This window comes from Lygodium microphyllum, chromosome 15 (assembly GCF_053477565.2).
Source record: "Lygodium microphyllum isolate KBCC chromosome 15, Lygodium_microphyllum_v1.1.10, whole genome shotgun sequence".
Classification (NCBI taxonomy): Eukaryota; Viridiplantae; Streptophyta; class Polypodiopsida; order Schizaeales; family Lygodiaceae; genus Lygodium; species Lygodium microphyllum.
In genome coordinates, this window is record NC_141149.1 from 132,220,733 (window position 1) to 132,364,911 (window position 144,179).

At 40.7% G+C, this 144,179-nt stretch overlaps 1 protein-coding gene across 1 annotated transcript; it reads right to left on the bottom strand.

Moving 5' to 3' along the window:
- Positions 1-27,460: 27,460 nt before the first annotated feature.
- On the bottom strand, positions 27,461-84,761 carry LOC148025083 (zinc finger protein-like protein). Its single transcript, XM_087694784.1, has 7 exons — positions 84,223-84,761; positions 48,545-49,032; positions 48,303-48,417; positions 47,491-48,147; positions 45,280-45,354; positions 44,913-45,038; positions 27,461-28,213 (listed from the first exon to the last, which is right to left on the bottom strand). The coding sequence occupies exons 1-7, from the start codon at positions 84,646-84,648 to the stop codon at positions 27,962-27,964; spliced, it is 2,139 nt and encodes a 712-aa protein (XP_087550910.1). The 5' UTR covers positions 84,649-84,761; the 3' UTR covers positions 27,461-27,961.
- Positions 84,762-144,179: the final 59,418 nt, after the last annotated feature.

Sequence of the window (144,179 nt, forward strand, 5' to 3'; positions counted from 1 at the left end):
ATACACTATGTATAGATGCACCAATGCACCTAGCATATCCCCTATATCTCACATGTGCACCTCACAACTCCACAACACTCACTTCATTGCACTCTATTGTACTACACTGGCATATTAGTATAGTTTTCACCCACAGTAGTGTACACATACACTAGTACACCATCCCAAACCATCTTAGTATACCCATCCTTGCACACAAATCATTGCACATAAGTATAGCAATTCATCTTAGTACACATTATCCACCCTAGTGTACATAAGTGCACTAGTACACACACTAGCATAGTGCACATGCATTGTGCACATGTACAGCACATATTTACCATACATATGCACAAGTGCATTAGTCCTTTGGACTAGCATTCACGACCATTTTGTACCCCTCTTGCATATATTACCTAATACGCACTCAATTTGCACTTGTGTAGTAACCACCACATCTCATCCACATCATCACACCATAGTGTATGTGCACTGCACTAGAATAGTACACTAGCACACTATTACACAATTGTAGAACACTATCCTAATGCACTACAACTCCCATGTACATACCCTAGTACATACTCTTGTGTGTAGAACCCTTGCATAAATACTGACCCTCACACACTAGTTCTTCACACATATATAGGCTCACTTGTCTTCATATCCACCACATCTAAGCTAGTGCAGATGTGCACATGCACTAGTGCACCCCATGCACTAACTTTGAAAAATAATAATTCGGGCATACATACTTTTGTGTACAAACTACTTGGCATGATCCAACTCACACATTAGTGCACAACACTTGTATCCATGCATCTAGTACACTATAAACCAATACTCCTACATAGCCTAGTGCACACTTGCACATGTGCACGTGCATTAGCATACCTTGCTAGTGCATGGATAAACACATCACCACAAGATTAGGGTATATAAGGCACCACATCATTGCATACATGTGCACACGCATACACCACATACACAACCAAGAAACAAGAATCACAAATATCAACTAAATGGGAGGATACATATTGGAACAAATGGGGTGAAACCTTGAAGACTAAATAGAACCTAAAAATGAAAAAATACAACAATCAAGGAAACCTAACTAAGAACCCACCAATCAAAACATTGAAACCAAAACTTAAAATGGTATCAATTTATGTGTTGATCATCTAAAAGTTGTTGTAAGTTACTATGTTGTGATCACACATATTGATTGGAAAAAAAGAGAGCCTATTTTTGCACAATGCACTTGAACATAAACTAAAATTAATGTGTGAAACCTTTGCTTGTGGAAGACAACTAAAAATCATTGGCCAAAACTTTAAGAAATGGATTAGGGGTGGCAAACCAGAAGAACAAAAACAACAATCTCAAAAAATCTAACATTTCAATTGACAAAAGAAAACCTAGGACTTAAAATCATAGTGTACATGCATATCTTGTGAAGTGGATGTGAGCTCTTGACTTCCACAACAAGTAGAAACTATAATCCTAGTAGACCCATCAATACTGAGAGCATCCATATCCGCAACTAGAGACCATAGGTATCGTACTTGGAATGATGGAATGAATTAAAAAATCATGAGGAGCCAAGAACAAATTCTAGGCTACCATTAACACTTTTTAGCATGTTGCTAACACTAATGTCTCAAGCATGAGCCCTAAGGCCATGGAACAAAAACTCATACAGCTATAAGAGTAAGGGATAAACACTCTCAAGCGATTGTTGGATATGAAACATTATACTAGACAATAGCTTGCAACCATGCAAGCAAAAATTGATAACATCTAAAGGATATTGTTAAATACTAGAGCAGTAAGATCCTCACAAGATTCATTATTCGATCTCTATCACAATGCCTGCTTGACCATCACATATTGTAAGTAGAAACTCTTCTTGATCAAGCTCTTGTTGGGGGGTAAAGGCGCCTCCGCCTAGCCGTTCGTGTATTACTACACTGAAAGTCACTGCCACTGCATACTGCAGGTGGCTGGCGCCTGTCACCGTCACTTTATTCTTTATTCTTTTAGTGACAGTTTGAATAAAGGAAGGCCCGGTCACACATTGTGGCTGTTGGAGTTCCCATTTCTTCTCTCTCTCTCTCTTTCTTGCTCTTGCTCTCCTGTCATAGCTCTCGCGTGCAAGCTTCGATCCTTCTCACCTTTCAATTGGTATCATAGCTCGGCTTCCTGACTCTTGAGCTTGGCTCATGGTATTCTCAGCTTCCCATCAACTCCCCACTCGCATTGGGTCTCCCCGGCAGCCATAACTCATTCTCTTGAGCTCCTATCACTCCCTGGCTTCTCGAGCTTCTTCCTGGCCTATTGAGGCACCATCAAGGCATTGACATTGAGGTATTGCTTCATTATTTCACAGATTTATCTCAGTCCATAGGTCTAGGTAAATAGGGCATCCACCATTGAAGCTTCCAATCTTCATATCTCCTTGCCACTGGTTGTGGCCTGCTAGAGGCTTGTTCCAAGGCCTCTTTGGCTCATGATTGAGCCCTCCAACCTCTCCTGACCTGCCACGTGGACTAGTAGGAGTAGCAACAACATCACGCAAATCTGCGCCTATTTCTAGATAGCCACCATTCAGCCACTTCAGCTCCATCTCCATCTTGGCATTAAGCACTTGTTTGGGCTCCATTTCGAGCTTCTTGCACATATATCGATACTTGGCATTGATCCTTTGAGATTAGGCATTGGTTTGGTGGCTGAAAACAGTGTTTCAAGATTGTTATAAATAGTCCACAGATATTTGATACTAGTGCTACATTCACAGTTTATGCCTATGCTTGTTTGGGCATGACTACATAACCGGTTTGATGCCTATTGCATCCCGATTGATTGGGGATTGAAGCTATATGTCGTGCTATGATTTTGGCCTGATTGTGGGGCTGGAAATACACAGTTTATAATAGTAAATGCATGCTAAATACTCTTGGGTTGAAGCAATCTTTCATGCTTTGACATATGCCTATTGGTCCCGGGTGCATGTCTTGGGTTATGCTATGATATATTAATCATCGAGGGACAACTTCGAGCTTGTCATTGGATCTAGATGCTTTTGGAAGCTTGAGCTTATTTCAGCCCGCACTTATTGACATCGGTCTATGCTTGACAGTGGTCAGTGCTTTGACAGTTATGTGCTCTTTGGGTACATGCTTACATGATGCCTATGGCTTGATGTATTTGTCTTGGCACAGTGTACCATGTACTTGTTGAGCTTTAGTGCTCTCTGAAGACTTGGCTTGGATTCTCATTTGCTCTTCCAAAATTTTGTATTGGATGTCATTTTGGTTGTCAAAGATCTTTATTGGGATGTATATCTTGCTCATGGATGCTACCTACAGTTGCTTTGTAGCCGTCATGCTCTTGGAATGCTATTGAAGCATTGTCTTGGTTGCGTGTCTTTGGTACTTTGACTTGGTTTGATTGAGTTGTTGAGATCGTTTATCCGACTTTTGTGCCAATGGGAGCATCTTGTATGCTTGATCGACATTGGGCAGGAGGTTTATGCTATTTGAGCATTTTACAGATACTTGAGACTTTGGGATCTCATACACTTAAATGTTGCATGATTCGTGCACTAATATCTTGGAGTTGCTTTTGACCTGAGCTTGGGTTTTGCACTCTTGTGAGCATACACCTACTGGTGTCAGGTCTTGCTAGTGTTATGTATACTTTGCCCTACTATCCAAGGGGTATACCTACTCACTGATGGCGGATGCTTTGGTGACATGTTTGGGTGTTTGCTTAGGGTCTTGATGACTGTTTGATGTTGATTTATGCTCGTTTATGGCTGGTCATGTCTTGGCTGTCATTTATTGACTTGGTGCAGTGATTTGATCAGTAATTGACTCTCACAATACCCTGCTATCGTTTATTATAGCAAGCATATAACTCTGGACTAACATGGATTTTTCATGCTGAAATATTCTGAAATGATGTACTTTCACTAGTACTTGGTGCGCGGCAACTTTGGTTACACTTTTCTTGCCATTTTCTCTCGATTTTGTTGATTTTTTTGTCATTTTCTGCAATAAACAGCAAGTAGTTTTGAACTGTCTGCAATCTTCGAGCCTACATTATGGCGAGTTTATCCACTGATCATGCTATTTTCAACATCACTAAGCTTGATGGTACGAATTACTCTTATTGGAAGAGCTAGATTTGGCGGGTGTTGGTGCAAAAATCGCAGATCAAACCATTGAGGTTGAGCGGGCATCCACCTGCAACTATGCCAGATGAGGAATGGCTTGAGCTTGATGAGTTATGCAAGTCCACTATTGTATTATCTCTCACAGAAGAAGTTCATTACAATGTATTTGAGGAAGAACAGAGTGCAAGGCAGTTGTGGGATAAAATCAAGAATTATGACAAGAAAAGTCCAGCAAGTCAGATGTATTGGCTGAAGTAGCTTATGGATCTGTGCATGAAGGAAAATGTGACTATGTCTGCTCACTTGAGCCAGTTCCATGCTATACTCAAGAACTTGAATTTGCAAGACATCACTTTTGCAGAGGATGTCACTCCTCTTTTCTTTCTTGGTACTCTTAATGAGTCATGGGATATATTCCGCACTGCATTATGTGCCTCCACTGCTACCTTGAAATTATCTAATGTTGAGAGTGCTCTTCTGTAGGAAGAGATTAACCATAAGAATTTGGATGCCTCTCATGTGTTGTATGCTATGACAGTTAGAGACAGGAATGATGGATATGGAAAGCATGGCAATGGCAGTGGCCATGGACGGGATTCTCAGAAATCTTAATCCAAGTCTCGTGGGAAGTCACGTAGCAAATCCGGTGGCAGGAATGCAGATGTTACTTGTCACTATTGTGGGAAAAAGGGCCATTATTAGGCCACAATGCCATGAACTGCGCAATGAAAGGCGCAAAGATAAGAGAAAAGACAAAGTGCGGGATAAGTCTTCTGATTGCAGCATAGTGCCTGCAAAGTCCAGTGTTAAAATTGAAGAGATCAATGTTATGCAGCCTGAGGATGTTGTGATGCCAGGAGGCATATTCCACTGTGGATTCCGTGCCACGGTGGATTCCGTGAGGGTTTACGGTGGATTCCATAAACTTAGATGACCGGGGCTCATACACAAAGAGGATTCTTTGTGCGAGAAGTTGATGGGGACGCCTGTCCTTTTCGGGCGTTTCATTAATTTAGTGTGTACATGGGTGATTCCATAGCGGGTGATTCCACAAAATGCATATTAAATTAATAAACATTTATGAGTTTAGAGTGCGCACTCGTAATAAATTAAGGTTAGGATTTATTTCTAACCATTTGATTTATTTATGTAGCTGAAGACTGCTAGGTATTCACTTTTGTCGGTTTAATTGTATTATTTTACTAACGATTGTGAATGCTTCAGTTGATGTGTAGAGGTAGCAGCAGTGGCCGAGGAAAGCATTGGAGTTTAGCGGGTATTCGACATTTGGACTATATTTTGATAGGCGCCACGCCTATATTTTGTTATGTCTATAGAGATATTGATTATTGATTATTATTTTGTATGCGCTTATGCGCTCGGATATGTTATTTCTATTTGGACATTGAGATTGGGCGTGCCAGACTCTATGGGCACCGTCCATTAGCTTTATTTTCCTAATTTTGTAGAAAGCAAACTCAAAAGCTAAAAGCTTGTCATATTTTTGTAATTGGGCTATTATTGAGAATGAAGATTGGAAATATACATTAAATACATGCTTTGTGAAGCGCTCACACAAGGCATGGGGGAGATTGAACGCAATTTGTCTCTTGCCTCTTGTCGTGCATGCTTTTACATTGTTATTTGTGCAAAAAGGTAGAGTTCTTTGTTCTTGGGGACCTTCCGGGATTCACCACGTGAGCTATCTGCAACCGATCTGCGCACCAGTGGTATCAGAGCGGAGCAGAGATCAAGAGCTTCCAATCGCTACCAATCTCGGGCGAAGGCGGAGCTCCAAGAACAAACGGGCTCTACAGTCAATCTCGTCGCAAACCGTCGATACAGGCAGACTTCTGGCGATCAAGAACCTCTGTTTCCACTGTCAGATCGCGAAGGACCAAGCTCTACAGGCGGAGGACCACGCATACACTTCCATCAACAAGTCGTTGAAAACCAGTGAGAAAATTCTTAATCTTCTCAATTAAAAGCTTAATTACAAAGCTTTAAAAGCTTAAAGGAAGCTTAAGACTCCTTCAAATCATCTCGACGTGTCAGAGAGTGGCCCGAAATTTCCGCGTGAAGAAAAAAAACGGACCCCCCCCTCACGAAATTTGACGACGGCCTGTTAGTCCTTCCTTAAGCTTCATAAGCTTAAGCTTAATCACTTAAGCTTAAGGCTTTCTGCAAGTTACACAGGTCAGACAAGTCGGCAAACTCCGGGTCTCGCACTTCTGAAGTTAAGTTCCGCAAGTCGACAGTAATCAAGTTCTGTAAGTTCTGCAAGTCGGCTTAAGTTCAGCAAGTCAACAACTCTGCAAGTCTGCTAAGTCTGCAACTCTGCAAGTCAGACTAAATCAGAACTGACTAGTGCTTAAAACGCCTAGAAGACTTGTTCGTATGTAAAAACTCTGAACTGGAAAGTTGTTCGCAGCAAGCTGTTCTACCTATCTACAAGTTCGTTGAAGTACTTTCAGCAAACGGATACAGAAATATTACAGAATTTCTGAAAATTGAAGAAGAAATACCCAAAAATACATAGCCTTGTAACCCCAAATTTGAGCTACGCTCATCCCGCTAACCTAATTTTGAGTGAGAAAGGTTTGTTGAGTTTTACAGGATGACTACCCCACACATGGATGATCCTATGACTGAAGACGACCTACCTGAGCCTACCATGGAACAAAAGCTGGATCTAATCATGCTACAATTGGAAGAAGAGCGAAGGGCTAGGCAAGCATTGCAAGCGCAATTGACAAAACTTCAAAGAGCATCCACCGACAAAGAAGAACCACAAGCTGAAGATTTGATTCGACGTACCATCGACGCCACTCTTGAAGCACAAACTATTCGCAAGGAATCCAAGATAAGTAAACGAAGTTTCAAGTTCCGCACTTTCAATGGCATAAGAGAAGGAAAGACTGTTTTATCATTCATTAGCCAGTTTGATGACTATTTCCATGAGGAAACTTATCCCGAAAAAGATAAAATCAAGTGTGTTACTAATCATCTGATAAACAGAGCATCACTTTGGTGGACTGTAGTCCGCAAGAGCATAGAATGTCCTGCTACTTGGGAAGATTTCAAGAAGAAGTTCATGCAAAATTTCCTTCCACCGCAATTTCATGAGAAGGCTATCAAGCAATGGGATTTACTTCAACAGCGAGATCGTGAGCCTATTCCACAGTATACAGAGCGTTTTTGGAATGCACTCCTACAGCTACGCATGCTTGAAGACGTACCAGAGACGACACATAAGCGGAAGTATATGTTTGGACTTCTTGGGCATTACTACGCTGAAGTGAACATGTTCAAGCCTGCTACCCTTGAAGACGCCATCTCCTTAGCTCACGACACTGAAGATAAGTTACGCGGAAGAGATCGACGACCACAACCATTCCAAGCTAATGGTAATTATGGATCTAAACAATTCAATTCCAATTTTAGAAGGTTTAATCCAGGTCGTTTCTCATCACCATCTTTCCGCAAGAATTGGCCTAAACCACCTGCATTACCATCCATTGTCAATCCAAATCCAAAGCCTATTCCACAAGCAAATCCAAATGCACCCAGACTCCCAGCCATTGCAAATAATGTGACCAAAGCCAAGCCAATAGTATGCTACAAGTGTCACCAGCCAGGGCATCTCGCAGCAAATTGTCATTCGAAGAAGCCACCAGCACATATCAACTACCTTGGAGCTATGGATGAAGACGAGCATGAGGATATGCCAGATTTCACTGAAGAAGAGGATGATATTACTACTACTTCCGACACTTTACCAGGTATGCCTACTTCACATTCATTGTTGACTATGAAATGTATGGTGCATGGAAAAGAAAGAACTATATTGCATGATGACGGTAGTACCCATGACTTTATTTCAACAAAATTGGTAAAGGAATTGAAATTGCATACAGTACCTACGCATTATCGCATAAAAGCTGCATTTTTAGGCACTAGGTACAATGGCACACAAGAAGTACAAGATTTAGAAATTCAAATTGGTCCATATATTGAAAGAAGAAATTTTTTAGTTGTCCCATTACAGTCAAGCGACATTATTCTAGGAATGCCATGGAGACACCAGCATAATCCAAATATAGATTATTCTACGCACACAATGAATATTAATTTTCAAGGAAAATCTATTACATTATATGGTATGCATGCATCTCATATTTTTCCACTGCTTTCGCATACTCAAGCAAAACGTGCACTACGCAAGAATACTAAATCATATCTCATTTGGGTGAATGAATTGCAAGCAAAGGAAAATCATATGCACCCTAGGCATAAGGAATTTCTTGCATATTTTAAGGACTATTTTGCAGAAGACCTACCACCAGGTTTACCACCATCACGTCCAGAAGACCATAAGATTGATCTAATACCTGGCACACAACCACCTTGCAAAGCACCATATAGGCACAATCAAATAGAGCAAAAAGAAATCCAGAGTCAAGTTGAAGAATTACTAAATAGAGGCCTAATTCGACCTAGCAGTTCTCCATTCAGTGCACCTGTGCTCTTAGTCAAGAAAAAGAATAATACCTATCGTATGTGTATTGACTACCGAGCATTAAATAAGATCACTGTTAAGAATAGGTATCCTATACCTAGAGTTAATGACCTTATGGACAAACTGCAAGGATCTTCTATATTTAGTAAAATTGACCTTAAGTCTGGATATCATCAGGTGAGGCTAGATAGATCTGACATATTTAAGACTGCATTCAGGACACAGTTTGGCCATTACGAATTCTTAGTCATGCCATTCGGATTAACTAATGCACCTGCTACTTTCAGTAGAATGATGAACCGTATTTTTTTGAAATATCAATATTGTGTGATTGTTTTCTTTGATGATATTTTGGTGTTCAGTCAAAGTGAAAAAGACCATTATGAGCATTTATCATTAGTTTTTCAATTACTGAAAGAAAATCAATTATTTGCAAATCCTGAAAAGAGTGAATTCTTTAAGACAGAAATAGAATATTTAGGTCATATTGTATCAAAAGAAGGAATTAAAGTTGATCCTAAGAAAATTGATGCAATATTGCATTGGCCTATTCCTAAAAATGTACATGAAATACGCTCATTCCTTGGTCTTGCTAGTTTCTATAGGAAGTTTGTACGTAATTTCTCATTACTTGCTTTACCATTAACCAAACTTCTTAAGAAATAAATTGTTTATCAATGGACTGAAACTCAACAGAAATCCTTTGATTTACTAAAACGTGCATTAACCAATGCCCCTGTTTTACAATTTTCTGACTTTAATAGACCATTCTTTCTAGTTGTGACCGATGCTAGCGGATCAGGAATAGGAACCGTATTAATGCAAGACAACCATCCAATAGCATATTCTAGTTCTAAGCTAAAACCCTTTGAGCTTAAATATTCCACTTATGACAAAGAACTATTAGCAGTTGTACAAGCATTAAAACAATGGAAGCATTATTTAATGGGTTCAGAATTCATGATAAAGACCGACCAGCAAAGCGTTAGACATCTACTTAGCCAACCCCAAATTCCTGACCGTCATATCAAATGGGCTTCCTTCATTCAAAGTTTTCATCCTATCATTCAATACCAACCTGGAAAAGAAAATGTAGTTGCTGATGCATTGAGTAGAAGACCTGCAATTCATAATATTTCTATCATATATTTTGATTCTTTGATTGCTATGAAAGACACATATCACCAGGATATTACTTTTCATTCTGATTGGCAAAAATTAGTTCAAAATAATTTCATTTCTGTTGATTCATTATCATATAATGATGGATTTATGTTCTTTGAAAAGAGACTGTGTGTTACTATTCCATTCCGATCTTTTGTTTTGAATGAAATTCATTGTCCCCCATATCAAGGTCATAGAGGTATCATATCTACATTACGCATGTTAACTGAAGATTTTTATTGGCCGCATATGGATGCAGATGTATCTAATTTCGTTTCTAAATGTTTGATTTGTCAAAGAATAAAGAGACATCATGGTAAACAGTATGGATTATTAATGCCTTTATCTATTCCATCTAAACCTTGGGAACATATATCTATGGATTTCATTACTGGTTTACCAAATACTAAATCTAACCATGACATGATTTGGACAATTGTAGATAGATTTAGTAAGCAAGCATATTTCATTGCATGTAAGAAAACTTTAACAGCATCACAAGCAGCACAGTTATTTTTGAAAACTGTTTTTACTAACCATGGATTGCCAAATGTGATTATTTCAGATCGAGATTCTAGATTTTGTAATAATTTTTGGATTACACTGTTTGCAAATCTAGGCACAAAGATTGATTTCTCATCTGCATTTCATCCAGAAACAAATGGACAAATAGAAGCCACAAATAGCACCATTTTAGATCTTTTACGTGCATATACTATCTCTAAACCTCAGACATGGGATACTCATTTACATTTATTACAGTTTGCATACAACAATACACCACACACATCTACAAAGAAAGCACCTTTTGAAGTCATTTATGGATATAGATTATCTACACCTGTTGCATCTTTGTCTAATAGAATTCAGAGTGCTGATGATATTGCTGTTATGCATAATAGTATTTTTGATGAGGTTAAGGATATGATTGCTAAAGCCCAACAATCATATACCAAACAAGCCAACAAGAAAAGACAAGCTATGAATTTCAAAGTTGATGATTATGTTTGGCTTAGAATAGAAAAGCGTAGACTGCAAAGTGTAGATAGACACCCAGTTGTCAAGTTAGCTCCTAGATTCTATGGACCATTTAGAATCATTCATAAGATTAATGATAATGCATTCAAGTTAGAATTGCCATCTCATTGGAAAATTCATAATACATTTCATATTAGTTTATTGAGACCATTTAGAGGCCAATTACCTATCCACCCTGTCTATGAAAATCCACCTTTACTAGAAGAAGAGACTAAAATACTTGAACCAGAAGCCATCATAGACACTGACTACATGACCACTAGAACTGGCCGAAGGTATTCTAGATATCTAGTGAAATTTAAGAACCATCCTGTAGAGGAAGCACAATGGATGCACGCTAGAGACTTAAATGCTTTCCCCACTCTGTTACCTCCACATTGAGCTAATAGCAATTGAGGTCAATTGCTATCCCACCCCGGGGGTATGATGCCAGGAGGCATATTCCACGGTGGATTCCGTGCCACGGTGCATTCCGTGAGGGTTTACGGTGGATTCCATAAACTTAGATGACCGGGGCTCATACACAAAGAGGATTATTTGTGCGATAAGTTGATGGGGACGCCTGTCCTTTTCGGGCGTTTCATTAATTTAGTGTGTACATGGGTGATTCCATAGCGGGTGATTCCGCAAAATGCATATTAAATTAATAAACGTTTATGAGTTTAGAGTGCGCACTCGTAATAAATTAAGGTTAGGATTTATTTCTAACCATTTGATTTATTTATGTAGCTGAAGACTGCTAGGTATTCACTTTTGTCGGTTTAATTGTATTATTTTACTAACGATTGTGAATGCTTCAGTTGATGTGTAGAGATAGCAGCAGTGGCGGAGGAAAGCATTGGAGTTTAGCGGGTATTCGACATTTGGACTATATTTTGATAGGCGCCACACCTATATTTTGTTATGTCTATAGAGACATTGATTATTGATTATTATTTTGTATGCGCTTATGCGCCCGGATATGTTATTTCTATTTGGACATTGAGATTGGGCGTGCCATACTCTATGGGCACCGTTCATTAGCTTTATTTTCCTAATTTTGTAGAAAGCAAACTCAAAAGCTAAAAGCTTGTCATATTTTTGTAATTGGGCTATTATTGAGCATGAAGATTGGAAATATACATTAAATGCATGCTTTGTGAAGCGCTCACACAAGGCATGGGGGAGATTGAACCCAATTTGTCTCTTGCCTCTTGTCGTGCATGCTTTTACATTGTTATTTGTGCAAAAAGGTAGAGTTCTTTGTTCTTGGGGACCTTCCGGGATTCACCACGTGAGCTATCTGCGACCAATCTGCGCACCATGTTGGTGATGATTATATCCTTGTAGCTTCTTCTAGTGCTTTGCAGATAACAAAGATACACTCTATGTATACACAATGTTGGCTCTTGGACTCAGGTGTGTCCTTTCATGTGACACCTTGCCGAGAGTGGTTTCATTCATACCGTACTGTTTCAGATTCTGTGCGCTTGGGTGATGATAGCTCTCTCGATATTGTGGGCATTGGTGATGTTCGGCTGCAGTTTCCTTTTGGCAGCAATTTTGTTATGCAAGATGTACATCATGTACCTACTTTGACACACAGTCTCATGTCAGCTGGACAGCTTGATGACACAGGTTATCATGTATCTTTTGGAGACTCTGCATGGAAGATCACTTGTGGCAGACTTGTGATTGCGAGAGGTGCCAAGGCTGGCAGCCTCTATCCCTTGATTATATCCGCTTCTTCCCTTGATCATGTTTTGTCTGTGGAATCTATCCCACATGTATCTCTTTAGGATGCCCGTTTGGGCCATATGTCTTTCAAGGGAATGAAAATGCTTTCTGGTTTGCAGTACTTACCACCCCTTGATTATGCATGTTTTGATTCATGTGAGCATTGTCTTTATGGCAGGTAGACTAGGTCTATGCATAAGAAGTCTGGTAGGCCACGCATGAGTGAGCCCTTGGCATTGTTACATTCGGATATCTATGGGCCCATGCCATCTCAGTCTATGGATGGTGCAAAGTATTTTGTTACTTTTTCACAGAAAGTTTGGGCTTATCCCATTAAGCTAAAATCCGATGTCTTGGTTGTATTTTAGAGATGGCTTGCATTGGTTGAGAACTAGTTTGGGTATAGGCTAAAATGCCTAAGGACAGATAATGGGGGTGAGTATGTCTCATGTGCTTTTGAGAAGTTATGTGATGAGCAGGGTCAAAAAGCATCAGTTGATCACCCCCTACACTCCCCCCGAATGGTTTGGCTGAGCGGCTGAATAGAACCATCCAGGAGCGTGTACACAGTATACTTAGCCATGCAGGCCTACCACAGAGATTTTGGGCTAAGGCAATCAGTACAGCTGTGCATATCATAAATAGATCACCTTCTAGTGGTTTGGATTTCCAGGTTGTAGAGGAGGTATGGACTAGAAAACCTCCCTCTTATGCGTATCTCCGTGTCTTTGGATGTGAGGCATTTTGCCATGTGCCCAGGGACAAGAGAAGTGAGCTGGATCCTAAGAGTGTCAAATGCATTTTCCTTGGTTATGGGGATGCAGGCAAGATGGGTTACCGTCTCTGGGATGATCCGCAGACGTGGAAAGTCATCCGCAGTCATGATGTAATCTTCCATGAAGACAAGATGCATAGCCAACCTGAGAGAGTTGTTGAGATCTGCAAGATCATATTTCAGGAGGAGCCCAGAGCTCCCGCACAGCTAGTTGGACAACCTACAAGCAGTAGATGCTCATGGTCAGGGTGTTGGACAGGCAGCTAGACAGGCAACAGAGCCTGCCATGAGACAGTCTACTAGAGACAAACATCCACTTGATAGATTTCAGCCCTCGATGTATTATGTCTTGGTTACAAATGCAGGAGAGCCTTTCACTTATGATGAGGCTATGCGCAGGGGTGACAGTCACTCCTGGGAGAGGACTATGTAGTCTGAGATAGACTCCTTACATAAGAATGAGACTTGGGGTTTGGTTCCTTGCCTTAGGGCAAGAAGGCTTTGCCATGCAAGTGGGTGTACAAGCTAAAAAGTATCCTTGGACACCCCAAGCCGGCATACAAGGCTAGATTGGTAGCAAAGGGTTCTAAGCAAGAGCATGGTGTGGACTTTGATGAGGTCTTTTCTCCTGTGGTTAAGATGACCACCCTGCGCTTAGTCTTGGCTTTGGTTGCTCAGTTTGACTACCAGATGGATGTCAAGACGGCTTTCTTACATAGGGACTTGCATGATGAGATTTATATGGAGCAGCCTAAGGGATTTGTAGAACCTGGCAGGGAGCACCTAGTGTGCAAATTGAAGAAAAGTATTTATGGCTTGAAACAGGCACCTAGGGAGTGGTATCATAAGTTTGATGTCTTTATGTAGTCACAGGGCTATAGCAGGAGTGCTATGGATCCATATATTTACACGAAGAAAGCTCGTGATGGTTCTTTATTGATTTTGGTACTCTATGTGGATGATATGATGATAGCAGGGAAAGCTCATGATGAGCTAGATGCTCTTAAGGTTCAGCTCAAGAAGAGCTTTGAGATGAAAGATCTGGGACAGGCCTCTCATATACTTGGTATGCGCATTAGATGCGATAGGCATCAGGGACTCCTCTACTTGTCACAAAGGGAGTACATTCATAAAGTCCTTGAGTGCTTCCGCATGCAGGACATAAAGCCTATTGGCTGTCCATTGCCTTCTTATGTGAAGGTATCACAGGCTTATGAGCAAAGGGCCGAGATGGCCAAGATTCCCTATGCATCCGCAGTGGGCAGTCTTATGTATGCCATGATAGCCACTCATCCAGATATTGCCTTTGCAATTGGTGTTGTGGCATGCTATATGGCTACACCTGGCAAGAACCATTGGGATGCCATGAAGGGTATCATGAGGTACCTAAAAGGCAATGCAGATATGTGCATATGCTATGGCATCCAGGATACAGGAGTTATGGGGTACACTGACTTTGATTATGCAAGACATGCAGATAGTAGGAAGTCCACTTCCGGCTATGTATTCACCTATGCTAGAGGTGTTGTTTCTTGGATGTCCAGGGTGCAGAAATGTACGACCCTTTCTACTACAGAGGCCGAGTATATTGCAACCACTGAGGCTTGCAAGGAGGCCATTTGGTTGGGTCACTTGGTTACTGACCTTGGTATTGGTGCTATCCCTACACTGCATTCGGATTCTATGAGTGTTATTCTGTTAGCCAAGAATCTGGTCTTCCATGCGAAGACGAAACACATTGAGGTGAGGTATCACTTCATACGTGGGGTCATTGAGGACAAGTCTGTTGATCTTGTCAAGATCTCGACTGACCAGAATCCTGCAGATTTTCTCACAAAAAGCCTCTCTACAGAGCGCTTTGCCTTCCTCAAGAGGTTGATGGGCATGGGATGAGATGATGTCTTTCCTCATCCTATTGTACATGTGTACATGTTGTACTGTCTTTTTTTTCCTTTCCTTTTTCTTTTCACTCCTCACTAGGGCAGATTTTCCTTTAAGTGGGAGGTTGTTGGGGGTAAAGGTGCCTCCACCTAGCCGCCCGTGTATTACTACATTGACAGTCACCGCCACTGCACACTGCAGGTGGCAGGCGCCCGTCATCGTCACTTTATTCTTTATTCTTTTAGTGACAGTTTGAATAAAGGAAGGCCCGGTCACACATTGTGACTGTTAGATTTCCCATTTCTTCTCTCTCTCTTTCTTGCTCTTGCTCTCCCGCCATAGCTCTTGCGTGCAAGCTTCGATCCTTCTCACCTTTCAGCTCTCTAACATGAATGGGAAGTACATAGGAGATAAGAATCGAGAAAAAAATCCACTACTAGCCAAGTAGTTGGATAAATATCAAGTCAAGGGCAATCTTCATAGGTTTATTGAGTAGTTTAACAAATTCTATGAAGCAAAAAACCTTAGAAGTAATGCAAAGCAAGTGCAACCATTTGGATTATGCCTAGGAGAAAAGGGGTGAACTTGGTTCATTTGTCTACATGCAACTAAGAAAGCCTCATTTGTACTACTCAAATATCTCTTTATCAAAATGCTTTCCAAAGGCTCATTATGATGATATCGCATTAGTCAATTAATGAATATTAAGTAATAAGAGGAGACCATGTAAGACTATGTCTCAAAGGTAAGGAGCCTATTTAAATGTATCCCCCTTATTTAGAGAGACCCATTGCCAATGCCATAATGAACACCTTCATCAAAGGTATCCACAATGAAAAGGTTTATGAGAACATGGTAAGAAACTTGAGTCTTAATCGCTCCAACATCAATTATGTACTAGATGAGATTATTTTAATTAATGACTTGGACATGGAGAGAACCTGAGGCAAAAAATTCGTAGTTGTCTAGCAAAACCATCAATTGAGCAATGGCAAGGATGAATTGGAAAATGCAAGACCTTATTGGCTGATGTTAGGAAACAACAATAAGATCTCTAAACAATAGTGAAAACCCTGAAACTATTCTGACCTTATCACTAGAATATGTGTAATATATCAGTTGTAGCACAAGGACCGCATCCCTTCAAGTGCTTGAAGCCAACATACACTTGTGCTAATTATGGACACTTTAGGCATAAATCCATTTATAGTAGAGCTCTGTAAAGGCTCCTAGGCCCCTTGGTTATCCATAATTTCATTATGGTCTTCATTATTCAAGATAGCCATAGATAGCATTGCCATTAGTCTCATTATCTCCCTACTAGGAGTAGAAACAAATAGCATAAATAAATAAAAGCAACCCCTCAAGAATCTCTGGACCACCAAGCCTGATTGTTACTCACTCTCCTAGTGATGCTCTTGTTCGTTACGTTGAAGAACTAGTAGAAGATGAACAATTTACTAACCCCTTGTTTGCTACAATGAAGAGAGTCCTCTTATCCTAATGGATTATGTGTCTCTACCAATCATGATGTTGGGATGAGAAATAGGGTGTGCAATGATTAAGCCTCAAGTAACAATAGCTTGTTAGAACTACATGGGAATCAAGAGGTGTCCTAGCAATTTCTTCTCAGAGAGACAATAACAGCCTAAAGAAAACAAAGTACACCAATGGTGCCCTAAGTGTGGAATCACTTACATGTATCAAGATTTCAATCACGCAAGAGTGAAAGCTAAATGTAGCAATAATTTCTTGTTTGCTAGGAGTTTCAAAATTACATGATGGATTGCAAAAACCTAAATTCCTGCAACCTAAATTCCTAAAACAACAATCTGAGTTATTACAACAAGAATGGGAAATGTTGCAGTACTTTAAAATGCATGATATGTAGTAGAAAGGGCTATAGCAAACTCAAAAACAACAATTATAGCACCAACCTGAAGATTAGAAGTTTCAGGGGGGATGTTGACAATAGACTCAAAAGTTAGCAAATACACGTTCTATCAATTTGGATCGATAGAACGCAATACTTTGTAGATTCCATCATGCAGATTTAAGATGTGGAGAATTATAATGTAGATGAAGTTGTAGTTTTGTGTTGTTTTCTTTTGCAGGTTTTCTTGGATTATCTTGGGTATTTCTTTGGTAATTCTATTTCTTGTTCGAGATTCAAGTTGTGTAGTACATTGCCACACATTGCTTATGAGGCAGATGTTGGAGTGTCGTCGACATATTTCTTGATCGACACAACTACTCTGTCATTGGAGTAGTGATCTGCTTATTCAATCATAGTTTTATATCCTCATTCTTTATTATATTCTATGGATGTCATTGTACTTGATGGGTTCTGAGCCATGGCATGTTGCTTTGAAAGGGTTACACCATTATTTTACTTTGGATGAAGGGATATGTGGATTCACGTCATGGCTACCATGCAACCATCCACTAGGTGTGCTAGGTGTTAGGGCTTTGATTCCATCATCTATTTAGTACTTTTATACCTTAGTACTTATTTGCATGTAGGCTTTTTGGATCAGCATGTGTAAAGCAACTTTATTTTTCATATGATGTTCACCTTAAGTACATGTGCCTATTCAAAGATTTAGGAACTTGTATCTTTTTAGACTCTGCACGAATGCAAAATCTTTAAAGAAAATGCCAGAATATGGTCGATGATATCTTGTTTTATCTATTTGTGTTGGTCTCTTAAATATTAATGATGTCTACTTCAAGTTATTCAATCAGGAATGGTCGTAATGACAATAAACTGTGTGATATTTTTCAAGTTAGCAATTCTATATTAATGAATATAATATATACTTTGTGTTTGCATATCATTCGTGAATATTAAATGCTAAAATGGCTATAAATAGATTCAAGAAGTTATTTGCAACCATATGATTGGTTTTAAGCAAAATGATGTGTTCTATGTTCACGTTGTGGTCTTAACAGGCCATAACACATACCAAGGGCTATTCCATTCATATGAACAAGCTTGAGCTACAAAAAATATTGAGTGAATGGTAGCCATGTTGTTAAGGTATAACCAAAGAAAACATCTCGATTTTTGACAAGTTTCTCAATGTCCCCAATTGGCAATGGATAAACCTTACCAGAACGACTCTTCATCTCCCTAATGCAAAAGCAAGACGTGGATGTTGAGAGGAAAGCAAGATAGAGGGGAAAGAACTAACGGATGATGGAAGTCAAGATGAAACTAATATTGAATTCATCAACTATGAAAGCAATGGTCAATTGATAGAGAAAATCTACATGGATACCAAGCCCCCTCAGGTAGACCATTTTCTCATAGATATGGACACCAAGCCACTTTCCAATGTCTCATGTGTGCACTATTTTCAAGGGTATGCTGAGACAATGCCTTAAAGTGTTCATTGATGACCTTTACATCCAGACCAATTGGAAGAGGCACCTTGAGAAACCTTCCTCTTCATCTTTGAAAGATACTGGTAGTATCAACTCTCATTGCCCTTTAAAAGATGTTGGCAATATGAGTTCTCCTTGAATCCCATAAAATGCAAATGATTAAGCAGGCATCATTTAGGCCATGTACTATCCAAGCATGGCATTACAAGATTGACACTGTAAAGATCAAGATTATAATGGATCTTCTAGGAACCATTAACTAAAAGGGCACTGCGTGCTTTCTAGGATATACAGGGTACTACTGATGTGTCAAGAAGTTTCATCGTTACTTGTTGGCTACACTATTCACCTTTGTTGTAGACCATGCAGCACTTCTCTATATTGGTAAGCAAACCCTAAGCTACAAGTTGCATTGCTCAATGGCTTCTACTTCTTTTGGAATTCAATTTTTATGTTGTCATACGCAAAAGGGAAGCAACATTTATTATTGATCAATTATTACCGATCCTAGGCCTCACATCACTAGTTGAAGAGGAAGCAACTAGGATTGATGATAATCTCCATGATGTCTATTCCTTTCCATTCAGTAAGAAACTCAAATAGTTAAGGTAGACTTCACACCCATACTAACCTATTGAAAAAGCATGCTTACCTATCTCTCTTGATCAAGATTTGACCATACTAAATTACCAATAGCTAATTATATCAATTAGGGTAATATGGTCTTCTTTTGTAGAGATGCATGTGTGAGCCTGAAGTATGGAATCTGTTGCAAGAAGTAGATAGAGAGATTATAGATGGAAAATCTAACAAAGCACCACAACTAGAAAGTTCTATGCTCCTAATTGTGATGACCAACTCTCTTCAAAGATGCATCATGTTTTATTAATCAATATGATGAGTGACAAAGAACCAAACTACAAATATGAATAGATAAAATGAAACTCTCCCATATAATTTATTACCAAACTTCAAGAAAGTGGGGTATAGACTTCATAAGACCCATTAGTCTTGCTATCCAATTTTCCCAAGCACACCACATCATAATGGCCATTGATTACATGATTAAGTGGACATGGGCTATTGCCACTCACAAGAATGATGCCCACACCATGGCAAAATTCTTATCACAGTAAGACATCTAACAATTTGGATGCTCCATTGATATTGCTATTGACCAAGGAACCCATTTCCTAAATGAGGTCATCAAATGTCTCTTATCCATGTTTTTGATCCTACATCAAAATTCTAACCCTTATTACCCTCAAGTGAATAGCCAAGTAAAGACCATTAATAAGATTCTCTATTAGTGCTTCATTTGTGTATCATGATGTACATCATGTCCTAGTTTTGACTAAAAGTCTTATTGTTACTAGAAAATTGGATAATTATAGGTACCGTGTCTCTTTAGGTGATTCTACATGGAAGATTACTCGTGGGAGTCTTGTTTTTGCTCAAGATGCCAAGGTTGGCAACCTTTATCCTTTACTTATATCTGGATCTATCGATATTGTGCTACATGATCAACATATTGGGACCATTGGACATACTCTTATTCATTTAAGAGCTTGAATGTACATATTGTAGACTAGCTCTCACCTAGTCACTTGCACACACATTGAGAACAAATTATTGTATTGAGCATCAAGTCATGTGTCTCCTATAAAAAATATTACAAGCACTAGCTTCACGATTCAAGTGAGAAAATCTATTACCCCTCCACTCCCTATAATATTCATCATGCAAAAGAAGGCATGGTAGACATGAGAGAGTACTAAAGAGGAGGCGAGAGGCTTCACTCTCTTAGTCCCTCACCTCTCACTCGCTCACTCTCTCCCTCAATCTCATACTCTCTCTCAAGACTTGGAGCAAGAAAGTAGAGAAGCAAATTTTGCACACACAAGAATAAAAATTTCTATTCAAACTTATCACTTTTATACATGAGGTCTAGCGTTATAGTTTTCCCTTTTCCATTGGGCATCCTACCTATATTTCTGTTGGTTCTTCATGCACTACCTATTCATGTCTTTGTGCTCTCCTTGAAGGTGTAACTACCTATCCAGTGATGTGAAGTGCTCATGTGAGGGAACTAGGATATGGGTTGAGTTCTAAGTAAAATTAGAACATTGTCCCATACTTGAGGACCCAATTAGTAGATGGTTATGATATTGTGCTAACTTTAGGGAGATAAGTCCTCCAAGTAAGCTCAAGATGTGCTTCCCTTTCTATATCCTAAAGTGGTGATATGGGGAGATGGGCTAGGGTGATCCCTACGTGTCGTGCATGTGTCTCTCTGCTTTTCTTTTTTTTTCCTTTTCTCTATATATATATATATATATATATATATATATAAAATACATTACTCAATTGTACAAACTTCAGCACATGCTGTAGACATCTTGAGTTAAACATGTATTCTTTCAATGACTTGCACAACTCAAGGATTGACTCAGGGTAAAAAGAATCTCACAAACCTACTGTTTACTATGTCTCTTAGTAGCTTAGTGCAATAGGTTGGTAGCAATAGTGCCTTGAGATGGAGGCAGATCATGGCTACCTGGTAAATGACTTGCACAACTCAAGGATTGACTCGAGGTAGAAAGGATGTGTGCAAATCACAAACCTACTATCTACCATAGTGCCTTGAGATGGAGGTAGATCATGGCTACCTGATTAATACCTACATTTGCATAATAGAAGAGTATTAGGAGCCACTCCTTGTATGGTGTGTAACCCTACATTGGGGATCTCTAATGACTACCTCGATGCTTCCTTTCTTATTGGGACCCCTAGATGGTCCATCAAAATACAATGTATAGGTCCATAAAGGGTTTACACAATCGGCCATCATCAATTCCTTTATTTATAACTATGATAATCGAAGTTTGGTGTTTTCAAAGGGTGAACCAAGGGCTCCAACCTTCTTCATTGAAACCTACATGGATACTTATCATGATACTCAAGTAGTGATGGCAGAAGATCTTAATTTCCTAAACAAATGTGCCATCTTCTTGCTCAATCACCTTATAGTCCTTACTCTACCAAACAAGGCTTCCCTAATAGTATCTTTATTCCAAGTATGGGTGCTCCAAATAGAGAATTAACTGCCCCATCAAACCAATTTTAATGTCTCTTGCATGTTTCAAATTAACAAGGCATATACCTATAAGGACATGCATCTCATTAGTATACTTATAGATAATAAGGCCTAATCTTGTTAAGATTAACCTTATTCTTAAATTTTACTTTGTGTAAATCTACTAATAATATGGTGGAATTATTTTTACCTATTCTAACTATTCTATAGGGACCATCCCACTTAGGCTCTAATTTTCTAGGAAAAATCTCCCTACTCCCATCATAGTATAAGACCAACTATCCTTTTTTAAAGGTATACTTCTTCACTTTTACACTTCATGAAGCTATTTCATACGATGCTTGGCCACCTCTTAATGTCGTAAACTTTGAAGTTTAAGCTTATCGAGATATGCTAAGGTCGTAAAGTGTTTAAAGTGCATCTTCATCCCTCAGAGAAAGGTTGATCATAAATCTTATTATAAGGTAACTTGATCTCAAGGGATAATACATACTCCTTGCCATAGACTAATTTAAATGGGGTGTGACTAATTATTTAAAGGTCATGTTGTACACCCATATAGCCATGTATAATTTCATATCCCAATCTTGTTTCTTTTTTGAAATGATCTTTGAAAGGATTCCCACAAGCTGCTTATTGGTACTTTCAACTTGCCCATTTGTCTGTGGATTCTAAGGTATCATTTTATTATGCTTAATCTACCAACAGGCCTCGATTAGCTTTTGATCACCTTATTCAAAAAATGAGTTCCACAGTCGCACCTAGATGAATCCTGAATCCATCACATTGACCAACTTGCAATTGCAAAGGAGACATGGAATGAGCTGAAGAAATTGTATGGTGCAAGAGGAAAGAACTCCAAAATATTCCTCAAAATAGAGTTTTTTAGGTTGGAATACAAGCAAGAGAAGACTTGGGAAATTTCATTTCCCACATGAAGGGACTAATGGCCCAATTAGCTTCAATCCAAACTCTAGTTGTTATTGAGGAGGATGCCATTGCCATACTTTTAAAAGCTATAAGGAAAGCCTTTTCAACTATTGTAACTACCCTAACAAATGTACCAAATCCTACACTTGAAGATTTCATACAATCTTGTTTGGATGAGGAGAAAAGAAATCAAAAGAAAAGCAGCACCAGCTCAGCATCTACCTCAACAACCCAGGATCAACTCTTAGTCCATACCATTTCTACTAACTGTTCCTTTTGTAATAAAAAGGGACATATTGTAAGCAACTTTTGGAAAAATATCCCAACACAAGATGAACTGCAACAAATGTATGCAAACAGGACATATCACCAATAAATGTCCTAACTCCCCTAAAGTGCCAAAAGAATTGGAGGCCAACTATGTCTCCAAAGCACATGATAAACTCCTTTACTATCTTTTGTATCATCTTTCCATAAACATCCTTGTAGCCTACTTTATAAAGGCATCCCACTAATTTGTTGAGGGGGGGAACCATTTACATGCTATACAATCCAAATCCAATGCCACCTTGGCAAGGGGGGGATGAGGAAAGGTGAGGTGTGAATGGACTAGAGGATAGGAGAAACCCTAACGCTAGCTTCTAGTGGCAATATAAACAACCTAAAGGTCACTCTCAATGTGCATGAGAGAGTGTACTCTAGTTGTACTTGAGCAACTTACTAAGAAATATCTTTTTCCTTACTTGAGCTCTCTTCTTCCTCTTGTGCACACATGTCCATGTTGCCTCTAATATTTCAATATTATTTGGATCAGATGTAACTAATTCACATTCGTATAGTTCAACAATAGGTCTCAATTCAAGCGCATCACCAAAAGGAGATCTAGCACCATCAATTCCAATCTTATACGTGCCTATAAAAAATTTCTAGCCAAAGCTTTACAAAAAACTTTGAACTTCTCACAAGGCAAAGCATTTGTCAAAAAACCTGTGAGATTATACTATAATGATATAGGCCAAGTTGATGTCTGCTACAAAGTATCTCTTTGATTATACACCTCAATGTGCTCAGTGATGGGTCCTATGTGACTTATAATGTGCTTTGACTATTAATGAAGATAGTGGTAGGAGATAATTATCCATAATTCATAATGGTAAAAGTCGTCTAATTCAAACACATGTAATGTAGCTCTGAAAGTTGCCTTAGCTTCACAACTATAATTATTGGATATTTAAAATTGTGACAACAAAATGATTGATTCATTGAATATCAAATATGAAAGAAAATCTTTGAGAAAGTTATGATAAATAGGAATTTTGATTAGAAACTATCCTAAATTATCCTATAAAAATATGTTATTAGTAGGGAAAGCTTAACCTCGAGAGCTAGCAAGGGTTAGAAAACATCAATTCTTTTTGCTAGAAAATTATCCAATTAGTATTTCATCCTTGGATAGAAGTATAGCCTTGAAGAAGTTGATACAAATAGGTAACTTTGATCTTTCTAAAGAGAGAAACCTTTTATACTTGAGATAGAATCATTATCTTGTTACCTAAATTGGAAATGAGATAGCCCAATGAAAGACATCTCATCGATAAAATCCAAGACCCAAGAACAAGAACCATGACTTAAAATCAAGTGGAATCTATGCTTGTAAGCTCAAGGCTTAGACGAGCATTCATGGACAAGTATATTTTATCATGATGCTTGTCACATTGAAAGGTGTATTTGCACTATGTGTGGATTCTAAGAAATAATATATTCAAAAGAGGCTAACTCTTGGATGCACACATGAGACCTCCCACACAGTTAGTTGTGATAGCTTTTATCAAGTGAGCTAGATTTACTACTTCGAATTGCTAGGACTAGCCACCGAACATAAGGCGTCTTTACATAGGGACTCATTTTATGCTAGGAGATACTGAGGAGCCAAGGGCACTCTAGCCATAATTCCTTGGGTGTAGTACTAGGACTAGCTTGTCCTAGTGGGTCTCCCAAAAAGGCCCCCATGCTAGTTGAGTGCAGATTTGGTGGGTTTATTTTGGGCTCCTTCAGGTAGAGTCTTGATATTGACTAGAATAGTTTTTGAAATAAGAATAAAGATAATAAAATCAAAATAATATTTTATTTTTTAGAAAGGATTATCTTCCCTTACGATCGTGTATGTGCTTAACTTACATAAAGGAACAATGTTTAATGAATCAATTAATATCAATTAATGAAGTTTTTATACAACGAACAAAATAATTTAAAAACTAAAAATACTCCTTGAGGGAAGCGGGTAGGCAAATCCCCAACAAATCTTTCTTAAGGTAGAGTGGTCTCAATTAGCCAAGAGGCTTCCATAAAAACTCAAACATTAGATAAACTAGAAAGAGCCTAATGCTAACTGTCCTAGTATGTCATCCTAGATCCCAACCAATGATGTTTTAGCAAGGTAGAGTCAAGACTATACATTATGGGTAGAGAATTCCATGCACATCACTCTCTCTCATTTCTCATTCTCTTTAAACTAAGTGTGAAAATGATTTATTTTACCATGAGAAATGATAGCAATGCAATCACCTCAAAACTTGACGTTAGAAAATGTTAATAAGAGATTGTAGTATTGATTTAAATCTCATTTCAAGTCAAACACTATGAGGTTGAGGCGAAGCTTTCCCTGCAAGGTAGACTTGAGCAGTTCAAAGTTACAAATATTTTATTATTCCAATAATTCCAAACGGCAATTACCTTGATTATCTCTTGATGAACTATCAAAATTTTGTGCCATTGAGATTCATTAGATACGCACGATAGACAAGTTGTAAGACTATTTGTGAGTGTTCAAGCTATTGGCTTTCTTAAATAATTGTAGATGGCAAAGTTTCCAAGTTCTCAAGGAATTTTTAGCAATTAGTATTCAAATCTTTGGGAAGAAATATTTCTTTGATCATCTATCACGCCATGCCCAATTGCCAATCAAAGAAGAGAGAATAAGTGATCGAAAGCATACTAATGGCACATCTTCAACACTCATGGGTTCAATGGCTTTTCTTGGTTGTATATACATACAATAATACCAATTTTTATGCATGTATTGCAATCTCTCAAGGCAATGCACAAGTATGAAATTCACATTCTATTGTCATGTTGGGAAGATTACCCTTCAAGATACAAAGGAACCAAAAAGAATGAAAGCCATTCTTCAACAATGTAATATCAATCTCAAGAAAGCTCAAGAACAAATGAAGCTATATGATGACAAGAGAAGTGACTTGGCATCCAATATTGAAGGGAGATTCGATACTTCTGAAGGTGTCAAAATCAAATCAAGCCTATCTTAACAATTGTCTAAAAAAGAAGCTAGTTACTCAATACCATGGACTAGAAATTCATAATTGGATTGATGACTTGGATACATATCGGAACTTCTTGATCAAGAAGAATTTGCAATGTCTTTCACATGAAGTCACTCAAGTCCTTTATGTTAAATATTTTGAGTTTCCACCTAAATATAGAGAGCATTATCCAATAGTCATTGCCTAACGAGCTTAGATCACATTAAATGAAACATTTGATCAACTAAAAGAGTTTGCATGTTGAAGAGAGACTAGAATACATCATTTAACATTTCCCTCATCTTCAGCCTAGTCTAGTGGTCAAAGGCAATTCAAGACATGCTCTAATTAACTTCTGTTTTGGAACCATAAAGAGAACCTATAAGAAAGACTCGTTAACAAGCTAGAGCCTCTAAGCCATCATGTGAGCCCAAAATCTCTCCTCCATGGTTTGTAATCCTTCAAATCTACATCTAGAGTAATATACCCACGAATCGTGCCAAATGAGACTACATACAAGCCAAGAGAATTTAAAATCAAGTTATAACATCTTCGAAGAGGTGCATTCGTTAAGGTAAGAAGAGGTGGATTCTTTAAGGTAAACGACAATAGTACAATGGACAAATAGGGTACTAACCACTCTATTTATAAGCACATATCCTACACAAGGTTATAAGTAAAACCTTAATACTTTGATTTTTGAAATATTGAATTGCATTTCTAAATGTTTAAACCCAATCTTCTCTTTTAGAAGTCCAATCTTTACTTCATTCCTTAGATATTAAGAAAAAGGTACAATCAAAATAAGCTAGCATTGAGAGGACATAGAGGTCAAACACTCAAGGGGTATTCAACATGGTGCTACACCTTCGTGGCATGAGAAATGAAGTCCACAATCAACCGTCAAGTTGGTAGCTTGTCACATTTGTTGCACCAACACTGCAAAAGTGCAAGCATGATAGAGCTACAAAACATAGTTTCAATGCCCATGCAAGCCAAATGTAACCTAACACATTTTGTTGGGAAGCTCCACGTCACTAAAAGATTGTTAGCATATTCTCAAGGCATTTACCTACACAAACGCAAGACTTTTCAATTGTTGCCATCTAATAAGCAAAGCATAACTATTTGAGCCTTGAATTTTAGAAAACTTTTGCTTTTTAAACTTTTTGATAAACCTCATAATTTAAACATGTGGACTATGTTCTAAGTGTCATCTTCATGACAACAAAAACAAATGGCAATAATCAAACCAAGAATTTACTACACAATGTTTTAAAAATCCTAAGAAATTAATTACTCAACAATACTATATATGTCCGATTATTGACAAGCCTATAGGTTCTCTCTCTCTCTCTCTCTCTCTCTCTCTCTCTCTCTCTCTCTCTCTCTCTCTCTCTCTCTCTCTCACGAGAGTACAATTGCCAAGATATAAGGAACCAGTGGCATTGGCCATTTAACCTTAACCTATAACTAACCCGTGAATAGGAAAGCTTGTGTAAGCCATCAATAAAGAATGCCATACTAAGATCATACATATTTAAGTCTAGATCTGCAAAAAAACCCAGACCTGGCACGTCTGAACTTGGGCAATGTCCATCTGCAAATTATGGTTCTTTCTATGTTTCATATTGAAGGAACTTGCCACCCCTTTGAAGGCATGTAAACATGCATAGTAAGTTATTGTGACCTTGAACACGAGCTAAAAGTAGCCTTTGAACATTGAACACCACCAACCCATCAATTCAATCAAAGGATATACTAGCTAGTTACATGATTTATGTCATTTTTTACCTTCAAATTTAGCATAGCTTTTCCTTTAAGGGGCCATAAAAATGTGAACTACTTGGCAAAAACAAAGTGCCAAATACAGCAGGCCACTGCTGTTATGTTCAGATGATACAGCTTTGTACATGTCAACCTACCCTGCTAAGACCATGAAGTGAGTTTTCACACAAAAGATCATTAAACTTGGCTATTTTCCCTCAAGAGTCAGTCTATGCACATCAACACAAGCTGTACTGCAATATTGGTATGAAAACCGGAAAAATGGGACTTTCCCTGCCAAAGAAACACCACAGCAAGAACAATGACCACTAACATCAGAAGACATCACGTTAGCCGTATTCCTGTGGCTTCCATCCAAACCATGTGTCATTGAATGTATCCTTTTCTCAGCAGCTGCAGCACGCTTTTCCCTTTCCAGTGCTTCTGCTCGCTTTACAGCCTGTAATGGAAGCAATCAAATAGATTTGCAAATTAAAATCACAGAATCCTAAGAAACCAGTAACAATGACCACAAATGTCACACATTTGAATGGAATGACAATATTCAACACTGTAATTGAGCTGTTCTAGGCTCCTTTACAAACAAAGGATTGCATAGTGAAAATATACCAAGTTTTGGGACTGTATGTTATGCAGTTCAAAACTGTATGGCACTCTTTTTGTGATTTTAATCGTTATTTAAAGTTATGCGAGGATTGATTCCATTGCAAGGAGCCAGGAGAAAACCCAAGACCACACTACTTGAAGCTCTTGTAGACTCCCACGCAACAAATAAAGAGCCAAAATTCATGAGCAAAAAACAGGTGGTGCAAGATGACACGGTAAATCAGGAACACACAGAGGCATGGCATATACGGTTGTGCTCACTTTAAGGTATTTATCTGATGACATGGTAGATCAGGAACACACAGGCATGGCATATACGGGTATGCTCACTTTAAAGTATTCATCCTTCACAAACAAAGGATAGCTTTGTGAGAATATACCAACTTTGAGGATTGATTCCATTTAAGGAGCTCAAAGAAAACTGAAGACCACACTACTGTAAGCTCGTGTACACTCCCACACAACAAATAAAGAGCCAAAGATCACGAGCAAAATAACAGGGGGTGCAATATGACACAGTCGATCAGGAACACATAAGAGGCATGGCATATACAGGCATACATTAGAGTATTAATCCGATGACAGTAGATCAGGAACACAGAGGCATGGCATATATGGGTGTACTATTAAGTGTTTATCCGATGACATGGTAGATTAGGGACACCACTTTAAAGCATTTATCCTACCAAGAAACCTACACCCATTGTGCCTTTATGATAGGGCTTTGGAAGGATCGCAATATTTGTGACAGTGTAGGAAAAGTTGTTTCATCTCAGACCTAACACATCCTTCATACTCACATGAGGGGCCAAAAACATCAACATCCTCCACCCACATTCAACAACAATAAACCATCAAAGAACAACTCACAATGAGAAAATATACCTCCAAGTAAAAGTGGTCAAAGAAACTAGCCTTCTAACACCAACTCCAATGTAAATAACCCATCTATAGACCTACTCCAGATCTTAGGCTTTGCTCTTTCAACTTCAACAACACCTACTCCCAATCTCCTTCAAGCCCCTCTACGTACTCCTAGGCGAGTAAAATCTCAGTCTTGGACACATCCTCCTACTCTTCTCGTGCTCTCCTTTCCTCCTTAGCTTGGACTCCTCCAAGATTTATGAGGCTCCACAAACTTCATCAGCTTTTTCTTTTATTGAGCATTTGGGATTTTATGAACCATGGCAGAGCTATAAGCCTATTAAGGCTTGCTTTTATGGCTGTTGTGTACTGATCGCACATTTTATTCCTCTTGCAATCGATGATCGTCTCTGAGATTTCCCATCATCCCAAACAGCATGGTCTGCTCTATGTGAGAAATTGTCACACCTCTCCAAGTTTAGGTTGACAAAAGTAGTAACCCTAGCAATAGCGGAAACTTGGCATTGCGATCTCATACATGTCAAGCTGCAATAGAGACCATTGTACAACATGCCTATAACCACAAGGTCATACCCATCACTACAGTCACAACACTTAATCTATCCACATGAAATTTGACCATGAACCGCAGATAGATGCAATGAATGTAGCGAAGGATCATAAGAGCATCACACAACAAGCACATAAGTCATTCAAGTGGGCCATGTGCACCTCTGCATCCTTCACATTGGCTGAATTTCTAGCCATAATCATACTTGATTGCTTCCTCTTTTCACTAGTCATGTGCTTCGTACATTCCTTAATGATATGTCCCATTTATTTCTTCTTCTTCTTCTTCTTCTTATATTTATTGCTATAAGAATCAGAATAAGGGGCTGTAGAGTGGTCAACCCAAGACTGCTTCTCTTGCAATAGCAAAGAGACCAACTCATCAAGAGAATATAGGTTTGCATTACCCTTTGCCAACAAACGAAGAGCAATGGCAAAACTTTTATACATCTCCAAGAAACCAGCCAATACGCAACACAAGTGATGCATTAGAAATTATCTCGTCAACATTTCCAAGTTGTTCCTAGGCCAATAATGTATGAATCAACCGAATCACCCTCAATCATGTGCTTGATCCCAAGCTACTTACACAAATAGGAAACACTTGCCTCATTACGGACCTAATAGAGAGAAGGGTCTTATCTGATTGTTCGGTTCTAGTGCATGATCACATATGTGGAATAACCTGCTTCTTGCACAACAATGTAATCAAAGGATGTGCCTTAACATCCCTCTCCTCACATCTCAATTGATCTATGGTGGGAGGAGTTGGAGCTGATGACCCAATAGTGACAATGGATGGACTGGATCATTCTATATTTCTTTGAACCACTCCTGGCCTAGCCTCAATACCAAATACATAACCCCACAACTACTTTGCAACAAGTGCATGTCTCATCATATATGCCCACACTGGATAGTTGGTTCCATCCAACTTATAAAGTCCCTAAATATGTTTAGTAAGTCATTTTGAGTTACCATTGCTTATTCTTATTGTGTATAATTTATCATTCCAACCAACTGCTCTACAAATAACTTTTGTGGGTGTAGCACAAGCAAAAATGCAAAGCGAAACTCAAAAACTTGCAATTTTCAGCTAAAATGACGATATCAAAGCTGAATGTTGAAAAGGGTACAGCCAATGCGATCTGAAACTGCTTCCAATGTGCCCAAATATAATATAGGATGTCGAATTAGGCCTCAATGTCAATAAATTCCAGCAAATTTGAAAAAGCTCCAAATTTTGGTGCACCGATTCAACTATGACAAAGACTTCAAAGAAAGAGGATGATACCTCTTCTACCGAAGAGAATACTAATGTGGAAGTTTCAACTGTTCTACTCCAGAAAGGGGCAAGTGTTCTAGCCCAAAGTGTCACTAAAGAGAGATGGGAAGGAAGAACTAAAGAAATTGAACAGTTACTGATTGCTAAAACACAATATGATGATAAGGAAACCCTAATGGATAATGAAATGAGACTATAGATCTAATCTTTAGGGCAATGAACATAAACTTACAATGCACACACTATTCAATTCAACAAAGAAAATAAATGACACAGAGAACCTAAGAGCTAGAGCATTCCTGCACATCAGATGACACCAGATTGGCCCCTGAGGTGAGCACCCCTTATAATATTTCTTTAATATTGAAGATGATCCTTACCACAAAGTTCAAACCACTTGTGACCTGCCCATGTGATCAATGCAGCTATCACAAACCAGCACTCTTTTTGCTCTTCAATGGACGAAATTCACTCTAACTACTATGTCCTCAATCGCTCTCACTAACTTTGACCAACGAGCTTTGAATTTGTCTCAATTACATGCTCAAACTAGTGTGTCTTCAAGAATACATAGTTGCAATCACTCCAATGTTCAACAACATGACATTGAGAAATGCGTCCATGGTCTATCATTGCTGTCACACTGCAATGGACGAGGAATTTGCACAAATCTCGATCCCCGACCAATTAGATTCGTCGAATGAGCCCTAATTGTCAACAATCTTAAAGCTTTGCCCTGACCAAATGCACCTCAATTCACCATCAAATTGAAGTACTTCATACCTGTAAACCTGCTATCCATAAACCCTAATCTCAAGCATGAATTTGCCCCGAGAGTGGATGTTGAATTTAGTACTTTCAATGGCTGGAAAATCTACGTGCATGTCTGAATACATTTTCCACAATGTTTGCCCCAAATCTTCAATGATTTGACAACCCAAAACAAGGGAGAAATTGGGGGTTTTGGTTGGAATGTCTTAGCAACCAATTCCACACCCAAAATTACTGATTTTTACAAACCCTAGCCATTGATCTACTCTAAACAAAAAGCCCTAATTTTGATCTACTATAAAACAGAGCTTGCACAACCTAATGTCAATGGCGTGCACGAGGATTGAGACATGCAATGCTGTGGTTCGCACAGTGAGAAAAAGTGAGTGTAGAGTACACAGAGAGAGAGAGAGAGAGAGCACAAGACTCAATGTGGGTACAGTCTCCAAGTACCACTCTAGGTTTTTGATAATATATATACAGTACATGTGTAAGGGTGCGTGCACACCCAAACATCGTAAAAGGCACGATGACCCTTTATTCCCAACAACCTCCCACGTAAAGGCAATGTGCCTAAAGGTCGAGGAAATAATCAACTAAGTCTATGTATATACAAAGTTGAAATACACATATACTATCCAACCACCATCATCTGGCGACAATGAGCAAACCGCTCTGCTAAAAGATCCTTCGTGAGAAGGTTTGCAAGGCTATCATCGATATGTACCTTGACAAGCTCAATGCTCTTGTTGTCAAGTACATCCTTGATAAAATGATATTTCACCTGTATATGCTTTATCTTTGCATGAAAGACAGGATTTTCGTGCTAGCATGATAGCACTCTGACTATCACAGTGGAGGATAGAAACCTCTGTAATGCTAAGTAGCCGGGCAATGATCGGAAAACGTGGTGCCTACCAACTGCTCAATTTGGCCTCCACGAGAGCCTCCCCACTCTCCCACATAAAATCTGTCCAACCGCTCCAGCAGGACTCCACCTATCCGCCTATATCCCCAAGAGAAGTCCAACGACCTCTCCCTCCTGTGAAAGGCAGGGTCTCTCCAAGCATCACGTGCTCCGACTGCAAGCAAAAAGACCTCCCATGCCTCCTGCTCCTCCCCAGCCATGCCCTGGTAGTTTCTGCCTCTGCCCTGCTGATCCTCCAAGGCCTCCAAGTTGTTGAAATCTACTCCAATGATCCAAGAGTCCACCTCTGGGAGTCCATCTGCAATCTCCACCCAAAACCTGTTGCGTGCCCTAACCTCCGTAGGGACATAAACATTGAGGACTCCAATGCACAAGTGCCCAATATCCAATCTGATCCATAGAACCCTTCCTGCCACTATCGTCCCGCGGTCTCGTACACAGGCGGTGAGACTTAGGCCAATAGAGGTACATACACCTCCACTCCTACCATGGGCACCTATGGCGTACTCCCAGTAAGTGCCTAGAAGTACCTCCCCAACCCACTAGGCCTAGGTGGGGGTGAGCTTGTGCTCCTACAAAAGCAAGATATTGATCTGTCCGGCAAGAGCAAGCTGCAACTCCTGCCAAACAATCAACTTCCTGGAACCATGTGCCCCACTGTAGTGGAGACTATTCACATTCCAGGATGCAAGGTGTAAGCTCATGGGGAAACATGTGACTGACTGAACAAACATCTGTTCGGTATGGATGCTGCTGATGAGAAGGAGAGACTGCGAGGCATGCAAGTGCGCTTTGCCGCCGGTCTGGATGGTGAACTCCAATCCCCCATAGTGGCCCTCGGCCGGACCATAGGGGTTATAGATGCTCCAGGTGGTACTATCAATGCATCTATCAGCCATGCTGAGAGTCGTGACTCTGTATACTAGTAGAAACGGGCCACCTGTGCCGGGGGCCACTCGATCACGTCCCTCGGAGCTCTCCATCGTGGAGGGGCTCGAAAGATAATGCTCAAGTGTGGACCTCAGCACCAGCCCACCAGTTAATGTCCATCATGCAACCACTCCACTGTTATGCAAACAATGCTAATCCTTCATCTCCCATCCACTGCGAGATGTGATCCACCACCTGACTCTTCAACTCCTCAATCTGTGTAGTCGTCCACTCCCTTGAGTAGAAGGACTGAAGAAAAAAGGTGTAGTTTGGTCCATTTGATGGTGCTAGTAGATGGACCTTGCCCCTCGTTGACTTACAAACCACGAAGATCCCCACCTCTAGAGATAGTGGGAACTCTCCACGCTCCGCAGCTCTCAGGTGCGGAAAAACTCCTGTAGCAGCAGTTGTGCCTATCTCGGGAAGGTGTGGCAGGTGGCAAGGGCGGATGAGCTGGTGGCTGTGTGGAAGGAAAAAGACCGCTGGTGTGCGAGGGAGGTAGATGTGTGTAGCTCATCACCTCCTGTGGGAGGAGGAGGGGTGGGTCTGGGGGGAGAATGAGGGGACTGTGGGAACTCAGGCGAGACAGTCTATGGCGTGGGTGGAGAATGTGGAGGGTTGCGGTCCTGCCAGGTGAGATGGACAAAGGGGGCTATGGAGCGCTCTGCCGAGGGAGCATCGCTTGCCCACCTACATCCTACTGACGAGGCTGGGTCTGAGGAGTTGGCTGCGCCCCTCCCTGCCGTCTCCCTCTCTGTCATCTTTGGACCCGTGTGAAGCCGTCAACGTCTGCCTATAGGCCTGTCGACGGAGCCGCCTTGGCTTCGAAAAGCGTACAAACTACTGCCTGATGCCCAAAGTCGTGGCAACGCAGGCACTGCCTTGGTTGCTCAGTCACAATGACCTGTTGCCTAAAGGAGTGTCCGCCTACCTCAATCTCTAGGAACTGTGGGATATTCTTGACCTCTTTCACTGCCACCCATACCTTTGGGGCTCCTGCTATTGTCACTGCATTCGCGAAAGATGCGAGAAGGATAGTGCTGAAGAGCCATCCAAAGTCTTCCACCAACTGGTGATACTCAATCGCCATGCCAAGGAAAAGAAGGGTGATCGGGTGCCAAAGAAACCTGTTGTGGAGTGCAAACGCCTCCACAATAAAGTCACTGTACCAAGGGACCATGTATATGACCCCCTTCGTGGACGCATATGGTGAATTTGCGAGTAACTCGCGAGCTACATCCGTCGAGCTGAGCCGGATCATGAAGATGCCTTGGCCCAATAGAACTGCCTCCACGATCTGCGTTGTGCCGATACGTAGCGTGGAGTGAAGCCGATCCCGAAGCTAGGCCCTGGCTAGGAAATGTCCTACTACTTGACCATAAATTGTTGTTTCCATTAGCTCCAACTCCTTAGCTCGGACGGCTAAGAGTTGCTCCTCAAAGAGGACTACGCGAAAGGTGTTTGACTAGGAGACACTCGCTGAGTACGCCGGCGTCTGACCAGAGGTTTTCATTGCGCGTCCCTTCTGAGAGAACCTACCTATAACGCTGCTGTGCTACTGGAGGGAAGAGTTGCTACACGGGAAGGGAGCAACTTGGAGAGGGGTGGAGTGGATGGGGGGTGTCGATGGCAGGGGAAGAAAGTTGTTGTTTTCAATGCCGGTGGTGTCTGTCTGACAGGGGGCTAGGCCTCAAGGCGGGGGTGGGGGTGGGGGAAGGGAAAGATAGACGGCAGCGGCGGCCAGGGGAGAAGAAAACGGGGCTGGGGCAGGCGGGACAGGTGCGGGGGGGGAAGAGGGGGGGAGGGGGAGTGTAAGGCTGGGGGGCAAGGCAGACGCAAGGGCAAGGCAGGGCAAGGCGGGCACAAGTGGAGCAGAAGCGCAGTCGGGGGCGCAGGCAGGGGGGACTGAGCAAGAGCTGGATGGGGCAATGGCAACGTGCCGCAAGCAAGAGGGGGCTCTGGCGATGGCGATGGGGAGGGAACAACGGGGCAGGCACGATGAATCCGGTATGAGGTGGCGCGATGATCAGACGAGGGTGGAGGTAGCATGCGCAACGTGACGAGCTAGAGCTCAAGAATGCCGTACTACTTCAGTGAAAAAGGTTGCTTAGTGTTGTAAATCAGCTCCTTCTTTAATAAAGCTAAAGAAATACCGAAAGAGGCGACAATTTTGGGGCCAATCAGATGTGCATTGTCCAAGATCAGTAGGTAAATTTGTATTTTCAGATTTGCATTAATTGTTTGCTGTTATAATTAAGTTGTAATCAGGGATTTACCACCCATCCATGGAAGGAAGGCTTGTTGCATGAATCCATTGCCGTGATTTAAACTTGGGTCACCTGGGTGAAAACTTGGATGTAGCCTATGCAAAGATAAAATATGCACTTCAAAGATTGCAAGAAAAGCAAAAGAGAACAGTTGATCGCCACAGCCGTGCTTTGCAGTTTGCAGAGGGTGATTATGTATTGCCGTGTTTTGAAAAGACAAGGCTGAAAAAGATAAAGGGAAGAGAGAGATTGTATTCGAAGTTGAGTATGAGATACTATGGGCCCTTCTAGGTGTTAGAGAAGACTAGCGATGTGGCATATCGGCTGAAATTACCTCCACATTGGCGGATACACAATGCCTTTCATGTCAGTTTACTGAGGCCGTTTCGTGGTGATGTGCCTAAGGATATGTCTGCTGAAATTCAGCTTGAGGTTGAGAAGCTAGATGAGATTTTGGTACCTGAGCAGATTTTGGCACACAATGAAAAAAAGGTCAAAGGTAAAGTTTCCAAGAGGTACTTGGTGAAGTTTCAGAATTATTCACCAATGGATGCCAAATGGATGGAAGAGGATGACTTGGTAGACCATCCTCAGTTGTTGCAGCTTTACCTAGATGGCTTTCAGTTAGAGTCGACTTTAGTTCGGGATGCGTCAGGTTCAACAGAGCAAGGGTCCCGAGTATTGCCTGATGCTCAAGGGGAAGGTAGCACTTCCACTCCTCCAGTTATGGACAGCTCTCGTATGTAGTGGATCTCTGATGTATTCAGCATACATTCAGGGTACTGTAGCTAAACAATATGTTTGCCAAGATCACTATTCAATGTACTAGTCACTATGTTTGGTATGCAGATCGGTATGGTTTTCACTACAGCTCTGAAACTGTACATTTGCACCCATTATACTCAGGGTGTAATCAATTATGCTTGGCATGGCATTGGTTATGCTTGGTGTAGCATCAGTTAATGATCATCAAGGGCTGATTATCGAATGTTGGTTTTCAGCGTATGTTCATTAATATTCAATGGTATTCAGCTTAGTTTTTTATCAGCTTGAGAGCCGTTTATGGTCACTTTTTGGATCAGTTGTACATCAGCTTTTGCATTGATTGCTGTACAGTTTTTATAATGAGTTTGTGATCAGTTTGGAGTCACATTTGCAGTAGTTTGTGATCAGTTCTCAGATTAGCAAGTGATCAGTTTATTATTAGATTATGCTCAATTTTCAATGGTTTACATCTAGTTCCATGGACAACAGCATATGTTATAATGCCATTGATGTTTTAGCCATGGTTTATGCTTGGTTATGCTATACTATGGTTTGGTTTTGCCAGATGAGTTGAGCTCATGAGAAATGAACATGTCACATGATAATCTGGCAATGTTGTTGAGATTCTTTGCAAGTCTTATGCTATGTTATGTTGGCTGGTAATTTTCAGCATATGTTGGGCATATGGAATGGTTGAACAGCAGGGCGTAATGTTGTGTTGACTATGATGCCCTATGGGAAATTCCAATGTAGTACTATGCTTTTGATGCATTTGGTAGTGCAATTGAGGACGATTGCAAGGATTTCAAGGGGAAGGGTTATCGTGAGGACATGTATTTTTGAAACCTCACTTAATATATGGATTAATTTTTAATCACATGATTCAATAAATGTTGCACACATGAGGTGCAACTGGGATTAAAGTAAATTTATGAGCCCGAGACCCAAAGAAATCACGAGATGTCAAAGGCAAAAGTTATTGTAAGTTATGTTGCATATGCACTTGATGGTATCTAGTGCCAGTTGTTGGCCTAGGTCATCCACTTGGCCATAAGAGTCAGTTGGTGACACTAGAGAAGTGGCGTTTAATGGCACCTAACGCCAATCTGATAGTCAAAGATGACGCAATGACACTCGGGAATAAAAGTTGCCTAGCCAATTTAATTATTAGCCAGTCAGATTATTTTTCAAGGTACCGAAATAATTATTAGATTAATTTTCAATGTTTAAAAGTTGAAAATTAATGTTTAATTATAAAAAATGCTAGAAAAACCATTTGGAAAGGCTGCCACTTGTCAAAAATGCCCAGCAAAGCTTGAAAAACGTCTTTACAGGCTGGATGGAGGCATATTTATAAATTCAGCCTATAAGAGAGAGAGAGAGAGGGGAGGCTGCTGGTCTGATTTGCAGGCATTGGAGGACCTTCTGAGGCTACCAAGGGCAGAAGAAGACCAATCAACAGTAGGAGACAGCATCTACAGGCTGTTGAGGCAAGGCAGCGACAGTAAATGACTGATTTTCTTCAGTTCTTTGCATTTACATGCTGTTGTGGCACGGCAACAGCTACACTTGACTGATTTTCAGTCATTCTTCGCGACAAAACTCTAAATTTTCTCTCTCTACAACTTTCCCTCTCATCTCCCATTCATTTCATAGTCTTGCTCCGAAGATCTCAACATTTGAACCCTTGGAGGCTGAGAATTTGCAAATTTCTTTGCTGTAAACCCTAATTTACAGCAGAAATTAGAGTTTAGCAGCAGCCTTGGGAAACGTGCCAAAAATTGAAAGCTCTAAGACTTGGATTCAACAAGGCTGAAGGTGAATTTCAGCTGAATTCAGGTGGAGGACTAGCCAACCATTGAATTTGGGGCATTTCCATCGTCCATGAAGTGGATGAAGGCCAATTAAGTGCCCGAATCAAGGGGCAAAATAGATTGAAGACTTGCTGGTCACTTTGGACAGCAAGGGGAGTTGGAATACCAAAAGGAATTGGGAGAATCCCATTGTAAATCAACTTCTTCTTCAATAAAACTAAAGAAATACCGAAAGGGGCACCAATTTTGGGGCCAATCGGGTGTGCATTGTCCAAGATCGGTAGGTAAATTTGTATTTTCAGATTTGCATTAATTGTTTGCTGTTGTAATTAAGTTGTAATCAAGGATTTACCACCCATCCATGGAAGGAAGGCTGGTTGCAATCAAACTTTGTGTGGTACCGAGAACCATAAGGATATGCCCGTACTCGATCTCAAGAGTTAGCTCCATGCTGACCAAGGGACGAAGAAGATCCACCTTGTAATCTGAGAATACCACCTGAAAGGAGACCTTTGAAGATAATCACGAGATAGGAAGAGCTGTAGAACCAGAAACTCAATCTCGGGAGAGAAGCCACTAGCTCCGTGAATCCATGTTGGAAGGAATACGAAGGCCTAGCCACCAAGTAGCTATTGAAGACCAAAGGGCCACAATCTAGGTAAATCCTCTAGATCCTGGATATGAGTAGAGGAAATGACTGCTCAAAGGAGAGCCACTCCTCAAAAGTGAAAGGTGGTGATATGTGAAGAACTTCATGGCACATAGGGTCCCTCTCTAAATCGGAAGGAGTAGAAGTAGGAGCCCCCTGTGAAGCTGGAGAAGAACTAGAAGCCCCCTCTAAGGGCGAAGTAAGAAAATCCCCCTCTAAATCCCTGTCTGAGAGAGAAAGGGAATCCAACCACTCTAGGCTCACGAACTACGAAGCATCTAATGAAAAAGAAAGTGCCGCCGGTCGTGCAAAGAAGGTATCTGGGGCTCAGAAAAAGCTGGAAAGCATCCAGAAGTAACCTCTCGAACCTGAATGGAAGAGGGTGGGGAAGAAGGAGGCTCTGAATGAGCCAAGGGTGGGAAACAGTCGCGAGCTCTGAGGAGAGTGGACTGTGGAGGAGATGTGGGCCGTGGAATCCACTATACTTGGAAGTAGGTGGAATCCACTATACTCGGAATCCACTATACTCTAAGAACTTCATATGCAAAAACGAGATTCTTTTCTGAATGGAGAGTGATCAGCAACAATCGCTCTGCTGTAAACAGCTGCAAACTGCAAGTGAAAGACTAGAAATAGCCACCAGACTGTAGATGACAGCAAGGGACAACTGAGACTGTGATGTCCTCCGCAAAAGGGGTGTAGGCAGTGAGCTGAAAACACCTAAAACCCGCAAAAACGAGATTTTGATGCAGCAGAAGAAGAAGAGAAGTGGATACTGAACCCGCCATCGGTCTTTGTCGTTACTAGAGTGGGGGATCTTTACCGCTGTTTGAGCAGATCCCGCTCTGATACCATGTCAAAAGATGACATATCAACGAGACACTAGGGTTTACGGAGAGGAACACGGAGTGAACTCGGCAAACATGGAGAAGAGAAGAGAACATGGAGTGAACTCGGCAAACATGGAGAAGAGAAGAGAAGAGAGAAGAAACTCTGATGAATGGAATGATGAAGTTCCGAATCATGGAGTGAATGTGATATAAGGGGACAAACTATATCTAAGGATGTACTTACAAACATTATAGATTTGCCTCAAAAGTCTGCATAGAAATTGAGCTAACCAGGCATGTTGCTCCAACAAGTGCCGATCCTCCACTATGGGCAAGTGTAGAGTACTCCTTTAATGCAGCGATTGAATCTCTTTTACTAAGCAAATGAGCCACATCTCAATACAAATTGGGGCTACAGGGGGTGCAAGACCCAAAATTCCATGTTTTGTTATTCTTGTCTCTTAAGAGGATCTCCAAATGTCAAGGAGGGATGAAGGCACAACATAGAGAGATTCCTCCTTGTTGCTTACCCAAGATGAGGTGTGCCAAGTTGTGGCACAAATATTGACTTCCTCTTCAAAGTGAGTAGGAGGTATGAGAAAAGAGTACTCAACATTTTCCAAGCTTAGAGATGTAAAGAATTTCAAAATTTGCCCTTGGCTTAGGGTTTTCATAAATGCAAGGAAACTTATTGATTGGGAACACATGCTTCAACACCGTCCTTGAAGATTCAAGCCAATCAACATGCATTTGTTCATCCTCTTCAATGCATTTTGGTAGGTCTTAGCGATAGCTTTAATCTTGGCAATGGTTGCATTTGGATCCAAAAGGTAAGTTTGTTAGACTTCTAGTCAATCAACTATATCGAGTTGCAATACCATAGCTTTACAGTCTGAATCATTGGCCAACATAGAAGAGTCAACGAATCAATAACACAAATTAGTGAGAAAAAAATATATAGTAACAGGTTACATGTGTCAAGCAACCACCTCGATTTATTTTCCCCTTCCCATGATGTGCAAGGTAACTAGTTTGAGGTTGCAAAAGCCATAGAGTGATCCTAAGAGTGAGTAGCAATGATCTGAGAATCTCTAAGTGTGTATTCAAGGAGTCTGCAGCAAGTATTGAGTTTTCTGAGTACAAAAAAATGAGTTGGATGCATTAGAATGAGAAAGTGCAAGGCTGAGAGAGGGCATTCAAAGTTCTCAATGTGAGACTGAGGAGGTAGCCGTGATACCATATATAAAGGGCTAGACAAATGCCTATGCCCAGCATATGATGGCGAAGTGAGGGTGAAGGCGTTGGGTAGTGGCCGTTTTCAGCTACGGTGTAACAGCAGCCCCCTAGACCACAAAGAGAGAGAGAGAGAGAGAGAAGTAGGGCTCACGGGAGCAGCCCAGCATCACATGTGAGCCACCATGATTTTTAGGCAGCAGCATGTTTCGGTGAGAGCTAGAGCCTTCAAAGGCTCAAAACCTTACAATTATTTGAGTTATGTTTAATGTCGCTCCTTTAAGGTTACTACCATAGCCTTGATCACTCATCTATTTTAAGCATACTACTATAATTAGAGAGAGAGAGAAAGAGAGAGAGAGAGAGAGAGAGAGAGAGATTGATTTTATATGGAAACTGCTTATAGGAGGTCTTCAATTTGGGGATGTGTTGCATGCTAACAAGGTCTCACATGGTAGATGTATCCTTTGTACTACATGTGATGAGACACTGATTCATCTCTTCATCTCCTTCCCTCTAGCGAGACAGGTTTGGAGCTTTGTTTCCCATGTGTGGACCTCGGTAACTCAACAACAGACGCCCATCCGTTCTTGGGCCTTGGGCAAGATGCCTTCTTTGTCCACTTTGAAATCACATCATCCCTACCTCTTCCATTTTCTCAAATGGACAGCTCTCTAGCATATATGGCGCACCCGTAATGCCTTTATTTTTTATTCAACCTCAGGTATCCATGGTCATGTGGCCCGTATTTGAGCATTACTATTATGGAAGATCTCTTCCATGGTTTCAGCAGACTGGGTCCTCACTGATGTGGCTGCTCCTTGGCTGGATATTATTTGCTTTACTCCTATTGTACCGCGTGCATGGTATTTGTGTGCTATGTTTTGGTGGCCTTTTGGCTTGACTTGTGATTAACAGAATTTTTGTGCCTAGCCAAGTGGCTTGATGTAAACACTCTTATTTAATTTAAGCTCCTTCACAAGGAGAGAGAGAGAGAGAGAGAGAGCCAGAGAGAGAGAGAGAGAGTGTGTGTGTGTGTGTGTACACGCGCGCGCGTGTGTGTGTGTGTGAAAGAGATTTTTCACTAATGTATGTAAATGAAACAACATTCCACAGAAAACTTGCATTTGTGAATACAAGAGAGAGAAACCTATGTTACCTAAATACAAAGAAGTGAAGATGTGGAAGGTGGAAGGAAGTGGAGGTATAAAAGCAAACAAGCAAGTGATTAGATTATTTTTTTCCTTAGGTAGGAATACTAAAGATGATGATCCAACAGATGTGACCAGGGAATGGGCAGAAGATAGTATGGGACAAGCCAGGCAAGGGAACAGCCAATCCAAGGGTCAAGGGTTCCAAAAGCGTATTTATCCATTCATAAGGACTCAGACTACCATTCCCTATTTCTATAATTTTTCCTATCTTATCAATAAATATTCTCTTGAGATTTCTGGGTTCTCCTTCATTAAGACTCATATTTGTCTTGTGCTCCAACATTCTTAAGTGGTTCCTTGACAAGCTGCTTTTAGAGTACTAAAAGCCTTGGTATACCTAGAATTGCAGAATTATTTATAGCTCTGATTGCAACTTGTTTGGCTAATTATAATGCTGACAAGGCAGCTGATCTTAATACAAGGAAGTTTGTTATTGAACATCATTTTTTCCTCTAATCTCTAACTTGCGGTGAGTACAAGGCTTATTTTTCACTGTGCAGGAGGCATTATGGCTTTTACAGTCATCTTCTAATTTAAAAATTTGCCTGTCAAAACTTTTGTGACAGTCAAAATGCAATCAGTTTTGTAACCTGCATGGCAGGGACCTTCAATCTGCAGAAGGTCTCAAATGGGTACATACTGGTAATATACACATGCAGGGGGATGAACATTGAGAAAGAGAGGGCTAATGCCCTCTGCCAAGTACAGAAATTCTAAGAATGTAAGTACAACAGCCAGATGACTGACTAGAATAGATGACCGTAGGCTGAGAACCAAGAGCAGACTAAATCCCACTTTTACACCATCTAAACCCATGCTTAGCATCCAAAAACTTTGGCACATTATGGATAATATCTAGTAGCCTCTCCCACAAGATTTTTGCTCATAAATTGTCTCTTTTGGTCCTATGATAAAAACAAGTAGCAGACGCATTTGCTGCCGAGTCTAGAACTAATACTAGAGGAAATGGGACACTCCCCCAACTGAGCTGAAAGCTGCATGATTGATACCTGGAACTCACTAGCACTGGTACCATTACTAGAGAAGAGAGCTAAGTCAGTTCTAGCAAGCCATGAGAATGATGCCGATCAAATGAAGAATGCCTTGCGACTGCAACATTTGCTGCAGTTCAGCAGCCTCATCCTTGCCATCTGCATCTCAGTCTGAATCAGGATCTGGAGAGGGCAGGGCTGGCTAAAGAAACAGATGCACAACCTCCTTGGCCTTGGGAAAGGAAGTTGCAGCAGTGAAGCTTGAATGATCTCATTAATGTGCTTGTGGGGAAATTTAAAAAGCATATGCACAGTCTGAGGTCAGGTATTCTGAATGACTGACTACACCACATGATCCGTGTCATACAAACAACCCCGATCGTCAAACCACGAAGACATACAGAGATTCATATCTACATGCACCAATTGAGGCAAGTGCATAAGTCATCTGTGCCTATACTTGGCACCCACCCTCATGAAGCCCGACTTTGGCTCATGTGGAGAGTTCACAAATGAACCTTCCATTATATTCACCAGTGGAGTCAAATGCATTCGGCCATCTCCACCTACACTCGCTACCAATCTCAAGGATACCTTCATGAAGCCTGACTTTGGCCTGTAGAGAATTTACAAATGACGCTCAATAATCATCTACTTAGCTGTGGCTACCTCAGCTAGACAAGGGGAAGAGAGGAACTGCGCCTGACAGGTCTGGAACCACTACAATGATGAAAGATAGCACAAATACCCCAAGTGCAGAAAGACACTCAAGTCAAATACCACTGCTTCACAGATAATCACAGTCTTCCAGGTGTTGACTGCAGCTCGAAACAACATATAAGGATGTTCCAGATGGTGTTTCATCATTCAAACATACAAATTTGGTCTCCAGTTTGGATGAATCTCTCTTCTTTCAGAGTTGCTTTTGTTTTTGTTGTGATGAAATGACATCATATGAGATGCAAGATTGCTGGTATTTCCAACATCTCAATATAAGCTTCTCTTCCTATCACTCCCTTAGCAAAGCTGTGGATGTTCTGGCATATAAATATCAACAACCATGATCATCTGTGAATTGCCATTAGACAAACCTATGTTTGTGTTTTCCAGGGTCAAGGTTTTATGGCACATCTAGACAGTGCTGCTTGCACTAGTACATGTTAAGCATTTGTACTTTCTAAAATTATCTTTCACAGATTGATTGTAAGACCAGCAGAATACATGGCTTTTGGTGAACCGTTCCGTGCACCCAGAAAAACACATTCTTTGACTTCACAACTAATACATGCAGATATGACTGCCGTTTAATTTTCAGTAGTTGGCCTTTGACCTATGTAATGCTTGTAAAGTGCGCTTCAAGCATCGAATAATGGTATTACATCAAGATATTGATATTTCTGAAACAAGTACAACTACTTACATCATTTACTGCAGCACTGCTGGTCTTTTGCTTTGCTTTTAAAGATGGTCCAGCCAGATCCTTCTCTCCATGGCAAACCAACTCAGAAGCTAAAGAGGCCAACTGCTGGGAGCTCCCATTTTGTGCCTGTTGGGAACAAAACATGACTTAGTAGGCAAATAAGAACAAGTTGGTATGGAAAAACCATTGCACCCAAAACTTCACATTGAAAGTCTGAAAAATGCTTGAGTCTTCAACAGCATATGCTGGAAGACAAATGCTTAGCATTCCATCGACAATCAGATATTGTAAACATTAACACTCATTCACTTCCTAGCACTCTATGATATCCATTTTAAATTTGTAGCATTTCAGACAACGTGAATACCTGAGCCTTTTGTTTAGCAATTCTCAGTTTCTTTTGTTCCTTAGCTTTAGCCTTCCGCTTAGCCTCCTTCTCAGCCTGGAATCAAATAGACCAAATTAGTAAAGTAATCAACTTAATCCACTATCATTTACAGTGTACGTTAATGAAGATGATGGGCAGTTAATCATAGAAATCTGTATTAGAGATGGGTACTCAATGTTTAAGAGATCATAAACTTTAACCAGAAGTGATCTGCACAATATACAGCATGATTTTATGTATACTAAAGCATTGTGATGAAATAAACCCTTTCCATTATGAATCTTTCTTGTGATCAGATATCCTTTTAGAGCACATGTTTAACAGTTTGGAGGAAGCCTCATTTTAACCGTTTCTAGCAATCCTTGGTTTCAATGTTGGAGAATTTGAGTTTTGACATGCCTTGTAGTTCCAGGCCACAACACCCCAAAGAAGGCTGTTGGTCAGGGCAAGGTAGTCAAGCAGACTAGATGAGTCGATCACAATAGAACCATCAACCAATAAATAAGGGTTCTAAAGTACTAAATCTTAAAATATCAGATATTGGCACTCTAATTGAGAATTGTTAGGTCACTCTTCACAAGTGCATGCAAATGGTTCAAAATCTTTGTGTCACATCAATAGAAAATTCAACCTGATATTTTGTTATTGTCCGGGATTAAAGGTGTCTAATAAAATGTTTCAAGCTTCAGCAGAGGGCATTTCAAATAGATATGTCGTGTAAGTATCAGTATTTTGCTCTTTGGACATAGTAAAGTTTCATGGCATGGCCAACTATAATGGTTTTCAAGAAGGGGTTGACAAGCTGAACTAGTCAGGTCATTCCATTATTGCTCCATAATGAATCTTTATATGTGCCCTACCATTAGAATAAGGAAAGAATTTGATTATATAATTAAACTTTATCAAAAATGTTAATTGAGATGAACTTTAATTCTGGTACCTCTAGCTCTTGGCATGGTGACCATTGCACTAGGCAATGAAGGATTTGACGTCGGGTATGCAATAGACAAGTGCATAGGCTATGTGATACAAGGGCAAGGCAAAGGAACAAAATTCAATGTGAAAGTTTTATGAAATTGAAAGTTTGTGCCTTAGAATTAATTATATTTGGAAGTTTCAACTAGTAAACAACTCAATTAAATTATAAAGCAGCCTCGGTCCAATGAATAGATTATTTATGATTAATCATTCTAATTAATTAGTCATTTGATTTTTTAATTAAGAAACAATTGGTTACTCATTTAGAAAGTTTATCTTGGCTATTTGGAATGTCTTTCTCTCTCATTTGAGCAATCTAGGTTTAGGACAGCCATTATACTTTTCTTTGCTACAAAAATTGCAGGTTTCAACCATGGAGCATAAGCTATTAGCATGTATAGAGTTAAAATAGCATTTACTCTTCTCCTCTCCACATGGAGAATACATTGGGCATCTCTATAACTCCATTACAGCAAGATATGTTGTTTTATATCTAGATTTTATCAAAATAACTTATTAGAGCACAACAATCTGATATCCTCTCTTCTCCTCTGAGATATCAAGCCTTGTGAGAGAACTTTGACACAAAGAAAGTGATATTTTGCTAGTTTCATCATGAGAAATCCCTCAATTTGTGAGAGGAACAGTATAGGACATTTATCAAGCCAAATGCTTTGTGAAATTGGGTTCAAATATTGGCTATCAATTTTTAAGGTTTGGCAGGCTAAAGTCTTCATATGCATTTTTGAACACTTTACGGTTGGTTGAAGCCAACATTAAAAGATGACAAGGGCATTGTTCATGAATAATTTCGAGAACACATAAATAATCTTTAAAAATACCAAAGGGACACCAAGCTTTGGGGACAAACAAGTGTCATGTGTAGTGCCAAAGCACTCTCACTCCAATTGAATATGGACATTTCTTGTTGAATTTACTATTTTGTTGAATTAAGTGTTTGCTAAAATGTGATTTGCTGCCCTTTGGGTTCCCGGTTTTTTGCCACAAACAGAGAAAAATAGAGCTGAATGTAGGCCAAAACTTATTCCACTATGAAGATAAGACATAAGCAACACATCTATTGGATTAAACGTTACAAAGAATGATTGCCTTTGAACTATCATGTATTAGAACACAAACTACTAAATAAGAAACTCATATACACCAAAATGTCTTTTCTACTATGTTACTTTTTGCTAATACCAATCTTACCTGCTTGGCAGCTTGCGCTATTTCCATTTCCTCAGTAAGTGCACTGGGCACATTCGCTCCATGCCAATCCCAAAGTTCTAAATGATTTCCCATAAACCTACGAAATATGTTCCTCGTCTCCCTGTCACTGGCAACTGTGTAGGGTGTTCGCCCCCGCACATCTTTAACACAAGGATCAGCCCCTTCCTCCAGCAGCTGCAAAACAAGATGAGTGTTTCCTGACTTGGCTGCATCATGAAGAGGAGTTGATACAATTCCTGAAGTTGCATCAGCCATGCTGCTCTTCTGAATTGGCAAAGTCTCAGGAGTCAAAGATGAATCCCTGATAGGAACGTCGGTATCTTTGTGTGACCCGCACGTGTCTTCAGTAATGCTAAGCAGACCGCCACAACCTGATGAGTTCAATTCATCTGATATATCTTTGTATTTGAGCCTTTCATATTGAAGAGCAATTAATTCACTGAAAATACGCTTAGCTTCCTTGAATGTAGGCCGTCTCGTTGTGACTGGAACATGGCGTACTCGTCTGTCATTTCGGTTTATGGGAGCATCCTCTCCACGGAAGAAAACATTACTATTACTAGAAGGTGCGTGCACAAAGATGCATGAAGCTGTTTGAAGGTAGCTCTTCCAAGCCATCAGTACCTCTTTAATCTCCTGCCATGCAGATCAGTTTAACAAAGGCAAAAGAATATTAGATGTGCCACTCATAGAAAAACGAGCAAGCAGTTTGTGCTTAGTACCTTTCATCAAATTAATTAACTTGGAATAACCATACCCACTTTTCAAGTATAAAAGAACAGAAATTTTACTCTTTGCAAAAGGCCTTCATTATGACGTCGCAAAGAGGCACCAGCCGACTTAGGTGCTCTTCCAGTTGCATCTTTTGTTGATTGTTTTCCACCAGCCTTAGCCCTTACTACATACCTGCAACCTGGCAAACTTCAAATCTGTTTTATCTGGTTTATTTTCTCACTTCAGATATCTTCCTTGAAATATCCCTAGTTGACATCATTGTTAACTATGTGAATAATCAGAGAAAAATGCAAGTCACCTATGGTGTGTTTTGTGAGTAATGACTGATCCTTTACAAGCATCAAACACGCAGCCTGCAAAATGGCCTCCTCGTGATAGTAGTATAACCCAAATAATCTTTCTGTCGTCAGCTTGGCCATTGTCCACAAAGCTTCTCAATCTGTGCATCAATTCATCTTCTGTCAAATCAAACCCCTGTTTTTCATTCAGCGACCTGGAATCATCCATCCCTCTTATAAGTTGTTCTTTGTCTCCCATCAGCACACACCTCCAGACTTGCACGAGCTCATCACCATTTTGAAGAAGTAAGGAGATGTGGCTCTGCCTTGTCAGCTTACGAATATTGGACAGCTGAGATTGGCATGCGGTGTCAGTGTCACTAGAACCATCCTCTTCATCTGAGCCAGATATACTTGAAATGTCATCATTGTCTAGTTGTTGTCCATGCACTAATGCCTCAAATTGTTCCTCTGTCACAGCTTCTTTTCCAATTAGCCTACGTTTGACCTGTAGTTGAAGCAATAATTTTGCATGCCATAAATTTAAAATTTGAACTTGCAAATGTCATTGTTTGAGAAGGTAGATCAAACTACAAAATTGAAGAAAGACTACAAAACACATGAAATCAAATTGTCAACTGTTTCGAAATGTTGTCATAATCATTAGCATAAATGGAGCATTTGTCCTATTGGAAACAAACATACATGCAACTTACTTACGAAAGTTTTCCCTCTTTAAAGAACTGTAAATGTGATTTGTACAATAAGGTTTATGTCATACATTATATTGAACTCTCAAATAATATACCATTCTCAACTATAGAGATTCAAGCAAGAGAGCAAAAGAAAGAGACAATATATGTGGGAACTCCAATAGTCACAATGTGTGACCAACCTCCCCTTATTCTATTGTCATGTAAAGAATAAAGAATAAAGTGACAATGATGGGCGCCTGCCACCTATAGTGTACAGGTGCAAGTACAATGTAAAGAGTGAATACAATGCAACTAAGGCACAAGCGCCTCTACCTTCAACAACCTTCCACTTAAAGGCAAATGTGCCTAAGTGAGGATTAAAAGAAAAAAGAGAAAAGTACAACATATACATAAAGTACAACAAGATAAGAAAAGATGCTATCTCATCCTATGCCCATCATCTTCCTAAGAAATGCATATCGTTCCACTGGGAGACTTTTAGTGAGCAGATTTGCAAGATTCTCATCAATCGAGATCTTAACAAGCTCTATTTGCTTGTCCTCAACTACCTCTCTGATAAAGTGGTAATGAACCTCAATATGCTTGGTCTTCGCATAAAAGACCGAATTACGTGTCACCAAAATGAGAAATGAACTTATGAACTTAATAATTTAATTAAACTTCATGAAGATTTTTAATCGAAATGAACTTTAATTCTAGTATCCCTAGCTCTTGGCATGGTGACCATTGCACTAGCAGTGAAGGATTTGACATTGAAGCATGCAATGGACACGTATTCGAACCATGTAGTACATGGCCATGGCTAAAGAAACAAGGTGCAACATGAAACTTTCATTAAATTGAAAGTTTACACCTTAGAAATGAGTCACATTGAAAGTTTCGTCTAGTAAACAACTCACTTAGCACAAGTTATTATATAGACCCTGAGCTAAAGTTTCACCCAATGAGTAGCTCACTTATGATTAATGACTAAGTCATTAATTAGACCTTAATCAAGAATGTGATATGATTAATTGATTACTCGTTTGAAAAGCTTATCTTGGCTATTTGGGACTTCTTCTCTCTCATTTGAAAAAGTTCAAGTTTTAAGTCACCTACTCTTATCTTTCTTACTGCAAAAAATTACAAATTTTAGTCATGGAATGAGTGTATAGCATAGATGGAGTATGAACAACAGCCAATTTTTCTCCTCTTGACCTAAGGATTCCATTGGGCAACCTCATAACTCCATATACAACAAGGTATACGCTACTTTTTAGCTAAATATCAAAAAAAAAACCTTATGATAGCACTATGGGCTGCTTTCTTTTTCTTCAAGATCTCAAGCCTAGTGTACTTTCCGAGCAATCTTGTCATGAAAAAAGCAACATTCTCACAATTTTCTCACGAGAAACCCCTCTTATTTGTGAGAGGAACAACATGGAACATGGGGACTATGCAAGAGGGTTATTTCAATAAATGCTTTACGAAATTGGGTTCAAATGCTTGCTATCATTTTTAGGGTTTGATAGGCTGAAGAAGAGTTCATTCACAATTTCGAACACTCTACAGCTGATTGGAGGCCAACAATAAAAGTGTCAAGGCCATTGTATGCCCGTGGATCAATTATGTCACCAAAAGTCACTAAAATACAGCCATTTGTAACCAATTTGAAGCATATTTTAGTAATCTAAAGAAATACCAAAAAGGACACCAAGCTTTGGGGCCAATAGGTGTCAATGTCTGGTGCAAAAGCACTCTAGCTCCAGTTGTGTGTGGATTTTTATTGCTGAATTTACTGTTAAGCTAAATTGAGTATTTACTAAATGTGATTTACTACCCTTTGGGTTTCCAAAGGCCGGTTTCATGGTTCCAAGACATCACCAACTTTCTAAAGGAGATAAGCTTGTAGTCATCTTGAGGAGCAAACCCATGCATTTCGGTTTGTTGTAATTCAGTTACAACAAGGTTTATACTCGCTAAAAACTACGTATAGAAAGGGGCAAACAGTAAAAGATGTCACATAACAGTGGTGGTAGGAGTGAGCAGCAGGAATCCCCTCTTGAAAGGCACTCAACACATGGTTTTCAGTCTCCAAATGCTGAAAATGCTTTTGGACAACAAGTGACTACCATCTTCTAAATCAAAAAATGCACATTGCCAAAACATGGTATAATAGCAATGTGCTTGGTTACATTGAAACATATATGGATAATTGTACATTGGTAGTACATGGAGTAATAGTAGCATGCTTGACAACTTGAAAATATATATAAGCAACTGTACATTGACAGTATGTACAATAATGGCAATATGCTTGGTTGCTAGAAAACACGTATTGGTCATTTAGTATGCCGTGTTGGATTTTAATTGCGTGCAATTGAGGTCGCTTGCAATATTTCAAGAGAAGGATAGGTCACCAAAATGAGAAAAGAACTTACCAACTTAATAATTAAACTAAACTTTACAAAGATTTTTAATTAAAATGAACTTTAATTCGAATACCCCTAACTCTTGGCATAGGGACCATTGCACCGGCAGTGAAGGATTTGACACTGGGACATGCGGTGGACAAGTATATGGACCATGTGGTACATGGTCACGGCTAAAGGAACAAGATACAGCATGAAACTTTCATTAAATTGAAAGTTTGCACCTTAGAATTGAGTCACATTGAAAGTTTCACCTAGTAAGCAACTCACTTAGGGCACTTAAGTTATTAAACAGACCCTAAGTTAAAAGTTTTGTCCAATGAATTGCTCACTTATAATTAACGACTAAGTCATTAATTAGCCCTTCATCAAAAAAGTGATATAATTAAAAAGCAGCTGGGTACTCATACGGAAAGCTTATCTTGGCTATTTAGGTCTTCTTCTCTTTTATTTCGAAAAAGCCAAGTTTGGAGACAAACACTCTTCTCTTTCTTACTATAAAAAATTACAAATTTCAACCATCAAATGAGCATACAACATAGATGGAGTATGGACAGCAACTAATTTTTCTCCTCTTAGCATAGAGATTCCATTAGGCAGCCTTGTAACTCCATATACAACAAGGTATGCTACTGTCTTTTAGCTAAATATCAGAAAAACAAGTTATGACAACACTATGGTCTAAGATCATTTCTTCTTCTTCAAGATCTCAAGCCTAGTATACTTTTTGGGCAATTTTGTCGCGAAAAAAGAGATTCTCACAGTTTCCTCATGAAAAAACCCTCTGTTTGTGAGAGGAACAACGTGGGGACTATGCAAGAGAGTTATTTCAACACATAATCCACAAAAATTGGTTCAAATACTTGCTGTCATTTTTAGGGTTTAGTAGGCTGAAGAGTTCATTCGTAGATTTAAACACTCTACAATAGGTTGGAGGCCAGCCATGAAGGTGTCAAGGCCATTATACACCTCTGGATCACTTATGTCATGAGAAATTGCTGAAATACAGCCATTTATAATCAATTTCAAGTATATTTCAGTAATCTAAAGAAATACCAAAAGGAACACCAAGCTTTGGGGCCAACAAGTGTCAATGTGTGGTGTAGGAGCACTCTAGCTCCAGTTGTGTGTATAGTTTTCTTGCTGAATTTATTGTTAAGCTGAATTAAGTATTTGCTAAAATGTGATTTACTATCCTTTGGGCTTCCAAAGGCCGGTTTCGTCGTGTGTAATTGGATGGCATCCATAGAGTTAAAATACAATGTAGAAGTCATACCAATGATGCCAACATCTACCACCAAACAACTTGGCCATATGGCCTCCTTCCAAGCCTCAATGGCAACAATATACTCAACCCTAGTCGTAAACAAGGCCGTGCATTTCTACACTGTGGACATCCAAGAAACAACACCTCCAACAAAGATGAAGATATAACTAGAGGTGGACTTCCTACTATTTGCATGTCCTATATAATCCAAGTCAATGTAGCCCATGACTCCAGTATCCTAGCCACCATAGCAAATGCACATATCTATAGTGCCCTTAAGGTAATCTCATGATACCCTTCACAAATGTTAAGTCTAGTAGCTATCATGGTATACATCAATCTGCCCACCGCAGATACACATAGGATCTTGACTATCTCGTAGTTAAATAATGTCTGACTAACCTTCATATGGAAGGTAATGGAAAGCCAATAGGCTTATTACCCTATATATGGAACTGCTCAAGGACTTTATAAATATACTCTTTGTGTAACAACTAAAGAAGTCCTTTAGAGCGATTATATGTAATGTGCATACTAAGTATATGAGAGGCATGCCCCATGCCCTTCATCACAAAGCTCTTCTTGAGCTAAGTCTTCAAAGCATCCAACTTATCATGAGCATTCTTAGCAATCAACATATCTTCAACATATAGCACCAAAATGATAAGACCACCATCATGAGCCTTCTTCATATAAAGATATGAGTTCATATCACTATGGAAGTAACCCTATGAATGCATAAAGGCATCAAATTTACAATACCATACCCTAGGTGTCTGTTTACGTCTATAAAAACTCTTCCTTAACTTCTACAATAGATGTTCCTTGCCCTTGTCGTCAAAGCCCTTAGGCTATTGCATATAAATGTCATCATGCAAGTCTCTATGAAAAGTCGTTTTTGCATCCATCTGATACTAGTCTAGGTCCATCTATACAACCAAGGCCAACACCAAGTGTAAGGTAGTCATCTTGACAACAAGAAAAATGATCCCATCAAAATCAACTCCCTTTTCTTGCTTACAACCCTTAGCAATCAATCTAGCCTTATCTGCTAGCTTGGGGCGACCAAAGATGCTCTTTACCTTGTACATCCACTTGCATGGCAATGCATGTTTCCATAGTGACAGGAAACGGCCGGAACGGGCCCCCGGTACGCGGAATCGCCGTCCCCGGAATGTATCCGTCATGGACCGCGTTTCCAAATGATGGAACGTTCCCTGTCTCGTTTCAGACAAAAAACGCAGCAGGGAACGCGTTCCCTGTCTGAAACGGGACAGGGAACGCCATGTGGCAAAACTTACCTGCGCCCGGTCGCGTCCTGCTCTCGCCTGCATCTTGCTCCTGCCTGCATCCTGCCCCCAGCCACCTTCATTCTCTTCCTTCTTCTTCTTTCTTCTTCTTTCTTCTCTTCCTTCTCTTCCCTCTCTTCCTTCTTCTTCTTTCTCTTCTTTCTCCTCCCACCTCCAACCTCTTTCTTCTCTTTCTTCTTCTTCTTTCTCTTCTTTCTCTTTCTTCTCTTCCTTCTCTAGGTTTGGCGTTCCCATTCCTACTTACTTCATGAATTTTGATTTTTTAAATGCCGTTCCCGTTCCCACGTCCCCGTTTCCTAGGTTTGGCGTTCCCGTCCCCGTCCCCGTCCCCGTTCCCCGTTTCCGTTCCCCGTTTCATGTTTCTATGCATGTTTCCCATTGGGCAAAGAAACCAAATCCTATGTATGGTTTTTCTACAATGAATCATACTAAGATTACATGGCCCTCTCCCAAGAATAAGAATCACCTCTGCGCATAACCTCATCATAGGCTTAGCATAGTCTATCATCATGACATAATCCATAGAGGGCTCATAACGATCAAGAGAACCTCAAGCTCTAGTAAAGTGTCTCAAAACTGGCTATGGGGCCTATACGACATATCTTCTCTGTCCAACATCATGATCTTGCACAACATGCAAATCTTAGGCTACTACATCAGCAGCAACTGCAACAATCTGTCTCACTCGGACCGGCTCTAGTATAAGAAGAGGCTCCTCTTGAAAAATCACCCTACATACCTCAAACAACTGCTTTGGTTTTATATATACCTTTTCCTCATGGAATATAACATCATGGTCACAAATAATCTTTCAAGCCTGCGGATCCCAAAGGCGATAGCCCATCTCACCTGCATTATCATATCCAAGAAAGATACATTTGACAGACTTCAAATCCAACTTATTGCACTTCTCTTTGGGGATATGGTAGAAAGTCTCACATTCAAAGACTTGCAAGTATACATACGAGGGAGATTTACTAGCTATACCTCCTTTGCAACTCTTACCACCAAAAGCAGTGCATGGGGATCTATTAATGAGATGAAAAGCAATGGTAACTATCTCAACCCAAAAATGTTGCGGTAAACCTACCTGACTAAGCATATTATGGACTCTTTCTTGAATAGTTCTATTCATGCCCTTTACAACACTATTCCGGATAGGGGTATATGGGGCTATTGACTAATGCTTTATACCCCTCTCATCGCAAAGCTGCTCAAAAGCCTTAGAGACAAATTCATTGTCAAAACATAGGTATTTCAGCCTATATCCAGACCGGTTCTCAACCATAGTAAGAAAGCATTGAAACGTAGACAAAACATCCAATTTCTACTTAATAGTATAAACCCAAACCTTATGCGAATAATCACCCATGAATATAACAAAGCACTTCACACCACCCAATGATTGACAAGGCATCGAACCATAAACAATCTGAATGCGCAAGAGTCAACAGCTTACCCATACGCATAAAACCAAACTTTTTATGAGTTACATGTCTATTTGCCATAAAGACTATTCACATGAATCAAAACATGAGTAATCAAGAGACAAAAGATACTACTGCCGAGTAAGTACTTTCATTCCAATTAAGAACATATATCCAAGACAACGATGCCACAAAGATACATGTGAAAGACCAGTCACAACCAAAACATAGTTAGCAGACCCAAAGACACGCAAGGGATAGAGGCTACTACCCTTGAAACTTCTAGCGAAAACAAGACTACCATCGTACAATGTTCTATGCAAAATCACCAAAAGATACATGGTACATATCATCATCCAACTATCTAACTAATATAAGCCTTTTAGTCAAATCCGAGACATGACATACATCATGAAGCACAAAAGGAGCACCAATATCAAACTGCAATTTAACATGGCATATGCCAATGATATCCAATGCAATGTCATCTTCCAATCTAACAAAATCTGTAACAATACGATAACTATGAAACCAATAACAATTCAAGGTAACATGGAATGAAGCCCCTGAATCAAGAAGCCAATACTAAGAGAAAGAAGACAGAGCATTGGTCAACTAAGTAGCATCAAGTGATAGAGCAGTAAGTATGCAATCATTGGAACTATACTCCAAGGCATTTATCTCCTTTAACTTCACACTGGACTTAGACACAATGCTACAATCATTAGAAGATTTTGCATTATCTTGTACTTTCTCTCTACCTTTCTCATTGCACTTACCATTGCGCATTTTATAGCACTGCAATATAATGTGACCCTGCTATCTACAATAAAGATATATCAAAGAGAACTTACAACCACAAGACTTACTACGTGATTATCCATGGGAGTAACACTTGTTCCTGTTGGATTGTGAGTCTTTACCACGGTTATTATTTCTATTTCCACCATTTCTATCTCTCACTGTAACTGCATAAGAAGTGCACGCCATATCAATGTTCTTCCTATTTACTTCTTGTGTAAGTAAAGCACTCTCCACATGATTGCATTTAAAACCATCTTCGGGAGGATTAGCACTCATAGCAATACAGAATCTATTGCATTACTCTGGTAGTGTGACAAGCAAGAACAAAGACTTTGTTATCCTCAAACTGAATTCCCTAGGAGATAAGCTAGCTCAAAATAGAGTGGAACTCATTGCAAAGGTCCACAAGCTTCTACAACAAATACAACTAAGATGTAGAACTCTGCTTGTCATAAAGATCACATATCTTCTGCCATAAATTACATACACCACTATCACTCAAAATAACATTAAAGTACACACACTTAAACAAAGACAATATCTTCTGCTATAAATCATATGCACCACCATCAATTGAAATAACATTGAAGTACATCTACTTGGACAAAGATAATATAATAGTGGACTTGCATAACTCATCAAGCTCATCCCAATCATCTTTATCCCAATTTTCCAACTTTATGCCCTTGGCTTTCAACCTCCTAACTTACTTCTTTTGTACAAATATATGACATATTTGTGTCTTCCAATATTTGAAGTTGTTGCCATCCAACTTCTCAATGTTGAAAATAGCACTATCATTTGATACATTGGGAGTATCTGGCATTATGTTTGCAAAGACTACAAAGTACAAGAGTATGGGCTGCTATAATTACAACAAAAACCGCTCCAAAACTAAGCTTAAAGTGAGGGCAAGAAGTGGGAACGAAAGGGTATATAGCTGTCCACAAACAATAGGCACTAAAGTGCTCAAACAAAATGTTTCCTCCCAAAGAGCCTGCTCAAAAACAATTTCAATTTTCAGCATGGCTGTCCATAAAACTGCAATAAATGAACATACACCTGTAAGCAAATGACCAAAAAGAATAGACTCCCATTACTAGGGAGATCCAAGTAGCAATCAAGATATAAAAGCAACTAATAGTGTAGCAACCAAGTACCAAGAACTATCAAAACCTGAAGTGTCAAATACATAGATGCATACAACAATGCATATTAAGCATGTATCCACTGTTAAGAAACCCTTCACCCTTCACCTACAGTTTGCGTTTCTGCGTTTTGCGTTTGGGATTTGCAACCCCAAAAAGGGGCACCATCCTAGACTAATTGTGCCTATTTATAGGCCACTCTCTCATTCATTCCTTACGGTTGATTCATTCAATCTGTCACCTCTTCTCTCCAGCCTCTCCACTACCCTCACACCTTTTCAGGAGGACATTGCGGTTCGTGGTTCGTGGTTCGTGGTTCGTGGTTGTCTTCATCATCTTCCTTGTGCTACAACACCCTTGTTCCCTTGTATCACATTCACTCCATGATTCAGATCTTCATCATTCCATTCATCAAAGTTTCGTCTCTCTTCTCTTCTCTTCTCCATGGTTGCCGAGTTCACTCAATGTTCCTCCCCGCAAACCCTGTCTCACTAGTACGTCATCTTCTGACATGATATAAGAGCTGGATCTGCTCACCTAGCAACGAAGATCCTCCACTCCAGTGAAGGCAAAGACCGGTGGCGGATTCGGCATCCACTTCTCTTCCTCTTCCGCTGCATCAAAATCTCGTTTTTGCAAATTTCAGGTGTTTCAGCTTGCTGCCCACACCCCGTTCGCGGAGGACATCTCAGCCGAAGTTGTCCATTGCTATCTCCATCAGTTGGCGCCTGATTTCCAAGCCTCTTCACACAGTTAGGAGCTGATTCCAACCAGGCAACTGCTGTTCCTGTGCAGACCTGTTGTCGTACAACCTGCCATGTCATCACAATCCTGCCGCCTGCGATTTTAGTCTTTCTCTATCCTACTACCTGCGTTTCAAGTCTTTCTCTCTCTTGCAAGCTGTCATGCCTACGTTTTTAGTCTGTCTCACCTGCTGCCTACGTTTTTAGTCTTTCTCTCTTTTGCTGCGTTTTTAATCTTTCTCTCTCTTGCAGGCTGTCTTGCCTACGTTTTAGTCTTTCTCTCTCCGTTTTTAGCCTTTCTCTCTCCTGCAGGCTATCTTGCCTGCATTTTTAGTCTTTCTCTCACCAGTTGCCTACGTTTTTAGTCTTTCTCTCTCTTGCAGGCTATCCTGCCTGCGTTTTTAGTCTCTCTCTCTCTCTCTCTCTCTCTCTCTCTCTCCTGCAGGCTGTCCTGCCTACGTTTTGTCTTTCTCTCTCCTCACTTGCATTTTTCTTCTTGGGAATAAAGGGCCATCATGCCTTTTATATGTGCACGGGTGTGAACACACACTTAGCACATTGTACTTTCATGTATATATCTATCTAAAAATCTAAAGTGATACACTCGTCTCGTCATTGTACCGAAAAACGTGTTCACTCTTTACTCTACTCTCTCGCACACTCTCTGTCTCTCTCAGTGCGTGTAATGACTGTCTAGCTCGATCTCCATGCCTAATCGATTCCTACAAACTCGTATCATAGCGTAAGGTGCTGCAGACGGTCATCAGGCTAAGGTAGAAGACCAGAGCTGGCAAGAGACAGCTCAAAGGCGAGCAGGAGAGTCTCAAGCAAGGCCGCGTGCTAGAGAGACAGTCGACTGGTGCAGCAGCTAACAACGACTGCAAGTGACGATTGACCAACGTGGTCCAGCGGCGGACGACAAGCAATAGGCGTGAAGCAATTGACGAGTAGTAGCAGGCGTGACAAGCAGCAATGGGGCTCACGGGCAGGGCCAGCGAGCAGCACACGCAATGTCTACAAGCGACGTCTGCAGGGAGTTGCGATCAGCCTGTGACGGACAAGCGACGCACGTCAAACGGCAGCCGGCGAGGTTCCAGGCTCATGGCGATGCCTGGTGGGTCAATGGACCCGTCAGAATTTTTCAAAAAAAAAATCACTTTTTTTAAATTGCTTTTACCTACTAACAGGGTTTCGCACATGTAAGCACAAAATCTCAAATTTATGCAATTTTGGCCCAGAAAGTTGGGGCTTCGCCAGACTAAGCACTATTTGTGAAAAATTGAGGCATCTGCATTGGAATTACAGACATTGTGCACATTTGAATTGGGGATTTCGCCAAAATTGTTGAAATTTTGCTCATTTGAGTGAAATTTCTCAACACTTGGCCCAAAATTTTAGGGCTTTTCCCATAATTGGGAAATTTGATGCAAGACAAGCAAATTTGTCTCAGAACTTGCAAGAATTTATGACATTTTGTCCCCGACATTTGGGGATTTTCATGTACATGCACAAATTGGACTAAAATTAACCCAATTTCTCGATATTGAGACACATTGGACCCCATGCAATTTGGGGCTTTTGCAATTTGGACAAAATTTGTGCAACATTTGGTCATTTTATGTACATGCAAGTTGAATTCCACGCAATTTGGACATCAACACTTGGTAAAATTTGGGGATTTTGCTGAAATTTCTTTACTTTGGCAAAATTGGACAGTCCTACGCATGACAGAGGAAATGCAGATGTGTGTTTGACGCTTTGAGCACAAAATTTTAGGGCTTTTGACGTTCGTGTCAAATTTTATGCTCGTAGGCACATGTACAACAGAAATTGCAACTGAAATTTTGGGATTTCTCATGTAATGTGATGCACATGCCCTTGGAACAGCTGTAATCAGTTGGATAATGCTGTAGCACTTGTTTTGGTGCTTCTGAAAATTTAATTACAGATCTGAAATCTGTACTTCTGCGTGGTCATATATTGCTGATTGGTACTTTTTACCTTGGTCACTCGGGTGACAGTTTGGGCCTGCATTTACTGGTTTTTTTGTCACATTTGGGCTGAAAATCATGGCTGGCAGCAATGACAACAATAATCTAATGCACATAAAGAAACTTGAAAGCGCACACAATTTTGCAGTTTGGCAAAAGCACTACTACGATATCCTGTTACAAAAGAAGCAAGCAAAGCCAATCAAAACCAAAGGGGCAAAGCCCGCGGACATGGATCACGATGATTGGGATGAGTTGAATGAGCTTGCACGCTCAACCATAGAGCTATCAATTTTTTATGCCTTGCTGTTCAACATTGAAGGTTTGGATTCTGCATATGCTATATGGAGTAGACTGGAAGAACTGTATGCACAGAAGAGTGCTGCAAGCAAAGTGTATTGGCTAAAAAAGCTTATGGATTTGCGTATGAAAAAAGGTACAGCAATATCTACTCACTTGAGTGAGTTTAACTCCATTTTCAGCCAACTGGTTGCCTTGAAGTTCATGATTGATGAAGAATTTAAGGCTACTTTCTTGCTTTGCACTCTACCAGAGAGTTGGGATACATTCAGGACTACTATGAGCAATTCTAATGTGATCCTTTTGTATGCTGATGTAGAGATTGCTCTACTTATGGAAGAGATAAATCAGCAGAACAATGCATCCAGTAAGTCTTCCAGTGCTTTGCATACTAGGGGCAGATCACAGCAAAAGGGCAAATATGATGGCAAGGGATGCAGTAAATCACATGGCAAAGATGTTGAATGCCATCATTGTGGCAAGAAGGGTCACTTTACATGTGACTGCTACAAATGGAAGAAAGAGAAAGGAAAAGGCAAGAAAACAGATGATTGCAAGAAAGAGAAGAAGGACAGACAGCCTAAGAAGAGTAGTGTAAAAATTGAAGAGGTGAATGTAGTCACTCATGACAATGACAGTGGGAGTGATGTACTCTTTGTCTCTTCACATTTTGGTGCACATGCTTTACTTGCAGATACAGATGATGACATGCATATCTGGATTCTTGATTCAGGTGCTTCCTTTCATGTCACCCCTCATCGTGAGTGGTTTTCCGCCTATACAGGGGGTCAACATGGTGTTGTCCATCTTGGGGACAACTATGCATGTGAGATTGCAGGTATTAGCAATGTGCAGTTACAATTTCAGCATGGCTCTGTCTTTACACTTCAACATGTACGGCATGTACCTCAGCTCAAGAAGAGCTTGATTAGCACAGGGCAGCTAGATGATGATGATTTTCATACCACCTTTGGTGATGGAAAATGGAAGATCTGTAAGGGATCTAGGGTTATTGCCAGAGGTTGCAAAAATGATACTTTGTATCCACTTCATGTATCTAGTGTGCGTGACCATGTTGTTGCCGTGACCGAGCAGCCAAGTGTTTCTTTGTGGCATAGCTGGTTGGGACACATGAGTCAAAAAGGAATGAAAGTTCTTTCTCATTTGGGTTACTTGCCTTGTCTTCGTTATGTTGATTTTGAGCACTGTGATCATTGCATTTATGGCAAACATGCACAAATATCTCACAAAAAGTTTCTTTCTTTGAAAACTTCTCCTCTAGAGTTAGTACATTCGGATGTATGTCAAATGCCAGGATTATCTTTAGGGGGAAAGAAATATTTTGTCACCTTTGTCGATGATGCTACACGGAAAGTATGGGTTTACCCTATTTGTAGCAAGGATGAAGTGCTTGACAAGTTTAAAAAATTATTAGCATTGGCTGAAAATCAAATAGATAAGACACTTAAGTGTCTTCGCTCTGACAATGGTGGGGAATATGTGTCCAAGGCCTTTCAGGCATTTTGTGACAGCAAAGGGATAAAGAGGGAGCTCACTGCCTTTCATAATCCACCCCAAAATGGAGTTGCAGAGCGTATGAATCGGACCATACAGGATAAGGTCCGTACGATGCTATCTCATGCTGCATTACCCCATGGTTTTTGGGCAGAGGCTATTATGACAGCCGTTCACTTGATTAATCAGTCACACCAAATAGGTTTTTGGGGAGGGGAGTTTCCCAAGAAGCATGGTCGGGCAAGCCACCTTCATATGCTCATCTGAAAGTGTTTGGCTGCAAGGCTTTTGTGCACATTCGTAAAGAAAAACACAGTAAACTTGAGCCAAAGTCCTATAAATGCATTTTCCTAGGATATGGTGATGAGGGTGAAATGGGGTATAAACTGTGGGATCCCGAGAAAAGGAAAGTAGTACGCAGCAATGACGTTATCTTCCGGGAAGATCGCATGCACAAACAGTCCGAAAAGACTGAGGAGGTCCGTAGGGTTGTATTCCGGGAAGAAATACCTTTTGGACAGCAAAATGTACCCACTATACAGCAGCAAATACCTGCTGTAAATGAACCTGTAAATGCAAGAAATGATGCTGGAAATGATAACAGCCATCTATTGCCCATGAAAATGAGCCATTACATGTGCAGGAACAGCCAAGACAGCAAGCTGTTAATGCTGATTTGCAGGCTGAAATGCCAAGACAGCATGCAGAAAATGCAAATTTGCAGGAACAGCCAGCAAACAATGACCATTGGGCTAGGAGATCGTCTAGGGCTACTAGACAACCTGACAAGTTTATTCCTGGTGCAATTAATGTGGCTGAGTATGTCATGTTGACAGACTATGGTGAACCGTCTTGCTTCAAGGAAGCAATGGACAGACAGGGCAGCAAGAAATGGTATAAAGCCATGCTGTCAGAGATAGAATCTCTTGAAAAAAATGGCACTTGGGACTTGGTGCAGTTGCCTAAAGGGTAGAAAACCCTTCCATGCAAATGGGTTTACAAGATGAAGGCCACTTCTGGTTCCTCACCAAAGTACAAAGCAAGATTGGTTGCAAAAGGTACAAGCAGGAGCATGGAATTGACTTTGATGAGATTTTCTCTCCTGTAGTCAAGATGACTACATTGAGAACCATTTTGGGCTTGGTTGCAGTTGAAGATATGGAACTCATACAAATGGATGTAAAGACTGCGTTTTTACATGGTGATCTGCATGAAGACATATATATGCAGCGGCCTGAAGGGTTTGTTGAACAAGGGAAAGAAAAAATGGTATGTAAACTCAAAAGGAGTTTGTATGGGCTGAAATAAGCACCAAGAGAATGGTATCATAAGTTTGATACATTCATGCAATCCCAAGGCTTTCATAGAAGTCAAGTGGATCACTGCTTGTATACCAAGAAGGCAACAGATGGCAGCCTGATTATCTTGGTTTTGTATGTTAATAACATGCTGATTGTTGGCAGGGATACTCATGCCTTGGATTCATTGAAGCAAAGTCTTCATGGCAGCTTTGACATGAAGGATCTGGGTGATGCAAATCACATTCTTGACATGCGAATACTCAAAGATAGATCAAAAGGCTTACTCTATCTTCTCAGAAGGAGTATATCTCCAAAGTTTTGCAGCGTTTCAATATGGAGGGGGGGGAAAACAATTGGGGTTCCATTGCCTCCATATGTGAAACTCAGTGCAAAGGACAGAACTACATCTGATGATGAGAAGGCTGAAATGGCCAAGATACCATATGCTTCAACTGTTGGCAGTTTTATGTATGCTATGGTTGCTACACATCCTGACATTGCCTTTAGAGTGGGAGTGGTTAGCAAATACATGGCAACCCCTGGAAAGAAGCATTGGGATACAGTGAAAGGTATTATGAGATACCTCAAAGGCACAAAGGAGTTGTGCATCTGTTTTGGAAAGCAGAAGGCATCTGTTGTTGGCTTTACGAATGCAAACTATGCTGGTCATGCGGATTGCAGGAAGTCCACTTCTGGGTATGTGTTTACTTTCACAGGAGGAGCAGTCTCTTGGATCTCCAAGCTACAAAAGTGTGTTGCATTGTCTACTACAGACGCAGAGTATGTGGCTACCACTGAGACATGCAAGGAGGCTTTATGGCTTTCACGTTTGGTGGAAGAACTTGGCATCTTAGAGTTACCTATTCTCCATTGTGATAGTCAGAGTGCTATCATGCTAGCACGGAATCCTGTCTTTCATGCAAAGACAAAGCACATACAGGTGAAGTGCCACTTCATTAGAGATGTAGTTGACAGCAAGAGCATTGAGCTTGTCAAAGTGCATATAGATGATAACCCTGCAGACCTTCTTACGAAGGGTCTTCCAGCAGAGCGGTTTGCTCATTGCCGACAGATGATGGGAGTTGGATAGATATATTTATTTCAGCTTTGTACATACTTAGACTTAGCTGATTCTTTTCTCCTCTTAAGGCACATTGCCTTTAGGTGGGAGGTTGTTAGGAATAAAGAGCCATCATGCCTTTTATATATGCATGGGTGTGAACACACCCTTAGCACAGTGGTACACTCATCATTGTATCTCTCTATCTCTCTCACTACGCGTAACGATTGTCTACCTCAATCTCCATGCCTAATCAATTCCTACATTTCTACTGGTTGCAACCTCTTACTGTTGGTCGCATCCTCCTCCCACTCGCAGCTCACTTCCAGCCCTTCCACTGTCCTCCCACCCCTTGAGGCGGACATTGCGATTCATGCTTCACACTGCCCTCACACCCCTTGAGGCGGACATTGCGGTTCGTGGTTCATGGTGGCTAACCTCTTCCTTCTTCAATAAGGCACACTGGTCTCCATGGCTTCTTTACCAACAAATGACCAAACTACTAGGTGCTCCTACTATGGCATCACCAGACACACCACCGATGCTTTGCCAACTTCGACCTTTGCTCCTCACCCCCCCGGAGTATATGCGTCTTCCACCAGACACTCCTTGTGCCACCTCTCCTTTCTGGGCCACAGAGAACGTTCTGCATCGGCTATCAAAGTACTATGCTCAAGGCAATAAGACGTATCCGATGCACACTAAGTTCTTTCAAGCACATGGAGAATCGATTGCCGCTATGACTTCCTGGAGATCATCGCAATGCCAGCGGCAATCTTCTCCCACTTATTTTCAGGTACAGTGGCTTCCACAACCTATGGATCTGTAGTCCGCTCCATCGAGAGACAATGATTGTTTGATATCGTCTCCTCGTCAGTCTGCTCCTTCGAGAGACAGTGGCTGCTCGACTCCTTCCTCTTCTTTGGCTACCCAATCTACTCCACTAAGAGACAGCCATTGTTGCCCACCTCTTGCTCATTCTGAGCCCTACCCTTCCCCACCCTTGACTACTCGGGTTCAAAAGGCTACCTCTGGGAGCTCTTCGGCACCCCAGATACCTTCTTCGGTACGACCAGCGGCACTTCTTTTGTCATTAAACATTTTAGAGTCTGTGATCCATGAGTTTTTGGATTTCCTCTCTACTTTAGAGGGGGATTCAGAGGGGGATGTTATTTCTTTGCCCTTAGAGGGGGCATCTACTTCTTCTTCAACTTCAGCGAGGGCCCCTCCACCTCCCACCTCAGAGCGGAAACCTACTCCACATGAAGTTCTTCACCCATCCTCTACTTTCTTAGGGTGGCTGTCTTTGACTAGTCATCTCTTCTATTGATATCCAAGATCTTCAGGTACCACCTAGATCGGGATCTCGGAGGTTCAACCGCGACTTGGTGACGAGGCCTTCGTATTCCTTCCAGCATGGATGCACGGAGCTAGTGGCTTCTCTCCCAAGGTTGACACCATTGACAACCCACTAATAATGATAGATACAAAGGTATCCAAGCTCAAAAGTAAATCAATCCACAGTTATAAATCTCTACATGAATAATAAAAGAGCATAACAACTCTCCCAGTGTCTCAAAAACAAAAACTCAAACAGAGATAAGCAAAACTCAAACCCTAAACGCAAAACGCAAAATGCAAAAACTCAAAACTCAAACACAGAGACAAACACAGAGAGAAGAAACTCTAAAGTGAATGAATGTTGTAAATGAATGTAAGAGTGTACAAAATGCCCAAGGATAGAGCAATGCAATATCGGAGAGTAGCATCCAACAAAGACATATTCCAAGTGCAGTAACTACTAGTCGGAGTGTCGAAGTGTGGGAAACACCAAACACTGATCAGCAAAGTGTCAAGGAACTGAGGGACAACGGGAGAGGTATTTGCTGATGTAGACGGCTTGTTGGATAGCAAAAACACAAGTACTATAGCAGTCGCCTAGAAGGAGAGATAGCAACAACCTATCACCTAGCACCAAATACTAAAAATGCAAGCTAATCACGTGCTATGATGATGTAACGAATAGAGACCTCCAAACAGCAAGGCGAAAACTAAAAACAAGCCGCCTAGGGCTAGATAGTGATGGGCTGCAATCAGTGACAGCTAGACAGCAAATGCTAGGTAGCTAATGGCTGAAATCTACACGGTAGAGTGAGAAACCTACACAAAAGGATCAAATTGAATGGTGGTCAGCCTACCTATTTATATATGTTTAAGGGTGTCCCAAAAAATTAGGGTTTTGGGGGACCACTGAAACTCTCTCAAACCACGCATCAAATTTGTGTTTCTCATTAATTAAGCATGTTTTGGGGTTATTTAAAATTGCTAATCAGTTGTAAAGCATGTTTTAGCTCAACATCCTCTCTAAAGCCTAAAATTGAGCCTAAAGGGAAGACCTGCAATGTTTACCCCAAGGTATCCCACCCCAAAGCAACCAAGGTATCGAACAAAGGATGCACGTGAACTAGAGGCATTCAAGATTTGCTTCTAGTGGAAGCCATTTGTATATATATTGCAGAGCTTGCCAGCTTGGTTCTTTGAGTCAATGAGAGACTCTTTATGCTTTTTTGATTTATACTACACTATTCACTGTAGAGATTCATGATTGTGGGTTGATTTACTTTTAAGCTACGATAGCTTTATATCTATCATTGTCAATGGGTTGTTAGTGGTGGACACATGCTTGCTTTGAGTCAGTGGGAGACTCTTTATGATTTTTTAATTTATACTACACTGTTCATTGTAGAGATTCATGATTGTGGGTTGATTTACTTTTGAGCTAGGATAGCTTTATATCTATCATTGTCAGTGGGTTGTTAGTGATGGATACGTGCTTGATATGCATTGTTGTATGCATCTATGTATCTGACACTTCAAGTTTTGGCAATTCTTGGTACTTGGTTGCTACACTACTAGTTGCTTTTACATCTCAATTGCTCCTCGAATCTCCTAATGGAAGCCTATTCTTTTTGGTTATTTGCTTATAGGCGTATGGTCATTTACTACAGTTTTATGGACAACCATGCTTGAATGTTGCCATCTCTCTTACTAGGCGATTGTTGTAGTACTTGCATTTTTGCTATCCAGCAAGCTGTCTATATCAGCAAACACCTCTTCTGTTGTCGCCTAAATTCCTTGACACTCTAGTGATCAACGTTTGGTGTTTTTTTCACTGCGACACTCCGACACTTCGACTGGTGGTTACTGCACTTGAAATCCGTCTCTAGTGGATGTCACTCTCCGACACTGCATTGCTTTGCCCTTGGGCATTTTGAACACTCTTACATTCATTTATAGCAATCATTCACTTCAAAGTTTCTTCTCTCAGTGTTTGTCTTTGTGTTTGAGTGTTGAGTTTTTGCGTTTTGCATTTAGGGTTTGAGTTTTGCTTGTCTCTGTTTGAGTCTTTGTGTTTTAATCTTGGTCGTACATGTGTTTCTTCAATGCAAACCCTAGCATATCTTCACATGGTATTGGAGCTAGTGCTCTTCTAAAGAGTATCTTGCGGTGATTGTGGAGGCTAGTCTTTGTGCGAGACTCACACGTGACTCAATTCTAACTCATAATGTCTCAGGCACCTTCTTCGGGTCTTATGATTGTCCTATCAAGCTTCTCCATCATTGGAGACTTTGAGAAGGTATTATGGTCTCGAGGAGGAGATAGACATACTTTCACCTCTACCATCTACTGCTTCTCGTTTTGGTCATTTTATAGATAAAGAGTGTGAGGAGTACTTGTGCATCACATATAGTTTGGTTTATACTCCTCCAATGGGTGCTACTACTCTATCTCGACCGATTGGTAAGACTGGCCATCTCTCTAATCTTGGAGGGACCACAACATTTGGCGCGTTTGGCGATCCATCTCCTTTATCTCAGCCAGGCCTTATGTCAGATTCGTATAATCCTTTTGAGTCGTCTAAGCCAAAACCCTCTCTTGTTTCTCCTTCTGGTGTGTAGGAGCCGGATGGTTTTCAGTATATTAACTTTAATAGAGGAGGCTCTCGAATAAGCAGCTACCCTTCATTAGGTATATCTCTATCATTTGTTTCATTTGAGTAAGTAAACCACACTTCTCAACTCCCATCCCACCACTATCTTCTCGACATTCTAATCTACTTACATCTTCATTCCAAAATCTTGGATTACATTTCACTTTCGCTCAAAGCACACTAGGGGTTGGATCTTCCATCTCCACTTCTAACACTTTCTCTTTCTCTATCCCATCATCTATCTACCCTCCATTCACTCCACCTCTTGGTGCATCGTTAGGGGGAATGCCACCCTTTAACACTGTATCTTTCACATGCTTTCACTTTACCACATCTTTCCACTTTGGGACGGTTGTGATGGGAATCCCTCTCACTACCCCTAAACACTCACAAATCCCCACATGACCTTTCAGATGCAGGGATATCCATCCTTTGCTTGTGGATTGTTATCACACATCCCTTGGATCACTCCTATGAAAGGATTTTCATCCTTTGCTCTCCGTATCCCTATCCCTCTACCATGGGCTCCTTAGGCGGTTACTATGTCCCTACCCAGTCTGCCCTTGCCCACATTTGGATCCACTATGCACACTTCTCATATGCATGGTGGGCACTTTGGAATTCCTTCCCAAGTGTACTCCGCTCCCCCACCCTATCTCCCCTATCCACTCCACCCCCAATTATACACCTCCATCTCCTAGCACTATCACTCTTGTTGCAACGGCCAAGAATGCCTTCAAGGTTAAGACACATTTTAACGGGTCAAATTTCACCACTTGGTCAAACTTCATGCAAGTGTATCAATCTTGATTTTGAGCTTCAAGAGTTTTCCATTGAGGAAGGGGATGATCTGAAAGTCAAGTTGGTCGAGTATCGATGGTTACTCCTCAAGTTTGCCACTACTAGCTCCCTGAAGTCAAACGACAATCAAGTCACACTCTTCTTGAATAAGTTGCTCGACAAATACTTCCATTTTATACAACACATTATCTCACTACCTAGTTTGTCGACCTTTTACGAGTTTTGAGTGTTAGTTCTTGCGTTACGTGAGGCTGCATGATCAAGTCCACAAGAAGTCCACACATATCTATTTAGAGGTGTGAGGGCTGAATGCCTCTTCTTCAGGAGGGAAAACCAACATGGCAAGAACTCGCAAGATACGAAGCCAAGCCAAAACAAGGGTGACACTACTTCCTCCGATGGAAATAAAGAAACATGACCACTTTGGCAGCAAATTCCTAAGAAAAATAGATTTTGCACACACTGTTAGAGGTCGGGCCATGTGGATGAGGAGTGTCGTACCAAGGCCCAAGGTCTTCCACCTAGAAAACCACAGTGATTGCCTTCACTCTAGCTAGCCGGTCTAGTGGGGCTATGCCTCCTGCTGCTACGCCATCTACTTCTCTGTCCTAGTGGCTATTGGATATGTGGGACGCGAGCAACCTCAGTGGCGTATCGCCTTTACTACTCTTGAAGGATTGGCTGATTGGTTTGGTAGTGACTCACCTATTACACTTAACACATCCATTCCTAGGGCATCCACTATACCTTTTGGCACCACTTCCCCACCTTGCCGTATGTGATGGTGGCCACACACTTAGTCTTGAAGGATTGGCTAATTGGTTTGGTAGTGACTCACCTATTGCACTTTATGCATCCATTCCTAGGGCATCCACTATACCTTTTGGGACCACTTCCCCACCTTGCCGTATGCAATGGTGGCCATACACTTAGTCTTTCTCTTTTGGACTTCTGTTGTATACTTACATACTCACAGCATTGTACTTAGCTTTGCTTTCTTTTATTTTATTTTTAGTTTTGTTTTTTGGAGCATCTCAAGCTGCACTAGTCCTTTCTGAGATCGAGCACAAGATGCATACTGTTCCTTTCATGGTTCCATCTACTTGGAGTTTTTTCCCCTCCCGAGGCGGATCATGCAGCATATCTTTGGATGCTATCATGGCAGTGACTTCTAACCTTACTCTTCTAGTTGGGATGCTTCATCATCTTCATCCACATGGTTCTCGGCCCCACATGAAGATTAACATCCTCAAGCACCTTTTCCTTCTTTGGCATCGACATCCAAGTTGAGAACAGGTTCCTACCCTTCTTGGTATTCTACAAGTTTTGGCACTTGTCTTTGACATCGGCCTTCCTTCCCTCGCTCCCGTTGTACCTTCCCCTATGCATTGCATGATTTCATCATCTTTGTACTAGGGCGCTTGGACAAGCGAACAATTTTCCCATGAGAGACACTTTCCAAGTGGCACCTTGTCATGAGACTCAGAAGATCAAGAAGAAGACTAGAAGAAATCAATCCGACAACTCAATGGGCACGATATGCGTTTCACCTCCCAGCCTTGCCTAGTTCATTGCTGGCCACACTCATCGTGATCCGATTGCCAGCCGTCAAACCTTGGTGAGTCCTACTATTCTTGGACTCTCTTTAATTCTAGGCTCCCCTAAACCCCGTTCGGGCGCCCAAGACCCCATACGGTCATGCCTCGTGCGTGTTTCCCTTAATTTACCTTATAAATATAACATTTCCTTCCCCTTAAGAATCGGTTTCGTCCTCGAAAGCGATACTTGGAAGGTCTAACTGTAAATTGGGAAACCTTTTCTTTAAAGTACTTACTCGCTCCCATGTTGAGCTTTCTTCTGAACAATCTTTCCACTAACCAAACATTCTTGATAAATAGTATTCCTTGTTCGTCTATTACGAACATTTAATATTCTTTCTGGTTCATGTGGATTAGATTGGTCATTTAATAGCTCCTCAATATTATCATTTAAAACTAAATTATCCAAATCACCCAGCTTCTTCCTTAAGTTACTTACATGAAAAACTGGATGTATTTTACTACCAGCAGGTAGTTGAAGCTTGTAAGCCAATTCTCCCACCTTTTTAAGTATTGTGAAAGGACCACAATACTTGGGTGAAAGCTTTGAACATTGTTCCGTTTTCATGGTTTTAGTTTGTTCAGGAACCTTAAGATAAACCAATTCTCCTTCTTTAAAGGAGATGTCTCTTCGGTGAGGATCTGTAGATGCTCTAGCTCGATTTTGAGCTTTCTTAGTATTTTCTTGAGCCAATTTTAACATACTATTCATATCCTCCAAAAAATCCTTAGCTACCTGAACCTTTTCCTTATGCAGTCCTACTGCAAAAGGAGCTCTGGGCTGAAACCCATACATTAACATAAATGGACTATATCCAGTGGAAGAGTGTTTGGCACTATTATATGCAAACTCTGCTATCGGTAGATACTCTTCCCAATTAGTTTGCCTTTTACTTGCATATACCCTAAGTATATCTTCAAGGATTTGGTTAACCCTTTCAGTTTGCCCATCAGTTTGCGGGTGATCCGCCGTACTCATGCTAAGTTTAGTATCCAACTTCCTAAATATCGCACACCAAAATTGACTATCAAATTTTCTATCCCGATCAGAAACTATATTTGCCGGAAGGCCATCCAATCGGTATATGTTCTCTACGAACAATCTAGCCAATTCTGGTGTTTTAACATCAGTTGAAGTTGAAATGAACCTAGCCATTTTGGTTAACCTATCTACAATCACCCACACAAAGTCGTGCCCCCTCTGTGTTCTGGGTAAAGCAACAATAAAATCCATGGAGATACTCTCTCATTTTCCCGAAGGAATCTCTAGTGGATGGAGAAGTCCTCCCATTTTCAATCTTTCAGCTTTATTAACCTGGCATTTATTACATTTGACCATATAATCAAGGACGTCCTTATTCATTCCAGGCCAATAGAACTGCCTTTTAATAAGACTATAAGTCTTATTAACTCCTGGATGTCCCGCGCTAGGGGTATCATGACACTTAAAGAGTATCTGGCGCCTTATTTCTGTATCTTTTGGGACACATACCCTACCCTTGTAAAGTAAATAACCATTATCAATGGTAAAATTCTTCCACTTGAATCCGGTTTGAACAACCCCTAATGCTCCATTTCCTTGTTGAACATCCTCAGCTATTCCTTCCTCAGTAGAAGCACTTTCATTTGGATCCCCATTTTTTATTGCTTCCCATATATTGGAATATGCCGGATCAACCTGGTATTTTTCTTTTAAAGATTCAAGCAAGTTGGAAGTGAACTGAGTAAAACTCAATTCATTAATGATGGGCATTCTGCTAAGTGCATCAGCTACTATATTATACTTTCCTTTTCTATATCTTATCTCATAGTCGAACTCTTGGAGGAATTCGGCCCATCTGGCTTTACGCCCGTGTAGATCCGGTTGATCATTAAGCCACTTAATGCTTTCATGATCCGATAAAATCAAAAGTTTGGCACCGTATAGATAGTGCCTCCATTTCTTCATTGCATGTACTATTGCATACAGCTCCCTCTCATAAACAGAATAATTCTGTTTTGCGCAGTCTAATTTCTTGCTTTCAAAAGCAACTAGTCGACCTTCTTGTAATAAGACCGCGCCTATCGCCTTATCACTGGCATCAATTTCAACCACAAATGGTTTATTGGGATCCACTATTAATAATACTGGAGCTGTAGCAATAGCTACTTTAATTTTCTGAAAACTTTCATTTTGGTCTATTCCACAATTAAAGCTCTTTCCTTTCCCTTTAAGTTGGTCTGTCATTGGAACAGCTATTTTGGCATAATCTTGAATGAATCTATGATAAAATCCAGATAAACCTAGGAAGATCTGCAGCTCTTCCAGGTACCTTGGAGATGGCCATTCAATAATTGCCCTAACTTTTTCTGGATCCATCTTGATTCCCTCTTTCGAGATAATATGCCCCAAATATTTGACCTCTTGTGCAAAGAATTCATATTTAGTTTTCTTCGCATAAAGGGAATGTGTTCTTAACAATTGGAATACTAATTGTAAATGTTCCAAATGTTCTTTTCTTCTCTTGATTTACTAAAGATCAAGATATCATCCAAGAAGACTACTACAAAATGTCCTAGATAGGGCCGTAGAACACTATTCATCAGCTTCATAAAGGTAGCTGGTGCATTAGTGAGGCCAAAAGGCATCACCAAAAAATCATAATGCACGTATCTAGTACGAAATGTTGTCTTAGGAACATCTTGTGCCTTAATTCTTACTTGGTGATAGCCTGATCTTAAATCTATCTTTGTGAAGAATTTTCCCCTTGTAATTGATCAAAAAGATCGTCCATTATGGGCATAGGAAATTTATTCTTCACCGTTATTTTATTAAGTGCTCTATAGTCAACACAAAGTCGCATAGAACCATCTTTTTTCTTTACTAATAAATTTGGCGAAGCCCAAGGTGAATTACTGGGTTGAATAAACCCTTTATCAAGGTAATCCTTAATTTGTCTTTCAACTTCATGGTACTACGTTTCACTTAACTTATAAGGTGGTTTAGAAATAGGATGAGTATCCTTATTTGTGTCAATTGAGTGATTTATATCACCCCTATCTGGTGGAAAGCCGCTTGGTAAATCAGAAGGAAACACATCTTTAAATTCATCTAACAAACTACTTAATTCATTATTTACATTCAACTCACAAACATAAGAAAATTGTTGCTTTATATTACAGAAAGCAAAAGTGTTTTGTACAGAAAGAGACCATAACATGTATACCTCACAAACTTCCTTCTTTATCAGCTTCTGAACTTCAGTAGAACACAACAAAGGATTATCAGATACTTCATGTTCACCTTGAATAACAAAAGTCTTACCATCCCTTTCAAATTCTAGTGTATTATGATGATAACTACGTTTTAAGGATGGTTCCAATCCCCATAGCCACTCCCTCCCTAGAGCAATATCAGCTATTTCCATGTTCATAATGTGGAAATCAAGTTTATCTTTATATTCTTGAATCTCAATTTCCAAATTGGATACCACTGTATCCCATATTTTATTATCTTGACCTTGCATCATACGAACAACATATTGATGCCCACTCTTTTGTTGGGGAAGTTGCAATTTTTTGACAAGTGCATAATTTATAAAATTATGTGTAGCAGAGTCATCAATCATGACTCTAACCCTCTTTCCAGCTATCAATCCATGCACTCTAACTAAATCATGTGGGCCAAAGGTAGGCTGCCACATAGAAGTTGACATACAACACTTGTGTTGTACATCCATGTGCAAGACCTTTAAAGATTTATACCTTTCATGTCCCGTTAATTCTAAGGTCTGCACTACATGGATTTGTTTTTCTTTTCCCTTGCCCTTGTCCTTATCCTTTCCTTTGTCTTCCCCCTTTTTCTTTTGAGGGCAATTCCAAGCAGCATGGTTAGAGGATAGGCAACTGAAACACAACTTTTCTTTTTTGGCCTTATCGAAGTCATCAGGACTTAACTTTAGCCTTACATATTGTTTCTTTTCAAAAGGTTGTTTTTTACCCTTTAAAAATGACATTTTTCTTTTAAATTTGCCCACAAATTTTGAGGTTTCCAATTCCTTAGACTTGGGCTCCGTATCAGTGAGACTAGTGAGTATACCTGGATACATACTATCTTCATTGATTAATGCAAATTTAATTGCCTCTTCCAGCGTCTTAGGTGAACTCCTTTTTACTTCCCTTTTACAGGCTTTATCTAGTCCCCTAATGAATCCTCTTGTTTTTTGAAATTCATCTATTCCTTCCAATTTGAGGATTATCTCACGATATTCCTCCAAATATGTCAGCAGGAGTTTTCCCTTTTGTCTGACATAATCCCAATCTTCCCAATTTCTTTCCATTTCATTTTCAAGAAGGAATTCTTTCAAAAAGACGGATTCAAATTGAGCCCAAGTTTCAGGTATTTTATTTGCCTCCTTTAAAGTTCGCCACCATTTATACGCTTTGGGCCCCAAAGTTAAACTAGCCTCCAGTGCTTGGAGATGTGGTGGAGTATTTTTAAGTTTATATAAATCTTCCCATTTTTGGAGAAAATTAAAGATTGTATCTTTATTTCTATCTTTTTCCTCCCCGTGAAACTGAGGGGATTTCATATCTTTTAGAACTGGATTATCCCTCAACTTGTGGTGGGGTTCCTTAAGATCTCGAATAGTCACATCTAAATCTTTCGATGAAGATGGGACATCCGAGGTTTCTATCTTATTTTTATCCCTTTCTAACAATAAAGTTAATTGAGATTTTATTTCAATGAGTATTTGAGTTAAAATTTCCATTTAAACCCCCTGAGCCTGCATACGAACAGTAAGATCATCAAATTGTTCTCGTGTAGCAAAGAATTCTTCCCACTGTTCTTCTTGCATCTCCGATTCATGGGGATCTACCATAGGGTGGTCCCCAGAACTAGAACCTTCCATTACTCCCTCTTTCTCTTTTTCTGCCATTAATACACTGGAATTGGAAAGCAAAGATAAGAAATTTGCATACAAAGTAAAATACTTCCCTAGTTATAATGACAAGGCAGCTGTTGCTGGATTTATTAGTAAGCCCGAAGAGTGAGGAACAATTTTTATCTTCCGAACTAAGCCGGTCACACAGGAAATGAAGCTTATTTGCAAAAACAACTAGTATTTAGTCCCCTTCTTAATGATCACGCAGACCATCAATACATCTTTCCTGAACTTGTTCTCTGCCCAACCTGTACTTGTCATACAAGTGCAGTCGGAGCTGGCGAGAGAGATACAAGACAATAGAGGATAGCGTGCACTCGACTGGTCACAAAGAGACCAGAGGGTAGCGTCAATTTTATTTGTTTGCGTCTCACAGAATTCACGTGATCCAGGATGCGACGTTAGACGTGAAGGACAGCCTCTTTTCGCCAAATGATAAGTGAGGTGGCGAAGATAAACCTCACGTCAAATTTCGTATGACGTGTCACCAAGGCACCAGAGAAGAACAACTTCACGGGTAAACGAAGCAAGAACCATCGGCTCTTGAAAACAGAATGATTCGACGACTTCTCAAGAAGAAGAATCCAACGCCTGCGCCCGCTCTGATACCAATATCATGAGACTCAGAAGATCAAGAAGAAGACTAGAAGAAATCAGTCCGACAACTCAATGGGCACGAGATGCGTTTCACCTCCCAACCTTGCCTAGTTCATTGCTGGCCACACTCATCGTGATCCGATTGCCAGCCGTCAAACCTTGGTGAGTCCTACTATTCTTGGACTCTCTTTAATTCTAGGCTCCCCTAAACCCCGTTCGGGCGCCCAAGACCCCGGACGGTCATGCCTCGTGCATGTTTCCCTTAATTTACCTTATAAATATAGCACACCTGCTGTATGAGCATTTTTCGACATGTAGCATACTATGCATCCCATTGTGGAGAGCACCATTGGACGGATCCTAAGCTGTTTCCACCAGCGGATTACACCACCATTTTTCTTCACATGATACTTCATCACTTGTTCCTTGTCATCGATATCCTCGAGTAGTTGGGTAAGCTTGTATTGTTTTGTGATGTGTTAGGTGTACCATCCCTAGTCCCGTCTTCTGGGTCACTGTTACTTAATCGACTGCCACCCCCTAAAATTAACTTTCCACCACCAAAAAAAACAGAAAAAACAAAAAAGAAAAGCTCAATGTGGTTCCATCCCCCTTTGTAGGGCTTGGTTAGGCCACTCGGCAACCAATGAGTATCCTTTGTCGATACCTTGTTCAATATGTCTTACACTCGCAAATAAAGAATCACCGAAGCAAATGGCTAACAACCAAATACATCCAACAAAGCTCAAATCCAAGCTTCAAAGATCACCATAAACATACTCGAACATAAACATTAATACCGAGTATCAACATCACAAGTATATGGAAGACCCAAATAGCATGTAGATATGTAATGCATAGAAAGCTCTCTAACTTGTAAGCTTATAACCATAACTATTCTATTCTATGTAAAATAAAGAACTGAAAACTACAAAGAATCAACTTTGTGAATGCTCAGATACGTAGTTCTCGTTGCACTCTTCGTTTCTAGCTATAGCACACCTCGTTCCTACATACAAAAATGTCATCAAGCCACTATACTTGTCCACAACTTCTACAACATGCTCTATATCCACTCAAAATAGATAGAATGGCGTGAAGCCAATGTATATCTAAAATGAACTAACATGGGATTGCCATGAAAGCTATAAGTCAAGCTCTTTTCCTAGGTTGAATATCAGTAAAGCTTCTCAAATACCGGCTCCAATACCAATTGAAAGGTGGAATAAGAGTGAAAGCACAAGCAAAAGCAAAAGAAAAGTAGGAGCTATGGAGGTTCACGCAAGAGAGCAAAAGAGAGAGACATAGTATGTGAAAACTCCAATAGTCACAATGTGTAACCAGGCCTCCCCTTATTCTATCGTCATATAAAGAAAAAGAATAGTATAACAGTGATGAGAGCTTTTGTGAGCTGCAATATACAAGTGTGCAAGTACAATGTAAAGAGTAGGTACATGGCGGCTCAAGCACAAGCACCTTTACCCCTTACACCACTATGAGGAAATGAACCCTAACAATCAAAACTTGTAGCATAATAAGTGAGAACTATAGGTCGAACAAAGTGCATAAAGTGTACAAACCAACATAACAAGCAAAATAATACTCGAGCAATGGAACAAAATGATAGGGCACAAATGAATGAATGAACGACCCCAATGAACAATTTCAAAGTTTGGGTAGTCCCAAAATTTGATAAATAAGGCTAAAAATATGGGATATTTCAGCATGGCTTTTGGGCAACTAAAACTTGTCATTTCTATATGAAAGTGCACAATGGAAGAAGATTACAAATGCAAACAAAGAAGGAAAGAGAGAGACAAAAAGAACGCAAAGAAAGGAGGAACAAATCTGCATTGTTCAAAGAATGAATGTTGAATATAAGGCTGCTACAAACATCCCCACATGTTACTGGTCTGCATCAGTGAGGACACAACAATGTGGCAAAAGATAACTGAAATCATAATAAATAGCAGGCTGAAGCGAGAAGAATGGAGGCACTGAAGAAGTGGCAATCCCAAGGCAGCGATATATAGGCATAAGACTCTGAACTGGCCAACCTACTAAAACAAAGAGCAAAATGCTGCAAATCAGTCCAACCAATAAATAATGACAGAAATGCTGTACAACCGGCCTGCAATGTCACTGCCTGCAATCAATGCTACTGATTGGACTGCCTTGTGGTACATTGACAGATTGTGCTTGCAATTAGAGACAAAAAATGGACACAAACAGATAGGAAAACACCTTCAAATCTAGCTCAAATAGAGCAAGTTGGCAGGGTGAACAGGATGGAGTGGACTAGTGCTTATGCATGCTAACTTCAACCTAATGTGCCTGTAAAAACCAAGACAACATATGAGAACAAAAGATGGACAAAGATAGTGATAGCGGAGGCTCACAAGCAAGAGATGTACATAGAAGAAGACCATGTAAACCATGTCTAATAACACCCTCCTTCAAAGCATGGGTACAGCGGAAGGCAAAAGAAGCAAAACATCCAATGGAAGATCAAACCATCTATATCTCAATGACATCCATCGATGAAGTCCAACCAAGCAACATGACCCCTTCTCTAGATGAAACCCAATTGCTAGGGATGGTTAAAGCAAGCCAATAGGAGTGGATAGACCTGAAACAAGTCACTTAAGATGTAGAATGGATGTGTAATATTTCCGCAACTGCGTACCGTAAATATCGACGTCCCGCACATGACGTAAACCTTGTGCAAAGGATTATCTCTTGCATTGAAGTTATTGGCAGTGTAATGTGTGACCCGCACGCGTGAAATGGGATCCTCCGCATTGGTAAATCAAAACCAGGAGTTCAAAACCGCAAGTCTCACAAAAACACCCTCTTGGGAGGGGCATTTTGAGTAATTCAAGGCAAATTTTTTTATTTTTTCCCCTTTTTCTCCAGCCGATGCATGGCTGGAGAAGGGGGGAGTGTGGGGAGGATGGGGATATGGCAGACGTGGCTTGCATGGGGGGGGGGGGGGAACCCATGCAAGGGGGCCCGTGGTGGATGCCCCTTCCCCACCCCCCCAATGCCTATAAAAACCCCCCCCAAGGCTGTGTGAGAAAAAGGACGACGGGCCGTGAGGAGGGAGGTGAGGTCGCCGTGGTGAGGAGGTTGCCGACGCCGCCGAGCCGCAGTCTGCCGCCACGCTGCCACTGTGGTCCGCCAGCCGCCAGGCCCTCAGTCCGCCGCCGCTGGACTACGTTACCCCCCCCCCTCAACGTAGCTGCTGAAGACAGAAGCTTCTTAAGAAGCTTCTTAAGAAGCTTCTAAGGGGGGGGCCTCCTTAACCCCCCTTCCCACCACATTCCCCAAAAGACCCATTCACACCCCTTCCCGGAAATTGAAGAGGAGAGGGTGAAGGCCGTATAGACTCCCACAAGACCTTCGAAAAAGGCTTTCGCCAAAAGGACTTTAAAGCCGCAAGACCATCCAAGAATCAACTCCGTCCCAACACGAGGTTTTCCCCAAAGATCTCCTAAAGCCCTTTTCGGCAAGCGCCATTCCGCAAAGGAATCTTCCGCATACGAGGAAAAGGCCAAAGGTCGGGAGGTTGCATTCCGAGGCAAGTAAATCCGTAGACCACAAAGGCAAAATTAGAAGCCGACTCTACGCCTACGATGGCCCCAAAAAGGACACAAGATGCGACTGCGGGAGGTTCATCGCCGAGTATACAAGTGGATATCTCCCCGACCCCTCAAGTCCAGGTTCTTTCGAGTTATTTTCGCATAAAGAAATGATTAGGCGCGCTTAGTTCATAAAGGGGATTGCATTTTTACGCGTAACTTTAATGCATGTGGAAATTGGAAAAAAATACATTTGATAAGTATCTTTGAAACATTAGGCAGGATTGGAAATTTGTCATGAATTTGAACGAGTTATCCACCTTAGAAGACTAGTTGCATGTAGTTTTGGTACATTATCAAAGTAATGAGTCTAAACTTAGGGCAAAGAAATGGAATTTATAAGTGCATTCTCTTCCGTCCTAGACATGGTAGGAATAAGCGTGTGCCGCATGTTAGGCAACATCCTCCTCGTAATGATTTCATGAGGCAAGGTTAACACCAAGAGATATTATTCGAAAAGAAATAATAGAGTACGGAAATGATGGACTTGCAAATAGCATGTAAAATGGAATGAGTTAACACTAGCTTTAGTTTGGTATAAACTTCGTTAAACTACACTGTAGCTAGGAGAATGTTGGGTATTGCATAGTCATCATGCGAAAACGTCATTCATCACAAACCGCATTTAGGAAAGGTTGCATGGTTCGTCAAAGCATAAGATTCGAAAGTAGACAACAAGGTTGTAGGTATGATTATTGATGTAAGACCTAGTAGGTCCTAGGAAAAGTTAGTATCCAGATTATCATGCACCAAAGAAAGATAAAGTTAGAAAAATAAAGTTATCGTGGACCATGTGATGCGTAAAAGCAATAAATCGCATGTTTACGCATGTTGGTGGAGTTATAACTATTGTTCTCCGTTAGATTTAGTTTATTACCTTTAGAAGGATCATCCTCGTCGCAAGACATGTATAATTGAATTGACTAAGTAACCTAAACCACAAGGGACTCATATGGGCATGGCTCAGTCGATATGATAGGTATCCCAAGTGTTAACTAGGGGTTAGTGCAATAAGAATTCGACCTAGTTTTACACTGGTTGCCAAGTCTAAACCCGCAAACCTAAGAATCTTACACACGAAATGTCGAATCAATTGGATGTTCATGCATGAAATGATCTAAGGTTTATCCCAAGGATCATTCGTTTAAAATGATGAAACTCCGACGGGGTTGCCTATTTTTAGGATCATGGGCCAACACAATTAGGAATGGTTTGGAGGATACCCTAAACCCTGTTACTCGGCCGGAGGTAAAATCCGTGACCGGAAAACGCTAAACAATGGGTAGAATAATTCCGTGGAATGATGCAACACATGTGCAAAAAGGTTGCAATATCGTATAGACTTGAGATTTGTCCACAAGAGAGTTTTGTCATCTCTCGAAATGAGGTTGGCAAGTTATTGAAAGAATTTAACTTACAAGAGGATGAGTAATCGTCCTGTTACTCACTTTTCTTGGGGGATAATTGCCAAGGAAAAGGAAAGTTAGGTACTTGCCTTGAAGCAAATAACCAGACAATAAACCAAAGCGACATGGTCGCTGGAACCTACCACAACAAAACCTAAAGTATTGGTAGGGTATGACCCTAACCCAAGAATGATAGGAATCTTGCCAAGTTGCAATTGATTCCGGATCGAATGCGAGTTGCATTCGGAGAAAAGGAGTCACTCCTTAACAGTTTACCAGCTAAACGACCATTGAAATTGATTGTGCTTGTAACAGTTTAGAAAGGACTGTTTGCATTGTTTGCTCAATGAACTAAAGGATGAAAATATATCTAAAGCTTCAGGTTGGTGCCTGAAGGGAGAGGCAGCTTCAGTTACCCCCGACTGCCTGCCTGACCCTAACCAAGGGGGTTGTTAACCGCACCGGGAACGTGGACCGAACCCGCCATGAGAGGTCTCTCCGTTGAGTTCTACTTGGAGCAGGAGGACGCTTGGGTGCCAGAGGGGGCTCTGGCCGTAAATCCCTCGCCTTCCGGGCCCTGCACAAGAGGCTAACGTGACTCGGGATTGGATCTCGAGGCCCGCATACTAGTCTACGGGCGGAAACTTGGATTAGTGATCCCTGGTGGATTACTGGATAGCCTTCGGGCGGATTATGAATACGCCTACGGGCGGGAACTCCTTGTATTTCAAAGATAAAAGGATATAATGATAACAAAGGAGTTGTTTGACATTGTTTTCTTTATGTCCTGTGATAAGATTACGTGAAGGAACCAGTGCTTAACAGGGTTAATCAAGGAAGCTGTTTGTTATATGTCAAACTAATGTGGTAGGTAATTACATAACTAAAACAAACCGAGGAAAGTGCGGAGGATGGACCATGGGTCCGTCCTACGGATGGGTGGTCCCGGTTAGCCGGGAACTTTTCTCAAAGTCTTCGACGAACAGAAGGTTGATCAACATCACCGAAACAAGTAACTAGAAAACCTTAATTCCGGTCGATCCTAAGTGGGAAACGGCCAGGACACTTCCGCTACGTGGCAGACGCGGGAAGACCTAGATCGCAAGTCCCGTAACATTCCATGGAAGTGCCGGGCGGAGCTTTCTAGACATCCTTCCCGATGGACTGCTAAGACGTGTCCAGAATGATTCTAGTGGACACGTTACAGGATGAGGGAAGTCTCTAACTCGACAAGAAGACAATAGCGAAGAGCTATCGACGATGTTGTAGAGCACTCCTACTAAGTAAAGATATCAAGGAGAGAATAACATGAGATGTGCATGCTAGTGCCAAGAAAAGGTCGCTCTGAGAAGAGACAAAGAAGCTGCTCCATCATGTAAAGGCCCTCTGATAATGTGCATCCCCGAAAAAACTCCTCATGTGACATGAACTTAAGACTCCCTCTCTAACACTAAGAGAAAGGTCAAGGAATCCACACCCTCATCACTAGTATCAAAATCCCTCTCTCAAAGGGATAGGGTTACCACTAAAGGAGATGGTGGGGGATGGAAAGGAACCTGTGGGAAAGAGGAAGGTCAAATGGGCAAGGCTACAGGTCACACGTTTAGATATGTACCTAGGCCTATATAATCAAGCCCAATCATTGTACTTTATTCAGCATTGCATCTGTGTACTTGCAAGAGTCCTCTCTCTCTCTCTCTCTCTCTCTCTCTCTCTCTCTCTCTCTCTCTCCATGGAGTTCCATCTGCCATAGCTTGCTAGTCCTCAATCACAAGCTCCAACATCCAACAGTGGTATCAAAGCAAGTTCGACTCATCATCTTCATTGCCATTGCCATCTCCATATCGTATTGTGTATGTTCTTGCTACACCACCTCTTGTTCAACGCACCAGCTATTGCTCCAACTTCATCTTGAGGCATCACCTCTACTTCAGCTTGCTTGCTCACCAATACACCCTGCTGAAGGGCCTTCACCGAACACCAACGCCACATCATTTTGTGCAGTTTTGCCTGGTGTAACATTGTTCAGGGCTGCTGTTCCAAGTCAAACTAAGTCATAGATGCTCACCATCCAGATCTGTCTTTGCTCCAACAATTTGTAGCAGAGCAAGTTCAACTCATCTTCGTCGCCATCGTCATCTCCATATTGTACTACACCTGTTCCTATTGCACCACCTCCTGTTCAATGCACCAACTATTGCTCCAACTTCATCTTGAGGCATTGCCTCTGCTTCAGCCTCCTGGTTCATCAGTATACCCACTCATGCCCTGTTCTTCAGGGCTTTCAAAGTTCACCTGGTCTAACATCACCACAGGGTGTTGTTCCAGGTCCGTCGAAGCCGCCAGTTGCTCATCATCCCAACCCACCTTTGCTCCACCTGTTGTAGTTCATGCCAAGGCTGCTGCCCATTCTCATCACCTGCTATGCTAGTGCGACAATGGGCCCAGATTATACATGGGATTAATAACGATGATCACAATTCTGATTACGGATGGTGATGGCAATTAGGACGACCATAACAGGATCCAGACAGAAACGTGTAATGATAGTAGCTCCCAAAAACTTATTAATCGCCACTCTCAACTCAATAAAATCCTTCAATGATCTGACTAATATTGCAAATTTGTTAAGCCAGCAATGACGAACAATCTCAAGAAAATTATTGCTTACCAGTCTCAAACAAACAAAAAAACAGTGTCCATAAGCAATGAGTTTAAATAAGAATAGAGATGGGATTTCACTCACATTGAAACGATGGAAGTCTGACTTGAAGTGAGATCGCTGATCCTGAAGGGACGAGAAGTCCAAGCAACCGCAAGTGCTACAAGCCCAGCGATGCAAGCTCCTCGCTTCGAAGGCGGGCTGCATGTCAGAGCCTCGCTGGGAAGAAGGAGAAGAGGAAGGAGGATCTGCTGCTGCTGCTGCTGCTGTTGCTGTTGACAGACAGCTTCCCTCCTGCTTCTCATCATCATCATCTTCTTCTGCTCCTGCTCTCTCCACATCCTCTTGTTTTCTCTGTGATAATGGGCCATGGCTATCACTCCCGAGCTTTCCCTGAAAGTGGTTTTGGCAGCCATCCGATTCCCAGTACAGAACTGCACCTTCAAAAAACGAGCTTGAGACCTGCAAAAGAGTAGTCGGCCTGTCGCTACCGGTGGCTTGCAGACCCATGGTTCCTCTGAGAGGAGAAGAAGTCGCGTAGAAATCTGGTAGAGATGTTATGAACACCGCATGGGCAGGGGCTAATGCCCTGCTTTTACCAAAATACTTCTAATTACCCCTCTGAACTTCACCTCATTCTGAAAAGGTGGCATGTACTATTTCATGTCGTTGATGTGCATATTATAAAATTTCCTCATCTATGGTACATTATCTTTTACCATGGCTCTATACAAGGACCCATGCTTCTCGATAGGGTGCTTCTAAAGCAATGGTGTTTAACCCCGCTCTCCGCCCCCCCCCCCCCCCAATCTCTCTCTCTCGCTCTCTCTTTCTCTCTCTCAACATCGCTTTAGCTAAGTCCCAAACCTTAAACTTTCTTCTTGCAATAGATACATAGCATGTCATCCTCTCTTATTATCTTTCCACAACAATATAATGTATGTTTGTAATAGTGTTATAGTGTTTGTAATAGTGCAAAAAGAACGATGAAATCTCATCTCATCTCAATTTATATTATTTACATAGAAAACAAAGGACCAAAGTATCATTTAGTCTTTAAATAGCTTTCTTTTGTGAGCATTGCTATCAATGACAGCGAATGCCCTACTGTCCAAGTGTGCAATATCGTGAGCAGGGGGGAAGTCAAGCCTAAACCACTAGGGTTCTAAGAATCTGATTTTACAAATGAGAGACAAAATAAACTGTAGGCAAGAGAAGTATGCAAGAAAGAGATGAATCATATATTACTTGCAAAGATCTATTAATTCAATCTCTATACAACTTCACTATCACTTTCAGACTTACAACCCTATGACCAAGACAATAGCTTAGTCAAGTAACACTTCTAGGAAGATAGCCTAGACTCAAATACTCCAATCCAAAAGCTTTAATGATTGCAATACATCAATCTCTGCATAAACAATACAAGTAGGACCTCAAGACAGCCCAATATAACCCTATGGCACACTTGAAACAAAACAAACCAAATAACAATGAATTCCTTGAGCAAAAGCTTCCAAACCCTTATATATTTAGCATAAAATCCATGTTCTCTTTCACCTATAACATCAAGAAAAGAGAAATTCAAATCTTTCCACAAAAACCCTCTTTTCAAGTACTCAACATGCAAGAGATAGCACCTGAATCAAGGAAAAAACATTTGTAAACTCCAAGTTTAACACTTCAACCGTGCAAATCTCTGTATAATAGTAGTAGAACATTCCCAAATCTACCCCACATCTAAAGCATACATGCATCCATACACATAGTGAAGTTCTCTCTCCATTTGGCCTTGTTTTCCCTTGCCTTTCATGAGTTTAAGTTTCACCAGAAAGCATGAAAAAGCTAGAGTTCATGTGTGCTTTCTTCCCCAATTTATAGATGCCTGGCGAAATCTATGAGGCTACTCCTAGGGACAATTGCCATATCATTTAGCACTCAAACGTTGGACTTGGATACTTAAAAGGACTAGTAGAATGTTCAACCAGGGGGGAGGAGAGACTGTCAAGCCTAAACCATTGGGATTTTGAGAATGCGATTTTAAAAATGAGAGACAAAAGAAATTGTAGGCATGAGAAGTATACAAGAGAGAGATGAATCATATATTACTTACAAAGATTTGTTGCTTCAATCTTTGTATAATTTCACTATCAATTTTAAACTTACAACCCTATGACCAAGCCAATAGCTTAGTCAATTAACACTTTTGAGATGATAGCCAAGACACAAATGCTTCAATACAAAAGCTTTAATGACTACAATACGTCAATAATCTTTGTATAAACAATGCACGTATTTGAAAAGGATACATGGCTTATTTTGTTTCAACTAGCATGTGACATGACTTTAAAAAGTTATAATATACTTTGGCAAATCAAGTATAGCTCTCTTAAACACTGATAGACACATCCCATTGTTAACCTCAGCACAAGAAGAAAGTGAAAAAAGTAGAAAAGCGCAAGTCAGGACCTAAAAGAGGTGGCCCGAGAGGAAATCGGACAATGCGTGGAAGCGCTGCCCAAAACCATCAACTTCTTCCATGGCTCCCAAAAGACGTCGAGGTGCTGAGCAAGATCACGCTCAGAGAGCTCCCCAACACGAGGAAGTGGTCGCCATTGCTGCTGAGGAAACTCAGCACGATGCTGAAGCACAAGCGAAAGTTAACCCCGAATCCATTCAAACTGAAGAACCAGCCATCCCACAACGAATCGAGGTCGCGGCTATAAACCGTAAGCATGATGGATGGTTAAACGGAGATAATCAGGTTAGTACATAAGAAAATGATCACGATTGGTTAGAACTCACTTAGACTTGTAAAAGCACGTTAATATTACCAAATGCTTTTTAAGAATGAACACTAAAATTGATGAAGGGGATATATTCTATGCATCGCATTGACAACTGGTAAAAATGTCTTATTGTTATGACTGCTTTTGGATTTGTGAATGATGAGTTATGGCTCTTATGATTCTGGGCTTGCACAGCCGGACAATTTGTGGATTGTGGTGGTTCAGGATGTTGGGGTCTGAGGGTGGAAAAACTCGCATGCGGGTGGGGGTCCTATGCTCTCGAGGGAGGTAGGTGTTTTTGATTTTGATCACTCGAGCACCTGAGAGGGCAAAGGGCCGAGTGGCAAGTGCCCGTGTTATGTAGGACGGCTCCTAAGGCTCAGGGAAGCTTAGAGGGGCTTTGAACCATTAAATTTCCATGTTGACCACGGACGGAGTGCGATCATGTGCAGCCCAATCCAGAGGGATTGGAAGGTCCTATCCTAGGCTGGACGGTGTCTTCTGCGGAAAGATGATTTTGTAACACTTTGCGGAGTGATGGCTCTAGATGTTATTATGAAATAAAGTATTTGATTTTTCAAATTGTTTGTTATGTGCTAAAGGTTGAGTTTAATGAGCCTAGTCTAATGGAGTAATAAAAGGAAGCTAATTTTATATGTCCAAACAGTGTGGTAGTATGCTTTGCTAATTAGAAAACTAAGCAAACCCATCGAGGAAAGTGGGAGGCTTCGATCATGATGATTGGACGCCTGTGGCTGGGTGGACCCGATAAGTCGAGTAACTTTTCAACATCAGATAGAGCTGATTAAATCGTGAGAGTGAGAGGAAATCGTGACCCTCCCAATATCAGTAGGATTAGTTATCAGGTTTAACACCGTTTTAGGGGACCGAAGCTGAGATTTTACCTTATGGGTAGGGGGATCAAGTTACACTCTTCCCCGTCTCTCACTCTCTTTGAACCAAGTGCGGTGTTAACCTCACTCCTACCTTTGATTGATTACAAAGTGGTCTTTCTTAGGTGGGCGTTAGATTGTTGTTAGAGGTGACTTTTTTACGCTTTCCCTGTGAAGTAGAACTGAGATTCCCATGTTCAACTAAGTCCAAGGTTTCCCATGGGGAGACGAGATGGTGATGTGCATGGATATGAATTTTAGTCGACTACTAGAGGACTCCTCCAGGTCTGTTGGAGTAGGAACCTCACACTTATAACCAAGATAAGCAAACTAGGAGCTTAACATGGAAATGTGAGAGATCCAGCGAGTGCTAGCCCTAGCAAGTGCTAGCGAGAGATCCAGCGCGTGCTAGCCCTAGCAAGCAAAAATCGGATAGGACCAGATGCACAGAGAGAGTGTGCGTGTGTGCTAGAAGGAGACATCACACTAAGCCATCTTCTGACAAAGCGATTGCTAGATAACACGGTAGCATAACATAATGTTGCGGCACTAGCAACGTCACTACTCGCACGATTAGGAGTTAACTAGGGATCCAAGAGCCAATCGAAAATCCCCATTATTACTAAGCAGTAGGATAAATACCTGCCAAATGACGATCCATACAGCTTCGTGGAACAGTTTGAGCAAGTTTCTGAAGCCAACAGCCTTATTGACCTTACTCAATGCTTACAAGCATTCGGTCTAGATGCTCCTGTGAGCAAGCCAACTTCAATAGCCTTAAAAATCTCTTTATTAAGAGATTCTCCGAGCTAGGGTACTTCGATAACTTGCTAGTGTGACTGATGAATGCTAAGCAGAGGGATAAGAAAGATATCCGAGATTATGTAACCCACGTGAGGAGTCTCTTCAAGAGAATCCCAATTGGCGAGTGACCAATCAAAAGAGTGGTGTCCACAATATTCATTAATGGAAAACGAAGAGCTCTACAAGGCCTTGACAACCAACTCGAGCTTACAACGAGATGTGTTGGCTAGGGTCATTGAAGAGGCCATTAGAGTGGACAACTAGCTCAAGGAGAGAAGCTCCAGGAGCTAGGAGACCTACCTTTAAGAATTCCAAGAGAGTTTCTACAAGAAGTGAAAGATCAGGCCCAAGTACTCAAGATAAAGGAAATGGCATTGACTTAAGCTAGGCGCTAGCAGAGGTGAAGATGGAGCTAGCTAGATTACAAGAGATGATGAGAAAACCAACACACCCTCACATCCAATGCATGTACTATGGCAAAAACCACATGCCAGTTAAGTGTCAGGATCCTTGGTCCCGACCTTGCGCAAATTATGGTAGGTTCAGCCATGATGCCATGCATTGCAGACTGTTGATGAGACTTTTGTACTTGCAACCATACAATCAATCTTACCTAGCGAATAGGCCGCCAAACTTCTTCGAAGGGGAGCTCCATTGGCTCTCCCGGCACCCAATGACGCCAAGCCAGCCACTCCTAGGATGGAGATAAACCCTATGGGCATACCTAGACCACCTAGACCCTATGTGACCCATCCACCAAGTAACGCTCCAGTCCACTACGTAGAGGAGCCGAACAACAAAGAGCCTTATGTGCACCCTTACATCTCGTATGACGAAGAGGGCAATGCAATCCTTATGGACTACCGACCAATACTAGTAATGGCATTAGGTAGAGGAAGGGGTAGAGGCTTAGGAGGAAAGACCCAAGAACCAATCATGTGTTGGGGACTTGTGGTCATCCAGGACACATCTCTTCACCCTAAAAGGGAGCAAGCAAATCAAAGCAAGGCTAATCTGAGATGCGTTGAATGCGGAATCGTGCATCTCTTTGTTGATTGCCCTAGACGAAATCCATCCTCTAATTTGGCAAATGAGCCATTGGCCCCATTGGGGTTGTTTGGTGTCGAGACACTCGATGGGGAGGCCACACCTATCCCGTTGCATGTCATGACCCCCGCATAGACAAAGCAGGTTGGCATATCATCTCTAGGGTCCAGTAACTTGACACAGCCTCAATCGGAAAGAAGAGCCGCATAGGAGAAGAAAGTAGAAACAATACACAAAGGTCATGTTGAAAACAGAGAGTGCCACAATGTTGCCTATTGAAAAGAAAGTGACAAGATGTAGAAGTAGAAACGTCAGCTCCAAGGATGGCTAAGAAGGAAAGTGCAAAGATCGGGGAGTATCCCAACCCAAAGTGCCAACTCGAAGCCATCGAAAAGGTGAAGGAGTGGGTGAAACAAGCCCAAGAATACCTAAAAGACGTTGAGCCCATATTGGAAGACGAGATCGATGATCTCTCAAGTATGAGCACACCAATGTCACCTCCACGACCAAAATCAAGAGATGCAACTGTACCACAAGCAGTGCTGCATATACAAAGCCTAAACGCCATGGGCAAACAAATCAGTCAAGGTCATTGGGCAGGAAACGTAGGGGTAGGAGAGGGGCAAGCATCTAGCAATCTCCTCACCACACTGGTGACCACCCTTGACACTAAGATTAGGAGATCTGCTTAGGCAGCATATGTTGTTGTGGCAAGAGCTCAAACAGTGGGTTGAAGGTTAATGGAGCAAGCTGCCCCGCTGACTCGCACCAACATGAGGCAGAGACGCAGATACCGAGTCTAACGTTGCACTCAAAATCCTTACATGTCAATGCGTTTTAGGAGGGCACTGAAATGCATGTTGTCTTGTCGGTCTTAGCTCTAGGCGACACCACAAGGAAAAGAATTGTAGACACGCGAGCGGGAGTCAGTGTGCCGAGCCATCCAATAGTGCTCCACTAGACTTAAGGTAACCCACCAGTAGACGGCCAGGTTCAACGTCACACTGGTTAACGGGATGAAAGTGAAGCCATTTGGCATATTAAAGAATTGGCTAGTAAAGATCGCAGGAGTCCAATTCTTGGTTGATTTTATAGTCATGAAGGAAGTGGGGACTATGACATCCTGTAGGCCGACCCTAGATGCACAATGCGAGAGTCATAGAAGACTAGGGCAATGGCCTAATCTTCCAAGGCAATCAAACGGAAGTCATAAGAATAGAGATGGACACTTGGAAGATCACGCCAGTTGACCTAGATGCCATCTCCACTATGTTGAAGGGTGACGGCCAGGATAGAAAATCTTATAGGCCATTGACTAAGTATATCCCTTGTCCTAAGGACGAGAAGGACTTGATGCATGTCCTTGCTACAATCGACATGCCATTCTCGGACAATGAAGAATGCGACCAAGCTACTAAGGTAGGTGGCAAGACCCGAGGAGAGCCCTTAGTGGCAATCTGCATGACCGCTAGGAGCACGCATAGAAGACCCAATCCTGTCATATTCCAAGTACCGAACAACAAGCGAGAGCTCCATGAAATCTTGGAGCACCTGACTAACAAGTTAGCTGGTAACCCATCAGCAATCCTTAAACCACTCAAAGATCTCGATGAACCTAAGTGGTGGCGATGGACCAAGTGCACGACTTAAACTTGATGTACAATTGGGCTAGTCACCGACGAGAAGGACAAGACATATCAAGACTTAAGAGATGACGAGTATTCGGACGGAGATGGTTCTAACGAATATGAGGACTGTTGTTCCTTCACTGAGATGAGAGTGAAGAGGAAATTGACATGATAGAATACAACACTGAGGGATGGGTGATAGAGCAAATATGAGCAAACTCCAAACCACACAAGGGAAATGCCTTTAGAATCGAAAGAGGAGTCATGTGTATGGATTGCGATCACACCTAGTTGGAGCACATAGGTGTAATAGAATTTGAGCAAGCATGCCTAGCCCAACCAAGTGCCAGGCCATTACTTAGGATGGATTCACCATCGGACCTACAATCGCCAGGAGAGACTCCCTCCTTTAGCGAAGACGGAGAGTTCAATTTTGAATCGGAAGTAAGCTCAAATAGCGATCTTGAAATACCTCGACCTTCTAATACTAGACACACCAAAGAGGACTTACCCGTCCACCTCATGCGCCAAAGGTTAAAGGAGGAAAGAAGGAAACAGCCTAAGGATGTGTAGGCAAAGGAGCAAAGAACACCGCAAGACCTACCAAGGATATTCACTAAGTTCAAGAAAGGCGATAGGGTAGTGAGCTTGCTAGGAGCCAAATGCCATGGGCAAGCAAGTGAACCAATAGAAGGACCCGCCAAGGTCAAGGAGGTCAATTTAGCCAAGGAGGGGGAGACACCGTGACTTGTCTTTACAGCCGATGATCTGATCGAGAAAGAGGAAGCAAGTCTCATTGTTCTCTTGCGAGAGTATATAGGCGTCTTTGCTTGGACCCTAGAGGAACTCAAAGGGGTAGATTCGAGTGTAGTAACTCACAATATACCTATGATACCCGACGCAACACCGGTCAAGCAATGACCATATCCCATGAATCCAAAGCATGCTCACACTGTCATGGAAGAAATTGATAAGCTAATGAGAGCAGGATTCATCTACGAGATTGAGCACACGGATTGGGTTTCACCCATAGTCATCGTACTAAAGAAGAATGGGAAGATCAGAGTGTCCGTCAACTACAAAAAGGTAAACGCTACTACGAAAAGAGATAATTATCCATTGTTGTACACTGAGTACATGATTGAGAGAGTGGTTGGTAAAGAGGCCTACAGTTTCCTAGATGACTTCTTGGGTTACAATTAGGTGCAAGTGCACCCTGACTATAGGCACAAGACCGCCTTTGGCACTAAGTAAGGAGTCTTTGCCTACATAGTCATGCCCTTCGGGTTGATTAACGCGCTAGCTACCTTCTAGAGGCTCATGTGTGCTATATTCAAGGATATGCTTAGGAAGGAGTTGGAGGTTTTCGTCGATGATTTGTGTGTTCACTCTACTTGGAAGGAACACTTAGATAAACTCTGAGCTAAAATAGCTGACTGAGAGAGAACAAAAACCCACCCTCAGGGGCACAGAGGATGCATAATTTTGGCAAAACAAGGTTTTTGAGGTCTCGAGATCAGTGCTGGGGGCTAGGAGTGCCAGCCTACATGGAGAAGGCATATCTATAGTGTAAATATGGACACTTGGGGTGGCTTTCTGCAACACCTTCCCATTCGAATGCAACAACTTGACATTCATGCCATACCCCCAAAGAATGGGACTGGATTTTGACCCCAATATCCACAGCCAGTACGACTTCCTCGTAATCTATAATGTGAAGTATACTTAAGCCTGAAGAGGCCCTTATCTTCACCCCAGAAAATTTGTACGACTCTACAATCCATTTTGTAGATGAATTCTCATCGTACCACGACCTTGCATTCATTACTACATGTAGTTACCTTAGACTACTTAGAATACTACTTAGGCAAAATCCCACTCCACAAGAACGCAACCTTCCACCCCTCTATTTTGATCCCAATGCTATAGATAGCTGCACCATGGCTCGATTGATAATGTGCGTTGATATTCTTCCTTTGTTTTGTTTATCCCTTCTAGAATATATGAATGATAGTTGCTTTATGCTTTGCAATCATCCATTTCTCTCTACTACCACTTTGCAAGTCCGCCTGAACCTCAAAGGGTACTTGTAGAGTTGGCAATTCTTGAGCAAATCTCTTAGGCCCCCTTCTCCACTCCACTCAAACAACGAAGCTTAGCTCTCGTCCTGCCTATGTAATCAAAAAGAAAAAGAAAAAAGTAAAAACAAAAAAGAAGAAGAAGAAAAAAAAAGGAGAGAGAAAAAGAAAAGAAGATAAACGAGAGAAATAAAGTAATTAATTAATAAAGAAGAAATCAAAGATGAAAAGAGAAGAAATCACAAACGACACCCCACAAATGCCACAATCACTGCACCTAGGGGTTCTCAAGTTAGGTGTGTCCAGTGGCTTCGGTCGGTCGGCTCCATCCCTCACCCCCTAGCCTCATTTTGATTCCCCACTTCACACTTAGGGCACATCAAGGGCAGGACATACATAGGGAGGTAATACTAATCTATGGTTAGACCTATCCCCCTAAGCTACATGCACCGCACCTCCTTATGCACAAACTGGGTCCTCAAGTGTGGGACAACACCCAGGCTTGCAAACCAGGCTCCCAATTCCACTAGCATACAAGCACAATGCACCACATAGTAAGATAAACACTCCCCCTAGGTAGCACACTTCTTCTCTTTTCAGGTAATGCCGGATGCTGCAAACCACCAATATCGGAGGCCCCACCATCCACTTAACCAACAACAATCCACACAAGGCCCCATCATCCATGCAATGCATTCTTGACCCCCACCATCTCAACTAGCTAATCAACCTCCCCCCAAAACCAATCTCCACGAGATCTCATCATCATTGACTCCCACAACCCCCCTTTTCAACCACTGAATCTTCATCAACTTAGAATTGCCAGTGTCACGAAACTTGCAATTTTCTAGGAGGGCGTTGTCGTGCTACTGCACATCCAAGCTGTATACATCTCCATTTCTTTTGTTGTGCATTTGTGTTATTTTTCCGCGTGTGATTCATTGTGTGTGATTGATGCATTACGATAACCCGCATCCAATGTATATATTCCGTTAGTGTGTGTGTGTGATTCTGTTTGGATGCATGAAGTGTGTGTGTTAGAAAAATATGAAAAAACTTATGCCAAAGGACATTATCAAGCTGATAATTTCAATGATGATCTCTAAGAAAAGTGCAGGGAATTGTGGAATCAAAGGAAGCTTTATGGAAGCCGATCATCTAATGAAATAGAGTTGAAGGAAGTCTCTCAAAAGCTGCTTAAGCGAGTAAAGGAATCCTTCAATGGGGCTATTGACAGCACTAGTGAAGCACCGAGGGAGCATTTTGCCACCTAACCCTCAAAGCTGAAGTCGAAGTTTGTGCGCAGATCATCGTAAAGCTGACTGTAAATGGGGCAATTCATGACTCCAAAGATACCCTACGTTAGTCCTTAAGGTCAAAATTAAAGTTGGTGCATAGATCTCTATGGGGTGTAAAAGAAACTAGAGTTATTTTTGCCAAAGAGGAGTTTTTGGTTGCTCAGCTAAAAGAGGAGAAGGAAAAACTAATTGAGATTGGCACGTCTGAAATGGAAAAAGCGGATCGTGAGGGTATTGTAGGGGAGGAATTCTGACAGATTGAAAGTAGGATTTGGCTCAAAGGAGCGGATGTGTGTGAGGGTGATGAAGATAGTGACAGTTCTGAAAACTCTAGCCTAAGTGGATTTATTGTAGATGGAAGTTCCGACAGCAGTGGAAGCTCCCTGACTTCTGGTGAGAGTAGCACGTCAGAAAGTCATGATGATGAAGTTAGTGTGGAACAACCTTGAAGCTCTTGTTCAGATGATGATTCGAGTTCTTCAGAAGGTTCTCAGAATTTCAGGAGAGCAAAGGAGCTGAAGGAAGACTTCGTCCAGGACGTCGTCATCTCCTCCGACGGCCAGATATGACAGAATGTGAAGCCTTTTGTACCGTCGAAACCAGGAGAAGGGACGAGGAAGACGGCGACAAGACTGGATAGCCATATAGCCTTCACCAAAGCCATGGCCAGAGCCGGACATGAGGCATCTTGAGAAGAGATGATCTAGTCAAACAGAGCCACAACCATCGCCATCAAACGGATACCCGTTCATAGTGAAGCTCATACAGCTGAGTAACATCCAGGCTCCTGCCCTTTTGTTGTTGTGACAATGCACCAGAGATGGAGATTGTGTCTGCCTCTCGTGTTCGCACCTTTACGCTTTGGAACATGCTTGGTGTGTGTAATTAAACCATCCAGGACGGGAAAATCAGAATTGAATAAGAGCCGCCTCTGAACATGACTAGCAAGTTGCTGAATCGGCACGATTCAACTCATCGTTTACATCCCTTAGCTTGCACCTTTGCGGATAAGGATTGTCTCCAATTGTGCGCCTGCAGCTTCTATTCGGCCCAATGATTTGATGGCTGAGCAGGATCCCTCGTATTCAGCCTATGAGGACACCAGTGTGATGGTGGGACAGACTGGGAAGTATTTGAAAGATGTCCAGCAATACAACAACATCGGCCCAGATAACAACTTATTCCCTGATTTGTCCTATGTGCCCATAAAGGATGTAATTTATTTTTGCTTCCCCAAACAATCTCACAGGTGCAGCTGTTTTTGATGTCTGAACATAGACAACACTCTTTTGAAATCAAACTATTGCAGCGGTCTCGGGGTCTAGCAGGTTAATTGTCCACTTTGCTTCTGCTACAACAGATCTCTGATGGGAAAATAAGCAGCCTGCTTGCATAGCTCTATCAAATCAGAACCACTGTAACCATCATTCAAGCTAAACAGATGATCATAATCAACATCATCCTCCACATTCTCATCTTTCAGAACTATGATGGTTAAAGAACAGGGGAACATCATGAAATTTCAATAGCTATTCTTATGCATACACAATTCTAGATGTGGACATTTGAAACTCTAGAACGGGAGTTGGATTGCAAGTTCCAGCACATAGATCCTTTCAGCTCTCTGAATCTTCTGAAATCTTCTGCTGATCAGGAAACTGTCAAGTTATAGAATGTACATGCTGATGTGATCCGTATTTGATAGAAACCTTTGAGAGCATCAGAAATCAGATGTGTTGTACAACAGATGGTTCTCTGCACTAAAGGACATGCTTGACTGGATTATTAGTTAATGCCCATTATTCTGTTCAATGTAACAATCTTCATACACCTGAATGTAAACATTTTTTGAGATACTTCAGATTTTTCTGAACATGAACTTCATGTAACTCACTTGACAAGGAATATAGTGAACTTTGGCATCAAAAATTCGATTTCTTCTTGTTAGTCTCTTCACTTGTTGTAACTTGAACTCCGTGTTCAGTAGCCCTTACACGAAATCTACAACAGCATAATGTTCCACGAGATATCACCATACAGCCCACACGACGTAGAGGAAAACCAAGGAAGCCCCCATCAAAAAGTGAATAAAGAAGCTCATTCTGCTCAAGCAGGAACAGTGGAAGAGAAGGCAAGCTTCGAAGAAACGACGGAGAGCACCAGATACTCTAGCAAGGTGCCCGGAGAGAATGTGGGAAAGCATCAGATTTTCTAGCAAGGCTCTCTTAAGGATGAGGGAGAACTTCTGGGGGCTCTCGCAAGGAAAGCGTGAGGCACAATGTAATTCATTTTATAAGAGTGCGAGGTTTCCTCTTGTGCAAGTGGTAAAGTCTAAACAGACATGAGAAAAAGGATCAAGCAACTTGAAGGGAGTCCGAAAAAGATACACCTAGAAGGGCGAGGGGAAGGATCTGTCCAACACGATATTCAATTTCAAAGGACAGATCCACTTAAGGCCAACATCAAAGAGAGACCCGTCCCAACTACATCTTCAATTTCAAGGGCCAGTCCATCCAACACCATCCCTCGCAAGGGCTTGCATACAAACTCAAAAAAGCATGTTGGCTACACCCATCCCACCTTCCCACTATTACACATTAGTGCCATGGGACTGGTACTAAACTAGGAGGGGGGTAATGTTAACCTCATCACAAGAAGAAAGCAGAAAAAGTGGAAAAGCGCAAGTCAGGACCTAAAAGAGGTGGCCCGAGAGGAAATCAGACACAATAGAAGGGGCAGGATGGAGAATGACTAAAACACAAGGGCAGCCTTAAAAATCAAGTCAAAGGCAAAAGTGCATTTTTAAATGCAAGGCGCCCCTAAAACTATTGTAAAAAAGCACCAGGCTCCCTCCTCTGCAAGTTGTAAAAGGTAGATGGGGATAGGTAAGAGAGAAGGAAAATAAAAGGCACATAGAAGGAAATGGAAAAAGGACCTTGCCACAATGGCCGGTCATGTAAAAAAGGGACAACTGCCCAAAAGGGATTTAGGGTTATGTATAAAATCCAAAAAGTAAATGGAAAGCTCATTCTTTGGTGTGTGGCAAAAGTGGACTCATCTTCTTCTCTCCTTCTCTTCTCTTTGCTTGCTTGTGAGTGCTTGAGGGAGGGAGTGTGAGTGAGTGAGGGAGTGAGAATGTGAGGGTGAGGGATCTTGGAGGTGAAGCTCTCCATCATCTCCTCTCTTCTTCTTCTCTTCTCTTCTCTTCTCTCATCTCATTCATGGCTATGGAGGATGGAGCTTGGAGGAGGAGGCTTGAGCTTGCATCATGAATCATGGAGGAGCTACCGGAGTGCTTGAGAGAGGAGGCAACTCATTTAGGCATCAAGGTAAGCTCACTACGCACCCCAGTAGGATCGAAGGCTCGTCGGCTAGGTAAGAGATAACTATAAGTGCTCGCTTGAAATGCTTGAAGAGATAAGCAGTCCGTGGGTCTTGGCGGTTGAGTGTGAGCTCCCTCTACACCCATAGACATTCACATGAAAGCCTAGTAAGAAATAGAGATCCTATAAGGTTTTAACCCATAGACATAGAGTGTCATGGCATCCACCCCATCTAAATGTGCATTGACATGTGCCACCCTATCTTTATTCTTCTTAACACTCAAGGCCTTCCTCATCTTCCATAAGATTATCATATTTATCCTCTTCAATGTTGTATTATGTTGACTCTTCTTCAAGCTCCTCCTCCTCATAGATGTCTTAACTCTATGGCTATCATTGCTCGATTCATGGAGGCAGTTCCCGAAGCAGAGAAATAATCATCCATCGACTCAATCCATATTTTCGCCTCTGCTGCGACGTCTATTTCTTCTCCATAAAACTCAGGTGCCTTAATTTGCTTGAGAAGAATTTCTTCTCTTGCATGTGAGCATTTGTGGGTGCAGTAGGTGCTTGACAATCAAGCTATACCACTCAAGTTATTTCTGTTTAGGATATGTCTATGAACCAAATATTAATCAATCATGCAACATCAGGAGCATTGAACGAACTCTGCAAAAAAAGAAACAACTACACATCAGTCCACCATATAATAATGCATTGTAATTAAACACGGTAACTACGGACAAGAAAGATAAGTGACTTATAGGGCTGCCGCATCCATAGCGTCCATACAATCGGTCGATCAATGCAGTGAGACTGTGCCTCTCTACATATCAAGTCTCAAGGCCGGTGGGATCGCGATTTGTAATGGAGTGCTGCAAAGAAAACAAAATACAATTGTTAGAAACACGATTGTCAATACAAAGGATATTACAAAAAAAATAAGCAAGAAAAACAAAAGAAAAACTTACAAAGTCCTCCAGATATGTCTTGTGGCCACCACTCCCAAGATGATGGATCACTCCAGCCTCTACTCGTGCCCTCACCGCCTCGCGCTGCTATCTTCGACATCCTAGAGAATCTGTAGCCTCCTCCCTGAGTCGGCGCCAGTCGTCCGCATCTAGCCACTCGGCTTTGAGGCCTTCTGAGAAGCTTCTCTAAAAAGCTTCTAGAGGATAAGGCTTTGGGCCTCGTTCCTATGCACCCTTCTCAGGTTTAAAAAAATATAAGAAGGTTGGAGCGAAAATAAAAGTGAGCATTAGAAAAGGATTAAGTGTCGCCTTGCGAGGACTTGGTAGGTTCTTGGGTACCGAGACAGGACCTGAGGCCAATGCCCTATTCTCCTTAGGTCACTATACTCAGCTCCCTCCTTTTTACATGCCCGAGTATGGAAAATGAGAGGTTAAAAGAGTAATGTGCTAAAAGAAACTATTTCTTGATCAGCCTATAGGAGTTCTCGCCTAGTAGGAGCTCGTGGTTGAGTTGTCCTTAGTTAGGTACATAGTTCAGACCACCACTAAGGGCGACCTCTTTGATAGTTCTTTTTAGCTTGGCTGTGTTGGAGCAGTTGGTTAGTGGCTGGCTTCAGACTTTCTATCAGATTATGCTGGGTCTACTCCTTGTGGATTTCATGCCTTGGTTTTGTCAGGGGGTAGGGTTGTCTTGTGTTGTGTATTTTTTGTATCAGCTTGATGCTCCTTTTTGTTGTTTATGTGTAGATCTATTCGTGGGATTCGACGGGCTGAGTCACCCTATCCCGTGGTCGCCAATGACATATGATTTCTTATGCTAAGAAGTGCTTAAAAATAGCCAAAAATTATGAATATCAGGGGAAAAATAGACTTCGTTGAAGGTGGCAATGGCAATCAGTACAATTTGAAGCGGCAAGTCCCTAAAGCGCTAGTGCTAATTTTCATGGAAATCAAACGGTGGCGGATGGCCGAGCTAGAGTTTTCCTGGATGCAAAACGGCATTAAGAATCCAACGTAAGTCTCGAATCTCTATTCTGAGGTTGTTTGATCCCCCATTTAATCCCCGCAAGGTTTGGGATTGTGAAGCAACTAATGGATCTGGAAGTTAGAAAGAGCGTGACAAGGCCCAACTTTGTAGATTTCGATGCCATGGAACCACCCGTCCAGACGGATCTCGATTCCGATGTCGTTTGCCCCCTCAAAACTGAAAAAACCACTTCCGCACAATGTGAAACCCAAGTCATGAACTGGTTTTTTTGAGCTTTAAAGCTTAAAGCTCTAATTAAGAGCTTAAAAAGCTCACAATTTGAAATGTTGGGGGGGGGGGGGGGGGGGGTAGGAGGGGGGGTGTCAGTTTTTTGCGCCCCATTTTCCCCCCCTTCATTATCATTTTTTGATCAAGCAAATGGAGAGGAACTCTCCTAGTTGTGGGATGAAGATTCTCTGTGCCTTCGATTGCTCCAGACCACGTGAGGAATGATGCATTGAGCAAAGAGATAAAAAACCAATCTTTCTCTCTCCTTCCTCTCTCTCCTCCATAGAGGCAATTCATGTGCAAGAAATCAAGAAGAAGAGGGGCTGAAAAAGGCTTGTATGGTTGTGATCAGATTGCTTCAAGATGAAGAGGAGTCTGAGGAAAGAGGTTTAGCACTGAAGAATGGTTGTTGATCGGTCTGTGGGCTGCCCAGAATAATTATTAAAAAACCCACAACATGCAAGACACGCGGTATGCTCCAATTTTATGAAGAAATTTGCTTGTTTTTGTTGTTTCATGGTTCAAATGTTGTTCATATGCAATGAATTTTGTTTGAACCTTGTTTGCATCATGTTTGAGGGCTGTAACTATAGAAATGCAGAACCTGTAATAATTTAGAGTTGTTATTAATTCTTTAAAACTCGTAAAATGTCATTTTTAATGGAAATTAATGGTTTTTTCGATTTTGAGTTGGGAAAAAGGAGTGGAAATGGGATAAAATCAAAGAAAATGTTAAGTTTCAGTCAAAATAATAAGCCAACACAAATAAATCAGAAAATTCCTATTTTTATGAATAATAAATAGGAAAAAATAACAAAAAATAGAGAAATTTAGGGTTTTCATTCTCAAATAATATAGAAAAATAAGATGTATGTGCGTGAATGTTTGGCGAGGTTAAAGCATGAGGTGAAGCCTCAATTTGGCCTCATCATTTATGTGGGGCACGAAAAGCTTAGTTAAAATTCATGAAAGGGCTATTTTCTGCACCTCACATGGCTGGTTTTTTTTAAATCATAAAATGGTTGTGGACAATCTTCATACACCTTGCATCAAGCATCCCACGTGGTATCTCCTGGAATGCATTGCAATTGATTGATAAACTTTGACCAATGCTGAGAGGACAGGAAACCCAAGCTGTAGGTTTAGACGGGCGCTTCCGTTGGGGAAAGTTTTGTGAGGAAAATCAAAATCTCCTGGAACACTAAATTATGAAAGAGTGAAGTTTTTGCTTTATGTTTTATATGTTGGAGCGACGCATCTTGGGGCTAATCCCCAAGGTGTAGGAGAGTCGCAGTGGAGCAGCAGCAATCAGCCGAGAGGTGCTTCCCTATGTGTGTATTATGAGGCATTATGCCTATATGTTATGAGATCTCCCTTTGAGGAGAAGGAAAGGTGAACGTTGGACTACATATTGGATACAAATGCAAAATTGTCATAAGCATTTAGTGCAAAGTGAGTTTTAGACGCTCCTGGCCTGCGAGGCCGTGTGGTGGGGTTGTCTGTCGTATGCATGAGGTCCGGCTAGTGCCATAGCCAGTGTTGGCCCATTTTAGGTCCCATCAAGCCTTCTTGTATAAACACAGATCCATATTAGTACGACTATATTCCTATGAATGTATAAAATCATCAAACTTATGGTATCATATGCCCTAGGTGTTTAGTTAAGGCCATAAAGACTATTTTTCTCAACTTGCACACTAGGTGTTCCTTGCCCTTTTTCATAAAGTCCTTAGCCTACTGCATATAGCTATCCACATATAAGTCCCCACGTAGAAAAGTTATTTTCATATCCATCTAATAAAGGTGTAGATCTAACTATGCAACCAAGGCCAAAATCAATCGTAGGGTAGTCACCTTGACTATAGGAGAAAAGACTTCATTAAAGTCAACACTATGCTCCTACTTAAAACCCATAGCAACCAATCTAGCCTTATATACTAGCTTGGGGGCATCCAGGGGTACTCTTCAACTTGTACATCTACTTGCATAGCAATGCATGTTTCCCATTGGGCAAAGGAACCAAATCCCATGTATGGTTTTTCTATAGTAAATCAAACTTGGACTGCATGGCCCTCTCCTAAGAATGACTATTAACTTTACACATGGCCTCCTCATAAGTAAAAGACTCACTAGAATCTATCACCAAAATATAGTCCCATGAAGGAAGCAAAATGATTAGGTTAACATTTATCTCCAATAGACCTTAGACCACCTCAAAACAAGCTATGGGACATGTATACCCTATCTAACATCATGGTCATGGGCCATTAGAGCATCAACCTACAGGTTGTCTAGCTCACCGTATGGTAATAAAAAGCTCCTCTTGAAAGATCACCTTGCGTACATTAACTACTTGCTCAGGAGGCTACTTATGCTTCTTCTCCTCATGAAAAGCAACATCATGGCTGTGAATAACCTTTTGAGCCTACGGATCCCATAGGTGATAGCCCATCTCACCTACATCCCCATAACCTAGAAAGATGCATTTTGCTAACTTAGGATCTAACTTATTGTGTTTGTCGTGGGTACATGATAAAAAGCCTCACATCCAAAGACTTTAAAATATGCAAATGTGGGAGGTTTTCCAAACCATACCTCCTATGTAACTTGACAAATAATAGCAGTGCATGGGGATTTATTTATAACATTTATAGTAGTAATAACTACCTTAGCCCAAAAATATTGTGGTAAGCCTACCTGATTAAGTATACTTTGGACTCTTTCCTAAATGGTCATATTCATGTGCTTGACAACACCATTCTCGAGTGGGGTGTTTGCCGCAATCATCTAATGCTTAATATCTCTCTCATCATAGATCTAATCAAATACTTTAGAAATATACTCATCCCTATTATTAGACCTTGGGCATTCCAATCTATAGCCAAATTGGTTCTCAACAAGAGCGGGCCAATACTAAAAGATAAATAAGACATCTTATTTTTGCTTAATAGAATATGCCTAGACCTTATGCGAATAATCATCAATTAATGTAACACTCCACACCACTCAATGAATAACTAGGCGTGAGATCACATATATCAAAATGCACAAGAGTTAGAGGCTCATGGGTACGTGTAATACTAGACTTTTTACAAGAGTTTGCTAGCCATGAAGGCAATGGTTACAAGAATCAAAACATTTGTAATCAAGAGGTAGAAGATACTGCGAATGAGTAAGCATTTTCATTCCCTTTAGGGACATGTATCTAAGGTGACAATGCCATAAAGATACATGTGGTATGTCAACCATAGCCAAAATATGGTCAAGGGATCCATATACAAATAAAGGATAGAGGTTGTGAGCTTTGGCACTTCGAGCAAAAACAAGATTCCCACGAGTAATCTTCCATGCAGAATCATCAAGAGATACATAATAACCCACATCATCCAGCTGTCTAGGATATAGAATAATTTTAGTCAAAGCTAGTACATGGCATACATTATACAGAGTAAAAGAGCTACCTGAAGGGAACTGCAACCGTGCATTCCCAATGCCAAGCCCTAGTCTCACAGAACCTATCATGCTATCATAGGACTGAAACCAATCCCTATGCAGGGTAACATGAAAAGGAGCCCTCGATTCAAGTAATTAACACTAAAAATAGGTAGATAAAGCATCAGACAACTGAGAAGCAAAAAGAGAGAAAATTACTAAGTTATACTCATTATCCTCTAGCTGCACTACATTTACCTCTTCAATCTTCACATTAGACTTACTAGGGACAATGCTACGATCGTTAGACTTTTCTTATACTTTGCCCTTGCCTTTCTCGTGCATTTTATGGCACTATGATTGAATATGACCTTGCTTCCCATAGTAAACACATGTCAGAGAGGACTTATGACCATAGGACTTACTGCAAGACTACTTACCAGACTAAGACATTTGTGTCTCTACCATGGCAGTCATTACCACTCTTACTATCATGTCTGCCCCTAATAGTTAATGCATGAGAAGTGCAAGCTATATCTACATTCTTTTTGTTTATCTCCTCTATGAGTAAAGTGCCCTCAACATCCTCGAGTTTCAAGCCATCCTTAGGTATATTAGTATACATGGCTATACAAAGAGTGTCCCATGACTCGAGAAGCATCACAAGCAAGAACAAGGGAGGTAGATTATACTTAAACTCAATGCCTTGCAAAGTCAACTCACTAAAAATCAAATGAAATTCATTCAAATGTGTGGAAACACTACTCCCTCCCTTTGTGTGAAGGTCCATAAGATATTTCAACCAATACATCTGTGATGCAAGGACTTTCCTTATCATAAAGATTGCATATCTTTTCCCATAACTACTAGGCATTATCCTCAGGTGTAACAACATTGAAGTAAACTTGTTTAGACAATGGCAATATAAGGGTGGATTTACGTCGCTCATTCAACTCATCCCACTCATCTTGATCCATGCCTTGGTGGTTTACATTCTTAGTTTCTAGTGGCCTAACCTACTTCTTTTGGACCAAGACTTGGCATATCTGCATCTTCTAATAGGTGAAAATGGTGCCATCAAGCTTTTCAACATTGAAAATAGCACTATCATTCAGAGAACTAGCCATAATGATAGTATACCACTCCAAAACAATGATTGCAAATTAGCCCCAAAAAACGTAGCCAAAAATAAGAGCAAAATAAGAGAAAAGAACCAAAGTATAGAGCTATCTACCAATTGCAACTAACAAATTGCCAAAGTAAAATGTCTACTCTCTAAAGGAATACTAAAAACTATAATTATAGCAATGCTGAAATAAAGATAGTAGTATATGTCAATCCAAATGTGGGCAAATAGCCAAGAAAGCAAGCTTCTATACCAAGGATATCCAAGGAGCAAACAATTGAGATACAAAGAATATAGCTAGTAGTGACTAAGCATAGACCACCAGCACGAAAGACAATCATGAACTCAAAGAATCAATAAACCATACAATCCATAAGCTATATATCATTGGCAAATTGCTGATAGAGGTGAGTGCTAGTCTGTCCAAAGTAGATGGAATCAAAACAGCCCACACATAGAGGTAACTACACCTAATAGCATACAAGAGAGCATATACATGAACCAAGAGTCCCACTATCTCAAAGAACCAAGCTCTACCAAGTAAGTACAATCATTTTCCATTGGAAGTGAATTTAGAATGCAAAGTAAGCAAGCAAAGCTCAAGACATATGCATCAAAGCATCTACGAAGCCCAAGCACATTATAAGTTTGAGTGCTAAATGATATGGCAGTTGTCCCCCATGAATAGCCGCCTATATTTTGATGCAAATTTTGGGCTAAATGGAAGCGCTTATAGAGATGGGTAGAAAGCATGGGGAAACTCTACTTTTTTATGATTTTTGGTGGAGCTTAGACTCATGAAAGGCAAGGGAAAGCACATCCAAATGGTGGACATAACTTCAATATGCGGGTGGATACATGTATACTTTAGATTTGGGGGGGGTTTGGGACTATTCTACTCCTTACATTGTTTATGTTGCAAAGATTAATATATCACAATCACTAAAGCTTTCGGACTGAAGTGTTTAAGCCTGGGCTATTGTCTCAAAAGTGTTACGTGATTGAGCTATTGTCTTGGTCATAGGGTTGTAAGTTTGAAAGTGATAATTAAGTTGTACATAGATGAAACTAATGGATCTTTACAACAAGTAATATAAGATTCTGTTTTATTTATCTCATGTGTACTTCTCTTGTCTATGATTTCTTTTGTCCCAAGAGATTGAAGTGATAAAACTTTGCAAGTAATACAAGATTCGATTTTATTTCTCTCTTGCATACTTCTCTTGCCTACACTTTCTTTTGTCTCATGTCTATAAAATCATATTCTTTGAATCCTAGTGGTTTAGGATTGATATTTTACCCCTCCCTTGATGGGTTGTTAGAGCAAGAGATATCAAGGATTCAATGTGCACTTATGAGATGATCAAGCATGAAGAGGTAGTTACCAAAGCTTTGCAAGAAGTAATTCCAGAGTTGAAGAAATTTGATGGAAGGAATATATCCAAGTTTTTGCGTATCATCATGTAGAGAAACTAGAGATAGTCACCAATGTTTTGGCTAATGAGATGCCATAGTATTTTACCAAGGTTGTGGCTCATGAGTTGCAAACCTAAATAAATGCAATTTACATAGAGAGCATGAACATACTTGGCATGATTTTAAGAAATCCATAAAAGATGAGTATTACATTGAGGATGTTCACAGGGTTACAAAAATGCATTTTCTTGAGTGGGTTTCAAAAACTGCTAAAGGGCTTTCTGCTCCATAATTGTAGAGGGAATTTAAGAAATGTTATGACCAATCGAGTGCTAGAGAATAGCTCACTTTGGATATGGAGATGATCATTTGATTTTTGCAAGCTGCGCAGATCCACCACTACAAATTAAACTAGAAAAACTCTTAGAAGATGATACAACAAAGTAGGATCTTAAGATAGAGTGGAATGATATTCAGGAAGCTACTTTTGTCTTAGTAAGATAGAGAAGAAGGGAGTAGTTAACTATGCCCAGGGTTGTTGCTAGTCTATCTCACGGATAGAGCCAGTGATAAGGTAACCATAGATGATGCATTTTGTTGTTCCTTTAAAGGATGATGTAATTGATGATCTTGTCAAGAGTATGCAGGATTTATAAATTAAGATTGCAAAGCTTAAAGGTCTAGGAAGTTTAGTGGTTGCAAAGACTTCACCTAGGGAAGGATTATTCATAGGTCTATTTGGTGTGATGATCCAAATTGTGATCATAGAGATTGTGATTTGTATAGAGAGGCTTTACACAAAAATCTAATTTTTTAAAGGAAGACAAGATTCATGCTAGTGGGACTGAATTGCCCCTTGCTAGAATTTCAAGGAGGGAGGTATGCAAAAAATTATTGATGATTTTCTAGGTGGAATTCCTATACAACAATGAATACTACAACCTATGGAGTCTTAATAGAAGAAGTTCCATATAGTATTGCTAGTTCAGGAAGAAAAGCTGAAAATTGGACTTATGCCATGCAAACTATAAGTAAGGGAAAGATCCCTAGAATAGACTGAAATAATTGAGGAAAGAATACCAAAGACTGTATGGGATTCACTTGTGGATTCTTATTTAGTTTATGCATATTTGGCAAAGGTACAAAACATAGATGTTATTATTGAAGACAAGAGGAAAAGGGGAGATGGCAATCCAAGGACTTAACTAGAGGGGGTGGCATGATTGATCCTAAGTAGTCTATGTCTCCTACTAGGCCTACACTAGAACATGTCACAGAGGATATTCTAAATGAGCAAAAGGGGAAAAGCAGGATCAAAAGACAAAGGGAAAACAATAAGGTCACAAGTTACTTTTTGACATGGAGATTGCCATAGATCTAAAGAAGGTTTTAGAGGAGTACATTTTGAATAGTAAAATTAAATATACTCTAGGAGAAATACTTGGCATCACTAAGAGGGAGCTTCATGAGGAGATAATCAATATTATCAGAAGAAAGTGACAGTTTGTTGGAGAACCATCACAGACTATGATGTTGGGTAAAAGAGGAAAAAAGTTTACAAGGTATACAAGTGATTTGTCAAGAAGATACAAGTCTTGAAAATGATTGTGGTGAAGAAGTTAAAAATGTCATTGTTGATAGTGCAAAGGCTGGGAAGGTGGTGTCTTGTAGTAAAGGGTATGTGACCTGTACATTGTACAAAGGATGAGGCTTCAAGTTTGATACCTCAAAGTCATTACTCCTATAACCATTGGGCTTGTGTGACTATAGAGACATTGTTGAAAATTGGAGAGTTTGAGACTCCATGTGTTGTGCTCATAAACCATGGGTCAGATATTAATGTCATGGACAAAAGTTTGTATGAAAATGGGAAGTGGCTAGTGGATGTTGATCATGGTTGGAGAATGCAAGTAGCCAATAACCCAGCATGAGAGCTGTATACAACTTATTCAAATGTGAAGGTTTCTATGGGTGATATCTAGGATGAGCCTCATTTCTTTGTGCAATATTCTTCTTCTTACCCTATAATTCTTGCACAGCTTTAAATTGCTTCTGTACATATGGAGATGAAGGTTTTGGGACGATGGTTCAACTTATGCATAGATCAAGAGCAAAGATGAAAAGAGAGCTATGTAGTTTTTGACTCTCTATGTAAATCATGATAGGAATATAGATACTTTGAGAGATTACCCACTATCACCCAATGTAAAAGAGTTCAAGAACTGGATTTTCAGTGAGCATCACTATAATGTGAGACTATATTGATACTAAATGGAAAAAGCTCTCCCCTATCACCACATGCACATGTGCTTTTTCTTTGGGGTTTCTAAGATTTTCAATAGAAGGTCCCGCACCAAAGAGTTGCAGACATGAACAAGGTAGTAAGACAATATGTATACATGATCAAGAAAAACATGAAAACATGGATTATTGCAAAATGATGAATGTATTCTTGGTTTGTATGATGGAGTTTCTTATGTAAATGTAGTACAAAAAATCGTAGCCATATTGGGATTTGAATAGAGGTTTAAGTCTAGCATTATACAAGTGAATTCCTTGGATATGTCTCGTGTCATTATTGATTTTATGATGCAAGAAGAGTTGTATTTGGATGACAGGGCTAAAGCAAGAGTGGATACAAAGTATTAGACAATGGACAAGAACGTGAAACCAGTTGCAATGCCATTGCCTCTTGATAACAAGGAATTAATTAAATTGGCTTCACAATAGGTGAACCTAAGGGATCCAAAGAAGATTGGCCATAGATCTACTGTGGATTCTCTCAAAGAGTTGAAGGTTGGAAGTGAAGATTTTATGTTACTATTAGAGAGACAATATTTTGAGAATATGCAGACCAAGCATGACAATGCTTTTGTGTTTCAATCATGTGTGATAGATTGTGTTGATCTAAGAGTTGTTGCACCCATGGTTATCTTTACAATTCCACATATACCTTGAAACTTATGACCTATTCTAGTTCTAAGGACACACTTGCCTAAACTAATAGATCTATTAAATGAGAAGATGAGAACGAGAATTTTAAAGCTCTCTTAAGCTCCATATTCCAATAAGAGGTTCATAATTCTGAAGAAGAATGTAATACTAAGATTTATATAGGATATGCAGCCAATGACCAAGATGACCATCAAGAATGTGGGAGTAGAACGAGTTGTAGATGAGTTTGCTAAAGTTTTTGTAGGGAGCGTCATATATTCACTAGGAGATTTGTATTAAGGTTAAGACAAATTTTATTTGGCACTTGAGAGCAAAGATCTTACCATGATGAAGACTCCATTGGGTTTAGTTCACATGTGCACCTTGCCCGAGGTGCTATAAACTCTGTGTCCCACATTATGAATGCCATGAACAAAGTGCTCAAAGATTATATTGTGTATCTGACTATGCATTTCTTGAATGATGTATCCATAAAAGGGTGCGTAGAAGAAGAGAAGGATGAGGAAGTGTATAACTAGGGATGTGGAAAGTTTTATAGCAACTCACATTGTTGATTGTGAGAAGATATTGACTAGGCTTGAAGTAGTAATTTGACACTTTCGAGTCAAAAATCAAGTTTTGGAGTGAATGAAATGAATGAAGCATTGATAATTAGTCACATGTGTGGGATTTATGAAAGAAGGCCATCCCTAGTCAAAGTGGATGCCATAGAGAAGATTAAGGAGATTTGTTCTTCTGTATCTAAAGTGAGACACTTTGTAGGTGCTTGTTTCTTTTACTTGATTTGGATACCCCATTTTTCTCATATTGCAGATGATTTATATCGGTTGCTAAGAAAGGGTCAAAATTTCTATTAGGACAAGAAAAATAGGGAGGCCATGAGAAAATTGAAGAAGATGTTGAGGATTTCACCTACTCTAACAAAAACATATTACACAGGTGAAACACTAATGAGGATTGGCATGATTGGACTATTGGACAGGATGATAATGAGAGTAACAAGTATGTAGTCAAGTTTGGAGAAAATGTATTGAATGAGAGACATAGAAGATATTTGTAAATAAGAGAGTTGTAGGGAATTGTAATAGGCCTGAGGTGTGATAAAGAATATTTCATTGGAGGACCACTAAAAGTGGAGAGGGATTGCTTGCCTCTATTAGGGATGACTACGAGCCATTTAACTCTAGATATAGCTATGATGAGATGGATTGCATACATCAAATCAATGAATTTAGAGTTTCGACACATTGCAAGAAATTAGAATTTGATGGCAGACATATCATTTGCAGCTAGGTACAAGGATGAAGAAAGGTTGTTAGCAGATGGTAATGATACAAATTTTAGCCACTTTAATTGAACATGAGTGTCTTCAGTGGAGACCTTTGCAAAAGAACTATACGAAGGAGAATGGTTACAAATTGGCCAGTATTTGAGTACTTTGGCTAAAAGAGATGATTGGACAAATACTGAATTTAAAAGAATCAGAAGGAAAGTGTATGGTTACCTCTTGAAGAATCGTTTTTTATGAAAGTATCTGAGAAGGAAGAGAAGTTTCCCACTACAAGTAGTTTGTGTCAAGGCCACAAAACTACAAGTTATGATGGACTTTCATGAAAGCTTATGGGCTAGCCATAAGGGTGTAAGGGTGACTTTTGAGAAGATCAAGGAGCAGTATTGGTGGAAGCTATACACAGGGAATGTCTCTCAGTTTGTGGAATCTTGCATGATGTGCCAAATGTACTCTTGAATGAGGCACAAAGATGGTTTGCATTCTATATATCCCATTTTCATGCATTATAAGTGGGTCGTTGATCTTGTGACTATGCTTATAGATTTTTGGTAGATGAGATATATAATGCTTGTATGAGAGGACCTAATTGATCAAGTTGAAGGCTGGGTTTTGAGAACAAAAACCACTAGTGCAATTTGCAAGTTTATTCTGGAGTGTATATTTTGCAGGTATGGATGTGTTGGGAGAGTCACAATAGATAGAGGAGAGCTTGATGTTGATGAAGCAAGATATGTCTTCTCTGGATTGGGAATTGAATTGGCATTGCCATCAACATATAATCTAGAATGAAATGGGAAAAGTAAAAGAGGGTATCCTCCTATTGTTAAAGATTTGGTGAAGGCATGCAGAAATAGAGTATGTGAGCGGCCGCATTTGCTTCCTCATGCTTTATGGGTTGATCAAACTACACATACTGCTACTATATGGCACATGCCAACAAAGCTTATGTATGGAAAAAAGCTGATTATGCCTACAAAGACAACGGCTACTACATGGAGTATTTTGCCATGGGAGGAAGGAATGAACATGGAAGAGCTCTTAGGTCTTAGAATTCACCAGTTAAAAAGAAGTATTGAAGACATAGAGATTATAGTGCAAAGATTGAAAGAGGCTAGACTTCACAACAAAGAGAGGTTTGACAAAAGACACAAGTTGAGACCGAGATCCATTAAGGAGGGAAGCACCTCTCGGTTGATTGTCACGGCTCCACTGCGACTCTCCTACACCTCGGGGATTATCCCCAAGATGCGTTGCTCCAACATATAAAACATAACGCACAAACTCCACTCTTTCATAATTCAACATTCCAGGAGATTTTGATTTTCCTCACAAAAAATTTCCCAACGGAAGCGCCCGTCTAAACCTACAGCTTGGGTTTCTTGTCCTCTCAACATTGGTCAAAGTTTATCAATCAATTGCAATGCATTCCAGGAGATACCATGTGACATGCTTGATGCAAGGTGTATGATGATTGTACACAACCATTTTATGATTTAAAAAAACCAGCCATGTGAGGTGCGGAAAACAACCCTTTCATGAATTTTAACTAAGCATTACGTGATGTGCTGCTTTAGGGACTAGCATTGGAACTTCCGTGCTACTAGTCACCTATATTTAATTATGGAAGGATCCCTAAATGCTATGTAATAAGAGGAAAATTAGAATTTATATCTTTTTAGCAATTAGATCGTCGCATAAACTTCATCCCCCCCTCACCGTTTAGATGTTGCTATGGTGCATAGGTGTAAATGGTTGTCTTGATTTTTGTATGTAAAAAACAATAAACACGTACTATAACATAAAGGATGAGGCCAAACCGAGGCTTAACCTCATGCTTTAACCTCGCCAAACATTCACGCACATAAATCTTATTTTTCCATATTTTTGAGCGTGAAAACTCTAAATTTTTTTATTTTTGCTATTTTTTCTATTATTATTCATAGAAAATAGGTATTTTCTGATTTATTTGTGTTGACTTATTATTTTGACTGAAACTTAACATTTTCTCTGATTTTATCTCATTTTCACTCCTTTTTTCCAACTCAAAATTGAAAAAACCACTAATTTCCATAAAAAATGACATTTTACGGGATTTGAAGAATTAATAACGGCTCTAAATCATTACGGGTTTTGCATTTCTATAGTTACAGCCCTCAAACATGATGGAAACAAGGTTCAAACAAAAATTCATTGCATATGAACAACATTTGGACCATGAAACAACAAAAACAAGCAAATTTCTTCATAAAATTGGAGCATACCGCGTGTCTTGCGTGTTGTGGATTTTTTAATAATTATTCTGGGCAGCCCACAGACCTCGACCAGCAACCATTCTTCAGTGCTGAACCTCTTTCCTCAGCCTCCTCTTCATCTTGAAGCAATTCGATCACAGCCGGACAAGCATTCTTTAGCCCCTCTTCTTCTTGATTTCTTGCACATGAATTGCCTCTATGCAGGAGAGAGAGGGAGGAGAGAGAAAGATTGGTTTTTTATCTCTTTGCTCAGTGCATCATTCCTCACGTGGTCTGGAGTGATCGGAGGCATAGAGAATCTTCATCCCATAGCCAGGAGGGTTCCTCTCCATTTGCCTGATAAAAAAATGATGATGAAGGGGGAAAAAATGGGGCGCAAAAAATTGATGCTCCCCCCTCCCCCCCAACGTTTCAAATTGTGAGCTTTTTAAGCTTTTAATTAGAGCTTTAAGCTTTAAAGCTCAAAAAAACCGGTTCATGACTTGGGTTTCACATTGCGCGGAAGTGGTTTTTTCAGTTTTTGAGGGGCAAACGACATCGGAATCGAGATCCATCTTGATGGGTGGTTCTGTGGCATTGAAATCTACAAAGCTAGGCCCCGTCACGCTCTTCCCAACTTCCAGATCTAGTAGCTACTTCACAACCCTAAACCTTGTGGGGATTAAATGGGGGATCAAACGACCTCGGAATGGAGATCCGAGACTTGCGTTGGATTCCTGACGCCGTTTTGCATCTAGGAAAACTCTAGCTCGACCATCCTCCAGCATTTGATTTCCATGAAAATTAGCATTAGCGCTTTAGGGACTTACCGCTTAAAATCGTATTGATTGCCACTACCGCCTTCAACGAAGTCTATTTTTCCCCTAATATTCGTAATTTTTGGCTATTTTTAAGCACTTCTCGACATAAAAAATCATCTGTCAAGGCTCGTGATGGTAGCTTTATTATCTTGGTACTTTATGTTGATAGTATATTGATTACTGGGAGAGCTCATGATGAGCTATATGCTTTGAAGACTCAATTCAATAAGAGCTTTGAGATAAGGATATGGAGCATGCCATATTCTTTATATGTGTATCACACATGATCACTCTAAGGGGCTCCTTTATTTATCACAATAGGTACATACAGAAGGTGCTTGAGCAATTCCATATGCAGGATGTTAAGCCTATTGGCTATCCTTTACCTTCCCATGTGAAGGTCAATCAAGCCAATTTTTTCCAATTAGATAAGTAGAAGGTTGAGGTGGCTAAGATCCCGTATGTATTTGCAAATCGATAGTTTGATCTATGCTATGATAGCCACTTTCTCTGATATAGCACTTGTAGTGGGAGTTGTGGCATGCTATATGGCTATACTTGGCCAGTGATATTGGACATTGTGAAGGGTATCATGTGGTACTTGAAAGGAATTGTAGATATGTCCATTTGCTATGGTAGCCAAGATACTATAGTCATGGGTTACATTGACTTTGACTATGCAGGACGACCAACATGTAGATAGTATGAAGTCCATCTTTGGGAATATCTTCACCTTTGCTAGAGGTATTGTTTCTTGGATATCTAGGGTGTAGTAATGCATGGCTCTATCTACTACACTGAGGTAGAGCATATTACAGTCACTGAGGTTTACAAGGAGGCCCTATGATTATGCAGTGTGGTGGGTTGACCTTGGTGCATTACTATTACTCCTACATTGCATTCAGATTCTATGAGTGCTATTCAGTTAGCCAAGAATCCAATCTTCCATATGTAAAGACAGAGCACATTGAGGTGTGCTATCACTTCATTAGGGAGGTGGTGGAGGACGATTTTGTTAAGAATCCTGCTGATTTGCTCACTAAAACTCTCTCAAGGAAATGTTATACATTCTTTAGGAAGATGATGGTGTAAGATGTGATGTCTATTCCTCATCCTATTTTACTTGCATTGTCACCTTGTTTTTCTTGTTCTCTCCTCACTAGAGGTACATTCACTTTTAAATGGGAGATTGTTGGGGGTAAAGGTGCTTGTGCTTATGTAGCCATGTATCTACTACATACATTGTGATATCCTGTAGATTGCAAGTGGCGAATGCTCGTCACTGTCACTTTATTCTTTATTCTTTTAGTGATTATTAAATAAGGGAAGGCAGGTCCTACATTATGATTATTGGAGTTTCCACACATGGTGTCTCTCTCTCTTGCTTTCTTACTTCATCCACCATAGGTCTTGCTTTGCTCTTGCTTCAACTTGGGTGCTTCCAATCAAGCTCTACCTTTCAAAATAATGATAAACCATTGACCATGAATCCATTATTTAAACAAATGAATAAACTGGTAAAGGATATAAGAGGTTTCTCCCTCACATCCATCTTTAATACAATAAAAAAGTTGTCAATTATAAACACCATAAAGGATCATGGTCATCAATGGAACTAGCTTCAACTGATGATCCTCTCTATAGTATCCATGGTTTGAAGAGGATAAACTTCCATTCTTTAAATGAATAAACAAACTACTAAAGGATATAAGAGGTTTCTCCATCACATCTATCTTCAATACAGTAGAAGAGTTGTTTATTGTAAACCTCATAGAGGAATTAGATCATCAATCAAATTAGCTTCAACCATCGATCCTCCATAATATCCATGATTTGAATAGAATGAACTTAAACATAACACATGACACATACACCCACATAAAATACATATGTATACACATTCACAAAAGCACAATTATTTAAACAAAAAGACCCAAGAAATGGAGAGTGGATTATATTATTGTTGAGAAATATATCATATCTTATGGGCATATTCTATGTATGCACTAAACTAAGGAAGATTGTGTGTAAAGTGATTTTAAGTTAAATATATCCACTTTTAGAGATACTCATTATAGAGTGAGAGAAGAATGGAAGAAGAAGAGTGTGAAAAGTGAAGATGAAGAAGATGGATTGAGCCTTCATATGTAGCCTCTATTCCCGTTCCATTGCATGTCTATCTCAAATATTTTAAGTTATATTAGATCGAGAGTGAAGGATCCGCTGTGTTAAGTGAGGTGTACATCAAATGTAAGCTTGTTGTCCGCATCTAAATCTAATACAAATCCTCATCTAATCAACTCAAAATAGGTGTATAGATTGGAAGAGCTATAAGAGCTCATATTTGGGGCTTTATTTTCCACTTTGAATGCATTTAGAAAGCCATTGAAGGCTACAAATCATGAATGACAGCAAGGTTTCAGTTTGCTTTTTGCGGTAAGAATCAATACATTATTGATGTTGGAAGCAAGGGACTTGCTTATGCTCAAGGCTTGCTTGAGCCTAGAAGCACATGGGCATAGGAGCCATGTACATCATGTGGGCATGTGATATTGATGTTTTGGCCTACAATTGGACACATCTGTGACACTTATTTCATTGCACCTTAGTTTACATGCATTTTTTGGGCCTATTTAATGGTTTTTGGTCTTCGAACCTATGTTGATGATGCTCGGTGGATGTATTTGTCATGAGCAGTGATTTGACACATTGTATATTGTTGGGTTTTTGAAATTGTAGTAGTAATAATGACAAAAACTAACATAGATTATTAGGGACAAGTTGACAAAGAACACCTGTAGTGTTTGGTCCTATCATATGGAGAATTTTCTTATGGGAAGAGGTCTTGGGATCTCACTATAGGTGAGGATGCATGTCTTGAAATCCTTGAGGAGCTAACAAAGGAAAATAAAAAGGCCTCTAAAGATCAGACTGGTAAAAACATGAAGATATTACAATGGATATTCATATGTATTTTGGAGACCTTGATTCCACATATTAAAAAGGCAAATGCATATATATAAGGATGCATGGAATATAATTGAAAAGATGTGCGACACTTATATAGAGGCAAGAACGATACAATTAAAGCAAAGGCTACATGATGCATGGTGAGAAAATCAGAGAATTAATGACTGTTGTAGAAATTAAGCAGATTATAGAGAATCTCGCTTTGATTAATGCACTTGATGATGACTTGGTTTATGTTACCTTGACTGGACTTGGTCCTGCATACAATTCCCTAGAGATTTCTATTTCTATGAGAGGTGGATCTATGCATCACTTTGAGGAGCTAATTGCTTTGTTAGTTAACGAAAATAAAATTGGATCTTAATGCATCTAGCAGTGGGAAAGATACTAGTGGAGACAGTGTAGTCTACCATTAGAGCAGACCATTCTCTATAATTAGAGGACAATATAGTCCTCATAGAGATGACACATGTCATTACTATGGACAATTTGGACATTATAAGAAGAAATGTTACCATAAGTAGAATGCCATGTCTAGAGGTTGTGTACGGACTCAACGTGGTCATTATGTAGGTGGTTATGGAGGCACAAATTATGTCTCTAGAGGTGGTTTATCACCGAGAGGTCATCTTTTTGCTATGGAGCGTGTAGTGTAGCATGATGCATCCCCTAGAGAGGATGATTGGCTTTTGGATTCATGAGCTATGAATCATATGACACATCATGCAAAATGATTTGACAAGAAGCAACAAATGCAAAGGGAGGAGTATGTTGATATGAGAGATGAGACATCCCACTTCCTACATTCCAAGGAATAGAAGGAATACCAATGAAAAATTCCAATGTACAACTTAAAAAAATATAGATGCTAGTATATGTGCCAGTATAATTGTTAGAATGTCAATATATAAGCTTGTATAAGAGTCAAATTTTGCATCAGTATTTGTGTTTATATATTCATCACTATGTAACATTATATATATCATAGCATATACTAGCACAAATATTGATGTCGTTTCAAACAATATCTAAAGTAAAACTTTTGTTTTCTCTACTCATTTCTACATCTTGTAGTATCTTATACTCCCAAAACATGTAATAGGTCAAGGTAAGTACTGTTCTTCCCTCCACTTTTATGCATCTTTAGTTTTTTTCCTTGCTTCTCTCTTCCATGCACATACAAAAGGAAACAAATAATGGCTACAAGGTATTTATGTGTTTTTCTTCATCTTCTTTTTGCTTCTGTGTGAAAGAGATTATGTAAAAGAGATAGAGCAGAAGAAAAGAGTTAAGAACAAGCAAGAGAATGAGGCCCATTTTGATGGAGGCAATTTACACTCAAGTCAAGTCTTTCAACATTTCTACTAAGGTCTAGTACTATTGTTCTTCTCCTTGACAATGATGCTCACTCAAATTGGAGATGTTATTCTTCTTGCAAAAATGTTTTCTAAGTTTACTCAAATGACTGGCTAGAAGACTTTTTTAAGAACTAAGCTTTGACAACACCTCACTGAAGGGGAGCTATGGAGCTCTACCCCGAGACCTATGGACCGCTTATTGATCAAGCGTTTCAAGCCGAGCGGCCATGGCTACCTCTCACATAGCTGACACGCAATGCCTACCTTACGGGTGTAGTGAGCTTACCTTGATGCTCGATCGAGTTCCCTCCTCTCTCTTGCACTCCAATAGCTCCACAATCCTTGCGGCAAGCTCAAGCAACCTCAAGCCCTCTCCGTCAAGCTCCATCCTCCATAGCCGCGCGAGAAAAGAGAAGAGAAGAGAAGAAGAGAGAAGATGGGGAGCTTCTTCTCCAGGATCCCTCACTCTCACACACTCCCTCAATCCCTCACTCAAGCACAAGAAAGAAGGCAAGAAACAAGAGAAGAAGAAGAAGAAGCTTTGGCCACACACAAGAATGATCTTCTCATTCACTTTTGAACTTTATATACATGCCCTACTTTTTGGGCGGTCATCCCCACTTTTTACATGGCCGGCCATTAGCCTAGGCCGTCTTTTCCTATTTCCCATCATTCTAACTTATCCCATTCCCAACTAGTGCATACAATTTGCACAGGAGTCAGCCTGGCACTCTTTTACAAGGATTTGGGAGCGCTTTCACAATTAATGGTGCACTTTTACTCTTTTCTTTTCTCAAGGCGACATTGAGCCCTTTTGGAGAGGCCGTCATTCAAAATTTTCAGGGTCTAACTTCCATCCAGGGCGCCTTTTCCTTCCTTTGTCCTGTGCCCTTTCGGTTATCTCCTTTTTCCATTTTCCTGCTCCTTTGCTCCATTTTCCCGCTCCTCTGTGCTGCGGTAAACATTACCCCCCTCCTAGCTGAGTGCCAGTCTCATGGCGATGTGGTAGGGAGTAGTGGGGTAGTTGGGGTTGTTGCTAAGTGGAATTGGTGGGTAGATGACCACAATCAAAAGGTGCTGTTTTGAATGAGAGGTGATGGAGTTTGGTTAACGATGACCGGGAGAGATTCCGACATGCTTTAGACTTCATGAAGATGCTCGGCATTTCTCACACAGTTGTAGCTCCCATTCTGCGAGACGACTGATCAAGGTTTTGCATGGGCATCTCTAATCCTGTTCATTGCCAGCCGGCTGTTGAGAACCATGTAGCTGTGCATCCCGTACTGATCCAAAAGCACTTAATCAATAAGCAATCTGCAGGTCTAGGGGTTTGAATATACATTTGGAGAATATGAGGTTCCAAAATCTATGCCAATGGTGGGTCCATCACCGAGTTTTCCTTCTACTTGATTTGGTGTAAGTGCATGTGTAGTGGAACTGGGAGATGGGTCTAACCTTGGGTAAGCCCTTGATAATGTTCCACACTTGAGGACCCAATTCGTGTGTTGTTGGAGGTGCAGTGAAAAACTTAGGGTGACAAGTCTGGAAGTCCTGCCCTTGATGTGCCCTAAGCGTGAAGTGGGGGAGGGGCTAGCTGTAAACCCTAGGTGTAGTGAGTGAAGTGAGCCCTCGTGCTTTTTTCTTTTCTCTTTTTCTTTTTCTTCTCTTTTTTTTTTTTGAAGAATTGCATACAAGGAAGATGTCTTGGCTAATGCCTATCACCTTCAGCTGGATTACGAGGTGGTCACAAGCATTGGGATAGGAATGCGTGACTTTGTAGATATTCTTTAATATCGGCCCGGGCCTTCAGAGGTGTGGATGACAAGAAAGGATGATTGCACCTCGTGAAGCGGGTATCACTCATATCCTCTAAGATTTCTAGGCAAAAGGAGGGAAGCAGGGTTGCCCTCATCATTAGTCTAGTCATTGCTCTACTATCTATCCCTAGGTTGATGTCAAAAAAGAGTGGAGGGAGGTGGGCTTCCTTGGTTGTGGGTCTCTGCATTAGTAGGAACTTGATAAGCCTAAGATAATTATAGGTAATTAAGAAGGTTGGATCTGGGCAAGAAGAAAAATCTGCGAGGAAACGATTGATAGATGGGAGGAGATCCTCTAACCTAAAGACTAGGCATTCCTCGGGGCTCCGGGCATTAACATTATATATCTTAGGAAAGTCAAAATTCCCATGAATATTTCGATCATAGTCAACTCCATGCCTACGGGGGTATGGCATGTAGATGGGATCATTGCATTCTTCAGGGAACGAGCTACAGAAGGCAGTCCATGCGTCAAAATTGGTATCCCAAATCCTCCTCTTCCACTTCGGTTGTGCCTTGTAGCCTTGGATTGTTTTGGAAACCGTGTTTACCTTGTCTTGCTAGTAGTCTTCAGGCTCTTGCCTCCATCTGGTTATTATGAGGCTTCTTTCCTCTATCCACCTGTTTGCAAGATCATTAGCTAGATCCTTGATCTTGGCTAGAATACCTAGAGGCAAAGCATGGTCTAGAGAGCGTGGATAAGCAAATGAAAGTTCAAAGGGCCTCGTTTAGAACTCCTGTTGATACCATATGACCAATTCCTAATGCCAATCGATAGGATGGGGATCCCCCCGTAGTGGTATAGGCTCTTCAGGGAATTGTCTTGGCAGTGATGTGCTCTGCGTTGGGCTTCCTCTGCTAGTTCTTATCTTCTTCTTTTGGCTGCCAGAATGCGCTCGGGCATATGGGCATCTTTAGGCTCTTCAAGCGGGAGGTCTGGTAGAGGCGGATTGGGCATTATTTGTTGCTCTTCTTCAGCATCCTGCTCAAAGTCTGGACCCTCTTCGACATTTTGCTCGGCAACTGATGGAACCACTTGTGGTGGTGGTGGTGGATACTCATGCTCTTCAAACCCAAGTTCCTTAAGCTCAATAGTGGAGAGGCCGGCATGGTATAGGTAGTGAAATTGCTAGTCTTTTGTGATTCCTGTGCCTGTTGGAAGCTCCCGTTCTTGAAGGCCATACTTTAGTGCTCAGGTGGTCAGTTCTAGCTTCCTTCTTACCTTCTCCACTGAATCATTGCCCTTCGCCTGGGTGATGTGTAGTACTGTGCTGAGGAAGGCTTGCCTTTGTGTGCTGGTACATACATCAATAACTTCTGTCCTGGACTCTGCAAACACTCTTTCAAAATTGTTTCTTTCCCACTCACTGGCTCTCTCGTCCATCTTCTTTCTTCCCTCCTCTAGCTCATTTGCCAAGGTTGTCACAACCTGGCTGCTCATTCGTTAAGAACCAAGTTGGTTCCTTTCCCTAGATTTTCGAGCCAGCTATTCTTCAGCAATTTCTTTTGCCTGATTTGCAATGCTGAATCTTTTTTTTGCCTCAGCAAATAGCTTTGACTTTTCTTGCACAAGCTGCTCGTGACTTTGGATCTCTGCGAAGTGCAATCTTCTTTGGGTGAAGGCCATGGCCATGAGGGCCTCTATGTCTCCCTTGGTAATCTCCAATGCATCTTGCAGTCGTTGTGCCTCATTCTGTAGACTTTGTGCTTCTGCTGCGGGAACTCCCGGCCTTTCCTATTCTAGGAACTCTATTTCCCTCTCCAATCTGTCTTGTTCTTCAAGTTTATATCATAGTCGGAAAGCTATGGCATCTTCTTGTTGCTCACTTGGCTCGCCCTTGTGAGCTTCTATCTGTCTATACCTTTCCAGTTCGGCAGTTCTCTGTTGCAAGTCAGCATACTACTGCACTAGTAACTTCAAGCTTCACTGTTCTGCCACCAGGTTTTGCTCTTCATCTTTCAACCTTTGTTTTAGGTGGCTCTCATTGTCTTGGGCTTCCTTAGTCTTTGCTTTGAGCTGATCTTGTAGAGTTTTCACTTCCCTTCTTCGGTCGGCTCCTTGCTTTGAAACTTCCAGCCTTAAGGCTGCCGAAGTTTCCTTTTCTTTCTCTAACTCCACCAGGGCTATCTTCTTTTCTTCTTTTTCCTTGTCCAATTGTGCTAAAAGCTCAGCCACATAAGCGTCATATTCGACACCAGATGGCATGGGAGTAGGGGCTATAGTGATTGATACCTCTAGCTTTTGTCATTTTGGATCTTGCCTAGACTCGACATCTGCGGTAGTGGGCTTTTTTGCTTCGGCTTCTGGTACAATTTTAGCCACTTTATTGACAAGTAGTTGCATCATGTTCATCAATTGGGCCGTGTCTAGAGAGGGCGTGGGTTGTGGGGTGTTTGTGGTTGTGGTGTTGGTTGGTACTAGCACAAAGGAGGAAGGCAGGGGGTGCAGTAGGGACTTGCCCTTGCCTACAACTACTGGGGCCGTTTCCACACTACCACTTGCTTTAGCCTCATGGCGGGGACTCAAAGGATCGATCTCTCCTCCCCCATGGGTTGCTTCGACAGATCTATGAGTGGCCTTTGCCAAATCAGCAAGTTCTTTCATTCTTAGTTCTTCGGCTTCCTCCTTTGCCCTTCTTTGCCTCTCTTCTTCTGCCCTCTTTGATTATTCTCTAATTTTTTCGAGTTCTTCCTCTTCTTTTTTCCTTCGTTCCTCCTCCACCCTTCTTGACTCTCTTTGAGCCCTCTTCATCTCGGCTCGCTCTTCTTTGCTCAGTCTTTATTTCTTCTCCTTCTGGCTCTTGTCACTCTTCTTTTGCTCCCGTGGTTTAGCCGCTTGAGTAGGTGGTACCTTCGGCTCTCCTTTGTCGCTTATTGTGCTTTCACTCGAGCCTTCTTCCTCACAATGAGGTGAGCTTTGATGCACAGCTTGCTCTTCATGTACACCAGCATCCTTGATAGCCTCATGGATGATTGCCGTCAGGACGCCTTCATATCTGATTGTGGAGGCTTTCGAGGTAGGCTTTTTCCTTGCGGATTGTGCAGTAGAAGCAGGAGACTCCCCACTAGCTAGTGCTGCGGCTGGAGCTAGGAGCGCGACTAAACTCTTGATAGTTTTCTGCACAAAATCGTTCCAATCCACCTCCTTTGAAACTCCTGCAGTGATGCTCTCTACTAATGGCACCCCGATTCTGTTCATTAAAGCATTGTATCTCTGTCTTGAGAAAAGGGCGTGGACCATTTTAGCTTGCATCTTTGTTGCGGGGTCTGGAATATCAGCCAAACTGATTCCATCCACACTGTGTGCACATCATCTTTTTTGACTCCCATCATGGTATATACATCTCTTCTTGGGCGCCTCTCCTTCTTGGACACAAGCCCCAGAGCTTTCTTGACGATAGCTGCATTAAGGGGCACTTGCACCCTTCTTTCCTGGTCACTAGTCCTTACTGTGACCGTGCCACAGCTCCTAACTTCATCAAAGCTCTTTAAAAAGTCAGCACACATGTTGTAATCTATAGCCTGTCTAACCCTTTCCACATACTTTCGAAGGTTGCATTTATCCACCAACTCCTTCACTGTCGGCTCTTCCAGGATGTCATCGTCTAAATTCAGGGTATGTTTGAATGTGAACTAGCTAAATCCACATGTCTCAACACTGATCCCATACTTTTTCAGCTCCTCTTCAGTGAATGGAAGTTTACCCCCCCTTTTCTTGTCCTGCCATGGTAGGTGCTTGTCATTACACCATGCCAATATTAGCGTTATGAATTGACTCATCACTAACAAAAACCCAAGAAGGAATGTGTGTGACAATTTGCCATGCTACTTCAAAGGTATGAAACTTGGAAATCATCCAAAAGCAACATCTATTTCCTCATTGCATTCTTTCCTATTTAAATTCAGTTGATCATTTTTATCCATCACTACACTTGGCTCTCACTTTGCTCCGCTCCCCCCCCCCTTCCTTAAGTTTTAAAGGAATCCTTCCTAGGATTAGCAAGGGAAGAACGAGGACTCACATGGACTTTGTGGAGCGAGTTACTTGGCCAACAGCCAAGTATAGAGGTTAGGGTTATATTCAACTTAGGCATGTTGATCAAGTTCACATGGTCGTATGGAAGCTTGGGTGATATAGGTCAAGGAATCATGAAAAATGTCCCCGAAGTTGAGGCGACTAGCAATGTGCACTTCCTCTTTCGTAAGGAATTGCTCAATGCAAGGGTGGGCTAACACATGGTCATCTAAGTGTATGTTGTGTGTAATGGCCAAAACCCTAAAGGAAAGAGGTGCCACATAAGTAGGGTCGTGTTCAATTGTTTTGATTGCCCTTCTTTGCTCGGCATTGGTCATGATGCAGCATCCTTTTTTCTCCCATTGGAGTCAAAAGACATATCACAGTTGTAAGAATGAAGAATCAGAGAGCTGGCAAGCTGCATTAGCTCCTCCAGTTCTTGTTCAGGTGTGCAGAGCGAGCACGCTTGCGGTATGAGATAATTAGTCTTCTGAGAATGGCTTGCTCCGTATGTGCAAGCCTCTCTAACTAGAGTGAGGTTGCTTAGAGTTGAGCCTCTTGAATGTCCACTCTTAGGCACCCATATCCAGGGGTTGCCCTCATAGTATCCTTGTGCTCGTAAGAGATCTTTGGGGATCCATCGCGGCATGGTCGTGCGCCTATGTCTAAAGCGTCTGAGCTGCCTCTTAGGCTGTGACTGATAGTTTTTGCATTTAGAAGCACGTTTCCGCGGTTTACAAGAAGGTGGCCCTTATTGTCTTGGCACCCATATGAGCGTGGACTCCTTGGCCTTGTGAATGGCCTTGGTGGGCTTGGTTCTAGCTGTTTGAGCGTGGTGTGAGATATCACAACCATTCTCCTTAGGCTTGGTCATAGATGTGGTCGTAGGGGTCTCTATCAGTGGCTTTGCAATTGTAGAAGGATCAAGATAACCCTTGCTGAAAGTAGTGTAGTGACTTATTACTGGCCCCTTTAGTGTTTGGCAACACATAAAAGAAGATTGGTATACTTTCAAACTCAATAGAGATATCCACTTTGCATTTTCTTAAGAGTGAGTAAGTGTTGCCCCCAAATGGGCCGAGTTTAGCATTTGTGGGCTGTAATTTAGGTTGACCAATGCGTGTCCAATGGTCATGCGTCAAGATATTATAGTCGGCACCTTCGTCGATCAAGGCATCAAAAGAATACGTCCGTTCTGCAGTGACCGTGATTTGTAGGTACGTGGGTGCTACTACTTCTTTATCTTGATCTGTCAGTTCGGTAATAGTGGCCACGCAGACGTTGACAGGGGCTTCAAGCATAGGTGGCTTGTGCAATGGATGGGAAGGAGGATAGTACTTTTTCATGTGACTGCCATTGAAAAAGCGTCTCCAATTCAACATCGCCTGTTCTACTAATTGTGCGTACTCGGAAAGGTCCTAGTCCTCGAAATTTCATTTTTTGTTTGTGACCCTTCACAGAGTATAGTAGAACGAGGTCCCCTTGATCAAAGTTGCGATGTTTGACATGCTTGTCAAACCACATCTTTCTTCATGCCTTCTCACAAATCAGAGTGTGGGTGGCTAAGAGTCGAGTCTCCGTGAGACACTCTAACTCCACTAAGCGGTTGGTCCAAGCCTCTCTTCCCTCCCAATGCTCCTGGGTTGCTATCCTTAAGCTAGGGACAAATAACTCTAAGGGTAGAATGGCCTCTGTTCCATAAGTCAGCCTAAAGGGCATCTGTCCTACAGTCGTCTTATAAGCTGTACGATAGGCTCACAAGGCCGCCATTTGTGGATACCACCTTCGTAAGCACGTTGACTAGGATTTTATTCGTGGATTCTGCTTGGCCATTTGCTTGAGGGTAGTAGGGCGAGGACCTTCTATGAATGATTAGGAAGGTTGAGAGCAGGTGGGATATCACTTCATTAATGAAGTGAGTGCCTTGATCACTTACTAGTTCAATTGGACAACCAAAACATGAAAGGACCTGCTCCCACAAGAACTTCGCAGTGGTTCTAGCGTCGTTCTTCCTAGTGGCTCTTGCCTCTGCCCACTTCATCAGGTAATCAGTTGCCACAATGATGTAGCGTGCATGGGAGTACTGTGCCGCAGGACTGATAGGTCCAATGAAGTCAATGCCCCATTTTTCGAAGGGCTGTTGTGCTATTACGGGGGTCAACTCCATCTTATCCTTACGCACAAGCACCTTAGTCCTCTAGCACTCATCGCAGTGTTTTACAAATTTAGCAGCATCACGGAATAGGGTGGGCCACCATAGTTGGGATTGTAGCACCTTACGGGCTGTTGTATCCCCACTAAAGTGTCCTCCAGCTATTCCACCATGCGCTTCTCTCAATATATAGTGCATCTTGTGCTCACACATACATCTACGTAACAAACTGTCTTGTCCTAGCCTATAGAGTTGGCCGGCGATCAGTTGGTATGGTTGGATCTTTAAGATAAGTCTCCTTAGCCTGGCTTTCTCAATAGGTCTCTCAGGTAGACCGTTCTCTAGCACTTGAACTACATCATCAGCCCAATATGGCATTAGAGCGGCTCTAAACAAGTCTCTTTTGCTAGACAGGCCAAAGAGATGAGCGTCCGGTAGGTCGTCAGGTATGCCTTGTCCAAGAGCTTCTCCTGTGGGTATATGGGACATGTTATCAGCCATGTAGTGCTGCTTTCCCTTACGTACAACCATAGAGAAATCGAATTCCAACAAGAGAAGTAATTGTCTAGCTATGCGACATGTAGTGCATGACTTGTTAACGAGATAAAGCAAGGCTTGATGGTCAACGAAAAAGACGAAGGGGGTGGCCAACAGATAATGCCTAAATTTCTTTATAGCAAACACCATGGCTAACCCTTCCCTTTCTATAGTGGAATAGTTCATCTCCGTTTCAGTGAGCTCCCTGCTGGCAAAACTCACGAGGTAATCTAGGTTATGCTCACCAAGCTGGCATAGAACAGCTCCAATAGCAAACTTAGAGGCATTTATGTGTACATGAAACGTTATGCTCCAGTCTGTGGCTCATAAGATTGGTGTATTGGTGAGAGCCTTCTTCAACTCTTCATATGCACGCTGGCATTCCTCAGTTCACTCGAATATGATCAGCAGCTTGTACAATGGTCTAGCAATTAGTGCGTAATTTAGTACAAAGCGTCAATAGTATCCCGTATGGCCTAAGAAACACTGAATGCCCTTGTAGTTAATAGGTGGTGGTAGGTTGATAATGACCCCGACTTTTGAGAAGTCAGTGGCAATGTCATTCCTTGACACTACGTGCCCTAGGATACATTCGTGCTTCACCCAGAACTAGCACTTTAAGGGGTTCAATGATAGGTTGTATAACCGACACCGTTCAAAGATAGCTCTCAACTTTTCTAAGTGTTTGGCCCAACTAGAGTGTATGCATAAGTCGTCTACGAACACCTCTAGCTTGCGTCTAAGCATATCCTTGAAGATGGTGCACATTAATCGTTGAAAGGTCGTAGGCACATTCATTAGCCCAAAGGGCATAACGATGTAGGCAAATACACCCCACTCTGTGGCGAAGGCAGTCTTATGCCTGTCGTCAGGGTGCACTTGCACTTGATCATAGCTAGAGAAGCCATCCAAGAAGCTGTAGGCTTCTTTGCCTGCTACCCTCTTCAGCATGTGCTCGGTATACGATAAAGGGTAGTTGTCCCTCTTTGTAGCGGCATTAACTTTCTTGTAATTCACGCACACTCGAATTTTACCATTCTTTTTCATAACGATCACTATAGGTGATACCCAATCCGTGTGCTCAATCTCATATATAAATCCCGCCTTTAGGAGCTTATCAATTTCCGACTTCACTGCATAGGCGTGTTTGGGATTCATAAGGTAAGGTCGTTGCTTTGTTGGCACTGCATCTGGAACCATTGGGACATTATGGGTCACAACCCTAGGATTGACTCCTTTAAGTTTCTCCAAGGACCAGGCAAACACGTTGACATACTCTCGTAGGAGAGCAACAAGTTTAGCCTCCTCATCCTTGGTCAAGTCATCAGTAATGAACATAGGTCGAGGCTTCTCGCCTTCCCCTGCCAAGTTGACTTCCTTGACCTTGGCGGGTTCCTCAATTGGCTCACTGGTTTGCCCTTGTCTCTTTTCTCCTAGCAAAATCACCACTCTATCACCCTTCTTAAACTTTGTGATGCGTTTGGGGAGATCCTGCGGCTTCTTTTGCCTCTCTGCTTCTGAGTCCTTAGTTCGCTTCTTGGCCTCCTCCTTAGGTGGATTGGCAAGTCCCCTTTGGTGCATCTGACCTTAGAGGGTTGGGGTATTTTGGGATCACTCTCCGTACCGACTTTTGATTCTGAGTTAAACCCACATCTCTCACTTGAGGAAGGAGTTTTGCCAGGGGGTCATAATTCAGTAGTAGGTGTATCCGTCTTAAGCACTGGAACTACTAATGGTTGCGCCACTCCTGCCTGCTCGTAATCCATAGCTCCTATGTGCTCCAACCATGATCTATCACACTCCATCCGCATGACTCCTCTTTCATTCCAGCCTTCCCTTTCCCTTCTAGGCCTAGAGTCTGCCTTGATCTGTTCGATCATTCTCCCTTCAGTGTCATATTCTATCGTGTCTAACTCTTCTTCACTCTCGTCTCCAATAGAGCGGCAGTCCTCGTACTCCTTATCATCAAAGTCTTGCCCCTCTGATTGCTCGTCATCCCCCAGGCTTTCCTCTCCAATCTCCTTTTCGTCAATGACTATATAGCACGATGGGCTTCCTTGCTGGCATGCTTGGGGATTTAGCAGCTTGCCTATATAGCTCTTTCTCATCTGAGAATGGTAGGTCAATGGTCTCTAACCTTCATTTCGTTGGCCAATGTGACATTGAACCTAGCCATTTCCACGGGTGGGTTTCCCTAGGCCTGTAGAACTGCGTGGCTCAAGACACTGACACCGGCGCCTGTGTCTACGATTCTTTTTCGTGTTACATCCCCCAAGGCTAAGATAGGTAAGACTGCATGCATCTCAGTGCCTTCCCAGAAAGCATTGACGTGCACATCAGCCTCTTGCATCAATGGCATTGTCATATCTGCATGAAGATCCCATATGGTTGGTTCGTTGGCCTTCTTCAGTGAACATGTGTGGTTGCTATGTAATCATATAATTGAGCCACATATTGCATAGGAAGGAATGCAAAATGGGTAGACCATACCATGGGATCCAAGTTCAGCACAAGCTAATGCATGTCTACTTTCATTGATTCGATCACCTTTAAAGTAGCTCACTACCTCTACTGGGTTGAAGATCCCACCAACTTGGCATACACACAAAATGACTTTGAGTCAATTGATTGGCCTAAGAATATTCTTCTCAAGGGTAGTTGATTGATTATTAACCTGTAAAAGCCTAATGGACCTTGTAGCATCAGCTGCTAGAGCTTGATCACAAAGAGCACACATGATGGCAGAAGTGACTCCATGGTTGCTGTGTTGAGGATCCACAAAAACAGGGCTGATGGAATGCACACCCTCTCTCCTGGCAAAGAAAGAGTCCCCTAATCAAAATAGAAGCTTCATCATAATAGTCAGTTGTCGAGTGCTTTCTCCTAGATGATGTGATCAATGCTTATAAATTGTGCTTTCCTACTACTGCTGACATTCTTGGTGAATCAATCTCAGGTATACACTCATATTGTGTTTTGTGACAATCTTACTGCACCAATCCTCCATGCTGATACAAAAACAGTGGACTTTCATCAATTTTAGCATTGACAATATCAAACAAATTCTATGTTAAAGATCAATTGACCAATCCAAATCATGATTGTACACCAAAGTGATACAAAAACAAACCAGTCGCAAAGAGACCATATAGGATGTCCATCCCAGAAGTGATTGAACTGAAGGAGCAACTCAAGCAACTATTAGACCAAGGCTACATCCGTCCTAGCAGTTCGCCATGGGGAGCTCCAGTGCTATTCCAGAAGAAAAAATATGGAACGCTTTGGCTATGCATTGACTACAGAGGGTTGAATTAATCGACCATTAAAAACAAATACCCCATTCCAAGAATAGATGAATTTCTTGACCATCTTCAAGGTGCGAAGATCTTCTCTAAGACAGATCTTAGGTCTGGATATTATCAGATAAGGATCAAGGAATAAGATATCTCGAAGACTAGATTCAGCACAAGGTATGAACACTTTGAATTCCTAGTGATGTCATTCAGACTGACAAATGCTCCTGCTACCTTCAACAGGTTAATGCAAGATATCTTTAGGCCCTATCTTGATGACTTCGTACTCGTCTTCTTTGACGATACCCTAGTCTACTCTAAGCAAGAAAAAGATCATGAACCCCAGCTTTGCATTGTTCTTGAAACAATGAGAGCACACAAGCTTTATGCCAAGAAGAAGAAGTGTGCATTTTTCAAGCGACAAATTGAATATCTGGGATTCATTGTATCAGCGGAAGGAATTTCAGTGGATTCGGCCAAGGTTAGAGACATTCTAGAATGGCAAACACCAACTTCTGTCAAAGAAATACGTAGTTTTCTTGGATTGATAGGACAGTACATGATCTTTATAAAAAACTATGCTTTGATTGTAGCGCCTCTCTAACTGATCTACTAAAGAAGCAAGTAGCAATTGTATGGTCACCTATTGAACAGACCAGCTTTGACAAACTAAAGCAAAGCTTGGTATCAGCACCCATCCTGAAACTTCCTGATCTTAGTAAGGAGTTTGAAGTGGTAAGTGATGCTAGCGCACTTGCCTTAGGATGCGTGCTTATATAAGAAGGTCATCCCGTAGCATACTCTTAAAGGAAACTGAAGAGCCATGAAAGGAATTATGCTACCCATGATCTGGAGCTATTGGCTGTCATCCATGCTCTCAAACTTTGGAGACACTACTTGCTGGGTAACAAATTTTCCTTAGTGATGGACCATAAGAGTCTTAAATGGAACTTCACCCAGAATGAGCTCAATATGAGGCAACGCCGATGGATTGAAGTGCTGGAAGAATATGATTTTGAAATCAAATACCGGCATGGGAAGGAGAATGTAGTTGCCGATGCACTCAGTCTCACAAGGCATTTCCGAATTCTCTGATTTTGCAAGATCCATCAACAGCAAGATCTCTAGCCACAAAGATATCGATGCCAAACAACCCAATTCTTGAGCTAGCTAGAGAAGAGGCATGTCATGACCCAATCTATCAGAAATTGCTAAGGGAGATCCCCATCAAGGATCAAGACCCGAAGCTAAAGACGAAGTATCAATAATTCTCTGTCAGTAGTGGACTTGTCTACTTTAGGACGAGATTATGTATCCCCGCCGCAAGCCAATCTCTCAAGCAGAAGATACTTTGGGAAGCCCATGACTCCCCTTTCTCGGGACATCCTAGCTATTCCAAGACCCTTAATGCGGTCAGGAAGAGCTATTATTGGGATAGGCTCAAGGGTGATGTTCTTAAATATGTCACGGAATGTTTGTCTTGTCAACGCATTGAGGCAGAACATGTCAAAATGCCAGGGAAATTGCAACCACTTGACATTCCCCAAATGAAATGGGAATTAATTAGTATGGACTTTGTTGTTGGCCTACCCCAAGTTCAGGGAGGATACAACTCTATTATGGTTGTAGTAGATATGCTCACCAAGGTTGCACATCTTATCCCTGTCAAGACAAACTATAAAGCCTCAGACATTGCAAGATTATTCATCAAGGAGATATTCAAACTGCATGGGTTACCCAGAAGAATCACATTAGGGGAGTTTTGAGGTCTCGAAAATGCCCTGTAAGAGATCCTAGAGAGAGAAAACAATTTAAGAAATAAAATCATTTTATAGGATTTTTAAAAGGTTTATATTTTGGTAAGTTAAAATATCAAAATTCGTCAATAAGTCATTGTTGTGATATTCTCGTGGTCACATCAAACCTAGAAATCTAGGTCGCCATAAAGTTGGCAAGGTTGTCATAATGAAGATCTTACCTCTCCTCATTAAAGTGAAAAGTAATATTCAATTTGAATTTTGGTAGATACTCGATTGCCTCCCTCCATCGTTTCTCTCTTCGTTTTTTCTCCTCCTTAGTAGTCTCTTCTTTGTTTTCGTTCTTGCTTCTAATCATATCCTTAGCTATGGATCAATCACCCAATGATCTCTGTAACTCAGCTACGGATCAATCATCCAATGATCTCTGTAGCTCTCATAAAAGACCTCTCTATCATCTTCATATTGAGTTGGATAGTGAGTATGAACCAATAAGAAAGAGAACAAAATTTATCACGGTTACAGAGTCTATGAAACATATACTGAGGTTTGAAGGAAAGAATAATATTGATCTTTGGTTAGATGGAAAGCTATATCCCAAAGATCCTAGCAGAAATAACACTCCTTCTTTCTATAATAGCTCATCATTAATGAGGTTTATTGGTGATGGCTACATTGGATTTTTAGGTTATACACTTAATCTTGTTGCAGAAAAGGATATCCTTGGACTAGAGAATCATCTTTTGATGAAACACAACATAGAGTTGTTGCAAAAGCTAGAGGATTGTCAACAAAAAATTCATTCATTGGAAAAGCGTATCAAAGCTTATCAACGAAAGCAAACTTTATTAGGCCTTCAAAATCAACAAAGAGCTCTTAAAAATATTGAGAATCTCAAACGAGGAGGAGGAGGCTGTGGTAAAAGAATCCAAGCAGCAAGATATATTTTTTTTCACTTGAAAAATCTTAAATATGGCTTTATTTAAATTACTTACATTGATTTGTGATGTTAATTTTGCTTAGATCTCTTCTACAACCAAATGCAAGTGAAAGAGATTCTTTAAAAGCAGCTCAGTTTTATTATCATCTTCTTCCTTCAGTAGTTTCAAAGGATATTTTGGAGAAGAAGAAATTTAAAAAGGCAAAGAAACAATGCTTGGAGTCATTTGTAAAGGATCATTCTTTGGATTCTGAGTTAGTATAGAAGACACTGGATAGTATTGGTATCAATCAAGATGCTTATATGCAACTTTTCCAGCTTTTACAATCAAATATGAAGCAAGGACAGGTACGTAATTGCATACTTTCGAAGCCATTTGTGGTTAGGACTATTAGACAGAGAGTTAATAACAAAGTGATGGGGATTCTAGGTGAGCCTTTTCATATCAAGGCTAGCTTCAAGGGCAAGAAAAAGGAGGTTACATTCAATGAATTTAACAATATTTTCCTTGACTTGCCCACCCTACAATGCTTAATGATCAAATTTTATGACTTGTCAGTAGCAGAGGCACAGGGAGTGGCTAGATTTGTGATTAAAATTGATGAAAGCGAGATTCTAAAATGTAAAAAATTGGAGAGAATCTCTATCACCTTGATGAATAGAGCACTTTCGTCACGTCATTGCAATCACTCAACATCATTTAGTGTTCAATCTGAATATAACATTTGGTGGCTAGGAGCATTTGAGGTAGATACTAAGAATTTTGATATACTATATTGGGTTTTTCATCAAACATCAATACCTAATGTTATTCAAAGGCAACAAGCAAGAGAAGAGCTATTTGTTGAAGGATTTGGGAACTACAGGATTGAGTGGCACATAGCTATGACCTAAAGACACTCAATTGTATGTATAATGTATCAAAGGGAGCCAACTCGAGATCTCTTTGCTTATATTGCATGTCACCAGCTGCAGAGTTAAACTCAAGCAATTGGAATAGAGCTCCCTCTAGGCACAATAAGGATCCACATTTTAAACCAGACTTGGACATTTCTTTAGCGAAGGCCCATATTTGTACACTTCATGCACTTTGCAGGATAATTGAAAAGCTTGTTCATCTCTATATAGGATTTGCATGGAAGTTGAAGCCATTATCATCTAGAACAGATGCTATAACAAAGGTTGAAAAAGTTCTCTCTGCAATTGGTTTGTATGGTGGCAATGTTGTTATTGAACCAGATCTTCAGAAGTCTAAGGATGGTAATTGTGTCCCAAAAAAACCATCTATTGGTGGAGTGAAGGCTAAAAGGTTTCTAGGCTTTCATGGGAGACTTGGCAAGATAAACTCGAGAAATGGTGGCTCGACTATTAAATTTAATCAGTGGAAATCCCTACATAATACAGTTAAGGATCACACTGATAATGGACAAGCTCGGAATAGAAAAGCTAAAGTTTGGGAAACACTAGACAAAGTGTTTTTCTATTGTGATAAGACTGAATGGAATGATGATGATCTCAAAGACTTTAAAAACCAATTGAACCTTTTCAAAAAGGCGATGACAGAAGCTTGGGGTGATCAACACTTTACTCACTATATGGTAAGAAGTATGTATATGTTTGTTTCTTCATTGTCGAACTCATATAATATTTTTTAATAACTTTCTTTATTTGTTGACTATGTAGCATATTCTATACAACCATGCTACATACTTTATTAAACAATATGGATCTCTATCTATCTGGTCAACCCAAGGTATGGAAAAATCACATTATCAAGCAAGAACAAAATATTTTAGACACATAAGATATGGAGGTGGAAGACACAAAGCCAATAGTTTATTAGAGGTCTTTCAATGGTTCTATCGACAAATTTGGCATAAATTCAAGCTTAAAGATACAACCACATCAAGCAATACATCATCTTTAGCAAGGACTATACAAATTGTTACCCAAAGAAGAAAATATAGATATTTAAAATCTTGTGCAAAGCAAAGATTTACAGAATGGTTACAAACCAAACAAAGAGTTGGGAAAAGATGGGTTTCAAGAAACCCTTAATCTTTGGCATATTCTAGTCTGATTGTGTTGCAGAAGAGTCCTTAGTTTCAGGCACCTCAACAGGGCCTTCAGAGGAGTCCTTGGTTTCAGGTAGCTCGACAAGGCCTCTAGAGGAATCTTTTGTTTCATCCCACTCAATAAGACATCTGTATTTCAAAAACTCCTATTTCCGATAGCCTGGAAGAAGCTTCAAATTCTTACTATCTCCTACATAAGAGAGCAAATAGAAGCCAAGAACTCCAAAATATCCAGCTCTAGATCCACTGTATCCAGGCATGAAGCCAAAAACTCTTATGGCTTCTTCCTTCTCCACTAAAATGATATTGTCCAAACCTCTGCTGAAAACTTGAGATCCAATTACCTTTGAGATAGCTCTCAAAGCCATCATTGATAGACTTGGAGAGCTTGACAATCTACTATGATATATTACAATTGTTTGATTGTTTAAGTTTCCAATATAATGGCCAAGGCTTTGATTTTTTCCAAGCTTCATTGGCCTAGAGCCCTTGGCCCTTCCAAGAAAGTTGTCCAGATCTTCAATCTCAATCTACACAACAAACCGCAACAGTACAAGATATAAGATATTTATCTATAATGCATAATAAAGTCTAACATAAACTCAATGGGTAACTTCGAATTATATTTCATACCTTAGGGTGTTCGTCTTCTTCAAGAAGACTATCATCATAAAGATTTATTGAACTCTTGGGCTTCTCATCTGATGGAGACTTCAATCTCTCTTCATACCCTACATCATCAATATGAAGTTTCTTCTGGACCTATAAGAACTCTTCTTCTGTAGGTAGCCCCCCCTTTTCGTATTCTATGATCTGATTAATACATGTATGTAAGGGTATAGAGCTATCTTGGAAATTCTCTCCCTCAACATCAAGACTTGCTAGTGGTTCTTGTTCATAACCTATAAAATTCATGTCATTTTTGCCCCAACCTGCAAGGATTGCTAAGCAATAATCTTCTCTAAGATAAAAAAGATGTTGAATATCATTTAGCAACACATATCTCTTCTTGTTGATAAGATAAGTGGGAAATGTTGGAACACATACAAGAGGACCTTCTTCATCAACTTGTGCACTTGGCTCGATCCCCTTTTCTTCCACCATTGTGATATTGTCACTCTTGAACAAACCTACATCAAAACATTGGAAAAGTTGATTCTCAACATCTTCTTGGAACATCTCCTCCTTCTCTTCGACCTCCTTATCCATACTTGCAATATCCTCTAGCTTTCCCTGTTGGTCTATATCTGGAGAAGAATTTTCCATGTACTAAAGATACACAATAAATCCAACGTCCTTGTGGATCAGAAGGCATTGGTGTTGATACCTATGGAAATGGCAACATGTTTCTCTCTTTCTGAATTCCTCATCAATGAGGTTGAACCTGCCTAGCAAAGTTGACCTGGATGTACTGGTGGCTCCCATGACATCACTATAATGAACAAATCCATTGACTTTCAAACCTTGTAGATGTCTATCATAAAAACATCTATACTCCTTAAGTTTATCTTCAAGATCCTCCAATAACTCCTTCAAATTAAAAGGAACATTGAAAATTTTCCTGATATAGCTAAACTTGGAAGAATTTGCAGTGGTGTGTAAGAAATCAAAAAGCCTATCATCAGAAGTCTCCATTAGCTCCTCCTCATCCATTCCTTCCAGAGATAGCTTCCTCTTTGTCATCTTGACCAGGAAAAGATTTATCCCTGAAAACAAAGCAGAATGGCAACAATATCTAATAAAACAAGATGGAACCATGGAAAGAGGCCCCAAAATTGCATTTTTCAAGACAAAAAATCAAAAAAGGAGAAATTTTTTTAGTTGACCGGTGAAATGTGAAAATAAAGTGTTCAAGGCAAATCCCGGTGAAGAAATCACGTTTCATCGGACACTACTTGAAGACGAAAATTATTTCAATATCTCACCGGTGAAACGCGATACTTAGCAAAATACCACTAACAGGGACATTATTTCGCGTTTCACCAGTCAAAAGATGCAAAATAAGAAGAGAAACATGAACTATAAATTAATTCTATTGAAACACAGAAATTTATGATAAAATCCTTTCTGGAAAAGCTATGCTCCTTTCAAAAGATACAAACCACATAACATCTGTAAATTTTCAAGTGTTATTAAAAATTCTTTCTATATTAATCAAATTGATTTAGTTAAAATACTTGTAATAAAACAAATTTGTTACCTATCAAGGATTGTTGAACTGCTCTTCACACAGGAAGCAAGGACCTTGAAGGGAAGTCGAGACGAAATTTCGGAAGACAATGTCGGAGAAAGGGCTTCGAAAAGCTTTTATATTGACTGTTAAGCATGTGGTGATAGTTCCAACGAAAAAGTTTGTGTAATGATGGAAAAATAAATGGGACCGCAAATTTGGACGAAATTTCCAATATTTTTGCATGCACGAAATACCTCAGAATACGTGCACACGTGTCTCACTTAATACACCGTATCAAATTCCTCAGAAGACGTGCGCACTCCCTTTTTTCGAAAATACGTCACACGTGTGTTACTTAACACTTTGCCAAGTAATGCTTGTACCATCGATGAAAAAATTCCGGTAAGCAAGAATACGTCACACGTGTGTTACTTAACACTTTGCCAAGAATGTTGAGTCCAGTGCAAATTCACTGCCTTCACCTTTCACTGCATTTCTGGCAAGCAGAAAACATTCCTACTTCGCCTTTGCCTTTCGTGTTTCTTCCAATCTCTATGCATTTCACCGCTTCCCCAATAAAGGAAACCTTCGAGCACATTCTCGTCATCATTAGCCTGCGGTTGTGAAGAACATATTCGCGTTTCACCAGACCTATTCACAAATTTGGTTCTAAAGGGATTTTTGGCAGCAAAGCTCCAAAGAAGATATGGTTTTTTGCATCCTCCTTTTCAATAACAAGCTCCATTTAATGCATTTTTTTGATACTTTTCCTTAATCTTTTATATTATTATGAGCTTATCAGCACTATAAAAGAAATTTTTCCATAGTGTAAGCATTCCTTAATGTTGTGGAGATTTAAGGCAATCCTTCAAACTTTTTCCTTAATTATGTGGATATTTTATGTAATTTTAAAAGCATTCCTTAGATCAAAGGTTTTTTTTCTTCGTTTTGTCAATTACTTTGCTATTTATGAGTTGTCCGGTGAAACGCGAAAAGAACGTGCTTCAAGGAGGCCTCCTGTCTGAAATTCGCGTTTCACTGGACACAATGGACAAGAAGTCCTGTGAAACGCAAAAAGAAGCAACTACAAGGAGGCGCCTTACCTGACACTCGCGTTTCACTAGACACGCTGGAGAAAAAATTAGCTCAAATGCGAAAACGACATGCAACATGGATACCTCTTGTCTGAAACTCACATTTCGCTGGACATGCTGGAGAAGAAGTAACATGTCTTTTTTTGGCAGATGGCTAGGACTAAGGCAAAAGTAAGGAAGGAGAAGATTGATCCTAGGGGCTTAACATCAAAGATTCATCAATCTTCAAAGCCTCAGAAGCTCTCTAGAAAGTCAAAGCCAAAGAGAAAGTTTTCTCAAAATGTCAGGTGCCTAAGGGAGATTAGGAAGGCAATAAAGGCTCTTGACAATGCAATTCCAAAGTTGTCTTTTCAGAGGCTTATCAGGGAAATTTGTGACAAATATAGTTTGGATAGTTTCAGATGGACAAGAACAGCCCTTAATTGTATACAAGAAGCCACAGAGGATTTTTTAGTTGAGTTTTTTCAAGATGCCTATATTTGTGCTACTCATGCTCATAGGCTCACACTCATGGACAAGGACATGGTAATTCTTAGGAGGCTAAGATATAGATTTTCAAAGGTCCTTGAGCCAATTCCCCTCACTGATGTGAAGACATTTAATATCCTTAATGTGCCCCCAGCTAGGAGAAAGAAAGATGATTCTGGTCTCAGGGTTGAGGATGTCACCCATGAGAGGGATACAAGGCAACATGAAAAAGAGGAGAAAGCTAAAGAGGAATAGGCAGATAAATGGAGAGAGTATAGGAGGCAAAGAGTTGAAGAAAGGAAAGCAGAGTAACTAGAGTCCTTTGAAAATGAGCTGGCCACCCTTCTTGAAGTAGCTAATCCAAAAGGATTCAGTGTGTTTTGTTTCTTACCTGGTGACTTAGGCAAAAGAACTGAGATTATCTCCTTTGATGCTGCATGTGTTTAGATTCTTAAGGATAAAAGAAGAGAAGTAAATGACAGTATTATTCTTGTTGGCCAAAGGTATATCCACCCATAATTACTTATACTTTTTGATATTTTTTTAACAATAATATTTTTCTTGTTTATACTCACTATTTCTATGCCTTTTGTAGGTGTATAATGCATGAGTTTCCTTTGGATATGCAACAAAAAATTGAGGTTCTTGATCCATCTATCTCATTCTTTATGAGGAACGAGCTTGATACAAGTTTTGTTGAGCACTGGTTCAATCTGATTGACTTCGATACTTTGGAGCTCCTTATAATTCCATATAATGAAAAGTAAGTGATTCAATATTCTATTAGAGTTTTTGAGATTTTATCCTACTAATTTGTTGAGATATGATTGCTTTTAGTTCTCATTGGAGCTTGATTGCAATAGACCTTGTGGATAAGCAATGTTTTTTAATCAACTCTATGAAGGAAGCCATGGAAATGCTAAATTGTAAGTTATATTATCCAAGGGATCCTTGATATTTCAATTCTTTTTTTTGTAAGTACTCTAAATTTCAATATATTTTATATATAGAGGTTCCAAAAGATTAATTGAAGAGCTAGAGAAAAGACCCCCTATGCCGTCTGATTTGCTTGCAACAATGCAATATAGACAAGTTGCGGTAAGTTATTGATTAAAATAATTGAAACATAAGTTTATTCTATGAACTACCATCTGTCCTCTTTATACTTTTACTTTGTGTTGGTGGTTGCAGTGTCCCCATCAGGATGATAGCCATTCTTGTGGGGCTGGAGGGTGATTACAAATGCTAGAAGAATGGTTAACTTTGTTTATCTTAATGATGATAAACATGTAAAGGTAATATGAAAATGCTAAACTTTAAGATAGTTATTAATTGCAAATAGTCCATTGATGATAAAAATATAGTCTATTGTAAGAACAATAATGAACTAAAACTCTTTTTTTTTATAAATGTGTGACAGTTTTCAAAGGACTGCTATGCATCTGAGCATGTTTGGTACGTTAGAGCAAAGCTCTTGAAGTATATAATAACAGAGATTGGTGGAGATTTGCACCATGAAGGAGATGCGGTGCCTATAACCACGGAAGGCGAAGCCACAGCTTTAACACCTTCTATACCCAAGACATCAAAGAAAGGCAAAAGGACTCCTAGAAAGGATAGTTCTTCAAAAAAGAAATAGCTTTGCCATATCGCATTGTAAGCCTTCATATATAGAAATTTTCCCTTCAGCCCTTGTATATCTCATAGAGATGGCAGATAGACATCTGCTACAAAATTTGTACATATATTTTATATTGATAGTAAAGATATATTTTCTTGAATGTCCTTGCAATGTATATTATTTTCTCTCCTTTTCGATATCTGCAAAAAATAAATTACAAATGTTTGTTAGTTAGGAAGTGAGATCTTGATATACATCTAAGTAGATATAATATGATGTGAAAACTTACTCGTTTCTTGTCAAGTTGGAATACAAAGAAGTATGGTAGTTCAATGTCTTCATTTTGTAAATCCATCCTCACTTGATGTAGCGTACATGATTTTCTGATCTTTAAGATTGCAATAATATCCTCGTTGAACCAAATATCAAGATCCACTATAGGATCTTTGCTGAAATCATTAAGATTTTGGTTTAAAGCAACTAGACTACTACCAACAAAATTCCATCAACTATAGTAAAAGCTAAGGATAAAATTTTGAGTAGCAATCATATATTTACAAGCTATAGAGTCTTGATCTATCTTACATATAATTTTTCCTTTTGTCCTTGTATCCCATCCTTCATCAACAAATTGTATGATATGATCATATGTTAGTCTCTTCACTGAAAGCATGGTTTTTGTTATTCTTATCTCCATATTAGAGAAGAAATCAATAAATATATTAATAGGCATAAACAAAGTAACTTTGCTTAGCCTACTTGAGATATTAGATTTTAGTGCTTTCTGGATCTCAGAAAATATCTTACATCTATAGTCCTCACTAGTAGCTGGACTTGGCAAAGGCCACTAAAAGCTTGAAAAATCTGGCAAAGGAAGGAGGTTTTATTGATCCCCATTGGCAACGCCACATAGGAATAACATAAGAATGGTCATAAAAGAATATTCCATTCTCTGCAAGCTCTGTTTTCTTTCTGCCTCTATACATTTCTTCTCCAATTAAACCATGTATAACATCAATAACATCAATAATAGACTCCAGTGGTTGCCATTCCTCAATATTAGAGGGATAGACATCTACAAGACAAACAAATATTATAATGGAAAAACCTAAACCATGTTTAAGAGAGGAAAAACTTTAAGAATCAAATTCTTACAATTTGGTCTATGCATTGGAAGCTTTGAAGATCCAGGTTTCAAACACAGCTCTCTATGCATGAACACATGTTGCACTAGTACCTCTTTGATGCTATTCTTATTTGCTCCAAGCTTAAAATCTCAGATTCTCCCCTTCCAAGTAGAGATAAACAAGCTCTCATGTCTTTGCCTTTTTCCAAGTTTTGCTTGTTGCATGGTTATCCAACTACCTTTGCTAATGATAGTAGGAATCCATCTTCCATCAGTTTGGAATGAGTTAAACACTGATATGGATGTGATTTGGGAGCTTGGACGCCTTGTTGAAGGTAAAATTTCTCTATCCATGGTAAAAGAGAGAGAGAGAGAGAGAGAGAGAGAGAGAGAGAGAGAGAGAGAGAGAGACACACACACACACACACACACACACACACACACACACACACACACACAAAGAGAGAGAGAGAGAGAGAGAGAGAGAGAGAGAGAGAGAGAGAGAGAGAGAGAGAGGACTAGGCTACCATAACAAAGGGAAAAACAATAGAGGAACAAAAGAAATGAGGGAAAAAACTGAGCGCCATGCTTTTCACTAATATGAATTTCGATTACATTAGTCATCCCAAGATTGGGTGCTAGGCATCTGGGAAAAAGGAGCCACACCTTAGCAGTCGGTCACACAAACTACCTCCAAAATGTTCGTGCTTGTACTTAGATACATTATTTGATTTCTTCACTCAAGGAACTAATTCAAGGAAAACACTTAATGCTTCACGTTGAAAGCCTAGAGGGTTAGGCAGAAACAGTTACCTTCGACTGTCTGCCTGGCCCTATCCAAGGAAAACACTTAATGCTTCAGCTTGAAAGCCTGGAGGGAGAGGCAGAAACAGTTACCTCCGACTGTCTGCCTAGCCCTATCCATGGAAAACGCTTAATGCTTCACGTTGAAAGCCTGGAGGGAGAGGCAGAAAGAGTTACCTCTGACTGTCTGCCTGGCCCTATCCAAGGGGGTTGTTAGCCACGCCGGATATATGGACCTAACCCACCGCGAGAGGTCTCTCCGTGGGTACTGCTTGGAGCGGGAGGACGCTTGGGTGCGAGGGGAGGCTCTGGCTGTAAATCCCTTACCTTCGGATCCCGTACAAGAGGCCGACGTGAGGCTCTGGCTGTAAATCCCTTATCTCCGGATCCTGTACAAGAGGCCAACATGACTTGAGATGGGATCTCGAGGCCCGTGTACTAGTTTACGGGCGGAACTTGGAACATCGATCTTGTAGATTGTTGGGATGGCCTTCGGGCATTGATGTTGGATGTAATCTGGAATTTTGATAAAGAAAGAACAGATGCTTGAGAAAAAGGAACTTGCTTGACATTGTTTTTGTGTCAATGCCTAAGTTACGTGAAGGAACCCGTGATTAAATTTTTAATTAAGGGAGCTGATTTTGCATGTCAAAACGTAATGTGTTAGGTAATTAGATAACTAAAGCAAACTGAGGAAAGTGCAGTGGACATGACTCAGGTCCGTTCTACGAAAGGGTGGTCCCAGTTAGCTGGGAACTTTTCTCAAATGATGAGATGATAAGACAATGAGGACCTAGAGACTTGCCGGTAGGAAAGGAACCCTGACCTCAGGTCGATCCCAAGTGGGAACGGCTGGACTCTTCTACTCGGGGCAGACTCAGGAAGACCTAGATCACAAACCCTGTGTCATTCCCTGGGAGTGCCAGGCAGAGCCTTCTAGACCCTCCTCCCGATGGGCTGCTAAGACGTGTCCTGCAATCGGACAAACATGCATGTTACACATATATCATTTTGTTGGATACAATTGCATGCCATGAGTTGTGCTCTTTGTTGGACATATTTAGTGGATACAACCAAATGTAGATTGCAGATAAGATTTCGATGGGCTGCTAAGACGTGCCCCGCAATCGGACAAACAGGCACATTACACATATATCATTTTTTTGGATACAATTGCATGCCATGAGTTGTGCTCTTTGTTGGACATATTTAGTGGATACAACCAAATGTAGATTGCAGATGAAGATTAGTTTAATATAACTTTCACCACAGAATGGAAACCTATCTATACAAAATATTGATACCATTTGGGCTATGCAATGCCCCCATTATATTTCAACCTATGATGATAGTGGCTTTCTCGAGTCACTTACATGATTTTATAATTAAAGTCTATCTAGATAACTTTCATGTCTTTAGCCTAATTTGCAAGCCTTAGGGGCACTTACAATAATGCTTTGATTTTGGGATTTCTCTCAACCTCAATAAGTGCATTTTCAAGGTTTCTTTAGAACTACTTCTCAACCATATTGTTTCTACATAGCAATAGATCCAATCAAGATAGGAAAGATTATTTTATTATTATGCATTGGTCAAAAGTACTACTCCTAATCCTTCTAACCAATGCATCATTATTTTCACCATCACTATTTTATTATTGTGCATTGGATAGAAAAGGGTTATGATGCATTGGTCAAAAGGGTTAGGAGATGATCAGCCATTTTATTATGCAAAATGTAAGGTTACTAGTAGAGAAAGGAACTACAAAATAACAAAAATGAAATGCCTAGCTATGGTGTTTACATTGGATAAGTTTTGGCATGAGGTGAGGTTTGAGGGATGTTATGATGATTTCAGTCTTCTCAAGACCGACCTCTTGACAACACATCAAGACACCTTTTTAAAACTGCATACTAGCATACTCCCTCTATACCCTTAGAACTTGCTAATTTCTTGACAAACATGAGTATGCATTCTCAATTAGAATTCCAATATGTGTTATTAGCGTGCAGGGCAAGTGATTGTTCTATCATTCCAATTTGAGTAACATGTGAGATTGAGTCACTTACACATCGATAACAGCAATGTGATCCTCTTCAACACGAAGTGTTTTCTCCCTTGGACTATAGTAGTTCAATTTATGATTTTAGGGAATGGACAAATTGGGCATTGCCAGGATCAAACACATAGGCACATGACTAATAAATGTTTCAGATCCACTGCATAATAGGACTATTGAGCATGCAGCATGGATGGTGTATAGATATTACTACTAAAATTTCTATCATTTGACAATTTTTAATGCCATGATTAACCCTTGTTGTACATTGCTATTTGAGGTGGAATGCTTCCCAAGGCCCCCATAGTCTGCCTTGGCAAAGTTTCCCTCAACCATATTCCCTCCTATTTGTGCATGCACATGTGTATGTTGTCTCAAGTGTGGGGATATTGCCTATGTCCTTTTAAGTCTTTATTTTCACCAT

What these genes read in the sequence shown, in the direction of transcription:
- LOC148025083 (XM_087694784.1), bottom strand. Translation starts at nt 84,648, where the DNA reads ATGGGTCTGCAAGCCACCGGTAGCGACAGGCCGACTACTCTTTTGCAG. An exon ending in CAGACTTCCATCGTTTCAAT is followed by an intron (nt 49,033 to 84,222) that starts GTGAGTGAAATC and finishes CTTCAACTACAG; the next exon opens with GTCAAACGTAGGCTAATTGG. An exon ending in GCAGTGCTGCAGTAAATGAT is followed by an intron (nt 28,214 to 44,912) that starts GTAAGTAGTTGT and finishes CTTCCATTACAG; the next exon opens with GCTGTAAAGCGAGCAGAAGC.